This window comes from Calonectris borealis, chromosome 9, assembly GCF_964195595.1.
Source record: "Calonectris borealis chromosome 9, bCalBor7.hap1.2, whole genome shotgun sequence".
NCBI classification, from domain to species: domain Eukaryota; kingdom Metazoa; phylum Chordata; class Aves; order Procellariiformes; family Procellariidae; genus Calonectris; species Calonectris borealis.
The window spans coordinates 6,131,204-6,249,512 of NC_134320.1; the positions used below are offsets into that span (position 1 = coordinate 6,131,204).

The 118,309-nt window shown below is 47.7% G+C and overlaps 5 protein-coding genes across 15 annotated transcripts in view; 4 read left to right on the top strand and 1 right to left on the bottom strand.

Moving 5' to 3' along the window:
* ST6GAL1 (ST6 beta-galactoside alpha-2,6-sialyltransferase 1) overlaps nucleotides 1-27,998 on the top strand; it is a 47,438-nt gene extending 19,440 nt beyond the window's left edge. For 5 of the 11 annotated variants that reach the window (XM_075158108.1, XM_075158105.1, XM_075158104.1 and 2 more), the window contains exons 3-9: nucleotides 7,158-7,244; nucleotides 11,943-12,070; nucleotides 13,199-13,880; nucleotides 17,800-17,897; nucleotides 23,031-23,132; nucleotides 24,384-24,558; nucleotides 26,525-27,998. In XM_075158108.1, coding sequence (XP_075014209.1) covers nucleotides 13,250-13,880; nucleotides 17,800-17,897; nucleotides 23,031-23,132; nucleotides 24,384-24,558; nucleotides 26,525-26,766 — 1,248 coding nt within the window. In that variant the 5' untranslated portion in view covers nucleotides 7,158-7,244; nucleotides 11,943-12,070; nucleotides 13,199-13,249 and the 3' untranslated portion in view covers nucleotides 26,767-27,998. Of the gene's footprint in view, nucleotides 1-7,157; nucleotides 7,245-11,942; nucleotides 12,071-12,756; nucleotides 12,904-13,198; nucleotides 13,881-17,799; nucleotides 17,898-23,030; nucleotides 23,133-24,383; nucleotides 24,559-26,524 lie in introns of all 11 variants that reach the window. The other 6 variants (XM_075158112.1, XM_075158111.1, XM_075158114.1 and 3 more) reach the window with 3 other exon arrangements.
* Nucleotides 27,999-54,654: 26,656 nt separating this feature from the next.
* On the bottom strand, nucleotides 54,655-76,390 carry LOC142085616 (opsin-3-like). Its single transcript, XM_075157678.1, has 3 exons — nucleotides 76,036-76,390; nucleotides 72,808-73,136; nucleotides 54,655-57,374 (listed from the first exon to the last, which is right to left on the bottom strand). The coding sequence occupies exons 1-3, from the start codon at nucleotides 76,388-76,390 to the stop codon at nucleotides 57,087-57,089; spliced, it is 972 nt and encodes a 323-aa protein (XP_075013779.1). The 3' UTR covers nucleotides 54,655-57,086.
* Nucleotides 76,391-76,540: 150 nt separating this feature from the next.
* On the top strand, nucleotides 76,541-102,593 carry LOC142085784 (G-protein coupled receptor 35-like). Its single transcript, XM_075158099.1, has 2 exons — nucleotides 76,541-79,528; nucleotides 101,462-102,593. The coding sequence occupies exon 2, from the start codon at nucleotides 101,499-101,501 to the stop codon at nucleotides 102,318-102,320; it is 822 nt and encodes a 273-aa protein (XP_075014200.1). The 5' UTR covers nucleotides 76,541-79,528; nucleotides 101,462-101,498; the 3' UTR covers nucleotides 102,321-102,593.
* Nucleotides 102,594-104,131: 1,538 nt separating this feature from the next.
* LOC142085786 (G-protein coupled receptor 35-like) lies at nucleotides 104,132-109,371 on the top strand. The gene is made up of 2 exons (XM_075158101.1): nucleotides 104,132-104,499; nucleotides 106,120-109,371. The coding sequence occupies exon 2, from the start codon at nucleotides 106,132-106,134 to the stop codon at nucleotides 107,062-107,064; it is 933 nt and encodes a 310-aa protein (XP_075014202.1). The 5' UTR covers nucleotides 104,132-104,499; nucleotides 106,120-106,131; the 3' UTR covers nucleotides 107,065-109,371.
* A 4,999-nt stretch (nucleotides 109,372-114,370) lies between these two features.
* Nucleotides 114,371-117,680, top strand: LOC142085785 (G-protein coupled receptor 35-like). Its single transcript, XM_075158100.1, has 2 exons — nucleotides 114,371-114,538; nucleotides 115,932-117,680. The coding sequence occupies exons 1-2, from the start codon at nucleotides 114,415-114,417 to the stop codon at nucleotides 116,891-116,893; spliced, it is 1,086 nt and encodes a 361-aa protein (XP_075014201.1). The 5' UTR covers nucleotides 114,371-114,414; the 3' UTR covers nucleotides 116,894-117,680.
* The last annotated feature ends 629 nt before the right edge of the window (nucleotides 117,681-118,309 follow it).

The window sequence follows — 118,309 nt, forward strand, 5'->3', positions numbered from 1 at the left end:
CCATCCTGAGAAGCTGGAGGGAGAGATCGTGGAAGAGAGCGTGAGGTACACCGCTGGTAAGGGTCCCTTCAGCAAAAAAACTCAAAAACTTGTCCCTTAAAAGCTACTGGAGTAAAAGTAGGCAGATTTGTTTAAATAAAATGAATGAGTAACTTAGCCAGATCAAAAGTCAGCCTTATTTGAAGTCCAGTGAACTTTAAGCCCAGTGCTTTTCCACTTTGAGCTTGGATCAGGTGTTGAGCAGCAAAAAGAAATGGCCTTGTCTCAGATAAATTGGGCACGTGCTAGAGGTGGCATGAGATCACCTTCGCAGTCTTGAGCACCGTGTGGTGTGGGATCACTGCTGTGTGGAAACACCCCGTCTTGCTCTAAAGCAGTTGGGCATCGTGTGCCCCCCCGGCACCCTGTGAGTCACCCCCACAGCTGGCAGCCACCGCCGTGCACGTGGAACACCTCGGCTGGGTTTTGCCAGGTTGTCTGCACAGAAGCGTGTCTGCTGCTGGGATGTGGATGGTTTTGGCACTTGTACTTACCCATGCAGTCCATCGAGGCTGGTTATCGTAAGAGATGACTGTAAATAGTGTTCGCTGCACAGCCCCATCTCGGAGACAAGTTTTGCAGTATTCTGCACCTTCTCCCTGGTTTGTAAAGGTTTGTTTCAACCAAATGTCAAGTGTTTGATGCTGCGGCGCAGTTTCCTTCTTTGGCGGTGGGGAAGCCCCAGCAAAGCACTTTGGCCTTCTGTGTTTGGGCTGTTGAGGTGTTGCTGGAAAGAATTGGGTGGATTTGGGGATTAGGCTCCCTGAGTGAGAGCAGTGCAGCGTAGATTTGATTAACATTGAAGTTGAGGGCATCTACTTCAGTGATGTACTTTGGGTCAGGATTGCGCCATTGAAGCTGATCTGCTGATCGCCCCCACACGTACCATGTTTCCATCCATGCTGGGAAGCGGTTTCTGATCAAAGAGGGTTCGAGTCAGGTGAAACCCAACAAAAAGAAGCTTTCCAAGAATGGTCTAACATCTAGTGGTCACACCAGCTAGTTGGGTTACTGCATTTCCCAGCAGCAGGATGCTAACAGAAGTCATAAGGAACACCCCCTCCCACCCCCCTCGTTTTTCACATGTGCTTTTTTGAGCTTCTCTTTAGGATTTACTTGGTGAAAAAGATGAAGTCAGGATTGGCAGTGCTGTAAAATGGCTGACCTGAGGACAGAGCTGACTGATACGGTGAAATGCTGGAAGAACTTCAATATTTAAACAGAACCAATTGGTGATGTTATAAAAACAAAAACTGCAGTACAGATAAACTTGGGTTTCTCTTGGGACATGAGCTCTGCGAATTAATGCTGTTACGTGTGTGCTCATCTCGGGGCCCTCCAGCTCTTATTTGCTAGGAAATGGCTCAATTTTTAGCAGTTTTGTTTAGAAAACAAGGTGGGGGTGAGGAGTGGGGTATTGTAACTAGTAATGGAAATTATCGGTGGTTGAGAATGGCCTCTTTTGAAGCCATCTGTCCTAGGCACAACAGATGCCCGGCTTCTATGTTTGGGGGGAGTTTCACAAAAGAAGTTGTCTGGTGTCTTCGTGGCCAGGTGGCACTGAGTGGACGTGCTCGTGTGCAGGAGTCGAGCTCTTGGCAATAACATCCTCCTCCTGTATCTCATCCCTCCTCCAATATCTCATCCCTTCTTCCAGCGAAGTGCTGGCTGGTCCTGGGGGGAGATGGAGATCTTTCATTGCTCTGGGAGGCTCACAGGGCTTTTCTAGGCCATAGAAGAGCTCTCTAAGACTGCTGGAATGTGGTACGCTAAAAGCAGTACGAGAGCCAATATTGCATGGAGGAGATATGAAAATGTCTGGGGCCTCCTTTACTGCTTTAGGGAGTAACTTATGTTTTTGTTGGAATTATTTGTCTCGATCTCTTCCTCCGTGCTGTAAGTTGCTACCTGGCTTTGATGAAAAACACATTTGTGCCGAGGTTCATTGGTTGTCTCGCTTTTTTCCCCCCGCTTTCTCAGCCACCCCGTTCTCTGTTTCGCGCAGCTGGCCGGGGGCTGTGCGGCGAGCCCTGCACGCTCAGCTGCTCTGCCCTCGTGCTGCGTGCGAGGCTTGCACGCTCAGCCCGCGCGGTTCGCGCTTGCCTGTCTGCGGTGCAGGAGCGAGCGGGAGGGTGGCTGGCTCTGCTTCTGCCCTGGCAAACCCAGGGAAGATGGGCCACCGTTAGTGACGCCCTGGGAGAGCAATATCCTGCAGATTTGCTGCGGTGGGTAGTGACCAAGTTATTCCTCTCTGCTCGTGCCGCAGGGTTGGCAGAATGGGTTGGCATCCTTCGTGGTGGAGGCACGAACTCCCGTGTGCATGAGATTTCTGTGGTCTTAAATACCGGAGGGGGGAGAGCAGCCTGCTCCGAGGGGAGGTGTGCGGTTCAGATCCGTGGTGGATCCATCTAGTTGCCATCTGCAAGCTCTGCTGCTGGACTTATTCCTGAGGTGCCGACCGTAGGAAGCGCGCGATGTGTTTGGGGAGAGGAGCTGGGTAGTGCTTTCCAGGCTTTACACCTGGTCTTCTGACAGAGGAAAAAGGCTAAAAACACTTGGAGTGCGAGGCATTAAATAGAGTGGAGAGACACTAAACTGGCCTTTATTGCCTTCTTGGCCTCTCTGAACCTCAGTAAACTTTAAACGTGTTTCAATTTCACACGCACGGTGTTTTCCTCCCTCCAGCAACTGTGTAGATTTGTTGCACTTCAGATCACTTGATACCATGCCCATAAGCACACTGATCCGTCACTGGGATGCTGTCAGGGCGTGTAAGTGGGGAAGAAGAAGGGAATTCTTTGGATAGGTTGTACTTGGCACCATGGAGCTGCCAGATGCAGGGCATGCTCTGTTTGGGAGCTTATAGCCGGAGCCGGTGCTGGGCTGTGCCAGGTCCTCCACCCCACCCAGGAGTGGGCATTGCACGCCACTTTGGGAGGCACCTGTTTGCTCCTGCAAAGCGTTCTCCGTGCTGGATCCTTGAGCAGAGGACATAGTCTTGGTTTGGGGAGGAGGTACCATTGAACCTGTTTTCCTTTTCTAAGTGTCTGGGGGGGATGCTGAGGGAAGAAAATAGCAGGGAGGTTTTAAATGAAGGCTTTATCAGGAAAGTTTGATTAATGTTTTCTGTTTTTATAAATACATATGTGAAACTCTGAGGGGGGGGAGGAGTGTCTTAAGCTCTTTAAATGTATTTAAATATATCTAGGTGCCCAGATCTGTGCTATACATTTATATTGCCTGTGATTTATGAAATTGCATTTTATTCAGGCAAGGTCACTTCCCTGGCAATGTTCTTGTGGGCTTATTGACGGTAGATAGAGTTGAAATGATGCTACAAGGGGTTAGTGTTGCCAGATGAATAAATCGGACTTGTGTTAAAAAAGCAGAGCAGCACTTGCTGTTATTAACGTCTGAAGTCCAGCCATCTCGTGAGCCCCCTGCGCGAGGACCTGACTCGCTGACGTGCCTTGGCAAAATGTGTATTTGACATCTGCTACTGCAAATATTTTGACTTCTGAGAACCTGGCTGCTGCTGCTCGAGCGATATCTGGGACTTTGGGGTATATGGATTTCTGCGTATCTGCTACCTCGGCTGCTCTGCTGCAGCCTGACACTGAACTTGGACCAGGGCTTCCTCGACAGCTTGTGCTGAGTTATACCCGGCTTTCCTCTGGTCACTGCAGTCTCGGTTTAACCAGTGGAACTGATGATGCGTGGTAGAAGCGGTATCAATTTAGCTTACCTAGCACTGTGGCTGTGGAGAGCAAAAGCAAGCATTTTTGGTTTGTGGAGAAACATCTGGTTATTGTAACGTGTTTTTCCCACCTGCTTTTCTGCCAGAGACAAAATAGTTAACTGTAATTTTGATGTTTTCACTTGTCTTCCATGCCTCAAGTTCCTTGCATAGAAAGGAACTATTTTGATTTTTGCCAGATAAGCAATTGAAGTGCTTGTTAAATATTTTTTCTTACAATTTCCCTGAAAGTTACTTGCTTTGAAGGGCTCTAATGGGTGTCCATTCTAATGTTCTCTTTACTGCCATCAGGATGTGCCTTTTTTCTCAGCACCCGATACTTTTTGATGAACACTCTTGACATCTGTATGTCTCTCTTACATTATAAAGTATGGATTTCTTAATAAAAACCAATTTATTTTAAATGTAATGCAGGAAGTGTTTTGCCTAACATAGAGGGGTTTGAATAGTGCTTTCTGAAGTTAATAGCCAGAATTCCCATTTTACTTCTGGCCTCCAGTGAAGTTGGCGTGGTGGAGCGCTGCTGTTGAGTGCCAGCCCTGCCATCCCTGGCAAGGATGAGCTCTGGGTATGAAGAGGAAAACCAACTCTCAGTAGTGCTGCTGGACGGAAAACTAGCAATGGTAAATGCACAGTTCTGCAAGTTTATTTCACTGTCTTAGGTTAAATTGAATTAGCTTCTTCACTGACCAAGTGTAAAGAGTTATTGCGTTGTCCTTGAGGAGACAGAAAGACGTCACGCCCACCTGCAAAAGGCTGGCATCAGAGAAATATTATCCTGCGGGGTAGCGTAGCTGCAGCTGGCACAAAGTGTATTTCTTGTCCTAGGGCCATGGAATACCAATTACATGTCTTGGCCTGCCATGGTGGAGAATTTGTGGTGATACTTGCAGAGGCATTAGGTGTTGACCTGCCACATGCTGCTAATTTAAAATAAAGAAGCGCTCCCTTCCTATTTTGAAAGATAAACATTGTAAAGAAACACATGACTGGGGGGAAATGAAGAAGCGATTTGTTTGATTTGACGGTGTAATGTTCCATGTAAAGTAAATAGTCCTAAATGAGTGATCGCACCCTGGTCTTTAAAGCTGGGGGAGGTGGTGGTGGGGGATTTTTGCTGTTGGCTTCAGTGTGGGAATGGTTACGATAAAGCTGACTTATAATAAAAACCTCACTTGTAAAGTCGTGATGCTGGGTCCGGGTACGGGAGGAGAAGCAGCGCTTTTGGGAATTGGTGCTGTTCATGCATGGTATGATGCACTTTCTTTCTCTTTCTTCAATTTGAACATAAACTGGCAATTTTAGAAATCGAAAAGGTTTGTTACCAGCAGTGGTCTCCAAATGTCTTGCTGAGTGAGGCTCCCGTGGGCATGTGCCCATCGTGAAATGGCTTCAGTGTTGAACTGCACTCTGAAAGCTCCCGTGGTGGCTGTCTGACCGCATCCGAACGGGAACACGCTGCCAGAGCCCGGGGCTTGCCTGGGGCGCGCCGGCACCTCACACGGGTGGGGTGTCTTTCCTGTCCATTGCTGTTAACAAGGAATACTGAGCAGGTGTCTGTCTGTGGGGTAGGAAGCAGCGTTTTGTAATGGAGAGGTGCTCGTCCCACCAGCCGGGAGCTTGGTCCTGTTCCAGAGCTCATAAACACGCCGTCCCTCTGGGCAAGTAACCCACCAAGCAAGAAACATGTATGTGGTATTCTCCACCATGGCATGCCTTGATAATTATTTTTTCCTGTCCTAAGAGTTAAATTGTCCTTCTCTCTTCATGCACCTGCAAAGGACCCTGCAGTAGCCCATTTCTCCCTTAGCCAGCAGGGTCAGGGACTGTTACTGCTGGTCCAGGGCGATGGTTAGAGCTTGTGGCTTTGCAGAAGGAGAAGATAGGCTTTTTGGTGTTAACCGCTTTCCTGACAGTGTTGGAGGGAAGGGTGGTAATGTGATGCACTTGTTGAAGCTGAAGGTCGTCCCTCCATGGATGCCAGTCTCTAAACAGGTAGGCAAAGGGAGAGGAGGACCGTCCCTTTCACAGTCACCAGCTATTAGAGCAGCACGGCTGTGCTGTAACACTGTTTGTTGAACCCCTGCCGTCTTCTCTTGGTACGTTGGTGTTGAAGACAGCCCCCCCACGTGCATGTTTGTGTCCGCTCCTGGTCTGGACAGGAGCACAACAGCAGAGAGAGGCTCACTCCGTGGGAAAGCTGCTTCTCCTCCCTGTGGGTGTTGCTGGGCATACTGCTTCTTGCCGCAGCCATAACTGTTGGCCTGTCCTTAACTGCCGGGGTTACCTGGTTCAGGTGCGCTGGAGTGGATTTGTCATCGCCTATGTCTGGCTAACATCAAGTGGTTTATTACAGCTCCACAGACGCACTTCGTTTAAGACCATGCCCTGGGTGGTCCGGTCCTGGCCCAGAGCCGTGCAGGCATCCTGCCGGGATGGCGGGCGCTGGGGATGGGGAGCCACAGCAGCGCGGGTCGCCTCGTGCCTTGGGTCTCGGCGGCCGATGGTGGCCGAGCGGTTCTGCAGGTGCCTGGCAGAGCATCTGCGGCAAGTGAAAGCAGAACTGCTGCTTTTTAATTAGGGCAGAAGGGGAGACCGTGTGCGGCTGTGCAGAGCCACCCTCCAGAAACAACAGGGGACCTCAGAAAAGAGGGGGAATAAAGGGCTGGCACAGCCAGAAATGGAGGCTTCTGCCTTTATTAAATCCCAATGTTTGTTGACACGTAAAACCAAAATGAAACACATGCTTAAACTTTCCCCTGTGCCTCCCCCCAAAATCTGACTCTCCTGTTCTCCTGGAGGATTTTTTTCAGCAGTGACAGCAGCATATTTTTTATGGCACATGAAGAGATTTTTAATGCAGGCAGGACTAATGGAATGATTTATTTCATTAGCAAGTGACACTCCTCAACGCGTCATCTGAAATTTAACCATGTTCCTCACTTAAAATGCTTCTTTTCCCCATTTTCCATGTAAAAATTCCTCATTTCTCCACTTCTTTTTTATTTGTTCTGTTTGGTGGCATTGGAAGTTACTTAAATGTATGGTTCAACAGATGTTTTATTTTCACAGCACAGCACAGGGGAAAAAACCAAGAACTGCCAGAAGAGAGTCTTCCCTGTTTGTATATTTACAAAATTGAAATACACACAGTTGAATTAACAGGCCGGGCTAAATAAAGTATCAGAGAGATCTGAAACGCAGCTCCACAGGGACAGATCTTTAGCTTGAACAAATGGATTATCACTTTTCGTCTGATGTATCGAGTATATGAATAGCATAGCTTCTTCATTTGCAAAATGGTATGATCATAGTTTGTTTTATACTATAAAGGCTCTTGATAATTTTTTTTTTTTCCCAGGACAGGAATCGGGAGTTTTAAGAGCAGATGTGGATTCAAGGTTACTTCCCGAATCCCAGTTTTTTTTCTCCTCTTCAGTTTCCTTAGGTATGTTATTTTATTTTGAATGGAGGGATTCCTGCCCTACACCTCCATGTCTTTCCTCTTTAGGCATCCTCTTTTCACACACTTTCATGTGAACTCGTTCTGCCTCTGCTACCAGCCACTGCTCTCTTCACAGGCGCTTTACAGAGGGTGCTGGGTGGAGGAAAGGGTTAGTACCAAGACTATACAAAAAAAGAATAAAAAGGCGCAGTTGAAGTGTAAAATGTTCATATGGGGGAGCATAAAAACATTCAAAAATACACCAGTAAAAGCTGGGAACAAAGCTTTACTGATTTGTATTTAGGCACAGCACAGTTGTGGGTACAGATGGAAATGCATAAATGAAGGAAACCTGGAAAGAAATGTAAATGCTCTAAGTTTAAATATGAAATCGTTATCACATTACCCAAAAAAAGACTGAGGAACAACTTGCTAAAGTAAAAAGCTTTTGTGCATACATCAGAGGCAAGAAAGCTGCAGGTGAGTGATGCTGATGGATGAACGGAGGGACCGAGGAGAAGCATAGCAGAACAGGTGGATGTGATCCCTGCATGCGCCCATCCGCAGGGGTTGCATCTCTCAAATCGTCATTTAAATTAAAATAAAGGTGTTATTTGACATGATTGCATTTCAGAGGGACTCTGGTGGGATCCATTGCTTCAGACCAGTAAACACAATAAAAATAACTAACACCTGTAGAATACATAAGAATTGATGGAGAAATCTCATCATCTGTTTGCGGAAGAGTCACGTTTCAAATCTATCTGCCTGTTTCCTCTTCTCTCATTTTCAGAAGTTAGTGAACCTGGGGAGAGGGAAACAGCATGCTTGAATTTTCAAGGTTTTGGTGAGATTGCTTACCAAGAGCCTCAGAAAAAAAAACCAAACCCTAAGCTGTCATGGGATGAGAAAGTTCCTGTCCTGGATTAGTGACTGCCTAGCGGGTAGGAAACCACGCGGTCAGGTTTCACAACATCACAGAAGTCCCACAGGGATTTGCTCCGAGATCTCCACTGTTGAGCAGCGATAACGGGTAGGAAGGGCTAGGTTATGGGCTTGGCTTTGTCTTCAGAGGGCTGTCGGGACCAGAGAAAACACCGAGAAGCTGCGGAGGGCTCCGGCGATCCTGGGTGGCTGGGCAGCGCAACGGCAAAGGAAGCTTGTCCTAGCAGGGGTACGATAATGCTCTTTAGTCGTATTTTATTCCTGCCCTCTGCCCTGTGCTGGGGACAACTCTCAGTGAGTCAGTGCTGCTTGCAAAATATCCTGAAGTCATTGCCGACAGCCTAGAGCTCAGGCCTTAGAAACAGTCAGGAAGGGAAATAGAAGTGGAGGAAGTTTTGGAAGGAGAACAAAGCAGCCCTGTTGTTATGTTGCTGCCGGACCACGTGGCCTGAGCGTGTGCAGCTGGGGTATCCCGGTGTGCCTGCCTCGAGGGATGTTCATGGGCTGCAAACGGTGCCGGGGAAGTTGACCAAGAGAGCTGGAGCGGAGGTATGGAAAAGCTGCTGTGCAAGGAGGGATTGGAACAAGTAGGATTCAGCCTGGAAAAAAAAAAGTGGGGAAAGGAGGGTGTTAGGAGAGGTAGTGCAACCACGAACGACATGCAGAAAATGAAGGCAGAAGGATTACTGTCGGTGCGATCTGGTTTGCCGGTGTGAAGCGGAGAGAGGAGGGGTTGTCTCTGCATGGTGGGGGTTGCAGAATTCATTGCCTCGGGCTGTTTTGGGAAATGTGAGTGAGAAGCAATTAAACAAATGTGCAGAGGATGGGCATTGGTACAGCTGATGACACAACTTTTTGGAAGCTGTGTGCCTTTACTGGAAGAGAAATATATTCCTACGGTTGTCCGTACTTATGTGGTTTCTCTGTGTATCTGCTGTCGGTCACTATAGGAGACAGGTAAGGGCTTGAAAGACTTTTTGTTTAATGAGGTGAAGACACTGTTGTTAGCAGTTTTCGGGTAAATCTGCTGTGGGTTGTGGAAATGGGGATTGCCTGGTGGTCTCTGCCAGGGCACTGCTGGCTGCAGCTCCCCGGGTGGACAGCAGCGTCTGGGACGTGAGAGGCGGCAGGACTTTGTCTTCTGTGCTTTAATGATTAAGACCTGAGTCCAGTGAGATACTTGGACAATAAAGGTTAAGCATAAGAGCGTGTAGACAGTATATAATTCCCTGACTGCCTTGAAGATACCGCATCACTCACTTGTTCTCTGCACAGGATTAATCTACCCCCAGAGGACTTGCTGTGTGGGCTTAGCCTGCCAGCCAGCCGGCCAGTGCTGCACCCCACAGCCGCCTCAGGCTCTAGGTTTCAAGAAGGCAGCAGCTAATTTTTTAAGTATTTTTATAGGTTTGGGGGATTTTTTTGCCCTTTCTTTCTTGGTACTCATAGCTGACACCTTGTGCTTTGTGTAGGTGATAAGTTTCCGTCACCTCCAGAAGAGCACATTTGCCCTAACCGCTGTGATACAGAAGCGCACAAGTGACTTACCTAAGGGTGCGGAAAGAGAGCACCGCTTGTGGGCTGTCCTACCTTGCCTTCCCGCTCCGCAGAAGACGTTTGGTGGCAGAACGCTTGAGAGGGACCTCATGTTAGGACGCTACTTGGGCAAATAAAGTAAAATCATATCATGTGAAGTAGTAGTAATAATTAAACTGAACTGCAGTGAATCCATGGTGAACAGAAGGTACCCTGAAATGTTGTGGCTCTGCTAAAATGTACTTGCTTGCAGAACCTACCTTGCCAACTTACAAATCAAAACAAAATAACTGTTCAGGTTGCAGCAGCATGCACAGTCATCAAAGGTGGGGATCACGTTGTGCTGAGTGCTGAAGGTGAGTTTTCCAGGTCCCTTTGTGTGGCCCGGGCAGGAGAGGAGGTGTTGTGGCTTGTTGGGCATCCTCGGCTTTGCGGCATCTGCAGGAGCGTCCCAGCAGGAACTTGCAATGAGCTGTGAGGTTGTTCCACCACGATGAACCTGCCGCTCCTCTAGATTATCCTAGCCGTGGGAAACAAGAGCTGATGGTACTGAGATGCGCCTGCTACAGCCTACACCTGGAAACCCCTCAGGAGAGGCTTCTGAAGTCAAAAGCATGGCAGAGCCCTCGAGGGCCCAGAGCGAAGAGCTCCGCTTTGCAGGGCGGCGGGGCAGCCGGGGCACCTCCCGTGGCGTGGAGGCTCTGTCCTGCCTGCGCAGAAGATCTTGGTTGAGTTTCCTGGAAGCCAGCCCCTCATCTTGTGTAAAGAAGCACAGCTGAATAAAGTCAGGTTGGGGGCTGCACGAAGCGTGGTCGGAGGGAGGTGTCGCAGAGTTCTGTCCTAAGCTGACACTGGACAACTCTGTTTCTCTGTCCCTTGATTTGGAAAACATTGCTGTCCAAGCGTGGTTTGCCCGCAGAGCCTCTGACAGCGTGGAGGCTGATTCAGCGGTGCTTTCCCCCTTAGCAAATGGCTTTTGCAGTCTCCTGCCTTCAGGTGGCTCTTTCTGTTCCGGCGGGCACCAGGCAGGCACCCAGCGGGCTGGCCCGCCGGGGTCCCCAGCTGCGGAGGGGACGGGGGAGAGGCAGGGGGGAGAGTGTCTTGCAGAGACCACAGCAGAAGAGGAACTGTAAACAGCATGGGGAAGCTTGCGTTAACTCCTCGCAGAAGAGAGCGCAGCGATGTCCTGCATCCCCTCCTGACACCCCCCCTTCCCCAGACCGCTGTACCTCTGCATCTGAAACCATACTGGCTGAAAAGACTTCAGCGTGCCTTTCTAGCGCTTGCTTCTCAAGCAAATGAAAAGTGAGATGGTCTGTCAAGGCAGGGGAAATTATTTCAATAAAAGCTGGAATGACTTGTGCTTCTTGAAACTTTTTTTTTTTATTGTTGTTTAAGAACTGGAGGTAGAACAATGTTTGCTTTTTAATTGTGGGGTGCTCTGTAAGAAAACAAGTTGAGTTCCTTAATAGAGTTAAAAGAAAATATAAGTAGTCAGGATTAGGATGATTTAATAATTTAGTATTTAATCCTGTGAAGGGTAGCATTTGTAATTTAGCTTATGTGGCATTGTACTGACTCAGAGTTCCTGCAAAAGCAAGTTACTTCTTGAATTGTATAATACTGTGAAATCTCCCTTTTTCTTGCTGCATTTCCTTGGTAGAGTGAAGCTGTAAAGTCTAAAATATATTTGTCTATTTTGTGAACACCTGTGGGTTAAGATACATGTTATAAAAGCAACTTTTCATACAACTCATTTGCTCCAAAAAAGCAGGGAGTCTCCTCTGCATTTGAGGAAGAGTGCCTCATCGCCCAAGAATAGGCAGTAAGATATTTCCCTAGGAAAAGTTAGCTTTTCTTTCCTTTCCCGTTTATTGTGTTAAGCATCAGCGTTGGGATTTTTCCTTCACTGTATTACAGGTGCATCCACTGCTCAGAGCCTTCTCTGTGGTTGTTGGTCTGGTGGGAGCATAGAGCAGGCAGCCTGCGAACCGGTTCCTGCTTTAGCTGAGAGGAGATTTCAGGCTAAGAAGGAAGATGCCCATTTTGAGTGGGCATTTCAGCATTTAAAAGCCTTATGTGATGTTAATGTGTTTGCTGCTGGCCCTTCCACGCCTGGGGTAACAGCTTTTGTGGGACTGCAGGCTTATCTGAGAAATACTTGCTCATCTCCACGAGGTTCTTCCATAATAGGTTTTTTTTCCCCCTCTTTTTTTACAGGTGTTTCTTGAACTCTTCAGTGTGTCACAGAACTGTTGTGTTTTGGGATATCCTGCTTAAACCCTGGGAAGAAAATCTGCCAACAGCCAAAAATGACTTGAGTTGGAGAGCTGCTGCTTTATCCACATGTAGAGTGTTGGTAGCTCAGTCACTTCTCAGTACCACAGCTCAGCGCTGCTGGCTTTCAGCAAGCTGCTCAAGGAGGGAGTTGTTACTAGTGCCTCTCTCGGATGGGTTAGTGATCGGCTCGTCTTCATCTCCTGAGGAGCACTGGGACACGTGCTGTCTCTGCACTGCTCCCACGTTCTTGGACGCATCCCGGAGCAGCCACGTAGGGAAATGAGCAGCTGGCCTGCTGTCTTCTGTGGTCCCGTGTGCCGCTCACGAGGTGTTTATGCCTCAGCATACGTTTCCTACACCAGCCCCTTGTGCTGCCTGGGTTGAGCTGCTCTTTGGGCACTGCTTCTATTGAATTGCCCCCTTTATAACACGATGGGAGCTGGAGGTGTCTGCCTGTATGAGGTAGCGCAAAAGAGGACAGGCAGTGCTGGACAGCAGGGTCTGGCTTTGCTTTCTCCGGGGGTAACATGCCTTGAGTAATGTTTATCAAAGTGCATTTATGAACCCAAACATGCCTCAAACCCTACTGTGGGTTAATTGGCTCCCAGCAGCTGTTCAGTGAGGTTTCATGTTGGGTGTGCACTTAGCCCCTTGCAGGCTTGCAGAAGTTCCCTGTGAAGCCACCAAGTGTGTCAGTACCAGACTGGTGAAGCTCCAGGTGTTCATGAGCTCATAGCTTTTTTTTTTTCCACAGTTATACACCTCATTATGTGCTTCATTAGTGTTCATGCCTATGGTCAAGTAGAAGCTCAGTTCTGGAAATGCTAGTGGTGGGATTTGGATATTGGCTGGCTGAGATGGGAGGTGAAAGAAAGCAAAGTGGAGACTTGCCCTGCTGCTGGTATGAAACTGGCTGTGTTAAACTTGACTGTCACTTGTGGAAGGGAATAGAAGAATGGTTTGAGTGGCAGTGGCCTCAGATCACCGTTACATAGCATGCGATGGCTCAAGGCCAGCTCAAGTCTATCCGTTTGATGTGTGAGGTGGTGGACTTTGAAATGAGATCTTTAAACGACTTGAAATTTTAAAATTGCCCCTCTGTTCTCCCTCTCCCCTCCCATTGCCCACAGACTGATATTTATATATACGCATGCCTGTGCATGCAGCCCTGACTGAGGTGTGTTCCTCTCTCCCAGGACCAGCTCCCTGCCCAGTGTTCAGTGTCCCATTTGGATGCACCGTACACTATGGTTCACGTCAATGTGTTGAAAAAATTCACGTGTGTTCTTGTGGTGATACTGGTAGCTCTGACGGTTTGCCTGTGGAGAGAGACGAGAAGAAGCTACTATGTTCCTTTCAAGACCGAGAGCGATGCTTTGCAGGTTCACAGGACTTCGGAAAAATGGAACCCACTTAAACCACAGGGCCTTTTCCGTGAAGCAGCCAGTGAATTGGGTCAGATACCCAAAACTTGGTTTAGTAACCACAACAAAGTAAAAGGCATCACCTCTGGAACAGCAGAAAAGTCCAAGAAAGCAGCAGACTCTGTGAAGGTATGGGATAAGGACAGTTCATCCAGAAATCTCATACCCAGGCTGCAGAAGGTCAGAAAAAACTACCTGTCCATGAACAAGTACAACGTGACTTACAACGGAAAGAGGAACACTGCTAAACTCAGCCCAGAGAAGCTGCTCTGCCAGCTACGGGACAGGGTGAACGTGACCATGATACAGGGATCAGATGGTCCTTTTGATACCTCCGAATGGCAGCAATACCTACCAGGGAAAAGCCTCAATGAAACAGTGGGCCGCCTGGGTCGCTGTGCTGTTGTGTCCTCAGCAGGGTCTCTGAAATCATCTCATTTGGGACAAGAGATAGGTTGGTATCTTTCTATTCACATAAATTCAAATAACATTGTTTTATAACTTATGCTGAATAGGAGTAACCTACTGTCACGCTCTTACCAGTGAGTCTCTGCTGTGGTCACGAAGGTGTTTAAAATAAGTTGAAATATTATCCTTAAACTTCTTCTAAAGTTAGTGAACATTACAGCCTAGGAGGAGATGGGAGTAATGATCAGACACTCCCGTCCTCTCTGAGTGTACACACCGCACAGCCTAGGCTGCCTTCTGATGCCCTAGATCACAGTGCCTGTGAGCCTTAGACCTTGGGCAGACCAAAACGGGCAAGCCCCAAGGGAGTGGAATGGGTTGGGTTGAGCTGAGAGGACATGACTTATGTGCAGGTAGTTCTATGCCAGCTGGTCCTTCCAATTTTCATGACTGTGTTGGCATCACCAGAGGGTAGCACTAACACAGGGAGAGGTCTTGGTTCCTCAAGTGTTTATTTCTTGAGAGGACTTGCAATGGGTTGAGTAATGCCAATGTGCTCATTCCACGGTCAATGGTCAGAACTTTTTTATTCAGAAAGAATTCTTCAGAAAAGAAGTAAAAGAAAACACTAAAGGGAAAAAAGTCCCACTGGACACAGCCCTGAGCAATCTGCTCTAGTTGACCTAGCATTGAGCAGAGGGGCTGAGCACAGACAATCTTCAGAGGTCCCTTCCAACCTCAGTGACGCTGTAATTCTTGCTCATGGCCTTCCAAAAGTGGCACTGCTTCATTCTGAACCGTAAGGCAGTGGCTGAGTTTGAGTGGCGCAGGAGACCATGGAATAACTTTACAGGGCTTTATTTTATCTCTTCTTTAGACAAAGTTTGGTGATGCTTTGGAAAGTCTTATCTGACCATATTTATCTGAGGTTAATGTATTAATTAATAAATGCTGAAACATAGGTCTTGTACTGTGGATTATAAAGAAGCATGTTTTGATACCAAAGCATTTTGTGTCTTTAAGAAAGCAGCATGCAGGGGAAACCAACTCTCCAGCCGTCAACTCAGGATTTTGTGCCTGGCAGAAAATTCTCCTGTGCCTGGCAGAAAATTCTCCTGTGCCTGCAGTTCCCTCAGCTTTCTTCATTAATTGTTGTTCGAGGCTCAGTTACGATTCACACTTTGCTGAACTGCAGCTTCACTGCAGAAGTTTTAAAGCCTGTGGGTGTTCTCTCTGGTGGAAATTGTTTGCAGACTTCGGTGTGTCCATAAGTTGTCTGTTGGATCAGGTCCCTTTGGGCTGCACTAAGCTGGAAGTAGCCTTCATCCTCTGAAACAAGTAGCCCTTTAATACTTTATTCATGAACGACCTGGGCAAAGCCTTCAGAATCGTAGTCCCCAGATGCTCATGGGAAGGTCAGGGCTTTCTTCTCGTAGTTGCTCGAAAGTTCGCCTCCAAACTCCTGTGTGCTCCACAGAGCCGGTGGGCAGGCGCTAGAATGAAGTTGAACAGTCTGAAGTGTGTTAAAATGCTATGAAAGATGTGATGAAAAAGGTAGCGGTGGTGGTATTAACCAGGATAGCATTGCCTCCTGCTAAAAATTACGGGTGGGAGTTGGTTGATGTAATTGTTTCCGCCTCTTACAAGTGTTTGAGGCCAGGTAGGTCAAGACTTGGGAAGCCAATTCTGATTTTTTATTTTTAAGTACCTGTCTTGGCTTATTTAGGTGCCTCTTGAAGTTCAGCAGCTAAAGGTTTCCACAGAAGTGACCTTCTGTTGAACACTCCTCTGACATAGCTGGCTTGTGCCCAAGGGTGTCTTTGTTAGACTCTAGCATTCTGATAAAACTGCTCGCTCCTCCATAAGGAGACCCTCTCAAGAGCTGAGGATGGTGTTTACGGCGTGTTGTAATGCAGTCCATGCAAGCGCTGGATTTGGTATCGGAGCAACCAAGAAGTTCCATGGGCTGTGTTCTGGCTGCGGCACAGCTGAGAGGACGTCAGATGTGGAAAGCCATTTCATTGTTCCTACAGCTGGTCTCTGAGCCTGTCCCCGAAACTGAAGCACCAGTTTGTTCCAGATCACAAGGGATGGATGCTGGAAAGGTCACTGTGTAATGTGCCCGAGGCGAATGCCATTAACTCCTGCTGGTGTCCCTGGCTGGCGTTCCTCACGCCTGGGTCGCAGACTGTAACCTTTCTGCTCAAGCAATCATCTCTGCTAGTGATTCTGCAGAGTTTTGGGCACTTGCAGCCTTGAGCTGGGCAGGGAGAATATTGAAGGATTCAGGAGTATTCAGTGTATTTATGTACGGTTTTTTTCCAGTTTTCACCTGACATATTTCCATGTAGGAAAAGCCGTGGTTTTGTTGGAGGGAGGTGCCAAAAAGGTACTATATCTGACAGGCTTAAAATGAAGCATTTGCGTAGATGAGCACAACAGATTGCTGAATTATTATTCCTTAAATGGCCAGGAAATACTTGTTCTGTGTAATTATGTTAAGATATCAAATGAGTCAATGTAAGGGAGGCTGGCAGAGCAGAACAGGGAGAAGCTTGTCAACAAGCAGCTCTTCTCTTACTGGGCTCTTGGGGTTATTGGAGGTTATCAATTGCCAGTGAAAAATCCGATATGGAAAATACTGAGTGCAGCACAACCACCCGGAGACAGAGTGCTTCAGAGAGCCAGCTACTCTGCTTGTGCAGTCATTAAACACCCTTTTAAAATGCAGATTTAGGGCTTAATAACGCTTGGTGTCTGGCTGAAGTTATATGGAGAAATTATAACCCTGTACTCCATTGATGCAAGGTAAATGTGGAGTTAAGGGTCTGTAGTGGTAACTACACAGCTGCTTCTCAGCGTGGACGCATTTTTTTCAGAAACATCACCTTTCTGGGTTTCATGTGTTGCTTTGGAAGGGCTCTAAACAAGATCCACTTGTCTATAAGAATAAAGCATCTGAGAAACTAGTCTTCACTGCCAGTGATTACTGATCCTCCAACATTGCTTATAAGAATACCCCAGTTTTCAAGAAAATGATCTCGAAAAGACCCCTTTCCGGACCAGGCGAGCCCTTCTGGCCTGGCTGGGGGCTCGGCAATTCCCCACAGACCCAGGGGCAGCTGGTGTGAGCTGTGGTCGCGCGGCCTTGGTGCGAAGGCGGGGGAGCTGGTCCTGCTCCTGCGGCTGAACACCTCTGATCACATAAAAGGTTTCCTATCCAAATCTAGCCAGGAGGTATGGAGAAGCCGCGGTGCTGGGGTGATGGGCACATATGCTCTCTGTGCCGCAGCAGCAGCCTGGCTCCGCGGCATTACGGCAGCTTGGCCCGCTGTGCCGAGGCAGAGGAGGGTGCAGGAGGAATGCTGTGCTATCTTAAGAGATGATGCCAGCAGAGGAAAATGCAGTGAATCCCAAGGCGTGTAACAAGCCATGCCTGTTAAATGCACAGCGGTGGTTTTATTTCTGTAATGTGGGAGGTACACTGGCAGGCTGAAGGCAGCTTCAGTTTCCACTGTGGTTGTTATATGTGTTTCTTAGGCTGGTCAACCTCCAGGCTGCAAGAGAGGACGCTGGCTCGCCATTATTTCCTAGTTCCTTAGTTTGCAGCCAGCCACATTGTAAATTAATTATATATCAGTCTATCTCCTTCCAGTTTGGAAGGAAAAAGAGGGAGAGGGAGGGAGATGCCATGTTCCTCCGTGCAGAGCAAATGCTAGGGCTGCTCTCTCAGCCTGCCAGCAGATTGTAGTTTAAAAAAGTGGATTTTTAAAAGTGTATTGATCATTAAGTTAGACTAACAACTTCTTCCACGGAATCTGGCTTGGTACTTCTAGCTGTTAGGTGGAAAGCCAGGGACTAGCCAGATTGTATTAGAAATGCAGGTGAATAACCTATTACATGTCTCTTCTATCACTCAAAAACCGGTTGTTAGCTCATGGGTTTTCACTCTGTTTTGCTTTCAGACAGCCACGATGCCGTCTTGCGATTCAATGGGGCTCCTATCAAGGGGTTTCAAGAAGATGTGGGGCAAAAGACAACAATTCGTCTTGTGAACTCCCAGGTAGGTCTGACAAACGTGTGCCAAATGGGCCAAGCCTGGCAGGGCTGCGTACCTCCCCTGTGCTGCCTGGGAGTGAGCAGCAGCCTGAAATAACAACATCTGCGGGGCTTCTGGGTTCATCTGCTGCTGGGAGGTCTTTAAAATGAAGTTGAGGAGAATAGGGCTTTTTCATCCGATTTCTCCTGTCCCTAGCAGATAGCCATAGGATGGGAACGTCCTTCCTTGTAACAAGGGACAGTTGGTAAATCTGAGGTTACCGCAGTTAAACTAGCACGTGCTAGCGAACCTGCAGTAGCCTGCTTGCAATTTACGGCAGGCCCAAGGTAACTTGATTTTTGGCTTGGCTCGAAGCCTCTCTGTTAGTACAGGCAGGCCAGCTGCATGCTCACTGCCGCGCTTTGGGAGCGTGAGGCAGGAACGGCACTGCAGAGCGGCCAACGCTGCTCAGCAAACCGAGGTGTGCCCAGAGACGCGTTGTGCCTGCCCCAGAGATGGGGGTGAAGAGTGAAGGAAGTTTATTTGGCTTTTGAGAAATGAACAATGCTTATTTTCTGCCCAGCAATGCCGCAGACTCTGTAGATAACACGTTAACCAGGGCTGTGAAATGACTGAAGACAATTGGCAAAGGACCCACCGTTAAAGCTGTAGCCTGCACGCAGCCAGGAGGGGGTATGGACTCTGCTGGGTGAGTCGCAGGGCCCAGACCTCATTGCAGAGCACGGCAGAAAGTACCTTTGCTTACCGAGTTAAATTTTCCCTGACTCTCGGAGAGCTCTTTCTAGGTATGAGGCTGTCCCTCTCCTAATTTTCTTTGGACTTCCGCAGGCCTTGAAGCAGACCCTCCACGTCTAGCCATAGGTTAGCAGGGTTAGTATGCCACCCCTTCGGGAGCAGAGTGGGACCCACAACCGAGACCCTCGCTGCTCTAGGTACATCTCAGGGAGTGTTTGCACCCTCTTCCACATAGCTGTTACCTTCATGTTTGCCCGTAGCGGGGGGAGAAGTTTTCAAGTGTAGACGTGCAGAGAGAAGAGGAAATCACAGTCGTGCCGGTGAGGGAACGGAGCGGGACAGTAAAATACCGAATAGGCCAGGGGTCGATGGATGAACGGCCTGGGGCGGCCTTGCAGCGCGGAGTGCGAGCACCCCCTCACCCCGAAGAGGGGGAGGAGGCCGTAGGGGGTGAGTGGGGCAGAGATGGGGGACTGAAGTGTGGCTTTTGTACTCCAGAACCGAAAAGGCAGTTTCCTTTCCTCACCCCAAAGCTAAGATTTATAGGCCTGGGGTTTTCTCATCTGCTCCTGGGTGGGGGGTCCAGGGTGTGACAAGGTTTGAAGTTTCTCAAGCAGGAGCTTGGCCGTCCTGGTGAAAGGCCGGACGTGGAGCTAGCTTGTAACCAGTTTCCCTAGTTCATTTTGTGTCTTTTGAAGTATGTTTTTGCTTCTTGTGCTGTTGCTGCCTCTTTCTGCTCTTGGGTCTCGCCTTCCCCCCTTGCTGCGGGGCCTGCTGTGCTGCTTGCTGCCTCGATTCCCCCGCGCTAGACCATCCGATGTGGGACCGTTCGTCCTTTCTGACCCAATTTGAGCAGACGTGTCTGGCTGCTGACATCCTCCTTCCTCTGCCCTGCTTGACCTCTCCATTTTTTTTTATCTTTCCCTTCTGTATGTATTTTTATGATGTCAGATAAGTATTATCACTTAAGAAAACTTTATCTGGAGGATGTGCTCATTGCCAAACCTACTGTGATATGAAGTCATTTACCAGCAAAACCATGTTTGTGACCTGTGTGATCCCAGGGTTATCTGCGCGGGGAGGAGGGTAACAGCATGATTGTACAGCTGTAATACAGCAGTAATAACTCTCTGTGTGGATGCTTTTATTTTGGATTAAGTGTAGTTACAGCCGTGTTGTTACGGTGCTTCTGTTATCCGTGCAGATCAGCCTGCAGCCGTGGGTGACGCTTTTCATCTGCCACCATCCCCTCTGAATGGAGGCACCATAGAAAACTTCAATTACAGGGAGAGCAAAATTGTTGCCTTTTTTGAGGCGAAAGTTAACTGAAAATGCAGCGTTGGTCTAGCTGCTAAACAGGGCAAAAGGTGCTGTCCATGTGAATAGTGCAGGAGTCTCTCTTCTGGAGTTTCTAAACCGAACAGCTCTCATTGCAGTCCCTGTTATCTGCAGGGATAACTGGATTGGGAGCCTGTTTTCTTCTGTGTTTTTATTTGCACATTTAATGGTTCAGTGCTGTTCTAGTCTTGGCGACATCATTTTAACCTTCTTGTTAGTGGGTTGCCTGATTGCATTTTGTTTTCAGCTGCTTGCAGGCATCAGGTACTGGCTGGAAAAGCTGTAATTTGTTCTTGTTCTGTGTTTGGCTTTTCTTACGTTGTCAGTGGTCACGGGGAGCGGGGATGGGATTGTGGCTTGGCTGCTCTTATTTTGGCTCTTACTGTTGATCAATCTTCTGTCTATTCCCAAAATGAAGGAAATGGGATCTCCTGAATCTAATCTGTCAGAACTAGCCTGTATTGAGTAGTAGCCCTTTGGCATGTGTGGCCAGTGGCCCTAAGTTGCTTAATAACCAGTTGAAGATAGACCAGTCTCTAGCACATATCTAGGGGTGGATGGTTTTAACAGTAGAGTGGGGTATCTTGTACATCTGTGTGCATAGGGAAAGATTAATAGATTGATACTGGCGGGGGGGAGAAATTTGGGATCCTCAGATCTGAGGATAGGCTTGTAGGTCCACAAGCTTGGTAGTTGTTCTAAAGAAAGATATTCTTTAACATTGCCTTGCTTGTTTTCTTAGACCTTCACTGGTTCATCAGTACCACTTCCTTTAATGGCATGTTTTCCTGCAGTCTTATGCAAGACATCGATTTGCCCTGGGAAAGCGCTCGCATCTTGCAAAAATAAGGACTGAAGAGTGTGCGGGGGGGGTGCCAATGCCATTCGGTAGGACACAACTCCTTTCTGCAGAGCTGACCGAGGACCAGAGTACCTCATTCCTCCCAGCCCTTGTTTACAGTTCTCCTTGGCTGGCTTCTCGCTGTCATGGAGAGCACTCTCCGCTTTGGCTGCGTTTGCTGTTACTGGCACTAACGAGCCTGCAGGGAGGAAGAGAAAGGAGATAGCTCACCACTGGAACGGAGTAAGAGTGTAATGGGAAAGGGGAGCATGTTTAGATTACAGGGCATTGACTGCGGTAGCCAGAGAGAAGGAACTCATTTTGATACGGTCGATAAACGTACCAGGGGGGTGGGGGCTCTATTGGCAAGATAGTTGCTAAACAGTGAGTTGGCTAAAGAACAAATTAACTAGGAAATCAATACATCCGTTAACTAATTCGGATCAAAAAGCTGAGCAAGACACATAAGTCATGTAGCAATTTAAATGAATTTAACTACTTGGAAAGAATCAGTCGCTATTAAACAGAACAAATAGGCACTAAAGGTGCCTGGGGAGCCAGATTTCCTCCAGCAAACAGATTAAGTGACAGGCAGATAACTGGTAGTGCCAAGGACCAGCTCTGTGGTGTGGGGAAGGAAACAGCAAACACCTTGTGGCTGTGGAAGTGCTCCCCCCCCATTTCTCATCCCTTTGCTTTTGTGCCTATCACAGCTCTCTAGGGGTTTGCTTGCCTCTCGCATGGCTTTGCTTGCCTGACCTTTGCTTTCCCTGATGCTCAGTCTCTCTCGAATCCTCCTTTCACATGTTTCACAACAGAAGAGTTCCTGAAAGATACCTAGCCTTTAAAGAGAAACAAGGAAATGAAAATAAAGCGCCCGTGTTCCTTGCCCTATCCCTGTCCCGTTGCGGTGCTCCATCCCACTCATACCTGGCTAAGGGGACGGCTGGTGCCAGCTGCCGTGCCCTCTCCTTGCCTCTGCCTCTGGTGGCCACGGACCCGTGGCAGAAGTTCACCCAGCACGCTCCAGCTAACAAGTGGCCGAGGTATTTTAGCTGCTGTAAGGAAATGAAACCAGGCAGTACACGTGATCAAGGCCAAAGCCTAATCCCACAGAGTTAAGAACAGATGCGAGGAAACCCTTTTCAGTTTTGGAATAATTTGCCTCTAGGCTGGCCGCAGCGTCCTTGTGCTCTGGTTATGGGGACAGCCGGGATACTGAAGGATAAATGGGCTAGCTCTTACTTAGATCCGTGGAGAAAATCAGGGCAAATGGGAGCTGATTTTTATGATGATGCTTTTCTTCAGCAGATGTTTACAAGCTATGCCTGTACGGGTTATGCCTTTGGGTGGGGAGGACAGGAGATCAGTCCCTGTCTCGTTTGATTCTGACTGTTTGCTTTTTGCTGCAGACCTGGGTTGCCCTCGGGTGTCACCAGCTGTGACGGTTGTGTCCAGGCTGTAGAGGGCAGCTTCTCTGTTGGAACTGTCTGGTTTTGTTCGTTTGGGAAAGCCTCTGGTGGAGCAGTCTCCACTGATGCTGTCTCTAGCCCGTGTGCTTTGCTGTTGTGGTGCTTTCCTTCTCATCGCTGCTCTCGCAAGATTCTCCCTTGCCCGAGTTGCATCACCCTGCTCTGGAGAGGCAAGGTGGGGCTCACGCGAGGGTCGGCTGGGGTGCCGTGGTCTCTTGTCTTTTGCACCGATGCTCTTGCAGCAAGTTGGCCCAGCGCTGAGCCCTGGCTGCCTGAGTTCGTGCTGCTCGGGAGAAACCACCCACGTGCAGACTTTTTTTGGTTCAAATGAAGGTTCTTGATAAAGCCAACAGTGTGTTTGCATTAGGCTCTTCCTGGACTGTCCTGGTAACTGCTGGCAGCAACGGATGTTCCCACCTGCTTCTGGTAGTTGTAGCGATGGTATCCATCACACAAGCTGGGTCACTCTGCGGGTCCTGTCTTTATTTTATTTTTGAAGATGGATAGAGAAAACCTTGTAAAGCATAATGGCAGTTTTTCTCTCCCCTAAATCTTGTGCTGCTAGGTAGGACTGGAGCGGGCGTTGGAAGGGCATCACTGGGGGTTGTGTCCTTGCCTGCATGCAGTGGGGTATGCTCAGTAACTGGCAGCGGGGTGGCTGTGGCTCTATTCAGGTATGTTCTGCTGCTCGGCTGCCTGCTAATTCTGACAGCATACTGTATTTTATTGTATTTCTTGTTGTTATTCAAGCTTGTAACTGTTGAGGAGCAGCAGTTCCTGAGGGAAGCGCTATATAACACTGGAATCTTAATTGTCTGGGATCCAGCACCATATCATGCAGAAATTCATGAGGTAAGGCTGAGTTTTCTGTAAATAAAATCAGATTCATATGCTTTGAAGTGCATCTGTTAACCCGTTTCCTCCTAATGTGGCCAATAACTCCTTTTAAGGCCATTCTTGTTTACCTCTTTGTTATCATGGATTTATCCGTATGCGCTTCTGAGCATGCATGGGTGCTCCTAGGGAAACACTTGCCTGTTCCAGATCCCTGTGAAGGGCCCCAGGCCAAGTGTAACGGGTCATCACCTTTACTTTCCCATGGGCTGATGCCGCAGGGAGGAGGTCGCTGCTGGCTGCAGCGGTTGTCATCTCATCAGAGGGTGATCTCCTCTTTCTGACAGTTGCTGTAAGATTTGCTGATGGTTGATGCTTGGATATTTCAAGCAGCAGTCAGACATGAGGTATACTTGATGCATTATGAATGGATTGGGAAACCCTCTGAAGATCTTAGCAAATGTCTCCTCTCCGTGTCAGCTAGACTTTCACTTGTGGGTGTTGCAATCCCTCTAGTATTCACTTTTAATTTTGTGTACAAAAGGGCATTATTTGATAAGTGATGAGCTTTGGAGGCGCAGGGTGGAAGCAGGTAGGAGTGAATAGTCCGTTCTTTACTTTTATATTAAGCTCTGTCTGTAACTGAGAGGTCTTTGCGTTCCTTTGTCTGAACTGCATTTCCTATTTTCTCACTGATGTTTATTCTTGTGCCTAGTCCCACACCTCCAGGAGACATGAGGTGGAGGTTTAAGAGTCAGTAAAACCAGGATGGGATATTTTTAGCATAGGGAAAAATCTCAAAATTACTTTAAGAAAACATAAACCCTTCCTAAGTGTTTTTACTGAAAGGGGAGGTTTTAGGATGCAAATCAGCTCAGCCTGGTTTAGGAGGCTGTGCTGGGGACGCTTGACTGCAGAATAGGACGCTTTGTACTCCAGCGTGGAGAGGGGTTGGCGTCTGTAACATTTAAGGCAGAGTTCTCAACATCATCTGCTATTGGGGAGTGCAGAACGAAATTATACAAGATGCTGATCTCATTTAATGGTCCTTCACTGAGATTTGGGATTTCCCTGCTCCGTTCACTGAGTCAAGTCACCACCGTGCCTTGAGGGGCAGGTGAGGTGGTGGGGGGCAGAGGGTGAGTGTGTGTGGGTACAGCAGGACCTTTTTCCCTGGCAGCAGCAGGTTCACTCATCCTCATTTCCTGTTGGTTATGCGAAAGAGTGGGCTAGAAATAAAAAATCTGACCTCATGTTTCTGTTTTGCAGTGGTACAGAAAACCAGACTACAACTTTTTTGAAAGCTATAAGTCTTATCGTAGTACACATCCAGAGCAGCCCTTCTATATCCTGAATCCAAAAATGCAGTGGCAACTCTGGGATATTCTGCAGGAGAATTCCATGGAGCATATTCAGCCTAATCCACCGTCGTCAGGAATGCTTGGTAAGATAATTGCCCTCTAAACTTCTCGTTCAGTTTGCAGGCAGGAACTCTCCAGGATGCCTTTTTTCAAAGACAATTACAGATTTATGGTGCTTATCAGAGTTGCTTTCACAGTGTTTGTCTTATGCCAAAATTTAAGCTTCCTGTCTTTAAAGTAGCAGCTCAGTTGTGTTAAGTAAGCGGTTTGCAGCACCCCTCTGAAACTGCAGTTATAAACATGGCCTGGTTCCATGTGGAAACAGGAGAGGAGATTGCAACATCGAGATGGTCTCTAGGATTTCTAGCTTCTAGCACCAGAGAATTCCCACGGGGTGCAAGAGGAAGGATACGGCTCCTGCGGGCTCACATCTTGTCAGGCAAATAAATCAGGTTACTGCAGATGAAATCTAAGTGCTTGCCTGTTTATGCTTTCCATATATAAATATGGAAAAGTATATTTAGCTAAAGACTTACTGGGGGGCTGGGGATGGTCAGACTGAATGGTTGCCCTGAAAAGTTCAGTGATATTCCCGCTTACTCAGCATGCTAATGTCTTGTTTGTCAGCATGCTGAATCCAGCCCCTCAGCGAAGCAGCGCATTTTACATTCTGCTGTTGCAAAGCTTTTCCTTCTTATTGGAGAGCACATCTCATGACCAGCTGAATAAAAAGGAGTGAACTTCTCAGGAAGTTCACATGTATTTGAAATCAGAGCGTAACTATATGGTCTTGTTTGCTACGTGGATGTCCAGCTGCTGTGCTTCAGCTCCTCCTCTGCTCCCGTCTCTGCTCCCATCGCTGCTGGGGCACAGGCACCCTTCTACCTCTGTGTAAACAGAGTCACGTCTTATTTTTGCCAGTCAAATGTCTAGTTTTCTTCCACGACCCTGCTCTTGCCCAGCACCTATTACATCATTGCTGGGATACGTGCAGAACAACTGCGTAACAGCATAGTCGATGACTTCAGCAGCAAAATTGTTGTTAACAGGAGTTAGGGGCTTGAAGGCAGGCACCGGGCCACATCAGACAGCAAATTCCGCTGTGGCTTAACTTTGGGCCAAGTTACCTGCTTTGTAAAACAAGTCACCTCGCCAGACTCAGAGGCACAGATGAGATCCAGCTTGCAGCTCTGGGTTTCCTGGAAGGCCTAAGTGTGAATGAAAATTGTCATTTGAAAAGGTGGATGAAAACGTGTTTAAAATGCACCTTAGTTAAACAAGTGGTTTCACAGATAGGTTCTTCTAATGTCTTGTAAACTGTGTTCCTCTGATCATGCATGGTCCCTGATGTCTCAGATACTGCATGAATTTTCTGTGATATGATACATTGGTCCTGTTTCCCTAGAATAGTCTTGCTATTTCTTGCGCTTGGAAGAAAAGTAGCCGATAACTCTGGCTTTCTTCTGATCTGGCCAGAAACTTGACAGGTCTGTGCCAACACTGGCATGAGTGTCCTCAAGTGGTTCATGTGCCTGTCAGGAGACACAGGAGGGCAGCACTGCTCTGCTGCGGGGGAGCTGGGGAAGCCTGAGGAGCAGAGGCTGCTCAGTCTCGGTGAGCCATCTCCAAGCACGGTTGCTTTTATGGCCCCTGCGTTCACGAGAGGCAGGTGGGGAAAAGGTGAAGGTCTCATCTCTGCTTACCTAAGGAGGTTTGAGATGGGCTGTTTGGATCAGCCCACGGTTGGTGGACGCCCAAGTTTCCATGAAGGTCACGGAGAATGGTACCGCTCTTAAACATTGGCCTTTTGGCATGGCTGTCGCTGTAAACAATCTGGTATAATCGAGTCAATCATAGGCTTTGCAAGAGAGGGCTTCAGAAAACAGCCCCATCTGGCCAGACTTGTTTTCTCCCCCTCTAATCTGAACGTCCAGAAAGGAAACCTTTCTCCCTGGAGCTGGATGCTCCTTGCTGACTACCTGTCTCGCTGCAATGTTTAATCCGTTCTCTGGTTTGACATGGGGATGTCTGCTTTCTTTCCCTCCCTAGGCATCGTGATCATGATGACGCTCTGTGACGAAGTGCACGTGTACGAATTTCTCCCTTCCAAACGGCAGACGGACATTTGCCACTATTACCAGAAGTTTCACGACCGTGCCTGTACCATGGGAGCTTACCACCCCCTCCTGTTTGAGAAAAACTTGGTGAAGCATATCAACCAGGGCACAGATGAGGACATCTATACTCACGGGAAGGTTACTTTGCCTGGCTTCCGAAACGTGCATTGCTAGCAGATGAGTTTTTAGTGTGTTTAGGAATTTTTCTTGACTGTCAAAGCACTTTTTAAATCAGGGTTGTCAAATTTGTTAGGTCTAAGCACTGGTGTGTTTTGACAGCTCTTCCATGTTGCAACACTTGCCCTTAGGACTTCGTTGCCTAACTTCTCCCAGCTGTAAGGTGGTGTTAGTACATTGCGGTACGTCCACGCGGTATCTGCATGAGCCACTGCAATAAATGTACTCCCAGTGGAGCCAGGCTCATGCAGCAGGTGGATATCTCTGTCTTCATCTCAACCGATGATGGTGTATGGGAGACACAGGAGAGGCTTTCTAAGCAGAGATTGCACAAGTCAGGATCAAACGCTGAATATAGTTTGGTCTGCTTCAAAGAGGTTATGACAAAACCTGGTCCATTGAGAAATAGGAAAAATAATTTAAAACTTGTTCCCGTAGTCCTGGAAGCTCTTTGGAGCAGGGCTGATTTATGGAAACACTGTCAAAGCTGTGTACTGATGAGCTAAAGTCTTAGTCCAAAAATATTTGATTTTATAAATAGTGTGTAAAATAAGCATGGCAAATTCCTTTCAAATTGTAAGAATTCTGAAATCATTGCGGTGGCATTTTTGGCAAAGGAAGAGGGAGGCAATTCACAATTCAGTGATTCTTGCAAGACTTTTTAATCTTTTTACTTTTTTTTTAATCGCTTAAAATAAATTTTAGTGAACATTTACTTCTCCGGTACACTGCTGTGCTTGGTATAGAAGAAGCCTTATTTCAAAAACGTTTTGGGGAAGATGCTCCAAGGCACAAATGGGAGAATTCACTGGAAGTCGGTACCTCTTTCCAGCTCTCTTGCTGGTCTACCTTTGCAATTATTGGCAAATCACTTGCTGGCTTGTCTCTGTTAACAGAAATGCCACGTAGCTGCTGGCCAGATGAGTTCCAGTTCTCTGCTGTGCGCTTTCTGAATAGGTGGGGAGCAGATGCATTACCCCTGTGCTTCATGAGCGGTGAGGAGGCAGGGTATGCTCTGCTTCTCATGCTGAAACACAGGCAGAATTGAGGAGGGCAGCTTTTCCCTGCTAGAGGGGACTCTCCCGTAGAGGCATGGTGGAAGTAGTAGCTCTGCAATCTCTGTACGTCAGTGAGAACACCTTCCCTGTCCTCTTCCCTACTGATGTGTTTCACGATGTCTGTAAAGAAAGCTTTTTCTTCTCCTGTTTTGAATAAATCCTGTGAAGTCATTGGCCCTTTCCTGCCTTGGTGAAACTGTGTAAATGTCGTTGCTCCGTGGCCCTGGGGACTTGTGCCAGCCTTGCACCAGCGCAGGCAGAGCTGGGAGGGGAGCTGCTCCCCTGCTTGTTTCGGTAAGCCCACGGCTCTGGCCCCATGTTGGTGAGAGGGCCGCTATGGAACGGTTCCTCCAGTTCTGGCTGGCTTTCTGCACGCCCATCTGTTGGGATGGATGGGATCTGTCAGTGTTTACAAATTGTATGTCATGTCATATATATATATATGTAAAAAAATTCAGGTCCTTGTCCTAGTGCCCCTGAGCAGTAGTGTAAGAATGTGATGAAGCCCATGAGCAGTTGTGTCTTGCTGAGCATTCATTTTCGCTGTTAGGGAAGGAGAGGAAAAGCCAGCAGGGGTTGTTTGAGACAACCATAGCAAACCTCTCTCCATCTCCATTCTTAGTTTGTAACAGTCCTACCTCTGGCCCTTGGCTCAAGGGGTTGCCTGCCGCAGCGATTTGCCTTCTTAGTATGTGTTTAGTTGGGATTCGAATAGCTTCTGCCTTTTTTCCTAGGCTGTCCCATTTGTTATTTCTCACAATGTTATTTTCCCCCACCTCCCCCGTTGGGGTGACTGGACCAGCCACCCTCCTTGGCTTGGGCCGTGTAATGGATGGATGGTACCTTGCTGCAGAGGAGCAAGCACAGCCCCGGGAAGCAAGCACAGTCTGTCTGCTGTTCGCCTGGGGTCCCCCAAACCACCTTCTCCTCTGCAGTGCTCCTGCAAGAAGACAAAACGTCAGACAGGCTCCCCAGGGTCTTTCAGAGCCCTTAGTTACTTCCAGGCAATAGTGTTGCACTGGGCATGACATTTCCAACATTATGCTAACAGCTTTAGCTAGATCCAACACGTGATTCATTTACAATCTAAACAGAGTTTTACAGGAATTATGACAGAGCTTAAAATAGGCCAGTGTTAACCCTCCTTTTTTTTTTCCTCTTTTTGGCTGCATAGATCCAAATCTCATATAAATTGCAAGTGACAAGAAGTCTGGTACCTAGAAGAGCCAAGTTTGAGTTAGTGGGCAGTAATAGGTAGACTGTAACAAAGCCTCATCGCTCCTGCAGTCTCTAACCATTTCCAGAGTGCGAACAGCTTTCTATCCATGTGGAAAGCGGGAAGAGGGCAACACTGCCCTTCCCAGTCAGCCGCTGAAGGGCTAAGCTGTGGGAAGGATGCTCCATAATGATATGGGAAGGGTGTGGGGGAAGGTCAGCAAGTCTGGGGAGGAGGAGAATGAAGGGATTATTTTAGGTTTTGATGTAGGAAAGATATCTCCTCTTGATTGTGGTGTTACTTCTGTTCTGAATATTGCTTAGAAATACCCTTCCTTAACTGTAACTTCATAACTCCTCCCTGCAGTATAAACTAATCTATAGCACTCACAGAAGCTACAGCACAGTCTTTGAAGTACTGAAAGGGAAGGGGAAAGGAAAGGGAATGAAATGCTGGAAGGTGATGGGAACTCCAGCTTAATTTCACAGAGACATCACCCCTGAATTGTCTTGACTTCAAGTTTAAACTTTGCATTATCCAGTATTTCACCTGTTTCTGCAGCTGTGCTGATTAATTGGCAAAAAGTATATTTTAGTATGACAGCGTATTGGTCAATAAACACTGTCAAGATACCTTCTTTCTAAGTGTGGGCTCTTGGGAGCACATATCGGTCCTTGCTTGCCATTTTGAAAACCTAGCTGATCCAGATTTAATTCCAAAACCAGAGACAGTTTCTGAAGGAAATCTCAACCTTTGATAAGACTTGTGATAATCAAATATTATAATTTATTTAGACAAGGCAGTAGAAACTGATTTGTGATGTTAAGATACTAGGAAGTGAAAGGTTTTTTCTCTCCACTCTAAAAGTATACCCACCTTACAAAAAGTCTAGTCTTAAATGTATTAACATGCAATAGATTGTTCTTGATCTGACGCTCCAGCTGGAAACTCTTTCTTCCTCTTTGCCTTCAGCCAGGGGCAGGGGTTTGGGGAGGTTATCTGGTAAGGCTAGAGCCCAGAGGAGGTAAGTGCAGCTGTCGGGGGCTCATGGTTGGCAAGGAAATACTTGGGCAATGTAAAAGCAATGACAGTATGTTCCTGGCAGAGGAACATCGGACTTTATTGTCTTTGAAGGAGAGCTTTCATTGTCTGGGCTGACAGAACTGCCTGTGGTTTTTCTGTTTTGCTTTCACTAAAGAAAAAAAAGGGAGAAAAGTCCCAGAAATTCAAATTGTATGCACCTGAGTCAACACACCCTTCCTAACCTCCCCGAGAAGAATAGAGTGGTTGGGTGGGAACCACACCTGCAAGACACTAGTATATCAACAGTGATGGTTAAAAAAGGCATGCTGGCACTCCCTGGAGAGAAACATGAGCCACCCTAGCTATGTATTCCTTTTGTTTTCTGTGTGTGCACCCAACTAAAGGTGTGGGTACAAGCAAGATGGCTTATTTTTTTCTGTTGTGTACCATGAAGTCTGGCGCTCTTGCCCAGCACTGTGGATGTTCGTTTTCACTTGTGAATTGTACCAGCCTGGCAGGGAAACATGTTCACTTGCTTCGGGTGATGATACAAGGCACAGTGCAGAAGCGTCAGGCTTCATTTTGGAGCAGATAATTTGTGTGCATGGCCATATATACCTTGGATCCTAGCAAACGCTCCAGAAGCAATATGCCACAGGGATGGAAATGCCCTGGTGCATTTATACGGGAGATGAAAGTGGGAAAGAGCTTGTGGGTGGTGTCCTGAGAAGGGAGCTGCCTGCAGTCACTGTATTCAGCATGGCATCACCTGGAACTAATGAGCTCACTGGGAAATGCTGGGAGCAAGCTGTGACCCAGCTGGCTTTGTGCCTCACTCCAGGAGAGAAGGAGCCACAGATCAGGATTCCTTTTTGAAGACAGAACTTGCAAGGAAGAGGATGTGCTTGTTTCTAGCTTGTTTTAAAATGCGGATGAAGGAAAACTGGTAAGTGGCCCTCTCTGCTCTGTAAGCAAATAGCTTCTTCTCTGTTTGAAATAAACTCAACGAGCTGCTTAGCAGCCTTGTCTTGTGAAAGGTATGGAAAACGGGTCCAATACACAAGACTGTGACGGGTCATCCCGATAATACAACAGAGGGAGATCTGCTGTCTCCTGCAGTTGGCAATGCACAGCTCATGTCATGCACAATAGAGTTGGGTATGGAGGGCTTCTTTCAGGGGATTGTGCTAGAGGGTTGCAAACACAGCACCCTCACACTATCTCCACTGAAAAAGGAAGGAGCCCTCGTAAGGGCCAGCTTTCACACTCCATCTTTCATCCAAGTCCTGTGAAATGCCCTCCCTCTACAGAGAAGTGGCCCCTGCTGCTACTTGTCCTCCAGGATGTCAGCTCTGCCTTCAGGTGGGATCTCAGGCCATAGTCCAACTGCTCTTATGGTAGTGGTGTCCCGTTGTATCGGTGTGGGAGAACCTCAGAAGGAGGGTCCTTGTAACAAAGTGATTAAATCAGCCAAGCTTTTGCTAATCCTGCTCCAGAAGAGCTCTCTGGTGTGTGTTATCACCCATGCCAAGCCTTAGTAATTCACACCGAGCCGCTGACGGGTGCTCACCTTGTACCGCTCTGGTGATGCTGAAGTGCCCTAGGCCACTTCAGGTCTATAAATCTAACCTGCCAAAATGTGGAATATCTGAGACCTTCTCTAAAACTGAAAGACTAAAAAGAAATGCGGGGCCCTAGATGGTGAAAATGGTGCTAGCATTTGTAGCACTTATTTCCATTCCCAAAAGAAAATACAATCACTGATGTTGTGAAAGTAGGCTGTATTTCATTAAAAGCCAGTTTCAAGTACATCCAGCAGCATAAAAATAGGAAAACTGAATTGTATGCTCAACGTGTGGTTTATATATTTCAAAATCAGTATTATTTACGGTGTCTGAGGTGTTACATAAACACTAATCTTAACAAGTCTATGGAGGAGGAACTTAGCTTTTTCCTGCTTGGCTGAGCATTCCACACCTATTCATAAATGCCAAATAGCTGCATCACTGCTTAAAGTACTTCTCAAAGATGGAGCCAGATCTTTAACTGGGATAAATCAATGAAGTATCCTGCCTTCAGGGAAGCTGTAAATCACTTTCACGAACTGAGAATCTGTTTCCCCTCTCAGTTGCCTGTTTTTTCCTTGGGTATCTACAGGGACGTTATCCTATTTGATTCTCTCTTAGCTTACCAAAGATATATTAAAGGCCCACATTTCTTAAGAAAATGCACGTTTGCACTTGAATTTAGGAAGAAGGCTGAGCAAGCAGTTAAAGCTGGACCTCCTGTGTCTAGGACAAACTGCAAAGCAATTTGTTGTTAGGGGAATGGGATTTTCTAGGTAATTTTAAAGCTGCTGTCTTGTCCCAGCTGCCAATTCAATGCTATTTGTATGGGCTCTGTGAATTGGGACTCGAGCAAAAGAAATTAAGGAAATTTATGAAGGAAACTTCTTTATTTGTTAGGACTGATGTTCAAAGCAGTTTTAACAGGAAGCAACGTAATCTTGTTAAAATAGGACTGTCGTGGCAGATAATTTGAGCCTGACTAGGCTAATTTCAACGGTAGTTTAGAGAAACTCTTTTCTTATTTTTAATGATGGAGTAAATGTTCTAACTTGCATAAATAAGATACGTATAGTAGTCTCTTATCTTTATTTTTTCCACTTCAAATTCTAGGCGTTGTTTGCGTAGGAAGATCAGTGAGTGACTCAGGCAATGCAATAGCAATTTGGCATTCTTGCTTTTCAGTGGCATGAGATAACGCCACAGATAAGTCGTGTGTCCTGGCAGCAGGTCTGAGCTCTGGGTGTGCAGCTGGTCTCCAGCTGTGCAGGTCTACAGTGGCTCCAGAGGTGCCAGGTGTGTGGAGCGCTTTTTCTGCCCAGTGATTTCAAGACTTCCATAGTCCTGCGCAGTAAGCTTTGCAGCTTGAGCTGTCTTTGAGCTCACCTCACACGAGACGAGCCATTGCCTCTGAGCTTCTGTGTTGAGCTTGTGTCCGGGTCTGAGCTGTCCCTGTAGCCCAGGGGGTAGACACAGTGCCTCTTGGTCTGAACCATTTTGGTTCTGCCACCAAGTGGAGATGACACAGCTGTACTGGGAGCAGCTGCCCTGCATGTCGTGATCTGACTGCAGGTACCGGTGAGGGATGCCAACAAAAAGCCACAAAACAGGTATGTATTCATAAATGAAGCCTACGCAGTCATTGTTGGATTGACTTCTCGTTGACCCTACCCAGGTTCTGCTGGGACACCGGTGTTGGGTGGGGCTGGTTGGGTGGCTGCTCCATGCAACCCATATTACAACAGTGCCAACCTCTGGGTTTCTCTTCTCACAAATACGAAACTCGAAACCAGGCCCTCTGTGCCAGACCAAGAAAACCATGTCCTCCCTAGGTGTGTCCTACAAGGAAGGAAGGAGGTCTCTTCAGATCTCAAGATGTGTGAAGCCAACGAGGGCAGAAGGAGTGAGTGTGGGTGGGTCTGGGGTGTGTGAGGACACCTGCAGCAGCAAGCTGGGCTTTGCTGCGGGTGTGCTGCGCCAGGTTTCACGGTGAAAGCTTCATCCAGCTCTGCACGCCAGTCCCTTGCCTCCCGACGTCCTCCTGCCTGCGGGCACCCAAACCAGCAGAATTCTCATTTACTCATTGTTTTAATTTTGCTCTTTTATTTAATAATGAAACTTAATAATGGTGCTATAATACAGCACTGTCATATATGGCAGAGAATGGACTTTTTTTACTGTAGTGGGAAAAAAAAAAAGCAAATGAGTAGCCTTGGTGGTATGTGTGAACAAGGAAGTGGTATGTCAAGAGATCAGCTATTTTCATTGCTGTTTGCCGTAAGATGGACAATACAGGAAACGGCTTTAACTTCAATTCATTTTCAGTTCTCTTATATAGCTATTAATATTAAAATGAAGCTTGCATTGTCCCCTGCTCCCCGCCTTTCTGACCCACCCCTGTCACCCTACACGAGTGAACGGCCACGCTGTGTTTCGCAGTCCCTGCAAGCGCCCGGGGACCCCTGCCCCGCCCAGCGGCCGCGGTTCACCCCGCCGCACCTTTCCCTGCCCTGGAAGGTCTCCGGGGAGTTGGAAGGAGATGGTGAAGGTCATGGGTGTGTTTTTCCTTTATGAAACCTGTGTGTATGTAGTGGTCTAATCCCGTCATTCGTTATCCATCCTACGTTGTGAGCAGATGGGTTCTGTAGATCTGTGTTTGATATTTCTGTAGCCTCAGCATTATGTGGATGCTTTATTCGGTAATCTTCCAGCATAAGCAATAAAGCATCTTTGGAAAAGCTGATACACAAATTAATAGCAGCTGAGCTGATACCGTCACCTGAAGTCACGCTTTGTTTTTGCAAAGTGTAATTTGCCAGCATAGCCCTCTGTTAGCCGAGGTCTTAAATTCCCCGCTGTGCCCAGCTGTAACTGTGAGTGGGTGGTCACAAGGGAGTTGCTCAGAGGAAAAACAATAAATAAATACAGAAAAGTTCTAAAAGTGGGTCCAGGAAAGGTCAGCCTTGTGGTTTGCTGAAGCAGATGAAGCCGAGCTTGTAACGCAGTGAGAAGATCTTTAAAGGGTGGGGAGAGGGATACGACTGTAAATGGATTTTCAAGTACTGAGAAAGACATATTGGTCGCGTACAACAAATACACGTAGGAGCATATGCACGCTGCTTTCAGCATAAGGAAACTGTATGCGAGGGCAGATTTTTTGCATCTGTGGTACAAACAATAAGGAGATGAATACAGCTGTCTGTGCCAAGTGTTTTGTTACAAAACCCCCTTCGTTAGCTTAATCACTCCGGACTCCCCACAGCAGTTGGGAATGCCTGAGTACCTTGCTTGAGGTTTTTGGTTATGATGAAGTTGCATTTCAGAGCTCTTCTCTGGATCAGCAAAAACCAGAAACACTTTATATTTTGCTTCCAAGGAGAGCTGAGACTGCAGGGACTTCTCAATACAAGGTTGAGAATCGCAATGCTTGTGGAAGCACGGAGTCGGTGAAATCGGTCTGAGCCCGTGCACAAGAGAGGCCCGTCAGGAGTCGTTTGGAGTTTGCTTGCCCAAAGTGTGCTCTGGGGAGTCCCCCCGTGCTGCTTGCTTAACTTCCTTCAAATTAAAAATTTGCTCTATATTTATTTGATAATGTACCTTTTGCTTTGATGCATGAAGATAGTGATCTGGCAGGGCCAACTACAGCAGTTTCCAAGAACACAGCCCTTAAAAACAGATCTTCCTTTGAAGTCCGAAGGTGCTTACTTCACCGAGGGCAGCGCTTGGCGCTTGTTCGTTTGTCAAACGGTGACAAAAGACTTAACAAGCATCAGGAGAAGTAACCGGGAAATGACATATTTGATGAGAATGGGAAGAGCTGTGAAATAAGTTTCTGGAAATTGTATGTATATTTAAACAAAAAAAAAAAATCAAAAAAGAAAAAAAAAACATCAGCCATATATCTAATGGGCAAAGTACTTGACATACAACTTCACAGCTTGGCACTCTGACTCCCAGTTGGCAGTCATGAGGGTCCTAAGTCAGCGTGACTTTGCTGCAGTATTACTATTTTAAGGCCCTTTTACTGGAGCAAATATGCAGGTGCACTTCCGAAATCCTGTAGTGCTACAGAAACTCTTTCCATTTTCAAACCTGAATAAGCCCTTGCCTGGTGCAGCAACTGGAGCAGCTCCCCTCGTGCAGCTGATGGGAGGACCCACTGCCCCGCGAGCAGACTGCAAGAAGCGGTTTTGTGCCGGTGTGCTGGGTTGCTTCTCACTGAACCGGATTTATGACATTCAGTGTGATTTAAGAAGTGTGTTCGTGTACTGTGGGGACTCTGCTGGCTTTTACTGCCATGCGATTAGATTTAGAGAGAGATATACACACACACATATACACTTGCACAAGAGAAAGAAGCAAAAAGCTGCAGAGCGTAGCAGTAGTTTTTTAAGCAAGAATGGCAGTGAGGGGCACTCCTGGCTCTGGGGATGACTATTGTACGTGCTTCCTGCAGTGCAAGTTTTCCCTTAATAGTGCTGCGTGGCCAGATTGCACTTCTGTATTATACTTGTGATACTTGTTGGTCTGGTGTATATTTGTATTCTAATTCTGAAGCCTGGGAAAGGTCATTAATCTGTCTTGGTGACGGATAAGTGCCTGTCTGCTACGTTCAGACCCACAAGCTGGAGGGCTGTCATGGGCTGAGATTCTCTGTATTTTATGGCAGTGTGTTGTCAATACATAAGAATTTCTATTTTTGCCACGTGTAGCCTCCCTTTCTTGACTTTTGGGAGAGGATGGAAGTCTCCAGATGCTTTTCTTATACACATGTTCAGTATTTCGTTGTGAGGATGGAGCACAGGTTGGAATTTGGGTACTGGAAATGGTTGCACATGCTTAAAATGTGAGAAGGTATAATCAGTGGGAATTTTCACACTTTAAACTGAAGGACGTGTGAATGAAAATGAGTTTCTTTCATTCAGCTACTATTTAACGAATTTTGCCTGCCTTAATTGAGTTCCCAAGGTCAGTGCTTCCAGTCCTTTCAGGTTGTCGTATGTTGGCTGGTGCTTTCACTGCCGCTTTGAAGACGGTTTGTCTGTTTAGTTTTGTAGTATTTGAAGTAATTAAAGTCACTAAAGTAGTCTAAAACTACCTTTCTAATGTCTGTTACCACAGCTGTTCCTCAGTTTCTCTCTCAAGATCGGTCATTTGATGCTTTTCGATATCTAGCTGGAAGAAAAGAACTCCAAAGCAATGGAGTAAATGTATCGGATGGGATAAAACCACAGCCTCCCCCCCCACGCAACCACAAGTAGATACTTCCCACAGAGAAAAATAGTATTTAAAAATATATTTTTAAATGAAAACAGCCTCTGGTATGTATTACAAAAAGTTTCACAGTTGCAACTTTCTCATTACAAAGCTAAGGAATCAAGTATTTAAAATGAAGGGTCACTTGAATTGTTTGAGAGCCTTGAAAAACCTGGAGCCTGATGGTTTTCTCTTCTGAAGAAATTTAGCATCACCTCAGAACGGCAATTGTACTAGTTCGAGGAGGTTGCCTCTCCCTAGTTCGTTCGTTCTAGTTCAAATACCCAAATGATTGCATCCCCGAATACCTCGATGTAGAGCCAAGGGGTGGTGTTGCAATGGCAGATGAGCTGGACCATGGATGGTGGGAAGAAATCACACACCGTGGATTCCTGTACGTTCTCTTGCGGGCTGCCGCGTGAGAAGGGGGTGCAGGTGGGAAGGCGCTGCCCCCCAGCCCCTTCTCCCTGCTGCCTCTGGGGCAGCCGTCCCGGCTGCGAGGGGCTCTCGGGGCGGGGGCTTCCCCTCTTCCTTGCTACAAGCATACAGGAGATACACCATTGTGCAGGGTCAGGAGTCTGTTCCTGTCTATTTTTAGTAAATTAAGAGAAAATTACACCATTTTAGTATTCATCTCAGCCATATAAATATGTGCACGTGGCTCTACTCCTCTTGCACATGTTTTTTTTTTTTCCTAATTATAATTTTCTAACATACTTTACTCCTGGAAGCCAAAGTTATTAACGTTTATCCTCCCAGGACTCAATGCCTCTGTTCATCTCTGAGTCACTTTTCCAATTACAAATTAATTTATCCAGTATTGCTCTTTCCTGCTATGAGCAGTAACGAGAAACACACCAGTCTCAGACTGAAATTGGCTGAAGGGAAGAAGTAACATGTCCGTGGTGTGTCTTTGGGGTACGACTTTGTGCGAGGTATATTGATTGAAACGTGCTGGATGTTTGGGAAGGCAATCGGGAAAAGTGTGATGACTGATTTACCCCAAGGAGCTTTGCAGTGTGGTGCGGGGGAACTCCCCAGGGATTTGGTGCCTGTGTGTCTTCTCCCTCTCACCCTCTCTCCCAGATCTTGGGACGCCAGCTTTTAAACTGGCCTCGGCTTTCTCTCTGCACTTTGCTAACCTATTTGGGAGAAGATACAGATTGCCAAAGGCGTCTAGAGCTCTGATTTACAGATCAACCACAAACTTGCAAAAGAAATGGCTTGTTATCTGGGTAGCTTGAGATCGCTCTTTCCTGGTTATGAAAAATGCAAATACTTACCTGTTTGTGTTATACAAAATCGAAAATGCTGTTAAAAGTGTTCTTAAAAGATATTGGTGGGAAAAATGAAGGCTAAAAGGCTTTAGTTGTTTTCACCACGATGAAATCTGCGGTGTCTGTAGCCCAAACCTTGGGCTGACTGGCATGAATACCTGTTGGAGCAATGGAGCTGGTTGTCCTGAAGAAGCCTGCGGGGAAATTGTATTCCTGAAACATGGGGAAATGGCATTTGTTTTGGGATTGTCTGCCAACGCAGAGCAATCTCATGAGTCAGTAAGTCGATATCTGAAGGGCATTGCCACGTGAACCTGCTGTGCAGCCAGGGTTATCGGTGAAAAGACATAAGCTCACATCCCTTTGGGGTCACTGGAGCTGCAGCGAGGATGCTCCCGGGGTGTGCTTGCACATCGCCCAAAGACAGAACTGACGCCTGACCTAGGGAGCTGCTCATTAAAACCTAATTGTTTAGGAAGCTTGCCTGGTTCTTAGTTACTCTGTAAATAAACCTCTGACAGATGGGTCAGACCTGAACTCCTAACTGATGGGTTTGGGTCTCTTCATCGGGCTGCGCCCATTCAAGAGAAGGACAACCTTGCAGAGCATGTTAGCTTCTGTAACCGCTTCACCCTTCTGATCTGTTCCAGCAGGTCTACGTGGATTTCCTCTATCCCCCATGTCTTAATTACTTCATCTTATCTGGAAGCAAATTCGGAGAAGTACAACTAAAGTAAACTTGCCCTCTCTTTTCTTGGAAATGCGGATCCCTGTTTGTCAGACATGTTTATGACCTTCCAGGTTAATGAGCAACTTTCTGATGCAGGGTGGGGATAACCTCTCCTCTAGTTTGGTATCAGAGGGAAAGGTCAGCAGATGGAGGCATTTCCTGCTGAGAGGGGCTCGGAAGGTTGTACAGGGATGAACAGATGATTGATACAGATGTCTGTGTGCGGCACAGTGCCGCGACGCGGGGTCTTGGCCAGCGGCGGAGTGCGGGGCAAGTGCCCCTCTCCAGGAGCAGTGGATTGTTGATGTTGCTGAGCTGGTTCGTGACACCAAACCAGGAGCCAGTGCTCCTCGCTTCATTAGCAGTTACACACTCAGCTACAGATATTTTGGCACTGAAAAGCCTGTCTTATAAATCTTATTCTCATTGATTTACTAGTGTGTCGGGGTTGGTTTTTGTTTTCTGGTTTGTTTTTTTTTTTTTTAATTTAAAAAAAGGACTCCTCTACTAAGGCAAATGATATTGAAAAAACAATATGTAGAAAGAAAATTGAATGGAGCTCTTACTGCTGCTTTGATTAATCAATCTTCCTTTGTTCCATAAACATTTTCATTCTATCATCTTCTATGCTTTTTTGCAAAGTGAAATTATTTTATGAAAAATACTGTGCTATGTTAGATAATTCTGATAATGAAGAAATCTTGGACTGTTAGTCCTCCTAACTGCATGCTCTCAAACATTCTTACATTTTCCCTAGACCTTGTATGTCTTATGATACTCTTTTGAGATGTATCTTACATATGCTCAATAGAATAACAGCTAATTGTAAAAGATGGGGGGTTTGTACTGCATTTGTACGGCTCCAGCTATCAACTGCGATGATGAGAAGGCTAATGTGGGCCCTCCTTTTTCATGCTTTGCAGTAAAAGAAGCACGACTTTCATTTAGTACAGTGAGAGATGATAGACTTCAACTTGATCAAACAGAAAGAATTTTCCACTAAAAATTAGCTGCCCTGAAAGAGGGGTGGAAAATTATGTCAATAACAAGAATACATTAAGACTTGAATAATTTTATTCCAAACCTTTTTATTCCCTTTTGCTTCAGGAAGAACAGCAATGCTTGGTAAACAGGAATTAAGAAGAAACTTCCTATCGGGGTATCGTACGTGGTGACGGCTCACTATAGGGTTTCTCCTGCCTTTTTCTGGAGCTCTTAGAGAAGTCTGCCTCCGGATGAAAGCAGCGTTACTAAATGCCTTGCTGCTCTTGAGGAACGTGGCAAGCCAAGCACAGGGCTTTTAAATACTGTACCTAAGACCGAATCTGAGCATGTTCGGTGGAGAAGTCCAACTCCACTCAGAGTGAGTGGGGTCTCTCTGGAAACCAGGCAAGTGTGGGGCAGTCTGGTAGGCATCTTCCTTTCACGTTCAAAGCCTAAACCCATTAGTAAGTTTTAGGATAAGCCTTAATAAACAAATCCTTCCTATTTTCTGCTTCAGTAAGTGTCGATCAGATGAGGCTATATTTGCCATTAAGATGTTACGTAGTAGATTAATCTTATGGGTTTATTCTGGTATTTATAACTGAATGTGTTCCCATGTTTGGATTAAAGAGGTTTTATCTGAGTTTACCACGGTTGACTCTGGCAAGTAGAGTGGCTTTGGCTTGTAGTTGCTGTAACACCGCAGTTCCACTTATTTTAAAGAGAGTGGTTCTTAACGGGTTGAAGGAAAGCAACAGCGTTTGTTACCTTGGTTAATCAAATGCTTGTTAAAATCCAGGCAGCCTCTCTAGTAGCAGTAGAGCACTAGCTATATTTCAGTTATTCCTGAGATCGTTAACAAGGGTAGAGAAAATGGAGTCCTTCAGCAGACATCACTGTATTGTCACGAAGCTCCATATAAGCATTGATGAACTGTAACCTGCCTGACACTCTTTTTTCAGTGCTTTTGTTGGTAGTCCAGAGACAGTTGCCTACAGCCACCATTTTTTTCCCTCAAGCACAGTTTATTTGGAGGTGTTGCAAACAGCTAAGCCTTGTTCTCAAAGATCACATAAGGAGAAATGCTTTAAGGTTTTTTTTTTTTTTTTCCTTCCTAGTTTTGAGCTTGGGACAGGTTTTCATGGGTGTCTGAAATCCTGCTGTAAGGGTTTGCAGCAGTTTGAAGTCTAATAAAACTGCCTCCTGGGGTGTTTGGACACAGCTTTAACAGCAGCCCAAAAGAGTTAAATAGTACTGGGGATGATTTTACCAGCTCAGGAACAAATGGGCTTATACAGTAAATCATAAAAGCTTTTTATAAGATATGATCATCCTATTGGGAGGAATAACTCAAACCTCAATTTCAAAAAAACCTAAACCTCTCATCTTTATTTATACTAGAAATAAACCAGTTGTTACAAGACGTTTTCTACTTCTGGACTGAAAGGAACATTTTTGTTATTTACCAAATTTGTAAGTGAGTTATCTTGGCTTTTTCTTCTCTGTTTTCCTCTACCTCATTTGTATTTCAGTTTCAAGATAGCCCTTTCAAGATTAAAACCATGGTTGATTTGGGAGTGTTTGCAATGGAAAACTCTGATGTGACTAGAGAGTACCCACTATTCCCTGTATCATGCACAAAGGGGTCACTTGGACCTTGACACATCGTCTCTGCAACTGAGTTGGGCATCTTCTTGTAGCCCAAGCAGAGCGCCGTTGGTGTCTGTGCTATGGCAGGGTGCTGCCGGGAGCGGAGACCCTCAGCTGATGGAGGGGCTCTGCGGGGAGCGGCTCTGGGGAGGTTATTATGGGTCTTGCCACGGAAAAAGATTGTGAAACTTTCTGGTGAGATATTTGAGATCTCAGTGTCTTTCATGCTAATTTTAAACTTTAAGATGTTTCTCATGGACTATTTATAGGCTGGTTGGGTCTTCAAAGGCCCAGAGGGACTTTTTCCGTAGAGCAAGCCTGAGAACTTCACCCGCAGAGACTGGCCAGGAACCCAAGTCTTTCATTTTTTATACTCAAACATACAGCTCACTAAACAGGCTGGATCCTGCACAGACTTAATGCAGCTTCTTAACTCAGACTGACCATACTGATGCGGAGGGAACTACTCAAAAGCCTTCAGGCGAAACTATGTGTGTGTGTGGGGGACTGGGGTCAGAGATACCGAAACTCCAGTACCCCAAAATCTGTACCTTTTGAAAACTAGGCTACTCGGTTAGTTCCTGAGTGAAGATCTTCTCCAGCTGGCATGCTCCTAAAAAGTTCGGAGGAGGCCACATACATCCTCACAGACCAAGAACAACTTATTTTGGAGAAGTCAGTTTTCATACCTGACTTACTCGGTACACAATTGTTTCCTCCCTGGTTTCTGTTATGCTAAAAAACTTGCAGCATGGCTGGATCTGAGGTTTTGGAGCTTAAGGGTGAGCGTTAAATCCCTCTTCTGCTTGGTAGTGCACTTGTGGAGGTTTCGTACTGGAAGCGAACACGCTGCGTGGCGAGGATAAACATCGGTGGGCAGAAATAAATATAAAGAAACAGGCAGTCCTCTCTATAAGGTCATTATAGAAGGCCTTGTGCAGGAATACCTCAAGTTACCGACTGTATTTGGGTTATGGAGATGTGCAAGATAGAATCTTTTTCCTCTGTGTAGGAGTCACTCCGGTTTGATGTGAATGAGTTACCAAACCCAGGCATCTCCCCAAAGCAAAGGCAGCTAATTAGTCATAAAATGCTTGCATAAATCTATTTCTAGTTCTTATGATGAAATGGGATTGTGTACATTTTGACTTTAATCCTCTTCTAGCTTTTATTTTACTTTTTTCTTTTAATAGATACTGAAATTCTTGCTCCATTGTTCATGCAGTTTGGGCTGTGTAACTGCATCAGCTGATAATTGAGAGCGAGTGAAACAGGATCCTCTGTATTCATTCCTCCCGTGTCTCCTTTAAAAGGATGTTTTTCTTCTTGGATCGCAGCGACTGCTGCTAGAACTGTTTGTGGCTGGCACTTAGAGCATTTTTACTACATTTAGATCATAAATGTGACACTTGAATGAACCCTCATCAGTGGAGCTTTTTTCAACGTCTTTGCCTTCAAAAGCCCTCCAGGCTTTTAAATCTTGTACCTGAGAGGTATTTTGCAAGGGTTCATTAGGCGCGAGCAGTAGGCTTTGATTTATTTGATGAAAACGTGGTTATCGTGTGTAATGCTGGCTGCTGTGGGACTGAAAGCAATGAGAAGTCTCATCTTTTAGCAGCATTAAATGTGACATGGCAAATGTGCTGCCATTAGGACGTAGCAACAGGCATCCTTTGAGCTTGTTAAGATCTTTGGCTTCGTTTTTGTCTTTGATTATATGTGTGGCTTAGGGTACTGTAGGCGTGCAGCTGGGTCGCACGGTCTTGGGCAGAAGCCGTCAACAAATTTGTGGTGGTGCCTCATAAAGGCTTTTGAGATCTGGAGCATCTCTCGCGGCTGGGGGAGGCCAGCCCTGCAGCAGGGGCTCTCTTCCCGCCCGCGTGCCGGTGTCGGTATCGGGGTGTCTCTGGTGCGGCTGTGGGGCGGGGGTACGCAGGACCCCAGCCGGTGCGGAGCCGCGGGGGCGAGTGCTTCCCCCACTCAGCCCTGCCCTCTCCGCTCACAGCGGTCCCGCTTCCATGCACCTTGATGATGCTGCCCTGCAGCTTCTGTTGAATAACAAAACCAAATCAATGCAATGGTGTTCACCTCATGGGAGGCATGGGAAGGAGCTGGCAAGAGCGGAGGTCCGTGATGGATATGTGCCCTTCGACAGCCCTTGACATGTCCGGAGCTGCAGATTGAAGAGTGGATGCTCAGGGCCGGATCCAGGCATTAGCAGGGTAGGGACTGACTCTGTTGACAATCCAGTGTTTGCTCTTTGGAGGGCTTTCAGCTATGTGAGGATATTCAGGAAATTCGATCTGAATTAACTTTTTAAAAGCAGATTGTTTAACTTGCGTTAAACCCTTGTGTGGACTTGGATTTCAAATAGTCTCACTTTACTGTAATTTACTTCAGCTTAATTATATCTTAAAGTGGAGTAAAGACCACTTACTCAGAATAAAAGCAGCTTAATGCAGATTAACCAATTCACTTTAAATCTGTACTCTTAGTTAACTCAGACCGATTTCCCTCTGTCTCTCTGAGCAGGCAGGTCCAGGGCCCCAGTGCCCTGTAAGGTGGCACTGATCTCCCACGCAGAAGCAGCTTTTAAGTGAAAAACTTTGATGACCTAAAACTGCCTCATCTTCATTTTTCCCCCTGCTGGAAATAGCCTTCCTCCCTGCTGAGGAACATACATTGTACGTTACGATTAAAACCACCATTGTAATTAAAAACTACCTGCAGGACACCCTCTGCTCGACTTGTGATTGGAAAATCCTGTGGAAGGACTGGAGGAGCTCTCAGTCTCTTAGTGACAAATCTCATGGCAGTCTCAATGCTGCTGCTAATGTGTTCCTTTTACATTTAAATCGCAGCTGATAACTTACACTTTATGGAAGAGACAGGGGGTTCACACCTACCTGTGTGTTGCCATCTAGCCTTCTGGCAAAGTGCATGAAACCAGTGCTGTATTTTAAAGTAAAATGACATGGAAACGCTGTGGATAGAGCAAGAGCATTTGATGCTGCCTCCTCTCTCCTTCTAGGAAAAGATGATAAAACTTCTTCTGCAAGGAAACTTAGGGCAAAAAAAAAGCACTGTGCAAAAGTCAGCCGTGGATTGCAAGTCCGACTAGCCCTAGCAGCAGTACTTGCTGGGGTTCAGTAGTCTTGAAGACAAGGCTCTGCTATTTGTGTCATGAGAAGAAAAGGGGCCACCTGGTATGTTTGCTCTGCTCTGGTTGCCAAAACAGCACAAAAATGCTGCAGAACCCTTTACGGACTGGTTAAGGTGCTGGTGTCGTTCTGCTGTAATTTGTCTGTCCGCTATCGAATTTGCTTATAGTTTCATAGGAAAAAACCAATAAATTTAGAAGCATTTTCTGGGGGCTGGGTGTTATTTCAGTTGCCAGCTGTGTGACCAAAGAGCGCTGCTTTTTTGGGGTGATGTTCTCTAAGGCCCGTACGACAAAATAGCCATCTATCCCATGTAGAAGACAAATAAAATCAGTCACTATAGCAACTGAAGTAAACGTTAATTATGCTAAATATAGTTCTCCCTAGGCGCTGTGCTATGTAAAAATAACTCGTACGTCAGCTCCCTACCTTTCTGGGTGCTGTCTTGTCTGATTCCTGCACTGACCAGAACTGGCCTGCTGCTTATTGCCGTAAACCCTGCGGAGTAACTCCAGAGCGAGGGCGGGCTGTCCCCTCTCGCATGCGACCAGTAAACCCAAATTTCCTTGGGAGTTACCTCCCTGCATCTCCTGCAGGTCTTCATCCTTCTCCCAAAGGACTTCTGGGACCTAGGGAGCTAGGTCTTTTAAAGCTAAGCTGGTATTTATGTTTAATTCAAGGTGAGGGAGAGGGTGACTGAGAACCAATTAGCTTAAAATTAAGTTTCAGACTATGGGCCTGAAGCAAGCCCTCTTATAGTTGATGAGAAAATTCCCATTGACTGAAGAGACTTTAGCTCAGGCACCGTGTTTCTTCCTGAAATGGGGCCAACACTCAATCCAGATATTAAAGGAGAGAGTATGTAAAAGCTCTTTCTCCAGTAAGTACAACGTGGTTTATGCCTCTGGTGGGTGACATCTGATGTGTCCGTGGGTCAGTGCAGGGCTCATTTGTGTGCGTGCTGCGAATGTGGTGCCTGTGCTGTAGACACCTGCTATAATCATCCTTTGTTATTCCTGCCTGATGCTAAGAAGGGAGATCTCTAAAGAAAATGGGGCTACATGGAATTGTTTGATATTAATTTCCTCTTGTATCAGTTTAGCTTGATCCTAACCTTGATTCTTAGATTTACATCCAAATACTATGCAAAGTCTCTCTTGGGACATCCCAGGGGTTTACTAGGGATTGGTTCTGCATGCAGTGAAATGCCTACTTTCAAAGCTATGTAGTGTTTCCGTATCACAAAAAAAGGATGCAAAATAGTGCTAGGAGCAAAATTTCAGTCAGTTAGCTATTTTTCAGATGTTAGAGGTGCTGAAAAGCAGGTAAGAGAAGGCTGAATGCTTGACTGCTCGTTGAACACCCTGCAATACTGCTTGTTACACTGCTGCAAAGCTTAGTTTTGAAAAAATTCCAGGTAAATCATTATGAAATGATCAGCTCTTTTAATGACAACCGTTGCAGATAGCAAATTTACTTACTGAAATGACATGATAAACTGCTCATAAATATCAGAAAGTATAGGGCTGTACACTTGTTGAAACAAATGGGAGCTATACCTCCTTTTCAAGGAGAAGAATCTTACCCCTCACTTTAGAGGTGTAAGTTGTAATCTGTTTTGGGTTTTTTTTTTTTGGTTAGTTTTGTGTTGGTTTGGTTGTGGCTGTTTGGTTTGTGTTTTTTTTTTTTTAAATAAAATTGATATGACCTAGATTGTATTATCCAGCAAATTGGTTCAAGTATCCCAAATGCAACTATTGGGCACCATAAATAAAGTGCAGCCGCCGTCCCTTTGGTGTCATGTCTCGGGAAATGTGTGAAGGCAGGTAGTGAATTATGTGCCTGAGCACTTTGATGTGCAGCGCTGGGCTCCTGCTGGGTTTCTCATGCTGCTTCGACATAAAACTACCGTACCCAGCAGTACGGGTGCTGGGCACAGCCTGCAGCCGGCCAGTTAAACCGCTCTGATGGGCAGTGTTGAAAGCCCTTCCCTTCCTGTGTGCTTGAAAACCATGAAGGGCAAAGCAAGCGTGCTTACAAACCAATTTGCATGGTCACTGGACTATTGCTAAATGCGTTTTCTGCTGAAGGGGTGTGTGCACAACAAAACCTTTCTGTACAAAGCCTCTCGGACCTGCTGTTAACCTGGGTGGTACCCGCCTCCGCTAACTAGTGTCCAGTGCCACTTGTTCCATATCCGTGGCACTACCTCCTCCTATTGCAAGGCTAAATATAATTTTCTATGGTAGGCTAAATTCATTCTAAGTGTAGACAGAGAAAGCTAAATCCTTTTCTGAAAGCAGGTTTTTGTTGTTGCTGCTGTTATTGCACCCGACAATGGGAATTTATTTTTGCCTAAGCTTTGCCAAACTCCTTGTCCTGGAAGAAAACGGAAGCCTCCCAAATATTTAGGAAGGATTAGAAACCTTTTGGGGCTATAATATTTTTACGGTTATTCTTTCTGGATTATGCTGAGTCGTGGCAATCCCATTTCTCAAGTTGCTATTTCTGCTCCTATTGCTACTGTGAAATGCAGCCTCAAGTCCTCTGTCAAAACCGCTTACCTGTGAAAGCATGGAGAGACCAAACTGTTCGGCTTGCACATAGGAAATCGGGCGGGTGAGGTACAGCACGAGAATCTCTTTATTTACAGCTACAACACCAAACAGCACTGGTGCAGTTCCAGGGTTCTTGCTGGCGCGGAGCTGCAGGTGGTGTTTGCCACAGGTTACAGGGTTAATGGAACAGAAACTAACAATTTGTGTTGAAAACATAAATACGCATCACAAGCCACACACTTATTTAACACCTCAAAGACATGTACCAAACCCAAATTTGTATAGCAGAAGAGGGAACAGATTCTTGCATATACGAAAGTCACCAGTCACATAGTTGCAAAATTAATACTAACGTAGGAATACATGTTGAAATTGAATAATCCACCTAGACACAATATCAAGGAAAGGAAAAGATGAACTGAAAAATTTCTGGTGTGCTTTGTAATCTGAAAATAACGAAGTATCCTTTAAAAGTGTGTGCTTGGGAATAAATAATTGATGTGGTGTATTCATTAGCAATAAGGGCATCCGTTGCTTTGATTTCATCCAGCAATACAACCTCAGTAAAAGCCTCACTTCATGGGTTCAGCTTCTGTATTTGAAAATATTTGATGTTATTACTACAATTGTGACTTAGGAATAAAAAAGGAACTAGCAGATTGTGCAGTAATGTGTGAGAGCATGAGAAGGCTTTTGGTAACATTGCAAGGAAAAAAGAAACCCACATCCCTGGAAGGAAAAGACAACTTACAATCACCTGTAAAAAATCGAAAATGTCTATTTGAAACGGAGACTCTTGTAGCGATGTACACAGAGTGCTCCGTGGTGGTGAGGAGACGGAGATGCAAACCAGTCTGACGGAGGTGGTAGGGCCGTGCTGTGCCAGCCTGCTGCTGGCGAATGCCCTCTGCCTCCGAGAGGGCACGCGAAGGGCTTCAGCATTCGGTGGTAAAACCAAAGGTTTAAGACCTTTGAACGGGAATGTCTTTTGATTGATTGGAGTGCATTTGGCAGGCTCGGCGGCGGAAGCCGAGATGCAGGGGCTTGCATCGTCCTCGGGGGCTGTTTGGGGAATCTGCTGATCCTGTGAAGGTTTTGTGGCAGTCATTTCTCAATACTGCTCTCTCCTAAATGCAATACTTCGTTTTAAGGTTGTCGATGGTCTGATCTAGGGATAGATGTTTTTACTTCCAGGAAAGAATTACAGGCAGATTCCTGCATCCTCACTCCTGGGCAGCTGCAACCGGTGACTGTGCTGAAGTCCTTGGCGGTTCGCTTATTCCTGAACGTGAACATGTACATATGTATAGGGAAAGATCTAACATGGGCAATCTGAAATGGATCCAACTCATGCAGTGATCAAAAAAATTCAATTAACTTTTTCTCCCACGTTACTCATTCACCCAGACCTCTGCGTTTCCCGGTTCTGGCTTGGCTAATGCAAGGTAATTAAAGCGCTGCGATACCAGTTGTTGATAGCTACCTTGGCAGTGGTGTGGACGTACTTCAGTGTGAAGCTCATCTGAAAGATGGTATTTCCTTGTAGTTCGGGATTTGAAAAGTAATCCTCCACAGAATGGTGCTATTTCACATTTTCTTTCCCATTTGGGATGACAAATATTGTCAAAATATTGGGATTGTGCGCAGAGTTAATGAGGGAGAAGGTTGTTCAGTGTTTGTTTGTTTTTAATTCTTCCTCCAGCTGTACTTCTGAGGCTTTCCAACACTTCTCTGTTTGTAGAAGATACCATCTGTCACTTCAGTTCCCAAAGATGATCCAGGAGGAAGATCCTGTAGAAGGTCCCCAACCAGCTTCCCTGATGGGGTGACTGCGACTATTCTGGGTAAAAACACACTGTACCCGCTGCTGCCCAGTGCCGCAGGGTTTCATCTGGTATAAATGAATGCGGCTGCACTGCTCACAGCCTGCACTGACTGGCCTGGCTCCACAAATACTCAGATAACGGCACTCCTAAAAAGAGCTGGAATCACTCTTGCTTTTGCCTTAACGCTAACAAACTGGCAGATTTCCAGAGGCGAGGGCTTTACCCAGCTGAGTGCTGCATATTCGGGGAATTGTTTGTTCGCTGGGTGTTATGAGGAAATTATTCTTTAGTGCAATAACTTTGTAAGCTAATAATTAAAAAAAAAAATCCCTAAAACACTTGGTTTCTCCAGCTTCAGCTGCAATTTCTATACTTTGAAACATATCCAATATATGCACTTTAAATTTTAGTAGAGCTTTAATTCGTAACTGCAGTTCTTCATAAACTATTCAGGTTTGTATTGAAAAGCGAAGTGAGACTTTTAAGGTGCAGTATAATCCAAACCAGAGAGAGACCGTCTGCAAGTGGATAGTTTCCCTACTGGCGAATAACCTGTTCGCCTCCCCGCTTCGCAGGCAGGTTGTTTCTTGGAGCTGTTCTGCAGCAAGGTGCTCTGGATCTCTGCTTTGTTGTTGTTGGGTTTGGGGTTTTTTGTTTGCTTGGTTTTTGGCAGAAAGTCTTTAGAATATGGGTTGTTTGGTTTTTTTTTTTTAAACCTTTTTCTAGAGGCATCTGTGGGTTTTATTTTGTTTTCTTCCAAAACTCCCATAAAACTCCCAGCGTTTGATTAGGGAAGAGTCTTTAAGAAACAGGGAAGTGGCTTATTGGTGAAACCAACCTCTGAGGGAGCAGACAGGCAATTCTTCGTTAGAAACAAAGCCGCAAACTGAGGTTATTTGGCAAAACTCTCGTGTCTGGACTCAAACCCCCCGAGCGCAGCGGCAGCCCGTGGCATTAGCCCGGCGGCCCGGGCCAGGCGCTGCAGTGAGCCCCCAGCACAGCTCTTTTACCTGTCGGGCTCTCTTCTGGAGGTGGGCGCAGGTTCCCAGCGGGGTCCGGGCTCTCGGCCGAGGGCTGCCCGGCCGAGGCAGCCGCCGCGGGGCCGGTGTCACCCTGCGCCCGCTGCAGCGCCCGGCAGGACCTGGACGAGGACTTGTTGCTGGAGTTCGCGGTGGCTTTGTTGCATCTTAGAAGCGCCAAAAAGCACCTGTAAAACTGTCACGTGCACGTAAAGAACAGCAAGTTAGCAGGAATTTTATTCATTTCACTTTCTATAAGACAGGCTTCATCTTACGGTCTTTATATTTATTTAAGTTCCCGGAACGGTCCTGAAAAAAATACGGCTGTAATAATATTTTGTATTAGAAGTTGAATTGTTTTGTAGAAAAAGTATGTCCTCGTGCAAAGTGGGAGCTCGTGCTGAGGTCAGGGTCTCTGTAAGCTAAGGTGGGCTGGGTCCCGGGGAGCAGGAGCTGGGGGAAAGAGCTGCCTGCCTTTTCCCTTCATCTGGGCACACAATCCGGGCACATCAATGAAAGAAGAATAAACCCAAGGAAAATGACAGACATTTTGGCCAATGTTTCATAAACAAGGCAGTGTTAGCACCACTGGAATATTTCAGCACTACAGGGGACAGGTAAAGTGCTAAAATCCAGGCGGGGCATTTTGCCTGCTTGCAGTTTGGATGCTGTATTTATATCGGGGCAGTTGGGTTTTTAAATTCATTTTTTAGATCAATTTATATTTGCATTGTCCCTTGATTAAAAAGTAGTACGGAGGGGAGAGAGCCAGAAATGAAATTTTCAGACAGGCCTGTAACAGTCATCCCGTGTTTTTATCTAATCCAAATATTACTGACTACATAGCAAAATAGAGAATAGAAAGGACTAAATGCTTTTCAGCCTGTTTTCAGGTTTGTAGGAGCCAGTTACCTGGCTGAGCTGACTGCCTGCTCGGATGCAAACACAGCCGGCCTGCTGCGGCGCGGAGATTTCGGGGAGCGCTGACGGATCACTCGTGCTAGCCTGCCGTCAGGTTATTGATACATCCCGTTACTAAAAGCATGGTAGGGATCGAGCTGATGGAATCGCCAATGAAAGCGATGTTGGCTGGTTTGATTTGTGTTTGACCAGGGAAAAGATGAAAAGTTGTGCAATGTGCTTGGTTTAAGCTCTCAGGTGGGGTTGGATCAACATCCATTATTCGAGGGATTTTTTCTGTTGTGTGGCAAAACATACCGTGCATCTGAGAGCGGAGGGAGTCTGTGGCAGAAGAAATAGGTATTTTAGATCTTAGGGGTTGTCTGCATGGCCTCCCTACAACCGCAGAGTCAAATACTGATAGCTGTGATCTCTCTAGGGTCAAGAGTCCAAACCAACTTTAACGGTAATTCTCTGTATAACACAACTGATAGCAGCAAGCTCCGACACCTCCTGCTATCAACAGCCAAGTAAAAAATCATGCAGCTTTTTTGTAGGCAGGCCTGCTTGCTGGGGAAAACAGCTTTTGAAAAGTTTCACACAATTTTTGCGTTAGCTGAAATTCCTTTTTTTAATGAGAAACAGAAACTTCTTAGGAATTAAAGACTTTCTTCGTAATAAAATAATTATCATTTTTCATCAGCCTCTCACCCCTGAGCATTGAAATATTAAGCAGCTTGAAAACTTGTGGGCAATATTGTCTATTTTTCTGGGTTTTGCTTTTCCCCCGCTCCCCTTGTGGTCAAGTTCACGTGGGTGTGTGAGGCTCTTATCAGCCTCTTTCCGTAGTTGCTTAATCCCCAGGAAATTTCTGTTACGTGCTGAGTCTCTTTTATCTGTTTAACCTTCACCTGCCCCTTGCCTGGAGGCATTTGCTCAATGCGAATTACCTGGCCTGTTCTCTGATTTTATCCAGCCTGATTAGAGATTTCTGAACATTTACGAAAGTGCGGGAGGGAAGCCTGGACATAGAATTGTTTTAGAAATAGCATGAAATTAGAGAGAAATGAAAGGTGCATCAGTTATCACGGTACCTCTTATACATTTCCATAGCATCAGGACATGGTTATCTGGATGACCAGCATCTCCTGTTTGCACCGTAAATCTGCCTGGCACTCCTGTGTGCTCCCCCCAGGCCCCCGGGCGGGTGCACCCGTGGGTGCAGCGCTTCTCCCGGGCCTTTCTCAGCCCTCAGTTTGCAAAACGCCCCAGCAATATCTTGCAAATCGAAAAGGCAACAGGGATGCTGCTGGAGAAAAACACCCCAGTTTGGATGTAACGGCAAGGGGGTGATTCTGGTGCAGGTCTCGCGGTACCCGACAGGCTGTAACTCCCCGGGGCTGGCTCGCTGCTGGCAGGCGGATGGCTCCCAGCCCCCGTGCTCGGCACAGCCAGCTGCTGTCCCGGGGCAGCTGACCATTACTCAGGGGTCAAGAAAACCCCCGTCTCAAAACTGGAGTAAAACTTCTGTGACCAGTTAGATGATCCAGCCGCCAAAAAAGGTCAGACATCTAAAATTTACATATAAATAAACACCAGCGTTTTGAGCGCTGCATGAACAAAATACACTAGTTCCTGGGAGTTCCTCTTGTGACCATAGTTGTGCAGCTTAATTTAGGGATACGAAAAACATTGACCTGCAATGTTAGATAGGAAGAGCAGAGAACGTGGATGTGATGGAGAGGGTGGTGGAGGAAAGGTGGAGGGAGCACTGGGTTGTTGTGCTGAACATAACCTGAGACAACACAGATTAACTTGTTTGATTATCTTGTGTGTTTTGGGGTTGGTTTGGTTTTTGGTTTTTGGGGGTATTTTGCATGGCTTGCTAAGGAATAAATCTCACTTTATCCTGCTCTGTCCATCCCTCCTCTCAGCTGCACACAGCTCACTTTTGAGCCCGTTTTGGAGCCAGATCTAACAGAGGAATTAGCAATGCCACTTTTCTAGATGAGTTTTACGAAGCGAGGCAGCTGGACAGAGGTGGGAGAACTGGAAAGAAACAGCAGAGTAAGCACGAAGGATCTTATAATCCCCTGAAGAGCCCTCCCTGGGAGCCGGTGTTCCGTGGCTCTGCTGCTTGTGGAGCAGCCTCTGGGCTGGCGCTTGGTGTGTGGACCTTGCAGGAGCTGGGTGCAGCCCCTGCGCTCGCACGGGAGCCAGAGGAGCCGCGAGCTTCCGTGTTCGCTGTTAGCAGAAAAGCTCAGGTGTTGAATACGAAGGATTTCACACGTGTGTGTGAAACATTAAAACAACCTGTGGCAGCATTTTCTGATCTGAGGTGCTTCTACTGTCTTCTCTCTTGAGTGTAGTGAAACCTGGAGTATTGACTTCTTGGTGGCCTGTACTGAATATAGAAACCTGAACACTGATCGCTGCTAAAATACTAACCGAGCAATGAAAATCAAATGGCATTTAGAAAAAAAATTACAAAACAAAGCATGTATGTAACCCTAATAGTAAAAGTTTATGGTGAACTTAAGGGATGTATTTGACGTGGATAAACCCAGTTTAATTTGTGTCTACCTGCTGCCTCTTACCAATCTATTTAGTAAAAAGATTAATTAAGAAAGCATCTGTAGAAAAGAGAACTCCTCAGCACAGTCTGTGTTGTTTCATAGAGTGATCCTTCCAGCCCACGATCATGTTAAGATTAGCCTGTGATTTTTAAACTGCCTCTCTTGATTTAACTGGGGTTGCACGTGTTTGAGGTGATGCCCAGTTATCTTTGCAGTGGGAGGCTCTGGCCGCGGGAACGGGTCAGGTGCAGCGCAAGCTGGTGCGTGGCGACTCAGCCAGACTTCTTCACGTCTCTGCCACGGGATCTGGGCTGAGGTGGCAGTTACCAGTTACTGTAATTAGCTCAGGGCTTCCATCTCTCCCCTGGGTCCCAGGATCAAGAGTCCATGCTGCTGCAGTTTATAAGCTTGGCTCTGGCTGGTGCTGCTCCTGGGCATGGGAGCAAGGCTTAGCACGGTGGAGCACTAGCAGCTGCTGGTCTGTTTGGATGCTTTTCCCCTGGTAAGGGATGGTAATATCTCTTCAATGTTCCAGTTTCATGAAAGAATTTATTTAAAAAAAAAATAAAGAAGGGAAAGAATCGTTCATGTCGCAGGGAAGAAGTCAGGGAATTCTGCAGGAGGCCGAGCACGAGCAGAGAAAGCAACGTACTCCCCCGAGCTGTTAGTGACAGCGAGTAGAGCTGATGGACGGTGTCACCGAAACTTTTTATTCCCTGGGAATTTCTCATGCCCCAGTAAAAACACCCACAGTTACTTCAAATCAATCCTTTACCATCACCATTTGTTTTCAAGGGAGAGTGAGTGATTTACTATCTGTGCTTCCTAACAACTTCCAAAAGTCATTTCAAGCGGAGGATTTGCTGGACTCAGAGAAACAAATTATCCACCTGCTATAATACCAGAAATGCAAAGATCAATGAAATGTGCCTGACTTAGTGTGCTGATGGAGCTGAAGATGGTTGAGGGACTGGACTAGTTCTGACGCTCTCTGCTTGTTCTCTGTAGATCTCTGTTCATCCCCCCTCCTCTTTTGAGCTTTTATTCTCTGTCCCTGCGCAAGGGGCTACCCCAGCTCCGGCCCGTTGTGTGCTGTCCGTCACCTTGACGTTTTTTCTCACGAACAGCATCGCGTTTTCTTAGCTTGCACAAGAAAATGTAGCCTACTGGGAGGGGAACAGGGAAGGCTTCATGATTTTGAAACCTTTCCCCTGTTGGATTACGAGTTTCCCCCCTGCGGGGTGGGACCACACACGGTCCTCCCCCTCCCTGAGTGTGGGGAAGGGCGCGGGTGAAACCCAGCCGTCTCCAGCCTGGCGGGGGAGTTGCACACATCAGCTTCCCCCTCCTGGGATCGCTGGGTGCAGTTGACAGCATTTGCAGAAATCCCATGTGTGCTGATTAAGGGAGAGAGTATTTTCTGGTTTGGCCATTTCTGGGAACTTCTCAGACAACGTACAACTGAGTGTACTGAGAAAGGAACCTGCTCTTTGAGCCCCAGGGACTAGTTAGCAGCAGCAGAAGGAAAGAAAAGCAAATACAAACAGTACTGTAAGGGGCAAGAAGGAGTTATAGAGCCCATTTTCGCGGGATCAGGAAAAAGAACGGAGAGAAATCTTTGCACAGAGCGGGTGACAGAAGAGCGGATAGATGGCCTTACAAAGCTGCTTCTACTCTTCTCCTCTATTTTATCTAATGAACAATTTTCCTCTACAGAGATTAGATCCTGACAGCCTCCTGACTGTACAAGCCAGAATCTAGTTGAGGAGTGTCTTAGCTTAACGAATGTGAGCTAACGCCACGTGTGTTGCAGGGGAGGCAAACTTGGGTCAGCAAGGGGCTCTCGGAGCAGCGGAGCAGACACAAGTTGTCACAGGAGGGCCTGCGCCACTGCGCGAGGGCTCCGGCATCCTCCCCAGCAGGCAGCGGCGCGGGTGGAAACGTGACCCCAGATCTGCCCAGCATCTTGAGTGTTCACCTCGCCTCAGCTCACAGTTTCCATTTGAGGGGCTGGGAGGGATCGAAGACTGAAAATGGTAGGGCAATCAAATCCCAGTTGAGGAGAAATCGTCCTGCTGCTGGTGCCTGGGTATCTTATGTGGAGTTTCTAAGGGGAGAAAAGTAGGGTCGAAGCAGAAGTACTCTTGGGCTGAATTGACAGCTGCATGGTGTTTGAAGCATTTCTCTCGTCTATTCTGTGTTGAATATAGTTAAAACCCACGTTCTCCTGGCATGAGTTGAATCTTCACCAGAAAAAGAGGTGTTATTTACGGGTACCTTTCAGCAAGGTGGAAGTACTGAAAGATTTCCAGGGGAGCTCTAATGCCTTCTCGAGCCGCCTAAAGATGGGGGTTTGCATCGCAGCAAAGCCAGGGAGTTGCAGGTGAGCTGTACCAGGGTGGGTTGCCAGCACCGCGGAGCCCAATCCCCCTTAGCCAGCAGCACATTTGGCTCCGAGGGGTCTCTTAACCCTGCCTTTAGCATCAGACCGGAGGTGCCACATCTGCCCTGAAACAGAGCTGACAGCACCCCGGCACTGACACCAGCAGCTCGTCGCGGAGATGAGGGCGATGCTCAGGACGTGCAGCTCTGCCTGCTGACTCTGACGGGGCTGATACTCATCCTTTTGGATGAATAGAAGGGATCATTTGTTATGCGCACAGCAATTTTTTTAGACAAAGCTTCCAAAGGGAATGAATCAATACATGACGTGTATTCTGAGATGGAGCTGGCCAGGGCCAGAAATTCATGTCTTACTGGAAGGATATGGAGAATCACAGTTATTCATTTACTGTGCACAATGATAAAGATATTATCAAGCCTCTGTCTTGTGTTTACCATCTGGTGGGTCCTGAGGTCCTGAGGCCGGCCCTCTAGCTGGAAGTACAGCCCCAACTACATCTACAGCTCTTTGCCTGGTACCCTCCTGCCATCTATTTTTTGGCTCTCTGCATGGCAGAGGGAGGGAAATGCAGGATTTGAAGCAAGCTGTGCTGTGCCCTGCTCCAGGGCCAGCTCCTCTAGCAGTGTTTTTAGACAGATCCTCGCTGGTCGTGGTTCCCACCAGCTGCTAGGAGGTGCAGAGTAGGATAGAAGAGTGACTGAAGGATTTGAGGGGGGTTAAAAGAGTAAATCAGGGAAGAGAAAGTTGATGTTGCAAAGAGGAGGCGTTACGGTGGGCAATGCGCTATGCCAGGGCATGGCGTAGGGTAGCAAAGACTCACATCCTTACAAGACTTCATGTATCTGAATCAATTTCAGACAGTATCTGATGTCTTCATGCTTGCCACAACATTGATTTCTTCTCCTCCACGTTTAACTTGCTGTTCATCAAATTGTGTAGTGAAAGGAAGGACCCATCAATTGCTATTTGGACATGTGGGAAGTTGATTATCTAACTTCCAAAAGTCCAGACTTGTTAATTAAATTTGCTCCTCGTAGCCCTTTTCTGTGCTTCCTTTTCATATGGTTTTTCAGTGATGTCACCGATACACTTCTTATTTCCCCTCATTATTTCTTTACTTCTTGCACACATTGAATCTGAGTAAACATAGGGATAACATTTTACTTACCTGTTTGTTCAGAAATATGTAGATGATGGGGTTGTAGACTGTGCTGCTTTTGGCAAGGATGGATGGGATGATGCTGACTGCAGGGGTGATGAGACCAGGCTTCCCAAACGTAGCTAGAAGTGCCACAGTCGCATACGGCAGCCAGCAAAGGAGAAAGCAAATTACCATCACCACCACCATGATCAGGATGCGCTGCTCCCGGGTCCGACCCGTCCCTTTATTGAAGCCACTCACCTGGGTGGGAGGGAGGCACAAATACACTATTAGCACTGCGCATACTGGGAGCAGATGATGATGCATGGGAGCTGCTGGAGTGGCCGCACTAGGGGCAGGGTTGGCAGTGTCATCTGAAATGTTGTTGGCTGGAGAAGAGCTGGCCAGCGTGGGCAGGGTTTGTATGTTATGTACCCAAAATATGTACGTAACAGTTGGAACAGGATTAGCGATAGTGCTGTTCATCTACAATAGCCTCCTCCAGCTTTCTCTAAATCACAGCATTTAATGTGAGTATCTTGGGCAGGAGGGGAAAAAGGGGGAACCTGCCCTGGTCTAACTGGCCTGGAGAACAGCTGGCCCCAGTGCTCCCAGAAGCACTGCTTGTCTGAGTCCTACCAGCAGTGATGCACCCGGCCAAGACGAAATGCTCTGCCCAGAGGCCGCTGGGGCAGGACAGGAGACAGGCAGGGACGTGAAGAACAAGGGTTTGAGAGAACTTTCTCCCCTGAATCATTGGGAAAGTTGAATTCAACTGATTTACAACAGGCTCCTTCTCCGGACTTGGGGCTCACGCGTACTCCTAAGTAAATCATACTGTATGTAAATGCTGATGTCTTATGCCTCACCCTTGTTTCTGAGTTTTCAGCATGTTTTGAAAATTGCATCTTTTACAGATTGTTGTGTAATGCCTGCCCTGCAAAGTGCTGCAGTAAGCACCAGAAACTAAGTATTACAAGCAGTTTTATGGGGAATCCAGGGGGATGTGTTTGTGTGCTGGAAGTCACCTTGAGACTAATTAAAAAAACAAACCAAAACTGTTCGAAAAGTAGAACATATCTGTAATTGCCTGCTGAGGGAACTCTAATACTGAGTACTTTATAAATATCCTGTTAATGTGCAGATGAAATCTTTTATGACACTTCTCTGTGATTTAAAAGGAAAAAAAGTGGTATTTGCCACTAGGCAAATAAAGTTGTTAATCAAAATATTTCCATTAGCGAGAGGTGAATATTTCACTCAGAGACACCCACAGGCATCAGTAGCTCAGATTTTTTCACAGACATCTCAGAAAGCTCCCATTTATCTTTTTCATGGAGTTGACATGAATTCTGTATGACATTTTCCCTGTGTTCAGATTTTTTGGAAGTCTGCCCCAACTTGGTATAAAACTTTACAAGATGCTTAGGCTGTGTGATGAAGTAGAAGCAGCTGGATTGGGGCACGTGGGTTCGGGGATGGAAATGGCAGAGGAGTTGCATTTTGCATCATGTGCCCTTGATTTTTAGGCTCCTGAGAAGAGGCACTGAAAGGCAGCCGGCTGCTGGGGTCCTTTATCCCCACACAAAACCCCAATTTCTTTGTGCCTTCCTGAGACCCTCCTGTCCCCCTCCCATGCCAGGAGATGCCCGGGGCAGGTGGTGGGTGATGGCTTGCCAGCGGTGCACCTTAAGGAAAACCAAAGCTCCTTTTTTTTCTATTGATTTCTATTGATTTTAGAAAAAGCAACCCAACAACCTTTTCCTCTTGCTTCATGTAAGGTCAGAGAAGACAAATGTTTTCTGGATGTTTTCCAGATCAAAATCAGCCTGGTCTGAGGCTGGGCGTGAGAGGAGGACTCTGGAGGTGTTTCCCATTTAATAACCTTTAGCAGAGCTCAGGTCTCAGGGCAGCTGCTGTACTGCTTGGTCTCTACATCTCTCGCTGAATATCCTGATGCTGTGTGACACAGCTAAACGGGGAGAAAAAGCTGCTTTTTGTCACTGGATTGAACACTGACATAAAGCTAGTGGGATATTTCTGATGGTACATGTTCTACAAGCGCAATGCACCCTTCTCAGGCAAACCTATATCGTGTAAACTCTCTTTACAAGTATTTTCTCCTTTCCTAAAAAAAGAAAAGCTTGCAGTTTTCCAACTGATGCTGCCAGGGAATAGCTTCGTGGATAAGCAAGGAAAGGTTTTCATTTCCTTACCAGCAGTAGGAAATGATTATTTTCATCCTACGAGGCCAGAAAGTTTGAATATCCTCCCCCTTCTGTAATTCTCCTTAAAGCATTTTTGCTTTCAATTACAAGGGTCCCCTGGTCAGCCAAGGAAACCTGAGACCTTGATATTAATATTCAAGGCACATGCAGAAAATTTTTGCAAAACTAAACAAACTCAGCAACCTTGAAGTGTTGCTGGCACATCATCAGCGGATGGTGATGGACACACCACACAACTCCAGGGCTCTGCTGAGACTTTTGCTGTTGGATTGACTTCTGTAGATGGACAGAAGCAGAGCTGTGTGATGCTGACAAGTGATGCTGTGGGCTTTTACTTTAATTTTGTCTTGATAACTTCCAGGGGAAGTAGAAGCACAAGTCTGGCCCAGGTAGCTTGTCTGTAGTTGCTGGCCCATAGAGATTGGAAAGTCAGCCCAGGTTGTTTCTGGCTTAGGGCTAATGGCAGTGATGCTGCTGCAGGAATTCAGCACAGGGTTACCCTGGCCGTGCACTGAGCGGGTGTAAAGTGTCCTTCCCTTCTGGTTTGGTCAAAAATCTAAACCTCAATCTGCTATGCAGAATTAAAAAAAAAAGAATCTCACTATTTCTCTGTAGGTTTTGGTATAGAAAATAGCCACAGGAAATGTGCTTTTATAGCTTTATGTTTTCTTTGCTGGAAATTGAGTCTCTGATTCTCCTAAAAATGATCTTTTCAGTTTTCTAAAATTTATGATGACTCTGTATCACTCATTCCATATGTTGCATGTGTGGTCCAGTGTACCGAGGTAGCAGGATTGGGGGGGTTCATCTCCAGTGTAGTTGGAGACCCTGGTCACGTCTTGCTCTCACAGTGATGTTTTCACATGCTTCCCACAGGTGTTAATTTTTACATGGAAAACTAACAAAAAGGTGAGGAATAGTTGGGAATCTCTGCAAACACCTGCCCTACCCAGTTAAGGTCCTGACCACGTTTCTCCTGGGCTCTGTTCTGCATTCAGCCCCTGCCAAGGGCAGGCAGTTAAGGCTGACGTTGGGAACCATTGCTGAGTAGTGAAAAGCTGGTTTCCCGATGGGCTGGAGTCACACCCCATGACAACTTACGTGAGCAGAAGAAAGGCTGAGGTACTGGAAATGTTACTTGTGCATTCATTCTGCATGCAAGCTGTCCTTTTCGCCTGAGAGCTTACCGTAACTGTCTTCACCGTAACTGTCTTCACCGTGCCCTTTCCAGCTAAAACTCAGCTGAAGCTTGATCACAAAGGTGCCAAACACTGAAGGTGCCAATGAAGTATTTAATCCCATCCATTATATAGGCATTTCTATATGAGCTGATGGAATATGCACTCTCTTAATGCAACCCACGACTGCGGGGGTTTGCTGGATGCAGCAGGAGTTTGTTGCACTGCCTGTTTGCCTCTGCCTGGGACGTTATAAACCATGATGTGCTTGTGCTGGGTATTAACTTCTGCTATTAGACAGCATCCATGGTGGAGATGGCCATGAACACAGGAGGACAGTCCCTGTGCTGAGATCTATCATTTATAGCTAAGTTACTTTATGTTTTCTACTACAGAGAAGCACCTCCAGATGGTGATTCAGCCTGCAGAAGTGATTAATTTGCCTCTCTTTTTTTTCATCGACCATAACTGGGAACTTGCACATCCATCCTCCTAGCGTAGGAGCAGAAATGCTCACAAATACAGTGTTTATGTGGTGTGGCACTGGATGTCACGGGCAGGAGAAGGACATGGATGAGAGACTAATGCAACAAACAATAAGAACAGGTTTAAATAGAGGTCACTGTGGACACAGCAAATTCCTGGTTGATATTGCTGATACATACTTGCAGAAATAACAGAGTCATCACATTGCTAGGAAAGTAAAATATGCGTTTTCAGCAATGGATATGGAAATTGCTCAGTAACATCCAGGACCGGAGAGCACAGCTGAGTATACCTAGGGCTGCCTGGGAGGTTTAGCCATGAAGCTCCCGCTGGGATTAATTCCCAAATCCCCAGGTTGATCTGAGAATCTCAGCTGAGTGACTGACTATGTTTTCTCTTGTTTTTTGTGAAACCACCGTAGTATTTAGAGCTTGGAAGGTTGACAAGGACACTCAGGGGACTAGGAGGATGATCCTTGAGAAAAGTTGGAATGAAAGGAGATAGAGGGAAAAAACCTCGACCAAACTGGGTATGCGATGGCCTGAGCACACCAGCTGAAGCCCCTGGCTTATGTGAGCAAAGCTGCTGTATTTCTCTAAAATGGGCAGCGGAGACACCCCTGAGCTGTGGCAGCAGCTGAGCCACCTTCAGACATCACTGCCTGTTCATCAAGAAATAGTGCCTGAGAGCTATGAAATCAGATATACCCCGTTATACTCTGCCCTGGCGAGCTAATAGCTGCAGTTACTTGAATACATACTAGAGAACGGGACTATAACCTAATCAAGTTGCAATTAAATTGCATTGCCTGTACATTAAAGGTCAATCCAATTTCTTCTAAAGTGGATGTGAGACTTCCTGATGGTCCCTGCAGATCAGCTTGTGCCCTACTTTTAAGAATTGATAAATGTAGGTGGTGGGTTTGCAGTAGATATGTTGGATGCTTCAGGGGAAACTCTCAGTGTTACTGTGCCGTCTGTTCTTGGTTGATGCTCGTAACTCCGGTCAGGAGATCTATGGGCACGCACATCAATACGTCTGTGTCTTGCTTGGAAAGAGCTATGAGGAGCTTAAAATGGCATCAGGTGTATCCTGTGCACAAAGCAGGCTGCCAAGGGAGCCTGGGAAGTGGGGACAGGAGGTCCAGAGTCCATGAGACCTCTTGGCATGAGAACAGCCTACCTCTGCAAGCATGGGCTTCCTCAGCAAAGGCTGAGCAAAAAGAAATGGAAGCCCAGCAGGAAGCTTCAAACAGTAAGTCAACAGGGTGCTTTCAGAAAGGAAAGAAGTTAGCCTCGGAAGCTATTGCTGGGGCTTAATGAGAATTTCCTTGAAGCTCTGAAACAGTGGGCAGTGATATGGTGGCGGGTTTAACTAGCTCATGGTCTCTCCTCATAACAAAAAGTGTTTTGCTTGGAGAGGAAATCCAGATGTTTATCAAGGAAAATAAATGGCTGATGCTACCATCCAGAAACATTGCAAGATCAGGTTAGATTTTATTTCTAAGGAAGTTTTTCTATCCCTCTTAACAGCCGAGCCTTTGTATTATGCTTAGAAGTTTCTCACTGCAATCATAAAACCTAGAAACATGTTACCCACATTCATAATGAAAATATTTTCGTAGAATCTTTGATTCAGAGCTTAGGCTTTCTTAAAATTCCCATGCATTCAGTGCCTTGTCTTGAAAACAAGAGTGAGAAAAGCAAATTGCCAACTTTGTGTTATATTTCCGTTTTAATGCTCGTCCATGAGAGGAGTGCTTTGCTCCTGGCAGACCTTGTGCTTTTACTCCACAAAACAGATTTTACATCGGTGTAACAGGGTTGAACCCAGCAGGTCGGACTGCAGCACAGCACAGGGAGAGATGGGGAAGAACAAAGCAGGAGACAGGACTGAAAATGACTTGAGGCAAGAAGCAGCAACAATACTGGTTCGTCACTTGGAAACTTCTGCCTCCCAGATCTCCTAGCGTGCTGCTTACCTGGTCTAGGTCTAGTAAATTAACATACTGTGAGGCTTAGCAGTACCATTGTCCTGATGACAAAAACCCAAATTCCTTCATCTCAGTCAAAGACAAACCTTTTCTAGTGCCCCTTGTGCAACGCCAACTAAGCAAGGTCCCAGCTGGTTGGGCTCGTTAGGCTCCAGGTCTTCCCTATGTGCAAGAGGGCACTTACTAAGCCCCTCTGAGATTTTTATATATATATCTATATATATATTTCTGCATGCTAGTTTTTGGGTGTGTGTAATTCCTTGTAGAAGCTGTGAAATGGAAGAGGTTTAGCAGTCCTCTGAAAGTCACAGAAGAGGCACCACCTTCTTCTGCAGGGACAAGCAGAGCTTCCCCACTCTGCCTTCGGGGAAATTGGAAGGCTCTTCTGGCTCCTGCTGCAGCCCGAGCAAAGCAGAGCTAGCGGTGGGGAGCCGAGATGGAAACTGATTTAAAGTAGTTGGTATTAGTTTCAGGAGCCAAAAATGCAATTATTCTCAAGGTTGGGAAACCTTCCTCAGGATTTCCAGGAAGGAAGGAAGGGTGTCTGCAGGTGGCGGGTGGAGGGCTGCGGAGACTCCCGCAGTAGCAGTTGCACATTTCTTCCGTGACCACAGCATTCTTGGCGCTTGGTTTCTTCCCTGGGACTGAGAGTAATTTTATGGATAATGGAACACCTTATGCACAGGGAGGAATAAAATATCTGTAAGAAATTGCTTTTGCCTCAAACCGCTAATTAATTTCAACCAGAATTCCATCCTTCTTTCGCAAAAGAGATGTAGCCTGAGGGAGCTGAGCCTCGTGTTTGGATTCACTTAGGAGGTGCTGTGCTTTCCCTGCTCGAGGTTTCTGGTCTCACCTACGCTGCCCCTGTGCCCGCTTCTTGCCCAAGCAGAGACTCAAGAGCGAATGTCTATGAGTTACGCAGCTAAGAGATCCACCCTCTCTTCTAAGGGCATGTGAAAATGCAAAGAAATCTTCAACCAGATGAATACTTTTTTATTATTGAAGCTTGATAACAGCCCACCTAAGTGATGTATTTTTCCAGCCAAACATTTCCTTTTCCCCTGCTTTTTTCCGATGCTGTTTTACCTTTCACTCCTCAGTTATTGAGGCACAGTTTGGGCTGACCTGAGCATCCCATCGCTTCTGGAGTGCTGTAGAGACTTCTACCTCACTCGGCTGTGCTACAGCGGAAGGGAACCAGATGACAAATGTTATGACCGTTCATGACGCGCAGAACGCCTTGTGCTCCCAAATCCCACTAATGCTTACACATCAAATTGTATTTAAACCCACACAACTTCAACCCTAAATGCAGTATATGTTCATATACCTTAATGAGTTGGGTTTACGCCAGAATATCCCAAGTTTGCCTGTTCATACGGAGAGGACACTAACAGCTCCCTTTTGGTGGGTCCAAATAAAACTTTCCACCCTCGGGCTGTGCTCTCGGTGCTGCCCAGCTCTAAGAGTCGGGTGAAGATTTGCCTCCGCAAATCATTTTTTTTCCAATAAATGAAGGCTGTGGAAAATCTCCCATGGTAAGTGTATTAACAAGAATGCTACTGTGGAAATTTGGCCAAAAGCACTTAAAGCTGGCTGTAACCAAAAGAAGGTGGTCTTGGGTTGTGTCCCTTTGGAAGGGGATCACACAGCCCCTGCAGGAACCTTCATTGTGTGGGCAGAGAGACCTGGCCTCACCATTACTGGTTGCTTTCTGGAAGCTGCAGTTTCCAATATTAATGCAGACCTCTGCCAAACCTTATAGGGAGGCAAGAGGGGAGAGAGAGAAGAAGAAATCCATTTCCATCCGCTGTGCTGACGTCTTTCACCTCTGCTATAGTAATTTTTCTCATCTCTGAGAGGGCTTGGAAGGTGCCAGATAGTAAGGGCCTTGTGCTGTGCAAGGGAGAGAGCTCTGTGGCTCGGACATGCCCTCGAAGTGCTCACAGCATCCTCTCGCCCTCACCTCTGTCCTCACAAGGGTGGACCACATGATTTAAGATTAAAATTCAGTTCCTCACTTGCCTTAATAAACATAGAGGGCTCCATAACTGTAAGGAGAGGCCTTGTAATCACTTAAAGGAGTTAATTATTCATTTTAAATATCAGAATATTGAAATAATTCATCGTGGTTGATGTTTGCAAAAGCTCGAGTACCAAGTGCGGGCATGGTGCAGCGCTGCTGGGAGGTTTCTGGGTTCTAAGCATTGCCTCGTCCTTCTCCCGTTGAGTTTCTGTAACGCAGCGGGTGTGCTTCTAGGCTTTGGGGCGCTTAACTCTGTAAAGCAGAAAATATTTACAGTTCGAAGGAAGCATGTCCTTTGGAGTTACTAATCTGCATAGCACATCTGTCAGTGAGAATGAATATTAAAATACTTCAGCACTACTTATGTTCACACTGGTTTGGTTCCCCTGCTTCTGCATCTTTCTTTGATGCTTTAATCAGTAATGACTGTGATGATGGCAAATTCTTCTCATTGAGAGTGGAGGTTTTCTCAAACTTTATGTGATTTCTAGATATAAAATCAAATATTGGCAGAATAGGAGCCTCAGGATATGTTCACCCAAGACTGTCCAGTGTCCTTGGAGTGTCCAGGCGAGCAGGGTCAGTCCTGGCACGCAGCAAAGCCCAGACCTGGTGGCTGCTGCCAGCCATGAGGAAGGGTGTCCTAGTGCCTCCCCTTCCAGGGGAGCGGGAGACGCTGCGCTGGTCTCCCAAAGAGCACAGGCAGTAGCTGTGCTCCAAGATGGATGTGTTTTAAAAGCAAATTAATGGAATTAGTGCTAATGTATGTGATAACAGCCAAGTATATCTGTATAGCAGCCCTATCTTATGCGCACTCTTAAGTGGGACCTTTGCTATTGCAGGACGTCTCAGAGAAGACTCTCGAGCTCCTCTGTGTGGAGTGTTTGCAGTGCTGAACCTCTTCTCCTAGGGAAGAGGGAGCCCTCTCTGTGAATCCAGAGAGCTGGTGATGTGGTGGTGCGTCTGTTGTGTCTTCCAGGACACTCAGGTACAGTATTTGATCATTTGGGGGTGAAACCTGGCTGCTGTCGTGGAAAACCCATGGTGTTTGTGGTAGACCTGCATTAGGCTTGAAACGGTTCCGCGCTCCGGGTTAGTGGTTTGCTCTCTCTTCAGTCCCCTGCGGATCTACCCGGAGTTGTCTGAGCTGGAAGAGCACGTGGGAGCCCCTGCGGGTGCAGGCTCACTGTCGGGGCAGGGGAGGTGAATTGTTGTGATATTTTTCTCTGCCAAGCCTGGAAGACCAGTCATTAGACCGAGGACTGATGGGTGCGGGGGTGTTCTCCCAAGGCAACTGCTAATGAGAGGAACTTCGCATTCGCCTTGCTGACTGAGGGGGGTTTTAACCAGTGCTTCAAGGACTGCCGCGAGGGCTGCTTCTGCAGAGAGAGATAGGTGAGGTTCACTCATTTGCTGAGCCTCCTCGTTAATTTTTGTTTTGCCTGGCGATAAAATGACTTAGTTCTGGGGGCGGATTTCTCCCTTCTTTTCCCCACAGCACACTTTCCCTGCAGGTTAGGTGGTCGTGGGGTGAAACCCAGGGCAGGGATGGGGCAGAGAACAGGATGGACAGAAGTGCTGCCTGGTAGGTAGCAAGGGATGTGGCGGGCCCCGCAGTCCTGCCACGCACGGAGTCTCACGAAGAGCCGGTGGAGGAGGAAAATGTGGTGGTGACTGCGCTGTGGGAAGAAGGAAAGCGCAGCTCAGCCTGCGGGGCACGGCTGCTCCCTGCTGTCCTGCAGCGTGAACGTGCTGTGCGAAACGTAGCTTCCCTAACTGCAAATGCTTGAACGCTTCGCTTCTGAGTTTTTGAAGCACCTGCTGAAAAATATTTGAGCTAGAGGGGGAAAAAAAATAAAGGTTCACAGCTGCTTTGTTTTCAACTAGAAAAATCGTTAGTGTGTTCATCAGGTAAGTGCCTGCTGTTGGACAAATCTCGGCTGCACACAAAGACAGTGGCAGAGCGCCAGGTATGTCCCCTCCAGCTCTCTGGAGCAGCCGAGGACAGTCACTGTGCCCTCCTTCAGAACAAGTCCTGTGGAGAAGCGCAGTACCCGGGGGTGGAAGTGTTGCCCCTTGCTTCAGAGCCACCATGTGGCCTGATGCCCTTGTTGTACATATATTTTGCGTTCGCATAGACATCTGATCTTCCAGTGCCCACAGTTATTGTTGCTAATGGAAGAGTTCCTCCAGCTCTGAGAAGGAGCTGCAGGGGAACCTGCAGCAGAGACAAACCAAGTATGAGCAGCTCTAACGATGAACCACGTATGAGCAGCTCTAACGACCAGAGCTCCCGCTACCATTCAAGTGGGAAAATATAAAAGCATCCCACAGTTGTGTTGTCACTAGGATTGAAGTCAAATGAAGCAAAGAAAACCAATTCCTTGTTTATTTTGTGCGTGGGTGGATTTTCTTGTTTCTAAAGGCGATCGCTGTCTTCAGTCACCGGGGCTGCACTGTTACTGCAGGCTCCTCTGGCTTCAGCTGTCTTCAGACTGATTTCTCTTATCTGGCACCTGAAGTGTTTCAGTGCTTAAGCTGTAACGCTCCCTGCCTTTGGGAATGTGTTTTCTCACATCCCCAGTTCAGTCTCAATTTGTTCTGGGTAAGCACTGCAGCAGCATTAATAATTGTCTAGAGAAATGCTTGAGGACCGGTGCAATTACCCTTTCCCGTTCTTGCCAGTGGAAGGGAATTGCTGGCAAACAGTGCTGTTTTCCCCCATTTTCCTCTGCCCAAGCTGTATGAAACTATTACCCCAATGTTAGAAATGGTTGGATTAATTAATAAGATCAATTTGTAACACATCGAATGCCTTGGTACGTTTTTTTCCCTTTCCATATAACACTTGAGGGACCAAGAGGGCAGAGGTCTGATGGAAAGCGTGCCTAGGTCCTGGCTTTTCCTGCCTTGCTTGTGATTACCCCTGGAGCGAGGGGGCTCGGAGGGCCCGGCAGCGGGTGGTGAGGATGCTACAAGCCTGGATATGCTTTAAGAGCCCACACGTGATTATTTCCACAGCATAGTCCCCGACATGCCGTTGGTCCACGTAGCCAGCACGTCTGGGAGGTGCTGGGAGAAGCAAACTTCGCTTGGGGCTGTGCGCTGCCCACTCGCTCTCCCCATGCCAGCGGGCCAGCGTGTGCGTTGGCATCGGTGCTCATGGCTTTGGGCATGAATGTCCCCATGGGCTGGGTACCTGTCCCCTGGCTGGCGTGCCAGTGCCAGCTGGAGAACAGGAGATGGGGCTGCAGCCCTGCCGGAGAACCTGACCTCTCATGGGCTTTGCTGCTTCGCTGCTTCTCCTTTTCTCTCTGCGAGGAAGGATGCTCTGGCGCGGTGGGACAAGAAGGGGAACAGAAAGTCTGGAAACTGTTCAGATTTGGAGTCTGAGGTGAAAGAGCTGCTAAACCTCCCTTAAACCTCAGGAGATTTGCATCACTGCGCTTACAGTACTTTTATGCTGATGTAACTCAACCCAGGGCAGGAGTCTGGGCGGAAGAGCAGAGTATTGAGCCCATGTACTAACTTCCAAGGATGAACCACAGTCAGTAAGTTGGAGGCAGGACTTCAGATTCATTTGTCAAGGAGATGACAGAAGAGTAGCCTGTCAGTGAATTAAGGAAAAAAAAATCCACGCTGTAATATAGTGATATAAAAGCTGGAATTGATTATATTTGCATTCTGACAATTCATGTGAGAGGACTCTGCTAAGCTTGTCAAAGACTTTAAATAATGACTTTTTAACTCCTGTGCTCAACAAATCATTTATCTGTTTCCAACAAGTATTTTTAAGGTCTCACATGCTGACTACAGCTATTCTGAAACCTAGCAGAATGGTTGTCTCCTGCAAGTTTCACGGATGCAATGGGGGAATCGCCAAAGTTGTCTTTGAGAGACTTGTCCATGTGCACTGTTTCTGCTGGCTACAATGGTTTTGAAGCAGTAAAATAATAGACACGACCGACTTTTCAAACCAGCACGGGGATTTGGATGGAGGACGCATCCAGCCTTTCTGCGCTGCCCAGCTTCATGTCCCAGAGGGTCTCCCCAGCTGCGAGCAGCCGCCTGCGTGCTTCACCCTGAGCACTGAAATGGGTTAGCCCGACCTCCTCTAACTGCTCGGGCTCCTGGGACCTCCTAGGGCACTGGGCTATGCAAAAGACGAAGCGGTTGTTGGATTTGCTTTTCAGCTTCTTGCAGCCTGCTGAGGGCTGGTTGCCGGCTGTCTCCCAGGCTCCACTTCCCTTCCATCATTTTTGTGAACTTCTAATTCGATCTGAGCTGAGGGATTACAGCTTCCCTGCTGTGGCATGTAGCGTGGCTGAGATCCTGTGTACTCATCTGAAGCTACGTACTCAGCTATAGGGGAAATAACATGCTCTTGAGACTCTGCTAACAAAACTAAGGCGATTAGAAAGCATCCTTGTTCTTTGCAGCTACCCCCACTCGGCAGGTTTCCGCTGGCAGCTCCGTTACGGGAATGGGACCGGCCACGGGAGGCAAAGCTGGCTCTTGCCATCCCGCCGAGGCGCTGCGGTGAAGCCCCCCGTGCAGGAACCTCAGGAAGGAGAGGTAAACCTCGCACACGGCTGTCTGCCACCGCACGACTTCATCGTGCTTTTGCAGCACGACAGCCTCCTCCCGGGTAAAGCAGCTGCCTTTGCTTTCACCTGGGTCCCACACAGTGCGTCACAGGGCAGGGACGAAATCGCTACGAAAACAGAAAGACTTCTCAGAAAGGAGGAAATTAAGAGGAAAGCTCAATGTGTTTGGAAACCTAAATACCTCTCATTGTCTAATGGTTGTTTTCAGTATTCAGATTTATTGTCAACAGCGTACTGTAATATGTTCAAGCTCCTCTGGTATTCATTTGAAATGGCTCAGAGCGAACCCTTCCCTCTGGCCGTTGCCTGCCAGCTTCAAATGAGACTTGGGGCAAAAATGGGTCCTCTCGTATTGGTGACAAGTTTCTTCAGGTTTAAGGAAACTGTGAGCTTGAAGCAAGTCGGTAGGATCTGCCAGCACAGGAGAATATGAGACTGGACTGATTTCCATGACTTTAAGCATCCCTGCATATCTCCTGTGATGGCAATCGTGTCAAAAACCAGAGCAAGAAAATAAAAATGTCAAGCGGAAGGATATAATTTTTCATGCCTGGCTGAAACCAAACACCCTGATCTCCCTTAATCCTGTAAGTGGTGCAGATAACCTAGTTAAGAGAAGGTATTCACGGCAGGAGTTGAAAGCACGATAAAAGGCTTATTGTATTTGCCTATAATTTGGGATCTTCTAAAAGCACAAATGTCTGGTGTTCAATTCCTTAAATATTTAGCTTGCATGTGAAGCTTCTTTTGTTCAGTCTTCTTTTCCTCCCTCTTACACACACCAGGGATTTTGCTGCTTCTGCACCTTGCTGCCCTGGGGGAAGCTGAGCGGCAGTGCACCGGCCGGGAGAAGCCTGTGTCGGCAATGGGCTCGCTGCCCCCGCAGAACCCCTGCCTCCTGCTTCCCCTTGCTCTCCAGCTTCCTGAACGAGCTCCGCAGCACCCAGCCCCCCGTGCTTGGCTGTGCCCAGGCATGTCCGGCAGCACCGTCCGGTTTTGACTTTCCCTCTCTGTGGAACCCCCCCTTTGTGGAAGGATAACCCGGATCCAGGCGGAGGTGTGTGTCTGGCAAATCTTCTCCTGCATGCTGGAGCTTCAGGAGCCCCATCCCACAGGGTCATGCAACAAATACAACGTCGCCTGCGCAGACTTTGCACAAACTGTAGAAAAACGGCTCTTCCCCTTCTGAGAATAATTTTCATGTTATTTCCCATAATGTTTCCCATGTTTTGGGGTCCCTGCAGGACCAGACAGCCCAGGAAAGGCAGCTCCTGACTTCGCACTCATCACCCATGATGAAGGGTGCAATAGCCCCTTGCCACCACCCTGTCCCCTTTCCGTGCCACTGCGGTCACTGGGGGACCGGTTCATACCACTGAAGGGGTTCCATCAGTCGCTGGGTTTGCAGAGGGCTCTGCTACAGCTGCCGAGTCCTGCTGCCGCCTGAACTGGTGACATACTAGTGCTCTCCCTGATGAGAGTGTCCAAAGCTGTCCTGAAGACAGATAGCTCTCCAGGGCCTAAAATTCACTTGTTATGTGATGGATGCATCAGGGGGAAGAGTATTTAATATGAAAACTTACACCCTTCGGTGCTCCCACCTAGGTGCAGCCCCCGCAGAAGTAAAGACTCCGTCTACCAACGTATCGAACGGCACAACCTTTCCGCAGGGAACAACTCTCCGTCCAAGTTTTCTTGCTGTTTCTTACCCATGGAGGAGCTTTGGAGAGGAAGAGCCTCTCCTGCAGGCACTACCTGCTCCAGCCTTGGCTGCTGTGACTGGCTTGCAACAAGCAGCACCTCTAAACCAGTTTTTGTAGCTTCAAAAGATGGAAAAAACAGAGTCCCGTGAGAGCCAGCCCCCCACCTGCATGCAGGGGACAGTCTGTGGTGGTGCAGGAGCAGCCGCCGTTCACAGCAAAGGGTGACCAAAGAGGACTGAGCTCGCCATCGGGGGAACGAAAGGTATTTGTAATGAGACAACGGGCTGGGAAAGGCTGAGAAGGATTAACTCAGACATCTCCACTGATTTGATTTAATTCTGCCCACAGTCCCAGAGCAATAATAAGCTTAAGTTAAATGTTTACATCTGCAAATGTGGCTCATAGAGTGATTTTATCTAATGCCCTTGTGTCTTTCAGGCGCTCGCTGCACGAGCTGAGACAAATCCAGATCTCGTAGCACTGACGGAGCTCGTGCCCAGCCTGGGGTGGGCTCCCAGGGCTCTCTTTGTGCCAGGGGAGAGCGGGTGGCCTGGCCTGAGCTGCCTGGTCCTTGCCTGCCCAGTCCTTGCCTAGCCGCAGGCTGGTGCCTGCCAGAGGCGCTGCCAGGCTCAGGGTCCCCTCCCAGCATCGCCGCGCCATGGGCAGGCGGCACGGTGCATCGCTCCCTCGGACTCGTGGCTAAATGCAGATGCTACTCACAAGAAGACAAAAACTTGTGCATCGGCATTTCCAGCTGCCTGACGGGGCAGCCCTGACAGTGTTCGGTACCAAACACGGCATCGGGTGCGTTAGCGCTATTAAAAGCTTGGGAATTATCTTGGGAATAGATTAATAGCTCATGGTCATTTATGGATTGGCTTTGTTTTGTGTGCAAGGGGTAAGCTTCATGCCACAGGACTGCCTTACAGTTTGTATTTGCTAAACCCCAGCTTCTTGCTTTGCCTGGATCCTGCCAGCAGCTGGATTATATATGACTTTTCTTTCTAGCAGCCTTTTTTGCAGGGTTGGCTCTTATGCTTTCAGAGAAGAAACACTGATCTTCCGAAATCACAGCTCCCACTCCCTCCACTGATCGTGCAGCCTCTGAACCTGCAGGTGCTGCTCACCTCTCCATAGGCTTAATGCAGATTTCAGTCCTAGGACCAATCTCATCAAGGTAGGTAAGTCCCTCCTAGTTTTAATTAGGGGTAATTGGGAGTATCTCGAGTGGTCTGGCAAGCTTCCCTCATCTGTGAAGCTGTCATAGGGACTTCCAGCTGCTCACACTTGAGTGTGACTTTGAAAGCCCTGGTAGACTGGAGGCTGTCACCAAGACAGTCACAGCAGAGCTAGTTTCCAAGGGTGGCAGCACATCTGACAGCAGAGAAGTTATAAAGGTAGAAAATGGTGGTCACTGGTTTCTGCTTGGTTTGGGGTCACCATAAAAAGGCAGTTGAGGAATCTGCTTACCTGCCTTATCGCGCACAGCAGCTTCCCGTACGAATAAACAATAATGACAAAAGGGATTACAAGGCAAAAGATGAAAAGACATACGACGTAGGACACGTTGTTAGCGTCCTTTGAATGCCAGTTCACAGAGCACGTTGTCCCTGGTCCTTCTGGCCCGTAACTGCTCCAGCCGAAAAGAGGGGGTGCAGTCCAGACCAAGGAGTACGTCCAGGACAGGACGATGCCTGTCCATGTTTTCCTGTAGTTTGTGGTATCGGCCTCTGTTGTTCCCGTCATGGTGCAGTAACGTTCGTAAGAAAGTACGGCCAGGGAGATGAGGGAGACGATGCCTGTATCAAAACATACATTTGTATTAGCAGAAATGGCTGAATTAAGGCTTTGATCTATCTCCCGAAGCGATACTTCAAGCTAAAGATGAGGCAGATGGCAGTGGCTTTGGAAACCCGGTGGGCAAGGACTGGGGACTGTCCCCCTAAGAGCGAGAGGTGCTGAGAGCCTGACCGCACTCACCGAAAGCTGGGGAGTCTTTAAACACGTGTCCAGCCAAAGCAAGTCTGTTATAAATGCTGACTGATAATTAAGCACATCTGTCTGCACGTATACATATGTGTGTGTGTGACCTGCAGCAAAATCCTGGTTTCTCTATTGGATTTGGTGTTAGTGCACCTGTAAGATTTAAGGATTGAAGAGAAATAGCTATTATTTGCCCAAAGTTCAGGGCTTATCCAGCTTCACAGCCTGCCTTAAGCATCACTGCTTCTGCCTGAAATGATAACATTGGCTCTTTGCTTCCTGGGATTTATGCTTTCTCCCAGATATCTCTTTTTTTTCCCCTGCAGAAAAGGTGTGTGAGGAACAATAAAGGTCCATGCCCATCCTCTGATCCCTTCACACAACCTTCCCTGTCCTTGCCCCCTCCCCAGACGTTATGGTCCCCAGGCACTTCTTGGATGTTTTCATACAGCCATATGAGGGCTGGAGACTCGCACAACCCCCCAGCCCTGTGCTGTGCTGGCATTCTCACAACGAAATGCGTGTGAGCAAGGGCAGGCATTGCAGAGCCACAGAAGTGACTTTACTTACGAAATTTCAGTTATTGGGAGAGAAAAGATGGTTCTGTGAAAGCGGGAAGAGGGTGTGTGTCACCGCAGGAACCTGCTCAAATAAAACTCCCAGTGAGAGCCCGGAGAGCTTTCCTTGCAGAGCGCCTGTCACTCCCAAGGAAACCACAAAGTCAAAATAAAGATCTGTGTCTCCCAGCGTTAGACCAGAAAAAGCAGAAAGAGTGTAAGGGACACAGGCGCTTTGTTGCTCGGGTTTGAAACCTAACTCGGTTCCAAGGGCAAGAATTGCAGCTCATTAAAGCAATGCTTTTCATATCTAAAGCATGAGGACAACTTTAATAGTCAGCAAAAATCCAAATCCTCTTTACAGGGCAAGGCACCTCTTCTGAGATGTGGAAAATGAGAGATGCTCTCTGCCTCTGCCAGCTCGAAAGTGCAGCAGTCTGAACCCTCCCTCGGGGAAGCACAGCCCCCCAGGTTTTTCATATGGATTTATTGCTGTGCAGTAACGAAGAAATGTAGATTAAAACAACGTCCTGAAGCCCACTGTGCCAGCAAGTGCCCTGGTGTGCCTCAGCACGGCTGTGCAGGGTGCGGGTGGCTCCCGAGCCCTTGCAGAGACATTTATTCTCTTGCAGTTGGGGTACTGTCAGCAGATACAAATGGGGCGAGAAAACCCCTTAGCAGCAAACCAAAGATTTCTGCTACACACAGTAATGCGGGGGGGCTTGTAATTTCTAATGCTGACATTAGAGTTTGTGATTTCCCCCCCCAACACCTCTCAGCCTGCATTTTGGAAGTGATGCCAGCAGGTACAACTGAATATAGCTGGAGCTGCTGGTTAATGCTGACGTACTCTGTTTAAACTTTCCTTGGCATGTAAAGGTTTTACATACACAAAGCTGGCTTGCTACCTTGTATAACTTTATCAGGGAGAGAGGTGGCAGCAAACATCTAAACCGCTGCTGCAAATGCATCTTTAGAGTGGGTGAGTGGTGTGAGTATCTCCTAAAGTAGCGGTGTGCAGCCTGGACAGGATGCTAAGCTGTTTTCCTCTGGTTGGTCAGGTCTGTTCCTGTTACTCTGTCACCGCTAGCAGGGCGATGACTCTACTGGTAAAGCTTCTGACCTGTACGAGTGCGAGCTGGGGGACAGCCCCACTGATGTGTCTTGGTGTCTGTAGCATTAAACAGGCTGGGGGACATTTTCAGCTTGAAAATATGAGATATTGTTAAACTTAGCTCAAAGCGACATTGCTCTAAACTACTGTTTCTATACCTTAGGAAACACAGCAGAGCTGGGAGGGCGATGCAGGGGCAGGTCTGCATACCTGCTGCCTCACAGCCCCCTTGCCGTCTCCACCACAGCATGGGTCTCCCGCCAGGTGCCTGGCTGGCAGGCGAGGAAGGGGCTGGGTAAAGGCAGAGGGGCACAGTGGATGCTCTTTCCTGCTTACCGCCCTCCCTTGCTCTGCAAACATGCCTTGCCCGGAGTCCCACCAGGACCTGGAGCCCTGCGCTCCCCTCCTGCGTGCCGGGGGGGGTCCCTCTGCACCGGCCCTGCAGCTGCCCCACCACGCAGCATCCCGGCCCTGGGGCTTCGGCTGCCCCACCTCGCTCTGGCTGCCCTGGGGCGAGGGAGCTGCCGCAGCAGGGACGGGCAAGGCCACGCTGGCCTGCCCAGCGCTGCCCCTTGCCGCAGCCGGGCCCCGGGCTCAGGTCTGAAAGCCACGGGACTTCAAAGAAATCACGGCTGTTGAGGCTCCGAGCTGCCCCTTCAGTAACTGCGAGAAAGAGGCACTTTGCAGCCTGAGTGAGGATTCATCTTTAACGCTGCCTGGTGAGTTACGAGTTTTTTCCAGAAAAACAAAACTTGGGAAAGTTTAACGCCAGCCCTGTGCCTTTCGCATCCTGGGGGAGCTGCTGCCCACACACAAACGTGCCCCATCCCACGTGCCCCGCTCTCTTGCGCGCACACACAAGCACCCACACGCCCACGCTGCTCGGTTCGGGGCGCTTCACCCCCCGCTCCCCTGGAGCTGCCGGGGCGCGGAGCCGCCTCCTCTCCGCGGGTGCAGACCCCCGCAGCCTCCCCCGGTTCCCGGCTGCCCCCCGCCTCCCTCCCCACGGCCCCCCGGTGCCGGTGCCGGGCGGGTCCCACTCACCGCAGAGGGCGTTGGCGAAGCCGTGCCAGGCGCAGGCGGCCCCCGGCGAGCCCCGGCCCCGGGCGGCGGCGGCCAGCCCGAGCGGGGTGCCCAGGGCGCAGACCAGCAGGTCGCTGACGGCGATGTTGAGCAGCAGCAGGTTGATGGGGGAGCGCAGCGCCCGGTAGCGCCAGAAGAGCAGCAGCACCAGCAGGTTGCTGCAGAAGCCCAGGCTGCCCACGGCGCCCAGGCAGGCCGCCGCCGCCAGCCGCCCGGCGGGGCTCAGGCACGGCCCCGGCTCCGGCCCCGGCTCCGGCCCAGGGTCGCGGGCACCGGCCGCGGCCCCGCAGCTGGGAGCGGCGGCGGCCACCGGCATCCCCGCGGGGCTCCCGCCTCGCCCGCGGCGGGCATTGCAGCACCCCCGTGCCGGCAGCCCCCGCCGCCTCCGCCGGTCCCAGCGCACCGGCGAGAGGGGCTGCTTCGTTACACTGAAGGGGAAGGCGCGCAGGGTTTGTGCCTGCCGTGCTCCACCCTGTGGCCGTCAGCAGCGGGCTCCTTTCCGCTGCCGGCGCCGCTCGGCCCTCCGCGCCCGGAGGGCTGAGACCGGGCGCGACCTCATCACAGGTGTGGGTCGGGATAGCGGCTCGGGGGAGCCGAGCCTGGCGCCGAGCGGCAGCTGCGCTGCGGGCCGGGGGAGAGCGTCCTTCAGTGCTTTCCTGTCCTATGCTGCACCCACGGCTGCTGCCTGGAGCCCTCCACGGAGGCAGAGGCCGGTCTGGGCGATCTCACTGTCGAGCAAGGTGTCATAGCTCAGAGGGCTGCGGCAAAGCTGGGAATACAGGTAAATTCAGACCAGAACAAGAGTCGGCTGTGTTTAGGCACCGAGTTACACGAAACACAAAACCGCACGTAGCTATAGCACTAAGTGATGTATGTCTCAGCTTGGCCAGATAGAGCCTTTCACAGTAAAGCTGTGAAGAGCATGGGCTGATCCAGAAGCTCCTGTCATTAACAGAAGGGGTAAAGCTTGAACTGCCAACCAGCCACGGAATAAATTGTTTCTTATAAATTAAATCTCTTAAAATCTATAGGGCACTTCCTATGACACACAGCCAGGTTCTGGCCGTATCCCACCACGCAGAAAGGAAAGTGTTGTCTGGTGTCTTTATGTGCTGTCCTGGGGGAAAAAAATCACCCTGTTCTACCTGTAAGGGGGTTTTCTCTATGTTTGCAAATAAAAAGGGAATTTGTCTCATTTCCTGCAGCTTGGTTGCTAGGAGCAATTAGTACTGAAAAGGAGGGCATGAAGGATGTTTTTTTTTTTTCCCCTCTCCTTTTTTCTCTTTTTATTGGATGTTTATTATAAGGCAGTTCAGAGTATCTCTGCTTGTAAAGAACTTTCAAGTTATTTTTAAAAAAAGCAAAAATCTGGACTTTGGGAAAGCTGGCTGCCTCTTTTCTTCCCTCTGGGATGCTAAGGGTATGTTGGGTTAAGGAAGGACACGGTCCAGCAGAGTGCTGTTGTCTTCTCATCAGCATTTCTGAAGACCAAGAACGTAACTGGGCAGGTAGTGCAAGCAGTCACTTGGGTTACCTGAGAGTATGTATTTAGATAAAAAATAAGGCTGGATCTGATCCTCAAACTTAATTGAAAAAAAACCAAACCTCTGTCTGTATGATTTTATTGTGCTTACATGCTAGGGTTGTAAAACTAGACATTTTCATCAGCTAGACAAGGCCAAAGTTAAGCCCTGATGAAGGCGAGGTGTTGTCTATAGCATTTCTCTCTGTCCCTGAGGGCGCAGCCCCCCAAAGGCTGATACTGGGAAAAGGCTGCGCTAGAGGATGATAAAATCCTGCCACCTCACTTCAGGTAGCTTTCAATAATTCTTACTTTTTTGGGGGGGCCCATAGGAAGCAAGTTTCTGTCGGCTTTTATAAAAAATGTCTGATTCGTTTCACGATCTGCATGCCCTTGTCTGTGTAGATAAGCCGCGGCTCGCAGGGAGGGCTGCTTACAGCGGGCACCGCCTGCGCGGGCAGGCAAAGAGCTTTGCAAGCAAAAATGAAGAAGGTAGGCAGAGGTCACATGTGGTGGCTTGTTGGATGCTCACGAACACTAGATAATCTGCATGGCCTGCTTGGAAACGATAATATAACTATTAATAGAAGCAAAATAAATATTAATATAAGTAAAATTCAGGACCAGTGTGTTTCTTAAAGGGAACTTTGATTAGAGATGAAAAGAGGCTGCAGCCTCTGGTGGCAATAAAGCCGAAAGGTTGTTTCGACTGGCTTGAGATGTTTCAGACCATTTACTGGAAATGTGTCAAATAATCATTTTGATAATACAACATTGCTTTGAACTGACCACTTCATTTTAAATGATGTGATTTTCTAGGTGAATATTGTGGAGTAGGAATTTTCACTCCCTACTAAACAAAACCCAACAAGAGAATACATTGGATGTAAAATTGTATTCTGAAAAGTAAATCCATTAAAAACATCTCTTGAGATTTCACATTTATTTCTAGGTGATTCCTACCCATTTTTCAGAGGAGAAGCAAGTTTCACCAGCAGCTGTGCAATTTCAGCCAAGTTCCCAGATGATCAAATAAAAAAATGTGCTGCTGCACAGCACTTGTCCTGCAAGTGAGATCCAAGTCCTTTTGCTGCGTTAAATAGTAAGTGAAGAGGAAAGCAAGGCAATGAGAGATTTAGGCAAGGCAGAAAGATAGCAAAGGAGCATTTTGCTTTTTGCAGAGGTGGAAAACTGGGCTGCCTGTGTAGGACCTGGGGCCAAGCATCCTCGGTTGCTCTCATTTTGGGGTCCAGCCTGCATCCCCGGCTATTCTCATCCCCGATCACATCCCACTGCGATACAGCCTGTAGGACTTATTTTCCTAAACTCTATTTTTGTCACTGACTTGGGAACTTAATGGCACAGAAATCTATTTAGGTGTGCTCCTTAAGAGCCTGCAGCTTGTTGATTTTCAGCTGGATGGAAATATCAAGGTGCTGAAGTTCCTTTGAGGAGCAGGTCTTGGACTTTGAAGGCAGAAGAAAGGTATTAGCAGTGTTAAATGCATTGATCTCGATGACAGCTCTTTGGGGATGTTTCAGGAAGGGTAAATTCTAGTTTAAAAAATTGCAATAGGAACAGTCAAGAGGGAGATGTCATTTGTTCACAAAAAACAGCTTGTGCTTCTGGCTTGACAGCAGTTTCACCAGCTGAGGCGCAAAGGACGGGCTGCAGCCAGCAGCAGGTTTTTTCTGAAGTTTGGTTAAGTTTCCCTCTATTTTAGCGATGGCCACAAGGTGGCACAGGGCCCCTCCTGGTAGGATGCGAATGTGCTCACCGGAGAAATGGGTTTTTCAGCCTGAATCGGGGCTGAGCGAAGGCTGCTTGAAAACGAAATCCAGGCGTAGGATGCCCATGAGACCTGGGCTTCAAGCCGTTCCTGGGACGTGCGGCCAGGCAGAGGGTAGCCTGCACCCCATCGCGCTTTGGCAGGTACAGAGCAGCCCCGTGACGGGGGGCTGCGGCAACGCTGGGGGGTCAGCGGGAGCTGGGGGAATGTGGTTTTCAGATCAACGTCTTGTTCAAGGGCTCTCTTTTGTGGTGCCCCAGCTTATACGTAGGGACGGGTAAATTATTCATCAGGCTGGGAGATGCCTGTATTCGCTCTTGCAGGCTGGCTGACACGGGCGGCGTGCTCAGCGTCCACGTGCTGGAGCCATGCGGTCGCCCTGCGGCAGCCCTCGCAGCTGGTCATCGCGGGTCGGGGAGCGCAGGGCATGCAGCCGCTCCGGGAGCCGAGAGGAGAGTTTTGTGGGGCAGCAGAAAAGGCAATCCCCAGCGGTGTTGCAGTGGGTTCGAGGGCAGGATCCCGGCCACCCAAGGAGATGACATTTCTGTTGGTGGACGCCCAAGTGACTGCACTGCAGCTCAAAATGCAGCATTAGCCGCTGGGCAATGTGCAGGCAGCTTTGCGGTTGTGCCACTGTGTTGAATATTGAGTATCAACGTTCAGCTAGTATCCAAAAACGCATTTCCTACACAAATATTTTGATAATGTCTGGAAAGGGGCAGGAAAGAGATCCAGCCAATTCCTACTGTGTTTCACCACGCTACAGTTTGTGGTTCCCACTGGTGCGTGTCCTGTAAATACCTTGTCCTGTCGTGGAAGTACAGCCTGTGTTGTGCGGCCCCTTGGCTGGTATTTGTGGGTCATTAAACAGATAGTGGAGACGCTGAACAGGTTTCACCCAGAGAGCGGAAAGCTGTCGGGGTGGTGCACTGGGAGGAGTAGGTGGCTGTACGGGAGCCGGGGCTGTTTGCTGGGAGGTTGAACAGGGTACGGGGGGTTTGGCTGGGGGAAACCCAGGAGGAACCTCTTGCACTGCTGTTTTGAGCTATTTAACACACCACCCCCCAGCAAGTCCTGCCGAGACGATGTGCTGGCAGTACAGCACGGGATCGCAGTTGTGGGCAGTCCCCAAGGGCCATCCCCTCGCCGAGGGACCCCCCACAGCGTTCGGCCCGAAGGGGGTGAGAGGCACCCTTGTAACCCCAGTGATTCCCAACAGCCCCGAACAGCAGCAGCAGCCTTCCATGGCAGTCAAGTCAGCAACGTTGTGGCAAATTATCTTTTCTCTTTTATTAATGATAAGAGAGGTAATAATCCTCCTACTGGACTAATTACAGCCGGTGAAGATATGGTAATGAGAATAACTCCCATTGCCAGTATTTGAAGAGTTACAATTTACATGAAAACAGAGATTTATGTGAATAGCAATTATTATTTTGTACATGGCTCTCTCCTGTGCCATCTATTCTGATCTCGGCAAATCAAAGTGTAATTAATCATAGAGGATTAAATGCTGCAGGGAAAGGACTGGGAAATTATGTAGAAGCAAAGCTCTGGCTGCTTTTGACTTAAAGTGACCTTAGGTTGTCTGTTGCGAAGAACATCTTGCCTGCTCCGCTTCCTACCTGCCAGCTCTTTCTTGCTGCTGTCAGAAATCAATGTAGTTTCCCCAAAGGTTTAGCAGTCTGACTGCTTTCTGGGTGTCTCCCTGGCATTGCACGGCTGAATCCGTGTGGATTTGGAGGTGGCTCCCTAGTTCTTTGGGACATGTGTTGGGAAGGATGGGGTGCTCTCCTGCCTTTCCCTCCTCGCTTGAAAAACACTGGCAGGAGGTCAACCAACCAGATGCAGGTTGTGCCCAGGTATCTGCTGGAAGGCCATCACCCCGGCTGTGCTGGGGTCAGCAATCGTCACGCCTACCAGTGTTTCCCTTGCCAGAGCTGCAGACGGTTTTCTGCCAGTAACGTATATAAACTCCTCTCACCACTCATTTACCTTGGCCTGGATGCCTGGACTCCCTAGTTCCAATTACTGCACCAAAATCCAGCATTTCTTGCCCTCCACCCTTGGGTTTGGCCAAAGATGGAACAAAGATGTGTTTTTGCCGGCAAATCAGCCTAAGTTCCTCCAAAAGCCACTCCTCTGACAGCTTGTGGTTAAACGTTTGATATGTGTGAAGGATCATTTGATATTATCTGTCTTTTTGCTTTTGCAGTCCATGATGATATCTTTTCTTTAGTCCCTGAAATAAAGTCTGTTAGCTAATGAGTTTCCTAATGATTGTGTGAGTAATTCCTGTGTGAACAATTGCTGCTCTTTGCTATAAATGGGCAGGCTTAGAACAGACTTTTCTGTTTCGTTCTTCTTATTCTCATTTCAAATTTTGGGTTTGTATTTTTTGTTTCTTAAAGATCTTTTTTTTTAATTCTTTAAAAATCATCATCTCCTTGCAGGGCTGTTAGCCCCAAGGTATCTTAATGGGACTTGGTGAGTTTGAACAGTGCGATGAGTTGGTGTCATCTCATTATTTTGATATAGATCGTTATAAATATTAGCTATTGCTTTTAGGGAACACTCTTTAATGAGAGTCCTACTAGATTTTTGGTAGGATTTTAGTGAGGTGCTGAGTGCCTGGAATGACCTATTTTTTTAAGCTTCCCATGGGATCCCTTTGGGTTGTCCCATCAAATGTATTTCGCTGGTCCTCTACAGAGAACTTTTGTCTCCAAACTTCTTGCTGCTGTGAATGCAGCAGCTTTGGTCTATTTACCTTTTTCTAGCCAGTAATGAATAGTTACTGAATTAGAGTGGTTTTAACTAAAACTCAAACAGTAGTAGCCATGGATAGTAACGAAGCTTTTACGAACCATCTTAATTAGCAGCCAGTTCCCCCCAAGTTATCAGGAATGGTTTGCAGTGTGCGGACAAATGGCAATAGCTGAAAACATTTACAGGCAGCGGAGATTTAATTAGACACTCGGGACAAGCTTTGCCTGGGGTAGTGCTGTCCTGGGACACAGCAGCAGCGATGCTGCTCCAAGGGTGCCTGTGGGGAGGCGAGGTGCTGGCAAGCTGAAGATGGGGGGAGGCAGGAGCAAGCATCTGCGCCTGCCCTGGAGGTCCCCAGCTGGCACGGCTTGCACCGAGCCATCCTGCTGCCCAGGAGCGTGCGTGCACGTACGCACAGGCACGGAGTTTATCTGATTCCCAGAAATACTCCCCCACTAAAATGAGACCTCCACCGGGTTGCAGGTCCCTCTGCCGCCCCTTTTCTTTGCCCGTTGCTGGTTTGGTGGTTATTCTCTAAATAGCTGCTGATGCTACCTGAAATCTATGTGGCTTCCAGTAATGTCTCTAGTTTGAGACCAGAGGTCTCTGGTTTGTCCGGAAGAGGAATGCGAAAGTAAAACACTCCAGCAAGGAAATATTTTGAGATCTGCTTGGTTATACTGAGGTAGGAGAAACCTCGTGCACCTTAGCTCCGTAGCTGCAGGCTCAGCGCTCACCAGAAGCTGTGAGCAGCCCGCATCGCTCTGCTTCCCTGTCCGTAGCGTTTCAGCTGTCCCTGCAAAATGTTCCTCTTGGTTGTTTTTATTAGTGCAGAGCTGCAGTCTGTACGCCTCTAGGCTTTCAGCATCATGAAAGGACGGGGCGTTGTGGAAAGGGAGAGCACAGCGCCAGCACCCTTATGGAGCAGCAGAGCCGAGAGAGAGCGTCCTCCTCCGGGGAAGGAGTCTGGGGAGGAAAGTGTGACTCAGGGAGCCTGGAAATTAAAACTGATAGATATCAAACTGGTTTTAATTTAGCACTGAGGGCAGTTAGACACCAAAAAGACAAAGAAAAAACAAAATAAATAAATTTTCAGTGCTTGAGATCTTCAGGCAAGTATCATCTGTCTGAAAGAGGACCTGGTTCAGAAACAGGGTGTTCCCCATGCAGAAACCTCAACGGCAATCAGGGAAGGGCTCTGGCTAGTTGGAGTCACTGACCTCTTCCCTTGCCCCGTGGCCCAGGCAGGTGGGTGCGTGGCAGGTGAAGCTGCCCCGGCACAGCTCGAAGGCTACAGCAGAGCCGTGACATGAAAGGGATCCCGAGGATGCACTGCTGTAAAAAATGTATCCTATAAAATTGGTCACTGACGCAGAGATTCACAAATGTTGTTGTCTCAAATGTTAAAAGGGTTAAATTTTACTTTTTCTGTTTTTTCTTGTTTTCCTTCTTATGTGCCTGGTTTTTCTGTGCAGAAGTAGAAAAATCATGGTCCCAAAAAAATTTCTGGTCCACCACCAGCCTTCATAGCAAGAGGTCCCCAAAGAGCCTCCCCGGTCTGTCCTCTCCCAGCAGGACTTCACATAGCAAAACGTTTGCTTGCCGTTAAGCCACAAGCCATGTCTTTGCAGTGACAGCCGTATATGTTTCGGGATGCAGAAAGTGTCGATACTCCCCTCTCAGGGGGCTGGGAGACCCCAGCTTGTGCAGCAAGGCTGGATGCGCACGCAGCCCCCGCGGCAGCAGGGCGGCCAGGGCAGCGTTAGGCGGCGCGGGAAGATTGCTGGCGTTTATTGCATTATTTGCCCTACGAAGGGTCACAAAAGAGGTTGTGAAAGAAGAGGGTAGATAATAGGCTGTGAAAACAAAGAAAAAGCTTAATGGCTTTTTCTTCGCTTCTTTTTTCAAGGTCTATTAAGGCTTCTGGAAGTGTGCTAAAAGCCAAAGAGGGCCCTGCACTCCGTTAAAGACATTTCCAGAAATTATTTTTTCAGAACTGGGAAAGGGCAAATAGAGAGGGAGTCTCTCCCTTTCAGCCGTCTGGTGCTGCTGGGTGCGCACGAAGCTGCCCCGCTCCCACGGCCATGGGTGTCCCCGGTGCCACGGGTGCAGCTCAGTGCTGGCTCCCGGCAGGGCGATGCTTGGAGCTGGGGGGCACTGGCTGTGGATGGGAGCTGCTCAAAAACTCCCAGCTGAGAGTTAGGCAAGGCCATTTAATAGGGTACCAGATTAATTGCTCACCTCTGCGCACTCATGGCTGCAAAAAGCGGGTGAACATGTTGAGCCTGGTGTCAGCTGCCTCTTTGAAGGGTGCACACATGCCCTGGCCACAGCACTAGGCGAAGGGTTAGGGGTAGGTGATGAACACCCAGGGTGTCCTGGGGCACTTCAGCTACACACAAGAGTGTGGACCCCAAGAGTAATTCTGGACCTGCTGTTTAACTTTTTTTGTCCGACTGCAAGTATTTAAAATGTCCTCCAGCACGTCCGCAGTCCACAGCAGTTCACTCTAAACGTCTTATAGTACGGGCAGGTGAACGTGGTCCTGCAATAACTCTCTGATTTTTTTCAGGATGGCTATTTACAGTATATAGGAATTTCATTAAAAGCAGGAAGCTTCTCTTTAAACGTATATAGACTTTTCTTCTGGGGAGCTTCGAAACTCTGCAGCGGTCACTGAGCTGTAAGAAGCAGCTGCGCAAAGGGAATGCTTTCCCCGGCGCGAGTGGTTGAGCAGTGATCTATTATAGCCGCTCCTCAATATTAGCTGTGCGGGGACACTAATGCCGTCGACAGAGTAAGCTCTGTCAGCAGCCCCCGAACAGGAGGGGATGGTGTGCGTGCAGGGAGTGCACGGGCAGGTTCCCAAAGAGCTGGCTGGGTGGGCGCTGAGTTGCAATTTCAGGAGTTCTTCATTCCCGTTCCCAGTGGCTTTATCTTGTCCTCCCACGCCACTTTGCCACGCTTCACTGCGGGCTCCAAGGACCTTGTCCCCAGGCGGCTGGGTTCAGCGGCACCCTGCGTGCTTTGCAGCTGGGCTTGCCTGGGCAGCGAGCAGCATCTGCAGGGCCGGGCTTCCCGGAGCTCAGGGATCACCAGGGTGTGGGAGAGGCATCAGCAGAGAGGTGTCTCTGGAGATGCACCGTCTGCCTGCAGGCACCGCTCTGTTACCATATTTTCTTGAAATTAGGGGGTTAGATTTATAGCCCCTGGGAGTGGCACCCGGGGCTGCTGGGAAAGGGATTCAGTGGAAAAGACTCTGTGAGTTATGGTCTATAAACCTCTGTCAGATGAAGTTCGTTTGAAGTCTTATAACTATAAAATGTCTAGCAGGTAATACCCTTTACCGTACTAGAAATCTGCAATATTGCTGCATGCCTGGCAGGCTAGGAAATGTAGATAAATTGTGGTTCACGCACATGAAAGCTTACAGACCTGCAGTAGTTCAGCTGTCATTTTTCTTGTAGGTAAATGGCACAAGAGCCATGGTGTCAGCAAAGCACTTTACCTCAAGGTACCAAAGACAAGCTTCAGCAAGGGCACAAACCCACCAGACACACCGAAGAGCGTGAGGGCAAGAAGCCCTTCCCATAAGAAAGAATGGTAATTGTGGCTTTTGGGTTTTTTTTTCCAAGAGCTAAAGAGGCTCTCAGCAGCTGTAGGGAAATGCCCGCATTCACTGGGTTATAATGTGGCAAACCCGCAGTTTCTGCTCCCCCCTCCCTGCACTACACGAACCCTTGCCATCTCCTCAGCAGTGCGGCTCAGTGGCCACAGAGCTGGGCTTGTGTCATGGTTTAACCCCAGCCATCAACTCAGCCCCACCCAGCCGCTCGCCTCCTGCCCCCGGCTGGGATGGGGGAGAGAATCAGAAGAGTAAAAATGAGAAAACTCGTGGGCTGAGATAAAGACAGTTTAATAGGTAAAGCAAAAGCCTCGCACGCAAGCAAAGCTAAACTCCTTCCCATCGGCAGGCAGGTGTTCAGCCATCTCCAGGAAAGCAGGGCTCCATCACGCGTAACGGTTACTCGGGAAGACAAACGCCATCACTCTGAACGGCCCCCTTCCTTCTTCTTCCCCCAGCTTTATACGCTGAGCATGACGTCATATGGTATGGGATATCCCTTTGGTCATTGGGGTCAGCTGTCCCAGCCGTGTCCCCTCCCAGCTTCTTGTGCACCCCCAGCCTCCTCGCTGGTGGGGTGGGGTGAGGAGCAGCAAAGGCCTTGACTCTGTGTAAGCACTGCTCAGCAGTAACCAGAACATCCCTGTGTTATCAACACTGTTTTCAGCACAAATCCAAAACACAGCCCCGTACCAGCTACTGTGAAGAAAATTAACTCTATCCCAGCCAAAACCAGCACAGCTTGCTCTCAGGGAAACCAGTTCTTCTCAGCGCTGAAGCTGCCCCACCAGCCCCCGCTTGCACAAGCAGATCAAGACGGCAAAGCTTTATTAATTTGTGTATGTCCCCTAGACAGAAGACATAAACAACGAGATTCGCACGCTGTGAGTACCCATGGGGTTGGAAAGGCTGCGTGGGTACTTGTGGAGAGAAAAGACCTGAACACCTGGCTTGGTTGTCCCTTCTGTAAGGAAACTGTAAGCATCAAAATGAAAAAGCTCTCAGTTAGGAATGCTGCTTGCGGTTCCCCTGAGGTGTGGCCTAATGAGCACCAGCTGATTCAAGAGCCAAAACAGGTGAAGGGAATTGTGAGCAGACGTGTGATCCTTGCCGGAAGGAAGATTTGAGAGAGGCAACGGAGAGAGACAGAGGGGTGAGGCAATGGAGAGAGAGACTGTGGGACTGCCCTGTTATGATAGAGGCTCCAGTATTGCTGCGCATAGATATATGTGAGGGTCTGTGCTGTCTTACACCACAAATGGTGCCCGAACAGGGACAGAAAGAGGAAAGCCTGAAGAAAGAAGGCCTTGAAGAAAGGAAATAGAAATATCCAGTGGTGTACCCCTGTTGCGCTGGACGGAGGACAATTCAGGTGAGCAGCCACAGGGAAGTTATATGAACTTTCTACATTAGTCATGGGGCAGTCGGCATCTCAGTCACAGAAGCTTCAACTTGAAATGTTTCAACGTATTTTGAAGGTAACAAGGTAACAAGGTTTTGAAGGAAAGCGAACTGTGTAATGGAGAACAGGAAAGGTCTCTGTATTAGAAGTGTTAAGTTTGTAGCTCTGTATTAGAAGTGTTAAGTTAAGCTCTGTATTAAGCTCTGTATTAGAAGTGTTAAGAAAGTAGGTTTAGTAAGTTAAGATTTGTATTAGAAGTGTTAAGTTAAGCTCTGTATTAAGCTCTGTATTAGAAGTGTTAAGAAAATAGGTTTAGTAAGTTAAGATTTGTATTAGAAGTGTTAAGTTAAGCTCTGTATTAGAAGTGCTAAGTTTGTATGCTGTTTTGTCATGTAGAATTGATCTTTGTGTTGTAGTGTAATTAATTTCTGTAGACTGTAATGTTATATGATAAAAGAAGGTAGTTAAGATGAATATTTGTTTGACTAAAAGGAGAATGACCATGCCCATATTGGGATTCGTCATTACTCTGGGTTCGCACTCCCACTCCGACCCTGAGTCACTCCGACAGGTACTAATTCAACAAGACAAGACCCCGGGCTGTAAACTCTGGCATTTCAAACTTTGTAACTACAGAGCGCTGGTTGCAAAAGACCTATCCTGAGATAGCAAAAAAGACAGCAAAGCTCTGTCCTGGACGCAGACATGTTGGTGGTGCCACCAGCTGTACCAGGGTTGGGCTCATCCCATGGCGCTGCATTGGGCACGCGTACAACACTGGGCGCTGCTCGCTGGTAGAGGTGCTTGTGCCGTGTTTTGACTAATGCCGGTGATGCCAGTGAGGCTGTTTTCAGACTGGGGATTTTAAAGTCCAAGTTGTTTTGGGCAGGAATTACTTTTACTGTGTATGTGTAGGACCTAAAAATAGCCCTAACCGGGTTTAGAACATCAGGTGCTCCGGTGTTGGTACGGATGACTGCCTCCCTCCCAGGTATGGGCTGAACCCCCCTGCAGAGGGGCTTTTGGCCGCTGGAGCTGTACGTACCCAAATGTCAAGAGGAAACGTCACTCTCATAAGTATCTGCCCACACAGATTGGGCTGATCCAAACTTTGGAGAGGGTACACGCTGTCGCACTTAAAAACTCTAGGCTTCAAATGATGACACAAAGTTAAAAAATTACCTTCAAAGGCCTAGATCAGACACTATTTTCCCCTGCATATAAACTTCTGGTGACCTGCGTTGTTATAGCATCCAACAGGACAATTAGAAAAATAGTGGTATTAATTCCCCACAGAGCTACTGCAAAATAGCCTGCAAGCAAAATGAAGATCGATCGCTGTTGAGAGGAAAAGCAACGCAATGGTCAGAAATCAGGAAAGCAAATCAGGCAGAGATTTCCTGTGACATGAGGTTTTCAATGAAATGAATGTCATTAAGTGGAAGGGAAAAGAGGAACCACAACTTTTTGAATTAGGCACGTAAGCAAGTTGAGCAAATTGTTTCTTCCCTGTTCAAGCAGAGGTCATGTTTTTGGTTGGATTTACTGGCACCAGGTTTTCTGTATGAGGATCTAGGTCTGCCCAGCTCTTAAAATGTCACTCTGGATTTATGCTAGTGTAGGAAGGAACAAAATGCAGCCTGCGTTTGGTGCGAGGTGCATGAATTTGGAAAGTCAAAGGAAAAAGTGTGCTCGGAATAGTCCTGGAGAAGAGGGCTTCTCCTTGAGCTGTGGTTTCTGCTGCTCAAAGGCAGCCCAGAGCCCCCCTACCTGTGCATTAACCTTTAGCAATAGTAAAAGGAAGCAATCTTCCAGGAAACTACAGTTTGGCAATGAAAAAAAAGACGAACGGATGCAGGGGCCGTGGGGCAGCAAGTCGCAGCAGTGCGGGGTGCGAGGGCAGGAGGGCTTGGGGCAGGGTGTGCCCGGAGCCCCCCGCCATCCTCACCCTGGTTTAATTGCTGCCGACGGCTCCTCGGTGCGGGGCATGGGATTGCTCACGCTGAAGGAAAGCCTGTCTGTGTGGCTGATGCCCCTTCGGCGGTGCGCAGAGCCCGTGCCGTACACCCTGCCATGGGGTCACTGCTGAGGGACAGCTCACGGAATATACGCTGGTTTACATGGCTAAGATGGACAGGTATGTGCTCACAGTCACCTAGGATCAACGTCCTTCTTCCTACAGTGACTAAGGATTATGGGCACATTAATACTTACCGTGTTTTAGCACCCCAGAGTTTCAATAAAATAAATTTATAACTTTGCCACCTTGTAGCAAAGTAGAAAATGGCTTTAAAAATTAATGTAATTCGTGGAGAATTATTTCCTGTACCTGCAAGTTTTTAAACCTAAGGGTCTAGGGTGTAAAAAATAAATACCAACACTGACTTTGTTGTATGCCTTCTGGTAATGTCAGCAGAAGAGGTTGATTTTTCCTTGACCTTTTACTTCAGGAAGGAGAGGAGAACTACTAGATGAGAGATTCCATCTGTGTGCGAGACACACTGTACTGTGCTCAAGGCCATGGTGAGTAGAGTGACTGCACATCTTAGTTGAAATGCCAAAAAGATACTGATTCAGTGAAATGAATAAGGCGTTCGAGGGGCTGTGGTCTGGCAGAAAGAAGCAAATGTCCGAAGTCGCATCAGCAACTTGCAGCAGCACGTGTGTCCTCAGAGGTTCCTGCTGCAGCGTGACCCAAGTGTTCACGGGTTGCTCTCTATAAAGTATTGCATTAGAGGGTGACTTTTGAGATTGCATTTTAGACAGTGCCAGTGGCAGATTTGCTCAGAAACCTCAGCTTTCAGGTGGGGATTTCTCAAGCGCTCCTACATGGGCAGCAGTGTTGCCATCAGCCGCAGATGGAGACTCCCAGCAAGTAACCCCAAAATGTTATCTCGCCAATGGTTAGTGCTGATCTGCTAACGCAGGCCCTTTGCTGGGAGAGGTGTCGGTGCTTTAACCCATCTCAGGTCTCTCGAAGCAACTGGACAAGTGCTAGCAGAGTCGGTCACATCACTGTTTCAGCGATGGGCCCTGCTGAATAAGGAAGTCAGGAGATGATACCTGTGATGTTTTCTGGAGTCCTGAGGACTTACCTTCTGCAGGGATGTGCATTACCAAGTCCCTGTTTCATCTGCAGGTGAGCATTGGGTGCCCTTGCTGTCCCCTCAGCTCCTACTGACCTCGCAGGAGGTCTTTAATTCTCAAAAAAACACCAATATGTGATAAATGAGTATCTTAAACCATTGAAAGTATTTTAAACCATTAAAATTAGGGAGAGGTAAAGGAGGGACCTAAATAAGAGGCTGTTGAGACTATTAGAACAACAAAACTTGGGCAAGTCTAGAAGTCACGTGACTAACACTAAGTAAAACCCTGCCCTGAATAGGCAAAAAATAGCATTGAAGTCGTAAGAAGATGTTTTTTTATTTATCTGCAGGCTCGGGGTCTGTATCACTAGCATCTGGAAAACACATTGTGGTCAGATCTTTGCAAAAGGGAGCTGTGGGGAAATCTGCTGCTTTCCTGAGTAGGAAGCTGTAGTGAAAGGCTGTCGCACAGATGAAACACCATGGTCCAAAGCAGACAAAGCCCCAGCCACCAAATGAACTTTGTAGTTAAATGGGATCCAGCACAACTTTATGGGTTCCTTGGTTTTCCTTTCCTCACGTGCTCCCTGACGCCCGCAGCTCGCTGTTCTGCGCAGCCCCATGCTCGCTCGGTGCTGACAAAGGCCGGGGAGAAGAGCGGTCACCACCACTGGATGGTGTCTTTTTGGCCAAATTTCCTGCCTAGGTTTTATTTCTTCTTTTCTAGAAAACATGGAGGTCTTCAAGTGGGAGGCCCATGGAGGGCAGGTGTATGCTAGCAAAGCTGTTGCATTTTCAGGGCTTGGGACAAAAGGCTGGCTGTGGCACGAGGGCAAGGGTTTTTAAGTGTCGCGCTGTGTTGAATTCTCACCGGTGACGAGTAGTTGGATGACACAGAGTAAATGAGTAATTAAGTAAGAGTGAAAATGCCTTGGTGCAAATCGGTGGCTCTTTGTGGGTGCATTGCTTTCAGCTCTGCTCCGTCACACGTTTTAACCGTGAGATGCCGAAAGCCAAGGTATCCAAGCTCAAAATTAAATTCCAGTGGCAGAACCTGGAGCTGAACTTCCCAAATCACATTTTCCTTGCTTTGTGTCCATGCAAGGTGGAAGTATGCCTGTCTCCCAGACCATGTGCTCGTTGGTCACGTTCATATTTTTGCTCTTCTGTTTTATTCTCTGAGCGTAATATGTCAGCACAGCTCCAGAAAAAGAAGATTGACATTTATAGGTATGTTTATATGCTTCCCTGTCCTGAAAAGCAAAGTAAACGTGAACAACTTAATTTTTGAATCTAAAAGGTAGTCCTGCAAAAATTACCAATCAATCCAATCACTGATATATTACATTTTCTATAAATGCACAGATAGATCTATAGCTCACACCACCCAGCAGGTGGCTCAGGATAGCGTCATTTACTTTAAGTCCCATTATTTCAATTGCACAGTTTAATTATACTGAACGCTCGGTAGTATACACAGGAAGGAAAAACCCATTTGTCATCATTAGCTGGTGTGCCCTCCAGCCCTGGCGCTTTGGAGCTGTGTAATGTTATTGATGGACCTGGCGTATCTCTGATCGGAAACAAGTATTTAGCCACTTAAGCCTTGACAAGACGTTGATCTTCACTGGAGCTGGGACAGGTGCTTACAGTGCTTGTGCATTGTAACATTAGCTGTCTGTTCAGGCAGGAGGGATAAACAACATGCCTAAGTCCTTCAGCACAGTCCTGTCATGTCCTTGGTTAGCTGGCCACAGCCTACGCCTCACGTACGGTTTGGAAACCGATGGTGTGCTTGAGGCCAGGCAGGGCTTCACACATTGGGTTTTGTAGTGACACTGGTAGCAGGTCTGGTGCGGGTCACCCGTGGCGTTTGGAGGACCAGGTGGAGATCACCATCCAGCGACTCCTCCATGCCAGTCTACCCCGGTGGCAGGCGCTTCGGTGTCCCTGACCACTGGTGCTTCAGGAACCCTCCACCAAATGCTCTTTGCTGTGTTTCCACCTCCCATTCAGTGCGGGCCGCTGGGGACTTCTGAGCAGCGATGGCCGGTGCCAGCGCATCAGCTCTGCGCGCAGGCAGCGCCCTGCATGGTGCTGCGACACAGCCGCTTTACCAGCCACCGCCGCCATATCGCTAACAAGGCTGTATTATGTTGTATTATGTTTTTTCATGCGGTTTTGCGATTTTTTTGCTTATCTGCTACCTTCCTGTGCATGGCTCACCTCTCCAGCAGAAACATGCATGGTTATCTGGTACACAGTAATGACGAAGAGATTAAAATATAACTCCTTGGCACTAATAACCTCTGCTTAACCTCCCTCTCTAGAGTCAGTTAGCTCATTGACCTTCTGAAAATATTGAATCAAAGGGTGAATGAGTTAATCCTAAAAATTCATTTATTAAACTGAATTTGCTTTCCATTTCAGGAAATGGAGACAGATCAGATGAATCATTTGATCATGAATGTTTTTGAGATCTGTGATAAAATGGCAGCTTTTTGGCACAGATGCATTATCACCTTTCATGAATGATGTAAGATTGAAATTGAATCTAATTTGTCACCTCTCCTTTGCTGATTCATTGCTAGTTCTTAAACGATGGGATAATTTTCTTTCTGAAAAATACATGTTTATGGAAAACGCTTCTCTCCTGTGCCTCTGTGAACCCTCTGACTGCTTTTCTGCCTCGGGCCTCCCGCAGCAAAAGTTTTGCAGTTTAATGATGTATTGGGTCTGTATGGCAGAGTATGACCATTTGTCCTTAAAGGCAGGATCACTTGAGGACACGGGACCCTGAGCGATGACTTTGAAAATGAGAAAATGGCCCTATATCATCAGCTTTTGACTTTCTTTTCTGTGCTGTTTCTATCTGTTCCATTTTGCATGCCTGTGGGTGCACAGTGTGCCGTTAGGTCTCAAGTAAAGTAGTGCTGTGCTGGAGCCACCAACCACCTCAGTACCCGAAAAGGCCGATGGCGTGCTGATGAGCCACTCCTGCACCTTAGCTGGCACAGAGAGCAGGGCCGGATACAGTGGCAAGGGCTGGGTGGGGCTTTCTTGTAGGTCCTGTAGAAAATGCCACCACATGGGGCAATGGAGCCATTTCTGTAGGGGAAGACCTCTCAGCTAAACAGCATGTTCTCATCCGCATTTATAAAAACTAAGATGTAATATAGTTCAGAAGACAAGTGGAAAAATAAGCATGGGGGATGAAGGGCAATGAATCCAGAGGGCAGTGAGTTTTCAGGACACTTTTATTTCAGGAAATCAGTGTATGTACATTTCAACCTAGTCTATGCCAATGATGCTTAGAAGACCAGGAACAAAAAAGTCCCATGGGCAGAGTCCAAGTCCAAAAATATAAGCAAAAGCCTCTAACACTCGCATGTGTTACATTGCAGGAGTGATTGCTCCTCCTAGTCTGAAAGTGTTTCTGTTCAAATGTAGAAATGGGGAGGATAACTACAGGCAAATTACAGACGGGTTGGTGAAAGTAGAGGATAAACTGATTTGTTCTCCTGGGAGCAGGACGAGGTCAGATGAGCACGTGTTGCAATTACCAAACCTAGTGCCACTCTCCTCTGTTGCTTCCCATTAGCAAAAACCAATTTTTTTTTGTGTGTGTGTGTCTTGCAGTTGAGAGAAAGAGAGAAAAAATCTGCTGGAGCTCTTGAAATATCAGGTGTCTCCACCCAAGCGCAGAGTGCTCAGAAACAAAATGGTTCTTACATTTACATAAGAGCAAAAGTTTTTTTTCAGCTCAAGAATTCAATTATATGAGTCCATAGCATCAACATTAATGAGACTGAATAGGCTGGTGTCCAGCCTGAAGAGCACTAATGATCCATTCCAGTATGTGTGCAGGTATACGTAAAATTAATTCAAAACAGACGCTCCTGTATGATGTATTTCTACAGAGTTGTACAAGTGGGGTATTGCTGCAGCTGGCCCTTGAATAAAGCATGGCTGGCTTTATAAACAACACTATCCTTACATCATCTTTGTTTTCCTCCTTCTTGGACATGTGAACATAAATTGTAAATAAATTAAGCTTTGAATTTGGAATTTTAATAAAGGTGAAGACCTTCCACGCTCAAAGGATTGCACAGCAAAGTGACCTTTCAAATTGATAATGTAGGAAAGAGATGCTCATGTTTGAGGGGTGGGAAGGAAAAAAAACCAAACAAGTTTTAGAGTGTTTTTGCCTTGCTGCCATGGAAAAGGTGGTACCTTCAAAGGTCACCCAGGCTGCCTCATGAAGGTTTGCAGCATCCCATGTAGGCGTCCCCCCTGTTCCACACCACAACCAAAACCACATCGTCTAGTCCTGCTTAGCGTACTATACTTTAGCAAAACACACACAGATGTAATCTCTGTTAGTTTAGCATCCTTCAACACTGAGATTTGGTAGAAGACTGGTGAAAAATGCCAGGAAAATATACACGTCCTCAGGAGGACCCGGCATGCACAGCCTTCTTCTGTCTTCTCTGGAGGAACAAAGCCCTGTGTCCAGGGTAGGTACCCTGCTTGCAGGCAGGTGCCACTGGCCTTACTGGCACAGACCTACCTTCTCCCTATTGCTCTTTGGCTGCCACCATCCAAGAGGTCCTCTTCTGCCATGTCCGTATGTCCCCTGGCCACTTCCAGCCTTTGCGCAGGGTGGAGCACATCAGTCCTGACCGTACGGCCAGCCTGTCTCCATCTCTGTCCTCATACCCATGGTCTCCTCTCCCCAGCCACCTCACCCTCCTAGCCTACATCCCTCTTTGGGGCTCTTTCCTAGGCCACCACCTCCAAATTAGCTGCTTCTCACTGGCACCTCCAACCCTCTGCCATGAAACACTCCTCCTTCTCCCTTCTCCATGGGCTGTGTTCAATCTCCTTCTTGCACTGGCAGTCACCACCTTTAATCCTCACCACCGACAGCAGCCTCCTGCATGCTTGTGGTGGCACTTGAGGCTGCGCCAACACTATCACAGGCATCATCTCTGGAGAAGCTCATCTCCTCCTCTGCTTGCCAACGGCTGTACCCTGCAACCCAAAACCACGGATGCTGCCACCCAGCACAGAGCTGTCTGTCCCTTGGGGGCTCTCCCCAGTCCATGAGGGGGTCAGAGCTCCTGGACAGGAGGCAGCGCATGTGCATGTGAGTCCAGCCAGGGATGGATCCCACCACACCTACCTCAGCCAGTCCTTGGGGCTCAGTGCTAGGACAGGTGACCCCCATCTGAGGGGGTCACCAACCATCTGTCTCCATCTGTGGGAGTCACTCAGGGCTTTCTGCCTCACCTAGTGGAGGCTGGGCAGTCTGTCCTGCTGGCAGCAAGGCCAGCGAGAAGTGTATGTCTCTTCACATCTTGATTTTGGACTGTCTCTCAGAGATGGAAGGATGCATACTCAGCCGTCTCATCTCCCACCTCTCCTCCTAAGACCTGCTCATGGATGACAGAGCTTGGATGGATCCTGCTGACAGAGCTTGCTCAATGATGACTTAGGCTATGGACAGGGTTTCTTCAACAGGCTGCCCCAAACTACATTCAGCCCCCCCAGGGCGACCTTTGTGCCCTACAGGCAGCAGGACAGGTGCCCACCACATGGGCCACGCCATCCTACAGGAGCTCCCTGGCCCCCATCACACAGTGAGACAACCACAGTTACGTGTAGGTGGGTGACAGGCATGTGACCTGTGAGTGTGACACCGCTCACCACCGTCCTGCCTCGCAGGGCAGGGCTCATCACTGAGCTCGCACATCACGGTGAGTGTGGGCACCACCAGTGTGGAGACAGCCAAGGCTGAGGGCTTCGCTTTCCCCACAAGCACAGGGAGCAGGAGAAACCGAAGCTCTTGTGCCCACCTTGCTGTGGAGGGGACCTCTTTGGGAGGGATGGACAGTGGGCATAGCTGCCTTGGTAAATACTGCGCTGTCAGTATGCATGGGGGCAACCTGCTCTCTGCAGCCTGGTTTTGCTTGTCTAGCACTGACTGAGGCAGCAGGACGTGTTTGCAGAAGTGTGTATGTGACCTGGGTGTTTCCTATGACCCATCAGCTGCTTTTCAGCAGAATAATTTGCTGTGCTGCAGTCCAGAGTAGTGCCCTGGGAAGGCTTATGTTGGTGTCAGGGGCACACGCGACAGTCTTGAGACAGAAGTGCCCTTACATGAAGACATTTGTGTCCGTTTAAGGGACAGGTAGGATTGGAAAGTGAGCTGTGATGAAGAAGAGGAAGGATGAAATGAGACGCACTGGGATGATAGCACTGCACATGTATGCCATGGGCAAACCTGATCTGAAACACCTTCACAACTGCCTGGCGTGTTTCACATAGGAGCTCTGCCTCAACGTGGCAAAGGCCATGCTCATCCACTACTCTCGTGATGCCATCTGTGTGTGTCCCCCTGGCACCCTGCCCGTGCGGGCCACCCTGGCAGCTCACACAGGCAGCGCGTGGGGCTGTGCTGCCACCTTGCCCAGCCCCAAGCAGCACCCAATGCTGCCACCTTTTCCCACCCTGGTGCCCCACTGTTGCACAACTCCCCCTGCAACGGGGTGTGCAACAGCCGCTCTGCAGGGGTGCAGGGGTTCTACAGGCTCCGACTCCCCGGCTCTGCCTGGGTGACAGCTCACCTGCACAGCTGTGGTGAGGGATCAGCCTCTCCCCACAGTGGGTGTCTGGCCCCATCACAGCGGGGCCGCGGGCGCGATGCCCCCGGCAGCGGGCTCTCAGGAAGGCGCAGTCTGGCTCCCGGGGCTGACAGCTGCCTTTCTGCAGAGCTGACGCTCTTGTGACTCATCTCGATGCTGTCTCACACTCTGCGGACACAAACACACTTATCAACAAGTCCCCCCCGGAAGGGAAAGCACCATGCTTTGATGGTTGCCACTGCATCGTTTCCATCATGCCACACCAGGGAGGTATTTGCTCCCCTTCCCACTAGCCTGTGGCTTTTCTCCACTTAGCATTTCAGCGTTCAAAACTTTGTCTACCCATTTCGAAGATGGGTGTCCCTGCCCTTCTGCTTCCCCTCAGTCAGTGCATCCACTCTGCAGCTTCAAGGGGCTGCAGCAAGCACACTCAGTGCAGCATTTCTATTTGAAACTGCTCTTCTTCCAGGCATTATAACCAGATTTTTGGGCAGCAGCACATAAAGTTGGAGCTGGCATTTTCCATAGGAAAGCTTTGCCTGTTCCTTTTATTTTCCCTGCCCAAAGTAATTTTGTTCTGCTGCTCACCTTTCTTTTTACAGCCAGGTCTGCATATGAGCTGGCACTCATGGGGTGCTCTTCCCTTTAACACTGCCGACTTACTCAAACATCACCCCTATCTTCAGGAAAGGCAGGAAGGAGCATCCAGAGAACTACAGGACAGTCAGTCTCACGTTGATCCCTGGGAAGGAGATGGATGAAATCTTCTTGGAAACCATTTAAAAGCATACTAAGGACAAGAAGGTGGTTGGATTTACAAAATCATGCCTGACCAATTTGATAGCTGCCTCTGAAGAGATGACTTTGCTTGGTGGATGAAGTGAGAAGTGGATGTTGTTTATCTCAACTTTAGTGTCGAAAGCCTTACTGTCTCCCGTAATACCCTCATAGACAGACTGATGAAGTATGGGCTAGATAAATGGACAGTGAGGTGGGCTGAAAACTGGCTGAACTGCCAAGCTCCAAGGGCTGTGAATAGCGGCATGAAGTCCAGCTGGAGGCCAGTCCCTAGTGGAGTCCCTTGGAGGTCAAGACTGGGGCAAATAATGAAGATGCCAAACAATATCGGCCTGGCGCTAGGACAGAGTACACCCTCAGCAAGTTTGCAGCTCATACAAAACCAACGGGAGTGGCTGATACACCAGGGGGTTGTGCCACCGTTCAGGGGCACCTTGACAGGCTGGAGAAATGGGGTGACAGGAACCTCATGGGGTTCAAGAAGGGGAAGTGACAAGTCCTGCACCTGGGGAGGAACAATCCCAGGCACCAGTAGAGGCTGGGGCTGACCAGCTGGAAAGCAGAGAAGGACCTGAGATCCTGGTGGAAACCAAGCTGACCATGAGCCAGCAATGCGCTCTTGCAGCAAAGGCAGGCAACAGCATCCTGGGCTGCATTAGGATGAGCATTGCCAGCAGGTCAAGGGAGGTGATCCTTTCCACCTACCTAGCACTGGTGAGACACATCTGGAGTGCTGTGTCCAGTGCTGGGCTCCCTAATACAAGACAGACATGGACTTACTGGAGCAGGTCCAGGGAAGGGCCACAAAGATGATTAAGGGACTGTATCATCTCTTATAAGAGGAGAGGCTGAGAGGGCTGGGACTGTTCAGCCTGGAGAAGAGAAGGCTTGCAAGGACCTTATCCATGTGCATAAACACCCAATGGGACAGAGTAAAGAAGACGGAGCTCTTCTCAGTGGTGACAGTGAGAGGACAAGAGGCAACGGGCACAAAATGAAATACAGGAAAGTCCATTTAGACAGAAGAAAAAATGTTATTCTCAGGGTGATCAAACGCTGGAACAGGTTGCCCAGAGAATTTGTGGAAATAGCCTTGGAGATATTCAAAACCATGGCCCTGGGCAACCTGTGAGCAAGGGGTTGGCATAAACCTCCGGAGGTCCCTTCCAACCTCAGCCACTCTGTGAACAAGGCCATCATCCTGGGCTTCCAGTCAAAAAATAACTCAAGCATCAGCCTCTGTTTGGGAAATGCAGCTGCAGCTACCACAGGCAAACAGCTCCCACAGCCTTTCCTTTGTGGCTCTCTTCACACATGTCTTTCCTGGCCTTAAACACATGCAGTGACCCTCCACTCCCTCTTTCACGCTGCAACCCAAAGAGCCACTGCAGTTTCATATCAGTGTGCTTCCCTGCCCTCTTCTGCTACAGCACCTCACAAATGCCAGATGGTATCTGAGGGTCTTATCAGCATGTGATTCAGAGACATTTTACATGGCTGCTACCTTATGCACTGGTGGTTTGTCCTCCGTGACAGACAAACCTGGGGGTTTTGGATGCCTGGTTGCCGCATGAGGGCTGTGATCAGCACGTACATCTCTGCGGTTATAGGGTGGCTGCAAGGTGAGTAAGCCTTGTGGTGGAGCAGCGTGAGTGGGTCTCCATCCTTTTCTCAAAGCTATAGGTTGCTGCCTAGACCCTCTGATACTGCAGCCATCTCAGCTACCCCACCTTAAGCATTTCCAGCAGCCACAGGATATGCTAGGTTATCAAACTGCATCTCTTTAAAGACATTTTGTGCTCAGCCATAGCCTGCTGAGTGCCATGTGGCCTGCTTTAAAACCCTCTGCTCATTTCCTCCCTCCTCCCCCCAGTCTCTGGGCTGCCTCGTGGCCTGGAGCACTTGCGAGCCCTGAGCTGCACCAAAGCCCCACGGCAGGCAGGTCAGTGATGCTGGGGACTGCATTTGGGCCACATCTCCAGCTCCAAAGGCAGTGTTGGCCAGAGCCCTTTCACGCTGCAGAGCACACCGGCGTGGTTTGCCTGCCTTGTACTTCAGCATGGAGGCTGCTGCTGGCGTTGCAGACCAGGGCCAAAGAAAAGCAACCTGGCCATCAGCCATGCCAGCAAGGACATCTGCCTTGTGCAGTCAGTGAGCATAATGATGTGGCAGCTTCAGCCCTTGATGTAAGGTGTTTCCCTGCTCCTACTTACTGTAGTTCAGAGAGGTCTTCCTCGGGTGACAGCTGTCAGCTTCCTCCCAGGGTGCAGGCAGCGAGCAGCAAGCCTCTGTTGGGAAACCCAGACCTGAGCACACAAGAATTGGGAGAGAGCTCTACATTAGTGTCTGCTAGTGCCCAAGACATATTCCCCAGGAATTGAGTTATTTGTGTGTTTATCAGTTACTTCAGAACTGAAGTCTGATTTTGCAGGCAGTGCCCTCACCAACTGACCACAAGGTCTGCATTGCTTGCAGAGGCAAATAACTGCTTAACCAGGCATGTTCAGTCATGGTGTCTCTTCCTACATCTCTGAAAGCTGTAGGGTTTCACCAGCTCCCTCACCACTTCACACTCTTGTTAGAGTGGTAAATAACGTATTTTAAATTAAAAGGTTAAATTCTTTCCAAAGTGCATTTAGATGCAAGAAGAAATTCAGTGACATATACACAGAATCACCAGTTCAGAGAATTGTTCCGTGTGCACGTCCCATAGAACCACTTTGCACAGTATGGGATCTGATGAAAGCTGATTTTTATTGGCCTATGAACTCACAGTCTTCCCACAACCGATATACTCTTGCAAAACATCTAATAGCCAGTGTGACAGAGGCTCAGTACCTACTACTTACATCTCATGGATTTCTCAGTGTGGCAGAATGCCTGCCTTGAGCAGGAACCATCTAATGCAGCCCGTAATGGCAAGTTCCTTGTTTTGCACCGGTGTTTCCTCTTTCAGGTGTGTCTTTCTGCTTTACACCTGCAGACTCGTACTCTCTCCTGGAACGAATGGGCTTAAAATCAGATTAATCCTTCCACCCTCCATTCCCCTCCCAAGGAATTGGAGAGCAGCATGCCTTACTCACTCCTTTATGGTTTCAAGCATGCCTTTGGGATGCAGGAATTCAGGTTCAGCTCTGTTTTCCTCAACTTGGAGCAGGAGCTCCAGGTTCACAAGGCAGCCCAAAGGCTCAGAAACTACTGCCCAGTTAGAGCCAGAGCATGAGGATGTCTACCAAGTGACATCTGCTATGCCCTTGCAGCCCTTCACCCCCCTAGCCTGTCTCCCAAGCCAGCAGAACTTGTAGAAGAGCTTTTGCTCGTGGGTTGTGCTGGGCTTTATTTTTGGTTGCTGCAATCCCTGTCTAGCTCAAAACCAAGCTAAGGGTAATTTTACCTCATTTGCACAGCTTGGCTTAAGGAATTAGTGTTCACATTGTCACAGGATGCCCCCGCTATCTATGGGGGCTCTTCTAAGTGCTCCATTCAAGATCCCCCCATTTAATAAAGGCTGTCTGCCATGTCCTTTTGGAAGTGTACCTTGAGATATTTACTCAAAAACTGAGTAAACATAGACAAAGTTTGAGAAAGGATGCATCCCAGTTACAGGGTGACTGAAAAGCCAGCTTTGTAGACTCAAATTCACATTCATAACAAAGTAAATACTTACTTAAATATCCTTTTTTATAGGAGCCATGAATCTATTAAGAGGTAGGAGGGAAGTCTTACCATGTCTTTTCCCATTTCAGGTCTCAGAACATTATACAACATCTACATATCAGGACAATGAACGTGTCCAACAACTGCAGTGTCACAAATCTAGAACTGTATCACCATGTTCGTCTCATTGAATTTGCTCTGTATACCCTCATTTTCTTTTTCGGGGCACTATTTAATGCCTTTGCCCTCTGGGTGTTCTTCTGCAAGATAAAGAAGTGGTCAGAAACCAGGGTGTATGTAATCAATTTAGTCTTTGTAGACTGCTTCGTCATCTGCACCTTGCCTTGCACTATGCCTTACATTGCCATAAAGCAGCTCTTGAAAGCCAGGACCTTCAGGTCTCCATCAAAGGCTGCCCTTCTCTGTGGGCTTCTGTGGGTCTCCGTGATAATCGGTGTCACCTTACAGCTTTGGCAGAGACACGCCGCACTCTGCTTTCAGAAGGATACCAGCATGTCCACTACTCTGAGCCTGCTTTCCATTTTCTTCACTTTTACTCTTCAATTAGCAATCTTGACTTTTTGCTCCACAGAAGTAATCAGGAACCTTAAGAGACGTCTGAACACAAATTCACCAGAGAAGAAATTAATCCAGAAAGCTGTTTACATTATTTATGCAAATCTGATTGTATTTCTAGTATGTTTTCTGCCAGCCTACCTTGGGGTACTTGCCAGGTTCATAATGGAAAGTGTCGGAGCTACCTGTTTCCTGATCCAGGTTATGAAGAACTTCTCCTCCGTGACGAGGTGTACTGCCACGTCCAACTGCTGCCTGGATAGTGTCTGCTATTACTTTGTGACCAAGGGGTTCCATGAAGCCCTTCTACTGCCCAAACCCAGCACTGAAAAAGCAGATCAAATCCACCCTGTGCAGACACACACTTGCTAAAGGAAGGTGGGGAGCAGTGGGGATGAAAAACACCAAACCCAAAAAACCCCACAACAACCCTGTAACATTAAGAGAAGATATGGCTTCAGCGTTATAGGTATAACTATTGCTCTTTCTCTCTAGGGAGATCTTTGTTAGGTTTAGCATTACTAAGTTAATTGTAATTTATACTCGATGTTTCTATTAAACATATAAGTTATTTCACAGAGATGTGTAAAAGTGTGTATGTAATCGCTGGTCGTTAACATGTCTCCATTCCACCCTCCAGCACCTACTTGTTACTCGTACAGGAAGACAGGTGACCCATGTATGTCTCCCTGTTTTAGTTCATTTTGCAGCTAAAAGAAATTGATCCTTATTGCCAACACGTACAAAAGAATATATCATGTTTCACCTCATTGTGTATTTCCGATTGTTTCCATTATTAAAATAATCCAGTTTATTTTCATCATATTCCTTTGGCGGGCTGAAGGGGGGCGTGTCAGGCGGTACCAGCATATTACATGGCCCTACAAAACAGCCTGGACTCCACTGACTGCCCTTCCCCTTCAAGTCAATGGGTCAGATAGATGTGAAGGAACACTTTTAGGATGAAAGCAAGACTTGTCCAGTGCCATAAAGGCACAAAGTCCAGGAGATTTCAGAAGTGAGTCCTCCTGCCAGCTCCCCTCCTGCTGCACTGCTGAGCTCTGGCACAGAGACACCTTAGAGCAGCCATCCCCAAGGCGCTGCTGCTGCTCCCACTCGTGGGGATGCCCTTTTAACTCTGTCTAGACCTTTGCCACTTGTGCACTGCTATTCCCTGGGTTTATGTTGTGGCACCAGGCTGGCCCCCAGGTTCACCCTCCTGGCTGCAGCTCAGGGTCAGAGTATCACACCCCAGCTGAACCCCACAGCTGGACACAGCTGGGTCCGGGTTTCTGCAGCCTGCCCACATTGATACCCCTAATGTTTCCATGGGGGAAATGCATTTGTCCATGAGTCAGCAGCCTCGAAAAGTCAGGGGAGATGGGGAGTGGGTTGACATGTTATTCAAATGGTCCCTAGGACTGGGCTTTTTTCTTTCTAAATACTGAAAAATCTCCAAAATGGCTCTGAGCTCTGCCCAGGCAATGCTCAGAGTGCTGCAGGAGACAGTGTGGAGGAGCCTCCCCTGCCCACTTAACGCGGTTTCCCCTGTGACCTACATCTGCCTTCAGGGAGCCCACGGCTGCTGCACAATCTGCTGTTGTCACCTTTGGGACCGCGAGCTCATAGGACATGAATTAATAGGACAAATCCTGAGGGAGTCAGAGTCTGGCTCCCATCAGCTGGCTCACATAGATGGGACTGCAACTGCTGCAGCCAATAGACAGGAAAAGCCATCAAAATGACTGCAAAATACTACTGGGGCATGTTCTTAAACACGTGTAAACAGTGTGCTCACTGCCACACCGGTATCTCTTGCCTGTGTGCGGCTGGCAGTGACTGTCATTACAGCTTGGGCTTGCCAGTGATGCTGATGAGCAGCGTTAGACACCTGGCTGCTTTGCAGAGGACAAGCAGGCCCATAATGTCTGTCACCTTTCCTGTAAAGACACCGAAGAGAAGCATGCTGAGTCCCCTCACCCTGGGCTCACTGCCACAGGCTGCAGGAGCGCCGACGTGCCCCCTCGGAAAGGCCATCGGTCCCCACACTATTGCCTGCCTGGGGCATGCTCTCCAACCACACCAGAGACTGCACGGGCTGCTGTGCTCCCTGGGGGACCTTTCGCTGCCAGAAGGGCAATTTGCAACCATTATGGTTTTATTTCAGAAATTATTTGTTTTCCCACAACTGAAAATATTAAATTTTAATTGCTAGTTTGTATGAGGTGAGTGGGGGGAGCGCAGACTGGATGGAAAAAATGATGGCAAAGCATTGAGCTGATGTGAGTAGAACAACAGAGGGCACCAGAGACTCGACCATCCCAAAAAGTAGGTGATAAATGAAGCACTTTTGGGGAACAAGAGTTCATTGCCGTGTTTCAGCACTCCTGAGCTGTCGACAGCAGGCTCCCGGGCAGCTGCGCCCTGCACAGAGCAGCACCCTGCACTGGCACCCACGGCCCTGACAGATCTCCTTCCCTGCCAGGACGCCCATGTCTACACTGCAACCTTTCTGAGGACTAAACTCGCCTGACAGCCCCATAAGAAGCAGGTAACGCTTTTTAATTCTTCCCACACCGGTGTGTGGCAGTGTGCTCTGCTCAGTACTTCAGGCTGTGCTTTCTCCCCTCTTAACTGAAGCGCTAGCCAGGGCTGCCTGCTTGTTAACGTATGGGTCAACCCTCAGCTGTACACAGATGCCTGAGTTTCCTCCTGCTTTCACAGCTGTTGTGCAGCCACATGTGTCATTCAGGGGGGTCTTCATCCCTCGCTGTGGTTTCACATCAGTGCTTCTTACCATGCCTCTTCCATGAGCGTGGAGACACCCGGCTCCAGACACGCTGCGGCATGGGACTTGGGAACTGCCACCAGCTCTGTGCTTACATGGGGGATTCAATGGGGCTGGGACACCCAGCCCAGCCCGGAGGCCTCAGCTGCTCCTCGGGGCAGTGCTATGTGTGCAGAGTGGCTTTTTCACTGCGGGATGACCACAGTAGGCTGGCAGGGAACAGCTGCAGGGGGGGTGGTACTACAGTGCAGCCAAGGACCTGTGAGGCTGAAAGCCCAAGAAAGCCAGGACACTGGCTGTATGTTAGTTCCTCCATAAATTCCACCCTAAAAACTACTGTATCCCTGTGGTTCAGTAATACCATACCAGTTCTGGTGCTAGGGCAGGTGCTGTGCTTTCCTCCATGGTTGCCAGATCCGTCTCCCAGTCTCGGACACTAAAAACAGTTCACTTAGTTCATGCAATCACACATTTTCACTACAGTTTAGATGATGCTTAGAAGCCACTGACTTATAAGGCAATGTATTTATAAGAGATTGTAAGAATCTGGGTGTTTTTCTTTCCTGCCTCACTGTAAACACTTCCTTTATGAGCTGCAGACTAAGTCTGATTCATCCTCCCCAGCCTCCTTCCTGGTAGCGGATGCCCTGAAATACTTAAAGGAAAACCAGGAGATATTCTAAGTTCTTGGATTTGTATTTTCTGCTCTAGCAACATTTTGGCGTCCTATCTTTGAAGGTTGAGATCAGACACGTGTGCTCACTTTCCCTTCTCTCTTTGGAGACCTGTTATCTGCTAGGGCTGGTGGTACCCATGCTGAGCTATTCCTGCCCAGCATCGCGCAGCGAGAGGAGCAGTTTCGTGTTTGCGGGCAGCCTGCCTGCAGGCACCCACCCACCAGCCCGCAGCAGCGTTCCCACCACCCCCAGGAGTAAAGCCACCTGAGCTACCTTACGGCCAGAAGGGCTCAAGTCCTGTGGAGGTCTTTGGGCTGCCCTAAAGCCAGTGGCTCTTTGATAACCACAGCAGCAGCAAAGATAAGGGACCACAAAAGTTATCATTCTGCTTTGCAGACCCTTTGCTATTACGCAAACTGTGCAAACCAGGACTGGATGGGGGGCAAGGCACGCTTAACCCTGTAATATCTGCAAGAGAGGGTTGCCTCTGTGTTTTGGTGCTAGCTGGTGGTGAGTGACAGTGTTACTTTGATGGCTGAGGATAGACGGTGCTGATGAGCCACTGAGCCTCTCCAGGGGCTACCTACATATGCAGTGCAGAGGCGTGAGGAGCCACAGAGCCATCAGAGCGGGGGCACTGCAGCAGGACCCAGCCCAGAGGACCTGTCCCCAAGCTCAGTCTCATGCCTGCACCCTTTTCTTGCAGAGACGGCCCAACATGAAGAACTGCACCGAAGACGACACGCTGCAGAATGGCATTGTGCTATTTCAACTTATCGTCTACATCCCAGTGCTCTCTTTAGGGATCCCACTGAACGGGATTGCCTTCTGGGTCTTCTGCTGCAAACTCAAGAGGTGGACCGAGACCAGGGTGTACATGATCAACCTCATGGTTGCGGACAGTTTCCTGCTCTTTGCCCTGCCTTTTCTGATATATTTTACCAAGTACAACCATCCCATAGACAAGCTGTGTTACACCATATGGAACATCTATTTTACAAACATGCCTATGAGCATCCTTATCATCACCCTGATTGCGATTGATCGATATATTGCAATCAAGTTCCCTCTAAAAGCAAAGATTCTTCGATCCCCACTGAAATCAGCTTCTATCTGTGGGTTTCTTTGGATAACGCTGATAATTTATTCCTACTTGTATCCAAAATTTCATGGAAGAACAGAAAAATTCTGCCTTCGGAAACAATCTAGTCAACCTAATTATTCATCGTTATTCTCCATTATTGTTGGGTATTTTATTCCCTTAGGGATTGTGATTTTTTGCTCAGTACAAGTCATCAAATGTCTCAAAAAGAAGATGGCCACAAGCCCTCATGAGTTAATGCAGAAAGCAATCCACATTGTTTCTGTGAATTTGTGTGTGTTCATCGTATGTTTTTCACCTTTCTACATCACACTGCTCTTGCGGTTTGCAGTGGATGTTGCTGGAGCTTGTTCTCTGGTCTCGGAAGTTAGAGCCTCTATTCAGATCTGTGCATGCTTAGCAAATTCTAACTGCTGTTTGGATGCATTTTGCTATTACTTTGCAGCCAAGGAATTTCAGGAATTTCCTTCTCTGTTCCCCACTTGTATATCAATGAGGTCCACGATGAACCAAAGCCAAGAGTCACAGCAACCCACAGATAAGTCATGACATAAACAAGGTGTAGTGCACTATAGGTGTTAAGAGCCACAGTGCTGCTGAAGTTTCGAGGCAGAGCGAATGGGACCACCTACAGTATTTGCAATCGTTGTAGGTACAGGCATACCTGCAAAAGGGGCAACCCCCTCCAAGGGGTCTGATATTAACTTGAATTTTGTCCTTCTGTCCTCAGTGACTTGACTCCAGCTCTGACTATTGTCTTGGATCATTGTATCGCAGCTTCAGGAGTCTCCTGGTCAAGAGAGAGAGCCACGTGGTATGGAGAATAGATGATAAGGCCATTGTTTCTGCCATGCGCTTATTTGTACATATGCAGCTAAACATAGGAAACTGAGCACCCTTACAACAACACACAAATCCCTTCTAGTACTGTAATATATATGAGCACTTAAAAAGAAAGCCCCTGTACTACAATGCCAAACCTAATGTATCTGTGCTGCTCACATCAGAGAATTTGCCCGTACAGTGGTAGTTTCCTGCCAACCTATATAATTTCAAAGCTTGCAGCTATCGCCAGGATGCAGCTATTGCTGCACATGGAATAAACGGCAGGAGTCAGACGGTGGTCTGAGACTATTGCCCCATTCCTGCCAGATAACACTTGTATTAGCTTGTGGCAATACCCTGGCATTTGTGAAACTAAAATCATTGTGGGTATAAATAAAGTCATTACTGCATGGAAAAACTGAGCTACACAAAGCATTGTGGACCACAGAACAGACCTTTAGCATTGTGCATATCAAGTATAAAGCTGTGAAGATCTGATCTCACCCAAGCGACTACTGGTGACAGGTTTGTTGTTGTACTTTAATGGGATCAAATCTTCAATGGATCTTCTGTCTGATGAGAGGTGATCGCCTCACACTGCAGGAGTGTTGATGCCCAGAAAACAGCAGTGAGCAACACGGAGCAGATGCAGTTCTGATCCCTCCCTCACCACCCATGAACAGTTTTCAGGAAAGGTTTGATGAGAGTGGGGTGTGTAAGACCATTCTGCAGAGATAGGGCAGATCCACGGCTGAAGGCTTCTTGGCATTGCCCTGTGTGATGAAGTCTTGCTTTGGATTTGTTGTTTTTTCTCTTTCAGCTACTTGGACAGTGCACAGTGGGGATTCAACAGCTCTCCTGCACCTCATTTTGAGACATTTAACTCTTTTCATGCATTATATAGACAGCCTTGATTTATCCTAGCTGGATCCCGGACCAGGCATCAGTTTTAATGTCTGGCTTTCCAGGTACCAAATCCCTCTATAAGATCTGTGCTTGCTGACTATGCACCACGTATCTTCCCACCCCACAGGGAAGTGACAACAGAGCAGCTCAAAACAGAGAAGCCACAAAGGGAGGTCTTGGGGCACTGGAAGGAAGCGACCCATAGAGAAACCTGGGCTGAGAGGGGAGCAAGTGCCAGGGCATGACTACTTTGTGTTTATCTGCATAGAAATTTCATCTAACATTTTACCACATAGTCACTTCAATAACTTGAAGTCAGTGTGGGAAACATTATAGAATTTTTGAAATGCATGTGACAGCTGTATCTTGGTTAGCTTCATGGTCCTTGACTTTCAGTTTCTTCTGACTTGTAAACCCCTAAAAAATTCCTCCAGGGAATGCAAACCCACATTCTGCTCATTTAAACCTACAGGCAATTAACTTTCTTAGTGACAACTTACAAATAGCACCCCTACAAGCAGCCTGTCACTTTCTAGTGTCTACAGACCACATGCTGAAACCACTGTCTAGACATTGGCCAAACAACACAGGAGTATTCCCATCACAGAAAGTACTCCCCATCCAAACGTTAGATCTACCTGCTTTGTGTCAATACTTTGGCAGAGGTCCCAGCACGATGGAAGCTGCAATGAGCAACTGTGGCATAAAAATGGATGAAACTACTCAGGTCATTCAGTTGATCATTTATGTCCCAATTTTCTTCTCTGATGTATTATTTAATGCTCTGGCATTACTGGTATTTCACTGCAAGCAGAGCAAAAGGGCCGTGTGTGTATGCGACCAACTTAATCATTGCACACTGTTTGGCCCTCATTCTGCCTTTTAAAATCTCTCTTCAAAGATGAGAAAAGATACAGGAAACAAATAGTGTCTGATCTTAAAAACCATCTATTGCTTAAGGAGATGCCATGAGTGTTGTCACCCTTGTAGCTGTCAACAAATACACTCTAATTAACTATCCTCGGAGAACAAGAGGCTTAGGGTCCCCATTAGCCCATTCTCCTTTATGCCATGCCATCGATCTTCATTACAGGCATCACTTACGTGTCCAGGCAAGTGGTGTTCAGCAGGGAAGGAGACTTCTGTTTTCAGAAACAGTGCAGAGGGCCTTCAAAAACACTTCTGGCTCTGGGATCCCCTTCTGGGATTTTGCATCTCATTGGTTATAATGAATGCCTGTTCCAAATAGATTATTATGAAAATTTTTATTATTTTGAAAAAAGATGAAGGTTGATTCATATCAACCTGTTATCCTACTGTTAATCCAGAAAGCAAACAACTTACTTTTTTTTGCAAACCCAGTCATATTCTTGTTTTCTCCCTGTTAACATGGGGCACTTTGTCCAATTTACAATGGGCTCCAATTAGGTCATCTACTCTGAAACACAAAACAGTAATGCTTTTGTGCATGTGGCCTCATGTATAGGCTCATAGTATAGCAAATACTAACTGCTGGTGAGATGCCATTTGCTACTGTTTTGTAACCAAAGAATTTCAGAGCACTTTCTTCTTACCCAAGCCTATAGTTTTTAAATCAAGGAAGGATCACAGACAAGGCACTCTCTTAAACTAAACAGCTGCTGTGGTTTCACCCCAGCCAGCAGCTAAGCACCACACAGCCGCTCGCTTACTCCCTGTCGGTGCCAAAACCAGTACAAGAGCTGCGCTAAAGAATTTATATTTGGCATTCCTATACATAGCCAAGCTTACTGCATATAGAGCTGTATGAAGTGAATGCTTTCTTCTTGTAGGAAACAAACTGAGGTCTCCCACCGTTCATGTTCTAAATTTAAAAAATTAAGTCTTCCTTTTTCTTATTGTGAAGTGGAAATTTGACGACTTCACAATCCCTGTCATCATTAAGTAATATTTTTTGTTGTTTGTACTGAACACTATAAAAACAAAAAAGGAAACATTCTTTTGCAAGTGAAAATAAAGCTATCTCATAGTAATAGATCTGTAAATAAATATTCATTTATTACCATTATACATCAGAGTCCTCTATTATTAATGCTAAACCTATACTGGAGATTGTGAGAGGAGAATAAGCTACCATGATATAAGATCTGCCTTACAACAGGATATTTATAGTGCAACCCAAAGATGAGCAAGCAACTTTCTGATTACCTGAGGATGTATGTGCTACCTTGGACAAAAATTATTATCTGGTTTACATGTCAAGTTATAATGATGTTTATGATGGGTTTCTGACACCTTTCTTCAGTCTGAACAAAACCTCAGCTCCCTGAGTGCTCCCAGTAAATGGAACAGACGAGTTATCAGCACCTGGGCCACAAGAAACTACCAGCCGTCATACAGCACTGGAGTAGCAATCCATGAGGACAGCGACATGGTTATCCGCAAACCTTTCCCATTTCCTAGCACAAGAGTCTGGCTAATGATAGTGGGGAGCAGCAGCCACAGTCCATCAGCAGCTCCAACAAGCGGGGCTGGACCACTGCATTCTGCTAACATTTCAGCAAGATATAATCTCTCTGTCCCTTAAAAGAAAAAGATGCTAACAATGGCTTAAACTTTAAATGAGCAAATTGATGCTGCAGTCAAAATTTAGGCTTGAGAGAAAAAAAAAAAACACAAAACAAAACACACAGGGAAAAGCCTACAACGTAATCCAGAATCTTGCTTCTAAGTGAGTAGCCATCAGATTTAGCATTTTTGGTCCTCCTAAGCAGGGAAGGCAGGGTATGGCATAAGACAGTATTTTGCTGTTTGGTGGCATTTGGACAGGCCTGAAATCTGAGTTCTCACCAGAGTTTTGGGTTCCAGCAGCACTCCTCTCCCGAGGACTGAAGGACACGTGTCGGGGAGTTCTGCATTTTAGCAAGTTGGGTGCTGTTTGCAGGTTTTGGAGGTATCTCTGCGTTTTTGGCTTCTCGGTGCAGCGCAGTTGTTCCAATCGTGAGCACTGCCTGGCAGACTCTAGGGACTCTGCAAGCACCGAAGCAGCGGTAGGCAGCTGGGAAGCACAGGCTTTGCCATGCCCTCCCCGGTATGTTTGCACAGAGATACACGGCCGATCCCTTCAGTGTTGATGCTGCAGGAGTACGGAAGGGGCTATAGCACAGAGAGCCCTGCGAGTGCGTTATCTGCCGTGACTCTGTTCCTGTGTGGTGCTAAGGAAGGGGAAAGGGGAAACAGTCTCAACAGCCAGGGTTGGTCATTGTGTGAGGTTGATGCATTTAGCCTAACACTACCATTTCACAGACTTTCCATGCTAAAAATAAGACTGACACGTTCTGCTCTCAACCCCGTAGTTTTGTTTTGGTTAAGATCTGCTGTTGCAACATCATGTCTTCCTGTGAGAAAGCCAGGGAAAAAACCACATGGGGCAGAGGCACTGCAGAACCCAAATGCCGCAGGGTAGTGCAGTGTCCCGTGTCCCCCTCGCACGTGTGGAGGGGGTACTGGTACCTCTCTCACCTTGCCAGAGGCCCTGTCCCACTGTGATGTGCCAGGGCACAGTCTCTGGGAGGCAGAGAAGACCAAGATCTCCCCTGGCAGGGAAAGGAGACAGGAGTCCATCAAATCTGACCTGTTCTGTCTATTGGCAATCTGTACCAGGAGCACAGGAAAACCTCATGAGAAGGGCTTTCTTTGGCTGGGAAACAACCTCAAGCAGGACATCAGACAGAGCTCACAAGGGAAGGAAAAATTATTGTGCAGAACAGAAATAAGCCTTAGAGATCAAGAAGTGTGAAGATCAAATGAGTCTTAGCAAATTCGTCCCCTAGATATGAAAAGCTACCTATATACACAAATTACAAGCAAAGAAGTGAGATCACTCAGTACTGCTGCTGACAAAAACAACAAAATTGTCCAGGTATGTCCTGAAAACTACCTGATCACTTTGTCACAGTTTTCAGTAAGGATGAGGAACCTGAGAAGTCCAGAATTTTAAAGGAATTGGCACATGAAATCTCACACCAGCAACAAGGCTTTTAAATAAGTCAGCCAAAATAGGATCAGGGGGCAGAGACCACCAAACACGGTCTCTTCTCTAGGATGGGGGAAGAAAGGGAAGGATCTGGACAAAAACAACTCTTCTATGCTCAGACCTGAAAAATGTGCAGTTTCACAATACGGCTGAATAACATTAAATGGGAGGGAACAAATATAAAGGCAAAAGTTAAGTGGTTCTTCACCTTACAGGAGTATTTTGCCTCATTGGCTCCTTTCACTAAGAAAATCACTTTTCCAGCCAAGGTGTGGTAGACATTGGTGTCAGTAAAAGGTCCTTTGGAGCACATTGCGAATGGCAATGCACTTTGTACAGGCACTGGTACTCAGCGGTGCCGTCGGCCCCCAGACTGCCCTGCTGGAGAGCTGCCAGCAAGGAAGTGAGAAAACAGCACAAGTGTCACCTGCACTGCACCACATGGTGACAGCACTCACGGGGCTGAGACAGGCTGAGAACTGCAGAGACAGGGGAAAATACCAAGCGAGCATCATTGGTCCATGGCAGAGGTGATAAAACCTGCGACTGGATGGAAGAAGGGGGCCATAAGCAGCTGCAAAGAGCCTCGAGGGTGGCTGATGGGGAGCCGAGGTGGAGAGAAGAGAAGCATAAGGATCCTGACCCAGCGGTGTCCAGGAATCAGACAGGGACCCGAGAGCCGCACCAGGAAACATGCAAGTTCTCCGCAGGTAACACTTCATCGTAGCTTTGCCTACTGGTAGCTAGTGTTGAGTTGCTCTGACATATCCTGGTGAACCTGCTGATCACAGCCAGCTGCTTTGTGCCCGGTGACACGGTTTGTCCCTCCCTTGAAGCCTCACCAGGCTGATGGGAGACATAGCTGCCCTCGTCTGGCAACCACAACACCAAGCTGTGGATGGGAAGCATCACACCAGAGAGATGCCATGAGCTGAGCTCCCTCCAGGCTTGATTTCGACTGCTCATGGTTAACACCAGTAGTGATTGTCTTGACATAGACAAGAGGAGTGTGTGGACAACACCTGAGGATGATGCAAAGTGAAGTGTTTTCTGTACAGTGGTGAAACTACCACAACCCAGGAGATGGATGACTTTGAAAACTAAAGTACTAATAAGGACCATGACACAAAAATGATGGTGGTTGGGGATCAATGAGCAGGGTGTAATAACAGATCAGTAACTACTTATAAGCATCCACCAAGAAGCAGCCACAAGAAAGGCAAAAGCAGTCCCTGGAAACTCAGGAGAAGTATTTAAGCTAAGCTCTACACTGACTACACACTGGCAAGGAACTCATCTCAAAGACTGGTTTGTAATGCACAGACAGACAATGCAGAAATACTCCTGAAGCTGCTCTAAGATGACCTGGAAAGTGGGAAGGGGAAACGTGTTTGCCCACGACAGCAATTCAAGGTACTAACAGCAGGACCTTTGAGCTTGTGGATCAACTTGTCTGAGCTCTTCTTGTAAAGGGGTTGCAATGGACAGCCAAGGTGGAGACCCTAGCCAGCAGGCACCTGCAACCACAGAGCAGTCACAAAGTCAGCAGGTCACAGGGTCAGGGTGCCACATTTTCTCAGAATTGCCGGCTGATGACAACTATGGAAGACGAGAGAATTACCGTGATTCAGAGTGAAACCCAGTTATAATAATCACAAAACTGCATGCAAACCACAGCTCTCACCTCTCCAACAGCTCTGTGAATGGGACTGGGGGCCCGCCAGGCTGCTCTGTCCTGGGACTCAGCAGTATGACAGCAGGTAGCAGTCCCCCCTCCAACCCCAGTAAGAGTGGCAGTCTAGAAGGCAGAAAGAAAATCTCAGGACCCTCCAGGGCAAGAAGTCCCCTCCAAGCAATGTGCACAGCCTGTTGGGCAAGGAAGGTCAATGGGCATTGCCCAGTGAGACATCAGGCACTGGAAAGTAAATCAAAGGAAAAACCCAAAGCCATTCCATCGCCGAGGAACTGCTGCAGGGCTGCACGGCAGACGAGCGTTTCACCTCGCTGCAGGGCTATTGCAGGCTCCTCAGTCAACAGGGGGTGGTACGAGCCATGCCAATGGTGACAGAGGAAGCTCAACCCCGGGGAAATGCGTTGAGGAGGGGCGGGGGTGCTTCCTTCACCAGCGTCGCTGCTGTCACAGCCACCGGCAAATGGTCATCACAGGACACCTCGCTGGTCATGTGCCAGGAGCACTGCTAGGAGGGCTCACCGTGCCTGTGTGCCGCACCACAGCTGGAGGAACATTCACTCTCTCCAAGGACAGCGAGCAAGCAGGTAATTCCTCCTGGCTATTTGCTGACCTGGTTATTTGAGCTCTGCAAGGCATTGCCTTTCCCCAGCCGTGGTGGGACACCAAAATGATGGTGGAGAAACTGAGAGAGGGCTGGAGTATTTTCAAATGCTCATTTTGATACTGGCCACATTAGACATGTTTTAGGCGCCTAAGGGCTGTCTCAGCCTTTGCTAGATCTCCCTATTGTCTGTTATGATCTACCCTTATATCTTCTGGGCTCATAAATCATTCCTCGTGTCCAAAGCACAGAGCTGCTGCAGGTATCAGCTGTGGCGCATTCCCTCACCTCCGAAGAGGTCTCTTGGCATGATTCCTCAGCAGCATGATTTTCAAAGCTAGCCGAGAGCTGCAGATGCATGTAGATGCTGCAGCACTGCCCTACAGTTTGCTCACTTGGGATGCTTTCGAGCCCCGGGAACCTGCACCCATGGAGCATGTTCCCCTTGCAGGGAAAATCCAAAACCATCCCAGATCTCCCGGGTCTTTTCTGTCTGTGAACAGTTGCACCTGCAATATACTCCTGCATTAACTCCTCCAAAGCAGGAGAGCAAACAGCAATATTGCCCTTAGATCCAGGGTGATAAAACCACCCGCTAGACCACATACAGCTCATCTCTCTATTTCACGCGGCTGCTGATCACATTTCTTGCCATGGCATTGGTGTTTTTTTTTGTCCTGGAATTGTGGCAGATTGCTCTAATACTTCTGAGACGAAGACCAACTTTCACGATCCTTGAAAGGCAGCATGCAGATGCCAGTACTCTGATTCTTGCTGCAGACCGCTAAATGCTACCACGGAGTACAGGATTCAATGGCAGCTAAAACTAATGAGAGATGTACTAATAATTGCTCTTATCACTAATGAGAAGTGATGCAGAGACAGCTCAGGACTGAAGGAGAGGAGAGCTGACCTTTTGCTGCACATCTCCCAGGGCATTTTGAGCTGTGAGGATGCTGGCTCTCTTCTCCTGAGCACCACTATAAGGGAAGGGATGAGAGCTGGGTTTAGGCATCCCCTTTCCATCATCAGACGGTTTTAACAGCTTACATAACTCCTAGCTGCAGGATACCTGCTGCTGCCTGGTCTGAGACTGGCCCAAAACAGAGGCCCAGCATTTTCCCCTGCTGCCTTCCTTGAGCAGTCTTCCCCGCATGGGGAAGCACAGTGAGAACCTGTGCTTTTCTGTCCTCCACCACTGATCAGGCTCGTGTCCTACTCCCTCCCCTTCCCGCTAGGTACCCTACAGCCAGCTCTGCTCTGCAGAGTCATCTCCATGGTCTGGTTTTCACTGTTGGTAAAGCCCTGAACTATCCGAATTAATCACCGATTCAGTCAAGAGTCTAGCTTCTAAAAGGTTTAATCTGCTTTTGCAGGAACTGTGCCTCTTGATACCCCCAAAATGAACCTCAGCAGCTGCAGTATCACAGCCTATGAAAGCTTCCCACTTGTCCAGCTGTGTGTTTACATCCCGGTTTTGCTTTTGGGCATTTTGCTGAACGTGTTGGCGCTGTGGGTGTTCTGCTGCAAACTCGGCAAATGGACAGAAACCAGAGTATACATGATCAACTTGGCTGTGGCTGACTGCTTGCTGCTCTTTACTTTGCCTTTTAAAACTTTATCCCAGTTCCATCAGCTGAAGGTAGGTAGATGGTGCCTGGTTCTGGAAGGCGGCTATTTCATAAACCGCCTAATGAGCATCGGTATCATCACTGTCGTAGCAGCTGATAGGTACCTTGCAATCAAGTACCCTTTGAAAGCCAAGGTGCTGAGGTCGCCGCTGAAGGCAGCTTTTGCCTCTGGATTTCTTTGGATAGTCATCATCTGTGTGATGTCCCTCATTAAAAAGTTAGAGGACCGCGAACAAGATGAACTTTGCTTTGAAAAATCTTCCATTAAGCCTTCAGTGATCACACTGTGTGCTATTATTGTAGGGTTTTTCACACCATTGGTCATCTTGAGTTATTGCTCCATACAAGTCATTGCAGAACTCATGAGAAAGAAAAATGAAAACTGTCACAAGGAAAAGTTAATCAGGAAGGCCGTCTACATCGTGTCTGCAAACATGGCTGTGTTCATCATATGCTTTTTACCTCTTTACCTTGGGCATCTCCTTCGCTTTATAATGGACTCCATCAGCTCCAACTGCTCTGCAATACAGAGTGTTAATAATTTTGTTCACCTCGCCTCGGTCCTCGCAAACACGAACTGCTGCCTGGATGCTATTTGTTACTACTTTGTCAACAAGGAATTTAAGGAAGCATCTCCCAAGCTAGTGAAGTCCAAATCTGAAGCCAGTGAAGAAGCGGAAATTCAGCTCCCATGCATAACACGTTAGGGCAAAACACATGCAGCACACATTTTATACTTGCTATGTTCAAGTTCAGCTGGATCTCAATAGTAGGCTTTCACACTTTCTTTTTGTGTGAGTGGGATGGAGGGACTTTCTGCTAATGGGAAGGATTCAGACACATGAAAATTAGCCCTGATTCAGACAACCACAGCAGTCCAGATCCTGATGTAATGATCTAGGTTACCACTGATAATTCTCTGCCGTATACAAATTTGAGTAAAATGATAGCTTTCCCCTGCAAAAACTGTCTTTCATTTTCTCAGAAAACCCAAAACAAGTACAGCCAGTGGTAAAGGGGATTTTTGTCCCTCCTTCCCACCTTGGATCAGTTTTTAGGCAGCTGCAGTTGTGACAAAGAAACAGTTCCTCTGTATCAAAAAAGAAAAAAAAAAAAGTCAAAGTGCTGCAGAAAAAGAAAGGAGGATGTTTTTATAAGTCACAAACATCTTGTTTTTTAGTTGGTAATAATGCACAATCACAGTAGCAGAGGCGTATTTAGCCTACTTTAGACAAGTTTACAGCACCATTCACGCTACATAACAGCTACAAAATGGTCGTCAATTGCAATATAAGGTCAGAAGAAATTGCAATTGCTTGTACTGGGGAAAAACTTTACATCAAAAGCATTTGAGTCAAACGGCATTAAAGCTACTATCCAAAGAGTGGGAATAAGGACTGTGTATTAGGGGTCTATTCAACCTTATAATGTGAAGGACCGTCTAAAGAAAGTGGCAGCGAGTTGTTCCAAAGTATCCAATATAAATAAAGTCATGTTACTGGCACAGAGTGTAGTCTCTTAATGAGTTAAATGGAAAAGGTGGGGGAATGGGTGGTACGGGATCTGCTCTTGTGTCTGTCCCCAAAAGGGACAGCTCATCTCCCTGGCTGTCCAAGCAAGGGGCAGGGGGTATGAGCTGCCACGGAGACTGGGATTTTCAGAGGCAGAACAGTGCATGCCACCCTGCGATGCACTTAACCACAAACAGCTAAGTAGGTAAAATCGCTAGCTAGCCCCTTTGTAACGATGCTCAGAGAGCATACGTGCCCCGGGGTGGGACGTAGCAGGTACATACCTCCACCCATGTTTCCCGACTCTGGGCTGGGCTTTCATCTGCCTGCATGTGCTAGGCCAAACCCTGCTGCCACCTCCGCTGCCTTACCAGCCCCACTTCCAGCTCGGCCTTTGCATCTCCTCCTACTCAAGGCACATACCAAAAGAAAGAAACCCCTTAAAGAGAGACCTTGCTGCAGGCAACCGTTGAGCAGAGTCCTCCACCCACCTGCCCAGCAAAGCCCACACCACCTGCACAGGACAGTAGCAAAGCCCTGACAGATTCTCAAGGGGATGTAGGCTTCTCACCGTGCTTGCCAGAGATTCAGGCAGAAATGGGGAAATCTGCT

What these genes read in the sequence shown, in the direction of transcription:
- LOC142085616 (XM_075157678.1), bottom strand. Translation starts at nt 76,390, where the DNA reads ATGCCGGTGGCCGCCGCCGCTCCCAGCTGCGGGGCCGCGGCCGGTGCC. An exon ending in CTTCGCCAACGCCCTCTGCG is followed by an intron (nt 73,137 to 76,035) that starts GTGAGTGGGACC and finishes GTTTTGATACAG; the next exon opens with GCATCGTCTCCCTCATCTCC. An exon ending in TGCTGTGCGCGATAAGGCAG is followed by an intron (nt 57,375 to 72,807) that starts GTAAGCAGATTC and finishes CCTCCCACCCAG; the next exon opens with GTGAGTGGCTTCAATAAAGG.
- LOC142085784 (XM_075158099.1), top strand. Translation starts at nt 101,499, where the DNA reads ATGAACGTGTCCAACAACTGCAGTGTCACAAATCTAGAACTGTATCAC.
- LOC142085786 (XM_075158101.1), top strand. Translation starts at nt 106,132, where the DNA reads ATGAAGAACTGCACCGAAGACGACACGCTGCAGAATGGCATTGTGCTA.
- LOC142085785 (XM_075158100.1), top strand. Translation starts at nt 114,415, where the DNA reads ATGGTCATCACAGGACACCTCGCTGGTCATGTGCCAGGAGCACTGCTA. An exon ending in CAAGGACAGCGAGCAAGCAG is followed by an intron (nt 114,539 to 115,931) that starts GTAATTCCTCCT and finishes CTGCTTTTGCAG; the next exon opens with GAACTGTGCCTCTTGATACC.